Genomic DNA, 144,179 nt, shown 5'->3' on the forward strand with positions numbered 1-144,179 from the left:
TCCTTTCTAATCTGTTTCGCGGAGCAGTTTCACATAACTACGTAACCCCAATTGCAGGTTGACCTGCATATATATTTCCCCGCATGTCATGCAAAGCTTTGTCACAGACCTACAATTTACATAGATCAGTGTTACTCCTACTGCTACAAAGAGCTTTATTTCGTTTAAAAAATAAAGATCAGTTTTGAATATTATGAAAATTAGTAAGACTATTTGCTGTTCCGGGTTATACCATAGTTTGTTGACAATGAATTCAATAGCCATAACTCCTAAACCATACTAGATCTATATCTACTAGGTCTAGTCACTATAACTAAAGATCTAGATTCTAACATTACTTGGATGATATCTTGAATTTGTTGAGAATGCTTAATAAAATTTAATATTTGGTTAGTCCTGATGTGATAGATCTAGATCTAGTAAGACTAGTATCATCATTGATTATCATGATCATCTACTTCATCTAGTCTAGATTCTAGATAAGAAGATATTCTTAGTTCTAGTTCTAGATATATCTCTACATGACTGTGTCACTGTCACTATTAAATAATTAATTAACTACAATTAAGTTTAACAATACTATACTAAATAATACTATACAATCTTAGATCTACGATCTAGAATTCTAGAGTCTAGGTCTAGGACTCTAGATTAGTCTGATTAGATATGATATGGATATGATATTGATAATCATAATGATTATGATATGTCACATTATGATTATCATTATTTGAATTTATGATATGAATCATATCATAATAACAGTGAGCAAATAGATGCTATCTTACAGTGTCTTACTAGATTTTTCCAAAGCTTTTGATAAAGTTCACCACCATAGTTTAAAATTAAAATATTTTGGCATTGATGGTCCATTGCATCAGTGGATTAAAGATTTTCTGATAGGGAGAGAACAAACTGTAATAATAAACATTAAATGGCTCTAAATTGTCTAAATCAACACCAATAACAGTAAACTCAGGCATACCTCAAGGAACAGTCTTAGGCCTACTACAATTTTTAATTTACATAAATTATTCATCAAATTGCATTAGTTAAGGAACAAAAGTCAGATTATTCGCAGACGATTGCATAATATATATAGAACAATAAAAACAACACAAGACTTGTGACAAGATAAAGAAATTTTACAAAGAGAATTAGATGAATATTACAGAAATGGGAATCAAATTGGAGCATGTCTTTCCACCCAGAAAAATGTCAGTTATTAAAGTAACAAAAAAGCTAAAACAAATTAATTCCACTTATCTTATTCATGGTAAACCAGTAACACAAACTAAAAACGCAAAATACCTAGGTGTTATAATAAATGAAAAACTGTCATGGAATCCCCATATTGATGAAACTATCAAAAAATCAAACAAAGCATTAGGGTTTATTAAAAGAAATTTCTATAAATCAAATAAGAACATAAAACTAAAATGTTATTTAACCTTGGTTAGGCCAATAATAGAATATATAGATTCTATGCATCCTCTGTTTGGGACCCCTCAACTCAAGAAAACATTAAGAAACTGGAACAGACACAAAATAGAGCAGTGAGATTCATAACAAACAAATATTCACATTTGACTAGAGTAACACCTTTAGTTAAATCACTAGATTTAGAAAGCCTTCAGGACAGAAGACGCAAAAGTAAAGTAGCAATTATACATAAAACACTGAACCATAATCTTCAAATACAAAAACAAAATTTAATAAAATACTCAGAAAGACACAAAGATAAAGGCACATTCCTCATCCCATATGCTAGGACAAATTTGTACAAATACTCCTTCTTCTCTAGTGCTATTAGAGCATGGAATGGGTTGCCTGAGCTAGCCAGGAAAACCAGTGACTTGGCAGAATTAAAGTCATATGCATGACTGAATGCATGACCCGTAGGACGTAATCATCTTCTTTTTTGAAGTAACGTCTGTATTATATAAGATAAGATAATATCATTTCATGATATTATTGATATGATTTATGAAATTAATTATATTATTATTACTTAATTTAATTAACTTAACTTACTAGAATATAATTTAGGCTAGTGACATCTAATATAGATTATAGATATCTAGATCTACAATATTTTTAGGACAAGTGGAAACTGAGATCTCCATTATATAGTTGGTCATTGTTCATCTTCAAAATGTAATTTTTTTGTATTCAATTTTAGAATAACAGATCTCAATATTTCAAATAAAAAATGTCACATCCCACAAGTCAAACTGGTGGTTCATTGCAAGCCTCACAGTCACAGAATATAGGAAGTATGTTGGAAGTTTTTGGAAATTTTTAAATGTATATTTAATGAGTATAGTTTTTTTTGCGTCTATTTATTCTTGAATTATTTATTTATAGCTGATATTGTCAAATTTCCATGGCGGCGAGAATCAAGTCAAGATATTGTTATCGTGGGAGTTAACAAGGAGTCTAAACCTGGGGAGTTTATTTTGCAGAATTTGTTTTTGGAATTTTGTCGAGTGACAGAGAGGCGAATAGAAATCGTTTTAGCAGAACCACTTGTGAGTACGGTAGTTTAGAAAAGTTTCTGTGAAATTATTTCTTTCTGTTTGGTGTTTTTTTAAGGTATAAGTACACTTTTGATGCACTGATTAAGATTAAAAACATAAACTTGAATAATTTTTTACCTAGGAAAAACCATTGTCCAAATCACTTCAGCGAGGTGAGGATCCTCAGTTTGACCAGGTAGATACAGACGTTTTTTTAGTTTTTTTTTAATTCTTTGAAAACGGGTTTGATTTGATGTTAGAATGTTTTATTTTATTGATCTGTTTTATGATTTCTTATGTTGGATTACACAATGAAAGTGAATGATCAAACAAATACTAGCTCATTACAATAAGCTTCAAATGTAAGGGGCATATATGAAATACAAACACTAAAAAACTCTAAGCAGGATAAAAAGAATACAAAATTGTGCTAAATTTAAAAAAAAATCTACGAACTCCAAAAAAGGTAAAAGAAAATCAGATTATCTTTTGTGTAATTGTTAGGATCCTTGTGAAATAATATGAAAAATAATCTTAGTTTGAAATAACAGTAATGCTTTCACTTAAATATTGTTTATAAATTATATCTGATTATGTAATAAAAAAAGTCAGTGATTTTATTTTTTTATTTTTTTTTACAAAATAAAACCCCAGATTCTTATTCCCACATAGTCTTCTATTATAAAATAAAAATTATATATAGTTTCTTTTTTCTTGTTTTACAGGATTGTAGAGCTACTTAAAATTCTTAGATCTTAATTTAAAAAAAAAGGTTTATCCTTAAGCATTACTTTTCCTAAGCTAATCATCCAACCATTTAAAATATGAACACTAGATTTTGAATTAAAATGTTGGATAAGCCCTAGGTTTTTTGTTAGGACCTTGAACAATGTCTTTAACAAAGAATTTCAGTGGAATAGAGACAAAGCTGTGGTACAGATAGCTGCATCAATTCACTGGTGCCATTTTTGGTTGGTCTTCTAATAATGCGTATGCTGTCACTCCCCTAGGTACTTAGTGCTCTTGGCAATGTGGCGGAACATTGTCTTCCATCCATTCTGAAGACACTCTATGCCTGGTACCAGCGTCAGATGAAGGAGGACAGTCCTCTCCTTGACACCAGACAGAGACACAGGAGTAAAGGGTAAGGAGATCTAGTAGAACTCTTCTGTTTAAGGCACAGTAGCTTTATTTATGCCATGGTACAGCAATAGTAAATCCTATTCCTCCCTTATGACTTGAGTAATACCTTCACCTAAAGTGATTAGGAAAAGAATCATTCTCTAAACTTTTTGTTTAGGGTTATCTAGTCACACTTTGATACATGGTTACCTAGTCACACTTAGAGACAGGGTTACCAAGTCACACTTAGAGACAGGGTTACCTAGTCACACTTAAGAGATAGGGTTACCTAGTCACACTTTGAGACAGGGTTACCTAGTCACACTTAGAGACTGGGTTACCTAGTCACACTTAGAGACAGGGTTACCTAGTCACACTTAGAGACAGGGTTACCTAGTCACATTCATATAGGCTCATTCTATAACCATCTGTAGTGCCACACAAAATCTTTATTACATAATGTGCAGGAAATCATTATGCTCATACTAATTTTATAATTATGAATGATAGAATTGAATTTTTGAAATGATACTTTTTTTTTTTACAAAGCTTATATCAACTTACTTTGTCCGTCTGTCTGGTAAAAAGTGTGTACACATTATTTCTCCCACACCGATTCTCGGATCATGTTGAAACCTCACACAATTATTCATAAATCAATTAAAAAAAAAAAAGCAACCAATCATTCAATTTATTACTGATAATTATTTTGTTTGATCCAACAAGGCAAACTTATCCTTCAGTATTCACAGAGATGTCTAAATTTGTTGGATTTAGTTCCCTTAAATAATTGCTAACGCTATTTCTCTCTCAAGCATTCTCTGATCAAGTTGATACTTTAAACAATTATTTATTGTAGCTAACATAACATGAAACAATAAAAATTATTTTTTTTTTAAAGTAGTCAATTAATTATTGGTAATTGTTGGTAATTATTTTGTTTGATATTAAATAAGGGAAATAACTTAACATCATTGATAGATCTAGTGTAAGAACTTTGGTTTTTTAAAAAGAAGGATTTTTTATATTTGGCTTGTTTTTTCTTTAAGGAGCAAAGACTATCTTTGTGAACGACGAGATGTAAGTATTATTTTAATTTTGTTTTAATTTTATGTTATATAAATATAGTGTTGAAAAATGATTTTATTTTTACCTTTACCTATCCCTTAGTCTGTTAGACTGTTGGGGCACCATGCAAGATTTGTTGACCGTCTTTCTCCATTCCTCTCTTTCTTTTGTCTTAGTTAGAACCTCTTTCAATGGCAGGATCGTCTTTTATGTTGTCTTTCCATCGCTTTCTTTGTCTGCCTCTTCTTCTGGTCGTGCGGTTTGCGCGCTGGACTGTCGTTCGGATTTATCAATGGTCGAGGGTTCAAATCCAGCCCGCTCCCATCCCCCGTCGTCCTGCGGGAGGTTTGGACTAGGAAGTAAACTATCTTCAACTCTGAAGGAACATCCGAAACATGTAAAACAAAACATTCTTTTTCCTGATACTGTTCCCTGAAAAAAGGTCTTTGTGAGCTCTGAAGAACTTATAATATGGCCATAGATTTTTAGCTTGCGTTTTTTTACGATAGTTAGCAGGTCATCATAGGGTCCAATCACTGCAGTAACCCTGTCTCTAATCTCTTGGTTTGTGATGCGGTCTTTAAATGTGATACCTAGGATCCTTCTGTTGCATTTCAATTCTAACAACATATAATTTTGAAAGTCTAAAATGTAAGCCTTTACAAAGACAAAAGGGAAATTGTCAGGATGTAAGATTGATTGAATAGTAACTACTTTAAAACTATTATGATTTTTGCTATGTAGTATAAAGTTCCCCCTTTCAGACCTTATGGTCTATAGGGCAGATGATGTAAAGGTCATCTGATTCTGTGGCCTATGGTTTATGAGGGTGTCATGTGGCCAGCACAAGGATCAACCACCTTTACTTTTCCCCAACTAATGTCACGTACCCATTAGAGCTGGGTGGACTCAGAGGCGTCCAAAGATCCCTAAATTAAAAATCCCAGTCTTCATCAGGATTCGAACCTTGGATCCCTGGTTCAAAAGCCAAGTGCTTTATCGCTCGGCCACTGCACTTCCTATATAGTATAAGGAATGTTTTTTGTTGATTTTTTTTTTGGCCACATAATGAATTAAAAACAAAATACATAATATACAAGTCTTATTTATCATTCAATGTTAGCACCAGAATTGGCCTCCTGTTCTGAAGTTTGCTTTGAATAGCATCAACTAATTTAACCAAACTCTTTTTAAGTGGGATAAAAAAAAATATCATCATGTATACTCCTATACATTGGTTTTCTTTAGCTACTCTTTTAATTAACCATTAAAACAAATCAATTATAGGCCTTCGGGTCAGCCTCTGATATGATCATAGAAGTTTTATCCAAGGTGAGTTAATTTATGATCATAGCGTATAGTCACTTAAGAATAATATTTGTGAAATATGGAGGAGTGCCATCCTGTATGAACAAAAATTCTTGCAAGTGCTGCAAGATATTTAATTTATTTAGGGTATATCGAACGCAAATAACTTTAGAAGAACTTAAAAGGGTTAATGTAAGTTATTTCATCAAACTCAAAAGAGCTCACAAGGGGAAATGATAATGTTTAACTGAAGTAAAAAGATGACTTTACTGACATTATTTTATTTCACCAAAGATCCTAAGTGCTTTTTGTTTTTGATTTTTTTACTTGGCCTTTTATTTTCCATATGTTAAATTTTTTTTTGATTTCATAAACTATATTTACAAATAATATTTTGGAAAGAAGTTTGTGTTTAAAAGAAAGAAAATGATCATTTCAGCTTGCTCTGGAGTTTGTCTATTGTCTTGTCCTCATAGAAGTTTTATCCAAGGTGAGTTGATTTATGATCATAGCAAATATAAAACGTAGAATAAAAAACGTATCTTATATTTACTATTGTACAACGTTCAATCTCAAAGGCTTCTAAAAAGATTTATTTTTAACACTTCAGCTGTCCTACCATCCAGGCCATGAGGATCTTGTTGGTTATCTCATTGACCAGTGCTTCAGACATTTTAAATACAGGGATGGGTGAGTTATTGATAGCAATTGTCTCTAATAGCTAATTCATCTGCATAGTCAATTTTTACAATAAACCTTTCTGGTCCGCAGACTGCAGTCCAATCCGAATGCACCAAACATCAACATCATTGCTGACCTCTACGCTGAAGTTGTTGGTGTGTTAGCTAACTCAAGGTGAGTCGTAAACCGCACACATGCTCCGTCTCAACACACACATGCTCCATCTCAACACACACATGCTCCATCTCAACACACATATGCTCCGTCTCAACACACACATGCTCCGTCTCAACACACACATGCTCCGTCTCAACACACACATGCTCCCTCTCAACACAAGTGTCTCAATTTTCCTCAAAAAATGTTTTCTCTCAAAGGTTTCTCTTACAATGTATGCTGTAATGATTTTAAATATTTGAGATTACTTTATGTTTGAAATGTGGGAGGTATTACTGAGAAGCCAAAACCAATAGGCCACCTAACAAGGGGGCTCAAGTTCAAATCCCAACTCCAGCAGAGTTGTGTTTGCTGAGTGCCTAAAGGCAGAATAAAAACTTTTTCCCAGATCCCTCTCGCCTACCAATTGGTTCACAAAAGAGATTGGACCATAGCGCACTGAGCATGCTGTAAGCATGAAAGATGTGCTATAGAAAAGCAATTAAAAATACAATATAAAAAAGTGCAATTTAAATTAGATTATTATTAGTAGAAGTACATTATTTTGTGTCAGCTGTCTTCCAGTGGACTATGTGGTGTGAAGAATAAATTCAGTTGAAAAACATTTTAACATCAAAGGATAGTATTCACCATTGTTTGATTTTGTTCATTATCAGATTTCTGGCTGTGCGCAAGAAGTTTATGAATGAGTTGAAGGAACTGAAGCTAAGAGACCCAACCCCCTACACAGCACAGAGTATCATCAGTCTGCTCATGGGCTTGAAGTTTTTTAGAGTCAAAGTGAGTTCACCTAGTCACTCATAGAGACAGGGTTACCTAGTCACACTTTGAGACAGGGTTACCTAGTCACACCTTTAGACAGGGTTACCTAGTCACACTTTGAGACAGGGTTATCTAGGTTAATAGATTTATTGCTTCTGCTTTAAATTGCCAAAATGGTTTGAATTCTTCAACTGCAAATGCCTTCCTTACTTCAGAGGCTGGGATTTGTGTTTTTCTCAATAAGGCTTACATTCTGCCAGGAACATAGAAACAAAATATTCTAATAAAAATTGAACGAATATTATAACCCTAACCCCTGACCTTGTTCTTATGAACATAACATAAAGTTAAGATAAGAAAAAATAAAATTGTTTTTTGTAAAAAGTACTGATAATCAATTCTATAGTAATCACCAATAAATAAACACTATTTTCAAATGAAAATATACTTGAATACATAAGCAGTTGAACAGTCATAAGGTTACAACCAAAACTTTGTCTTTATCAGCATACAGGTACACAGGATCAACTCATCAACTGATTCTCGTGCGAGTTCTTCAAGTTATTCAAAATGTCTTCTTCTCACACAGCAGTCACAGTTAACAAACAGTTAACACCCAGACACTGTTCCTAAAGATAATAAATAGTACTCAAACTATATAGCTTTACTTTGCTTAATGAGCTATAACTTCAAAAATATGGACAAATCTTGCTCAAAAAATTTGCAAGTTAATTTACCCACTAAAAGTGAATAGAAGCCCAACTAATAAGGGTTAGAAAACATCATGGATACAACCAACACTATGGCCACCTGTTACAGTGCCAGGCTGCTTGACCTACCCATCTAACTACACACTGGTCATTCTCACAAATAAAAATATTGAGGGGTCATCCATAACATAGGTCAAATGGAGTCATCCAGACAATAAGTCACAATAAACAGACTAATAAAAAAAATGTGTGAAGAAAGATACTGACACATTCTTAGATCCAATTTATTTGTTTTTCTGATGAATCCCTTCGATCCCTAACTTCAGATGCACCCAATCGAAGAGTTTGAGCTGTGTGTACAGCTGCTGTTAGAGTTGGGGCACTACTTCCTAGAAGTCAAGGACAGAGACATCAAGCATGCTCTAGCTGGACTCTTTGTGGAGATTTTACTTCCAGTGGCTGCTGTAAGCTGTTTTGTTCTTAGATCTATTGATTTGTGTGCTGCATCTTTTTTTATTCACTCTGATATTACCTTATGAACAAATACTATTAGAAATCAATATTTTATTAAAGTTTATCTACACAACACTAATGTTGGCTTCTCTTTGTGCTTAATTATATTTTAACAATGTACTGAGATAGAGGTTGTGGCCCTTTGTAACTGAGATAGAGCAAATCAATTAAAACATTTTTTTAAAGTAAATACTCAACTAATGTTTGTTAGAAATAATATTTGTAGACTGTGAAAAATGAAGTCAACATACCTGTGTTGAAAAAGTTGGCAGAAGATCTCTACTCTGTGACTGTCGACATGGCAACCAGAAGGAAACATACTTTGGTACGTAGGACATAGACATTTAAAACAAATGTAACAATATGTAACTAGTTCATTGACACATATCTCTTTAGTACTGTAAGAATTTCTGTTATTGTAACATATCTCTTTAGTACTGTGACAATTTCTGTTATAGCTCACTCTTGCACCCAATCCATGTGTCTCCACTAAGTCATTATTATCTGTTTAGTTTACAAACTTTTCTGGACTTTGAATCTGATTCTATGTATCCCACATTGCAGCATCTATTTCCTCTAGTCACATGTTTGCTGTGTGTAAGTCAAAAACAGTTTTTCCTTAACAACTGGCACTACTTTCTGTCAATGTGCCTGTCACAACTAAAAAACAGAGACGTGAAAATGTCTCGTGTTGCCCTCGAGTCTCTCTACAGGCTACTCTGGTAAGTAAGATTGATAAGATAATTTTTTATAGGTCTAATCAAATGGAAATTCAGTTTGACTACAATTGACCACCTCAGTGTAACTACTGTAACAATAACAATATAGATGCAAATACAAACAACATTCACACACAAAACACATATACACTCACAACCAGCGCTTTTATAAATTAAGACTTCAATGTACTTCTTGATGACGACAAATTCTCTTGTGACACTGACCAAAAGTACGCTTGTTTTTCACATTCAACACTAGAATATGTTTATGTGCAGTGAATGTGTTTATTGCTAGTACATGATGGCTGTGTCTGTCTGTTGTTTGTCTGGCCAGTCTAACGAATCTTCTGTTTCATTCTCCAAAGGGTTTATATGGTGCGCATCAAGTGTGAGAGCAACACTGCAACTCAGAGCAGACTGCAGAGCATTGTGAACAGTTTATTCCCCAAAGGCTCTAGACTGGTTACCCCAAAAGATATGCCACTCAACATTTTTGTAAAGATCATTCAGTTCATTGCCAAGGTACAACGCTGTCTGTTGTTAAGCTTGTGTAGTTTCACCCTGGCTGTTATGATTCAAAACAATATTTCTGACTAGTACAATTAAATTTGTTTCTATTTCTCAGGAGAGATTAGATTTTGCAGTTAAAGACATTATATTTGATCTTCTTTGTGTGGGGAGAAATAACCAGTTTCTGAAACCTGAGGTAAGGATTTCTTTCTTGCACCTTATGTGTTTAACCTCAGTAGTCTGAATTTTTGTATGGTATCTCATTAAACTAAAACTTGGTAGTTCTTGCACGGACTGGTGTGAGTTTGTTAAGAAATGTTTGACTTGATTAAGAGTTTCTTGAATCTCTGCAGCGTATGAGTATAGGACTGCGTGCATTCCTGGTTATTGCTGACAGTCTTCAACAGAAAGATGGGGATCCACCTATGCCTCAGTCAACATCAACATTACCGTCAGGGAGTACAGTAAGTGGAATAGCAATGGTCTAGTTGGCAAGATGTAAATCATAGGTCTAGTTAGGAAAGAAAAACTTGATTTTGTTGACAAGATGTAAATCATTGGTCTAGTTTGGAAGGAAGAAATTGTTGGTCTAGTTGTCAAGATGTAAATCATTGGTCTAGTTGGGAAGGAAGAAATTGTTGGTCTAGTTGTCAAGATGTAAATCATAGGTCTAGTGAGGAAAGAATAACTTGATTTAGTTGACCAGATTTAAATCATTGGTCTAGTTGGGATGGAAGAAATTGTTGGTCTAGTTGGGAGGTCTTAAAAAATTAATATTTGGAGGAATTTTAGACAATGGACAACTTTAAAATTAACATATTAACAATAAGTCTGATTCTCAATGTCGTGTAAAGTATTATAAAACTACTTTTTGTATTTTGTACAAGTAATGTGATGAATGCTGTCTAGATTTAAAAAAATAAATAGGAAAACTGGCATGAATTTTTTTTTCTAGACCTAGATTTTCATTTGTTGCCAAAAAAATTAACTAATTTAAAACATAGCTAACTTTAACCAAATTTACAGCTTAAACCTCAAATAATATTATCCATCCATCCAAGTGGCATTACAGCCCATGGAGGGCCCTAGCCTGCTCTAGCACATCTTTCCACTCTGATCTATCCTGAGCTTTACGCCCGGACTCTTAGCTGTTGTAGATCTGCCTCTACATCAACTTGTGGTCTGCCTTTGAGACCCCTGCTTTTTGTTTTTATCCTCTGGAAATAATATTATAATGAGTCTAATTCTAATTTGACAGAAATGCTAATTCTCTTCAAAACTGAAATAATTAAAAGAGAAAATTGATTAATAGCTGTAGATTTTCATCATCATCATCTGTCCCTTGACTTTCATCATAGGAGAGCTGTGACAGTTCGCGTAACCAAATCCTTCCACTTTTCCTGGTCAGCGGCTGTTAGACAGAGGCTGGCCCATTCTTTGACATTGTCCAGCCAGCTTTTGCTTTGGATGACCATTTCTTCGTTATCCTTCCCTTGCAGTTGGTCAGTTTAAATGTTCAATGCTGATAAGTTTGAATGTTTGTATTGCAGGTGAGAGTGAAGAAAACGTTCCTCAACAAGATGCTGTCTGACTCAACGGCTAAGTCTATTGGTCTAGCTCCTTACTACCCCTACATCCTCAAGACATTTGACTCCATTCTACGGGCGCTAGACCTACAGGTTGGACGCTCACTTCTTATGACCAAAACAGAGAATGCTAACAAGGAACCTGAAGAAATGATCACGTCAGTATTAATCTACATGTACATTAAATATTAGATGCATATTTTGGTTTGTATTTAATGTATATTTTTTGTTTGTATAAAACTTTAATTCTATTACACCATACACCCAGACACACTTTTTTCTCCTTTTTTCAACTGGTTATTTAAACTTGTTAAATAACCAATAAATGTTGTAATATGTTCAAGTCATCATTACCTGAAAATAGTGTCTGCTAAAAATTTTATTCTTTGCTTAGCCGCCAGGGCAAGAATCTTTTCATCTCTTTTCCAAAAAAGTTATTTTTGGCCAAGTTCCTTTCTCATTGCTTAAATTTTTTTCTCTCTCTTTTTATGTTTTGGGTGAATATTTTTTTTTTTCCCAATGCAAACAAAATTTTTAATTTCAGAATTTTTTTTCTATTTTTCAATACAAGTCTTAGCACTTTTCTTCAAACATTCAATAACCAAAAACTAGTCAAATGTAAGATATGCTAAACTGACACGTTTGTAAGCTTAGGAATATGATTTTGAATTTCCCATAGTAATCATTATGCATCCACACCCTGTTTGTAGCATTAAAAAAATTAAAAATTAGTCTTGAGAGGTGAAAAAAGTTTTTTTTTTTTAAAATTAGTTCTTTAATCTCCATCTTTTATCTTTGTATTCTCTAAGTGTAATTTATTTCCATTGAAAATACAGCACATCTCTCATTGTATTAATGAATGTAGTTATTATATAAGAATTCTAACTAATAGAGCTATCATTAGATACTTCCAGCATAATTTTTAACAAAAATCTATTTATGTTACAGTGGAGACAGGAAGTCAAAGCTGGATTTGTTTCGCACTTGCATTGCTGCCATTCCTCGACTTATTCCCGATGGGATGACACCTCCCGAGCTAGTGGCTCTAGTCACTCGACTCAATGTTCATATGGATGAAGAGCTGAAAGGGTAATAACAGGCACAAACTGTAATATTCTATTCTCTATTTTATAGAGTAATTTGTTAGTGTGCTTTTGTGTTAAGTTTTTATATAAAATTTGTTGTAAATATTGTACAATTATAAAAGGTTATATTGATTTAAGATGAGAATATGTACCTTGACATGTATTTGTTGTCTATCACAATCATTCCATAGCTATTTAAGTTGGCAAATCTAACGTTACATTTCAGTTTGGCATTCCAAGCACTCCAAAATCTGATGTCTGAGTCTCCATCTTGGAGAGAACAAGTTATTCATGGTAAAGGGGGGACAATTTTGGAATCACTAATGCTTTTCTTGTATCACTGACTGGCACCTTTTAAATAGCTATTTTTGCAACTAGTTAATTCAAATTTTTTATTTGGCTATAAAGCGAAGATTATGATTTTATTTGTACAACTTGTCTTAAGTGGTACACTTTATAATGTCTGTTAATTTAAGTGAATGGTTCTTTGCGACAGTATATTTAATGTAAAGTAGACGTAAACATGTTTCTGTTTGTGTTCAGGTTTTGTTCAGTTCATTCAGAAAGACATTAGCGACACCAAGCCAGCTCTAGTGGACAATACACTCCGACTTCTATCTCAGTTGTTAATTCAGTGGAAGTCAACCATGACAACACCTGGACCTAATCAGCAAGCTATGAAGGTCATTATGTACTTTATTTATTCCTCTGCAATCTGTCACTCCTTGCTCTTGAGATCAAATCTTAGCCCTGGGTTCCTACAGAATCCTGATTTTTCAGGAGCTCCTGGAAATCTCCTGAAATTACAAAACATATGAAAAGGTCCTTGAAATCTCCTGAAATTATTAAAATCTCCTGAAAAATAGACCAAATTGTCCCTTTGGGTGTCATTCAATATGGAAAACGGCGATCCTAAATGTGTTTAAAAAAATGGCATTGTCAGCTTTCATTTAATAGAAATGTAATAATAGGATAAAATTTAAACATAAACCAGAAGTTCCAATACTTTATTTACTTTGTAGTCACTGGCATATAAATATAGATCCAAACCTATCTCAATCTCTTTAAAAAAAATCAAAAGCAATATTTTTTTAATTGACTAATTTACAGAGAACTTGATCCAGAATTGGAATGAAAATGCTTGGTCTATTTTATAAAGTCATAGTTTTTTATTCTACAGTGCTGAAAAGTGCTTAAAAATTATTATATGGTTTATTAAAACACTTTGTGTTTCAATATTTCTATATTCAGTTCCATACACCACAAAGGCTGTTTATTTGGCTCCTTGTATAAAAATCCACCATTCTTGTTTATGGTTTTTTTAGCAAGAATATTTTCTTTATTTTACTCCTTTGTAATAAGGATCCGACCCACGGGCATGCCAATGTTGATGTGCTCCATGAAGTGGAAGGACTGTGTTTGGTCATGATGTGTAGCTGCCGTGTAGTCACCAGAAAACTGGCTCTGCATCTCTTGCGAGAAGTCAGAAATATTTTCAACATGTACACGGATGAACAGGTCAGGATCCATTTCTTTAGGTTTAAAACTTATTCTCTTTTTTTTTTTCATACTGTTTTTGTATAGTGTACCATTTATGCTCTAATAATATGCTCATAGCTCTCTGACCCAATCTCTTTAGTGGACTTTGGGCAGGGAGGGGTTGTTGTGAACTCCTGGTCTATGGCTTTGACATAGACACATAACGTATGCATTTCAGCAATTCAAAGAAACACCAGGAATGTATTAAGAACAGGATATATTTAATAAAGAAATTGTAATAACTATAACTGTAGATAACGCCAACTAAAGTGGAATAACTAAATATACATCTAACTATAAAACTGCCTTATACTGCACTTCTATTCAATCTTAAAACTCTGGCCTCTGACAACTATAACAATATCCCAAGGGCTGTCACTCCACTTTAACTAATAGACCAATGAAATAATAATAAATAAACATAGAATTCCTTAAATCTATCACCCAAGATTCTATCAAGTGTTGTTTATAATACTATATACAAATACAATCATCACAGGGGTATTATGCACAGAAGGTTTCTGTGTTGCCTTTAACTGCTCAGTCAACTCAGATCAATTTGAATCTCAAATTCCAAAATTTCCAAACGTATAAGATTTTAACTCAAGACCCCTAGTTAGGTTGCCAAGTTGTAAATGCCATTAAGTCTCACCACCATTCTTAACATTAAACACAGTTTATAAATAAAAATTTCCAAAGAGGAGTGAAACTTTTTTAAGCCTTCTGACAAAAGTGTAGAGTAATAGTAGTCAGATGTTTTGTTGGCCACGTCACAATAAGTTAACCTTAAACTTCTAGATATTTAGGATAAAACTTTTAGATTGTTAGATCTTACATATTAGCTTCTATTTCTTTGTTTTTTTTCCTTTGATTAGTTTAACATAAGTAGCCTGCTGGAGGTCACAGACAAAGCTTGTCCTGCTGTGCTGGAAAAACTGATGCCACTCTTACCACCGTCTGAAAAAGTCAGTCTTATTTAGGATAACGTAATATCATATGCAATTAACTTGCGCTCATAATAATGTAATTATTTACTAATACCTTGTGAAAGATAGTATTGTAGGCTTTGTATGTCAGTTATCTTTAGCTTTTGTTTTAAAAAAAATGCTGTTTCATAAAAATCAATATATTACTATGTATAAAATAATGTATTTATTTATTAAAATATTAATTATCAAGTGGTATAGTTTTGGTATAATGTTCATTTGGACTGGTTCATCCATCCATCCATCCCAGTGGCGCTAGAGCCCATGGAGGGGCTGTGGCCTGCTTCAACACATCCTTCCATTCAGATCTCTCCTGGGCCTTTCATCTCCACACCCTAACCCCAAGCTGATGCAGATCTGCTTCCACATCATCAATCCACTGGTTCATCAGACATGTGAATTTATTTATTGTGCTATTCACTGCAATGTGCGCGGCGCTCTGGATTGTTGAGATAATTTCTTAATTCTTATTTTATGAACACTCTGTTTATCCAGCCAATCCTCCTGTGCGCGGCCCTCTGGATTGTTAAGGTTATTTCTTAATTCTTATTTTACGAACACTCTGTTTATCCAGCCGATCCTCCTGACCCTACCCTCCGTAGACTTGGCCTGGGTCATGGACAGGGCAGTCACCTTGTGGCTTCCAGCAGGTGGAGGAAGCATGCAGGATGGAAACCAGATAAACTACAGCTTTCATCGAGTGGACATGTGGATTCGCTGCGTGGCTGAGTTTGCTTCCCGGGAGCATGCACAACACTCGTGCCCCCACGCAGTTAGTCATGCCTGGCCAATAGTGTTTACAAGGCTCAATGCTTTATTTCCCCTTGTGGATCCAAGGTAGCTATTTTCATCTTTAATTTTTTCAAGGTCTAGTTCAGCTCTATTTGTTAATTGGATTATTATTTTAAAAAGTTGGCAATCCTTTGCTACATTTAGGCAAAGTCATTTTTGAAGTCGTTTAAAAAAAAAGTAATGAAAGTAGATTAGGGCTGTTATTGACATCTATCCCAGTGGCCTTATAAACCATGGGGGAACCTGCCTGCTCTAGCACATCTCTACATTCTGATCTATCCTGTGCTTTACGTCTTCATGCCTGGACTTAGCTGTTGTAGATCTGCCTCTACATTATCAAGCCACCGTACTCGTGGTCTGCCTTTGAGGCGCCTGCCTTATATGAAAGAAATAAACATTTGAGTGTGGCACAATATGGATTGCACAATATTACAAACAATTGTATATTAAAAGTATATGGCACATTCTGAACTTTTTAGTCTACATTTGAACCAATGCACCAAGTCTGTATATGAACTCAAAGTTTCTTGTTCACTATGATAAAAACCATTAAAACAAACAAATTTGTATGTACAGACATAACCGTTGGTGTCACTTAAACCAGAATCTATATATACATTGGCACTTTGGCCCCTAGTTGACTCTGGCAGCTTCAGCACAACTTCCATATTGATATCTGATAGGTTTTAATTCTGTTCCCATCATGCCTTAATTCTTAATTTATTGATTGCTTTTTTTGAAGAACCATCTTAGTTGTGCCTTACCAATGGCTTTTGAGTGTATTGATTTTGACACTAGATTTTTTTTATCTCTCTATTCTTAGACAAAATGACATTGTCAGCAAAATCTGCTTTTTTTTTTTCATTTTATATTAATGTTTTAATATTATCTTCTTATAAAATACAGACGTTATTTAAAAAAAGAAGATGATTACGTCCTACGCGTCATGCATCACATCATGCATGTTAACCAATGACTTTAATTCTGCCAAGTCACTGGCTTTCCTGGCTGGCTTAATATTAATATCTCTTGGTACCAAAATGTATTCAACAATACTCTTGTAAATATCCATTTATTTTTATTTCCTGCTAAAAACAAATTGTATTATTATTTTTATTAGTAGTAGTAGTATCATTTCGCTGAATAAAATATTCCTTTACTTTTCACTTTAGCAACCAGACAGAACAAACAAGAGGCTCCTCCATATTGCGGTCCAGTAAAAAAGGCACATCAGAGAAAGATGTCCACATGCAGTTATGGCAGAACTATGTGATACTTGCGTGCACCATTGCCATGCACAGTGCTGGATTACCCCAAAGATGCTCCTCTCCTGAACTAGGGTTAGTAGATAGTCAACAGTAGAAAAATGAATACGTTGGACTAAAGTTCGTGGAGCTATTCTGAATTTCAAGCTTGACCATGGGTCTCCAGCAGTGCTGTCAAGCTAGGGGAGAAAGAAAGGCTTTAAAGAGCTAACTTTATCAATGAGAGTATAATGGCAATGTCTTCGAGTCCAAAGATTAAGGATGAGTGCATGTTTCATCATTTTTAGTGAGCCATTAAGTTGAGTAGAGGTTTGGTCATTACCATGCGTAGTTTGACTGATCAACTTATCAGGTGAATCATATACATGGCTATTTCTGCGTCTCCACTAATTGTTATACTTTACTAAAAATTGCTGATGGAGGCGCGGTGGCTGAGCGGTAAAGCGCTTGACTTCCAAACCGGGGTCCGGAGTTCGAATCCTAGTGAAGACTAGGATTTTTAATTTCGGGATCTTCGGGCGCCTCTGAGTCCACCCAGCTCTAATGGGTACCTGACATCAGTTTGGGAAAAGTAAAGGCGGTTGGTCGTTGTGCTGGCCACATGACACCCTCGTTAACCGTTGGCCACAGAATCAGATGACCTTTACATCATCTGCCCTATAGACCACAAGGTCTGAAAGGGGAACTTTACTTTTTTTTTTTTTAAATTAAAAATTGCTGGATTCATTAGCAAATGTTGCATTTGTGGCCTACACATTATCAATTGGCCAATACTAGCTGAATTTTAGTTGGATTGGAGCAAGTTTATTAATCAAAAAAATTATTAGATACATATTTTTTCCATCTAAATTAGAAGTATTTTTAATAATGCCAAGTATTGAAAGATGGATCAGCGATTAAAATTTGACTACACATTATTCCATCTTTATTTCCAGCGTCATAGAGGTCATTTTCAGTGCAGTATTACATTTAGTCAACTAATTGAACGCATATTTATATTAATGCATACCTTCATGTCCACAGTGTGGCCTCCTCTCCTGAATCAACCTCAGACAAGTCTCCCACTATTCAGGCATGCACTGCTTCAAATTTATTCCAACGGCTGGTCCCCTTGATGAGATGTGACAGCTCTGACTTGAGAGACACCATTGTTAATGGCTTAGGTTACTGCAACCCTGGAGTTTTTAAGTTAGTCAAACTTTCTTTATCTAGTGTATTTTAAGTGTAGTTCACAAAATATGAGTGATCAATATAATCACCCCTTTATGAGTTGCGGTGGCTCAGTGGTAAAATGCTTGGCTTCCAAACCAAAGGGTCCCCAGTTCAAATCCTGATGCAGACTAGGATTTTTTTATTTCGGGATCTTTAGGGCAACTTTTGAGTCCACCCTGCTCTATTGGGTACCTGACATTTTTTGGGGAAAAGTAAAGGCGGTTGGACGTTGTTCTGGCCACAAGGCACCCTTGTCAATATAATCAATCATTCATTCACTTATGTGGCATTATTTGAAATTCATGGTAGGTTTTGTTTGTATTCATTCCTTTAATTATATTGCTTTTTTTATTTCCTCATTGATAACTTGGCTCACAGTTTCATTGTCTTTAGAATAGTTAAATGTGAACTTCTTCTTCTTCATTGTTCTCATTGTTATGTTGGAGTGTTCATATGACTAGACCAATACAAGAGATGAACTGCGCAGTGGTTTCCAAATCAGGGAGCTCTCCATATAGTTTTCTTTCTATTGGGGTGATTTGGGGCCAATGTCTTATACAGGCCTCGTGGTAAAGAGAGCAGTTTTGGAGGACGTGGTCGGCATTCTCTGGTGATACTCCACATGGGCAGATTTCACTGGTTCCAATTTTGAGCTTCCGGTACATGTGTTGTCGCATTCTGTTGTGTCCGGTCCTGAGTCGAAAGATTAGACGTTGGTCTTGTCGGGATAGCTTATAGTAAGCGTCATCTTTCTTGTGATTTGAATGAAACTCTTCCATTTCTCATTTATTTTATTTACAATTAATTTCTTCAGTTCTTCTGGATAGAGTGCAGAGTTTATTTGTGAGTTAAATGTGAACTGATTATCCCATTTCCATACAGGGATTTAGCCGAGGAATTGCTTCCCTTTTTAAAAGAGGCCATCGACAAAAAACAAGACAATTTGAGACGCCGAAGAAAGAGAGACATCCTGAGAGTACAGTTGGCGCACATCTTTGAACTGATGGCTGAAAATAAAGCTTTTGCTCAGAAGTAAGTTTTGGGTTGATCGACAAGTCTAAAGGTCAATGTGACTCTTTGCCCTCGCACAACAAAGCAAAGACTTGTTTACCGAGATGAACAGAAAGATGCTTACTGTGTGTTATGTGAATACTTTTCTATAGAACTTCTCTTACATTCACTTTAGATCACTTCTTGTGGGATCATTTGTCTAGAGATAAATAGAGATTTCGCTAACAAGAAAAACTTTTAAAAAATATTTTAAAAACAACAAAGCTTATTATATTAAGTGTAATTGTATCAATTAGTTTGGATCATATGAAATAAATGTATGATTGACCTAGACATAATAACACTGTGTGATTAGAAATATTTTTGTTAAGCTTTTAGCTTTCTCAATGCATTATGATCTTATCACTTGTTTGGAAGGGGTAAAGAAGAAGGAACAATTTTGGTGAATGTTTACATGATTGTTTTTTTTAAATGCATAAAAAAATGTCTTTCCCTTGTTCAAGATACCAAACAAAACAATTAATTACCAATAGTTAATTAACTAATTGGTTAATTTTTTTAAATTCTTATGTAGTCAGGTAAAAGAAATAATTTTTATCTGAGATTGGGTGTGGGAGAAATAACATGTACAAACTTTTTACCAAACAGAGTTGATATAAGCTTTGTAAAAACTAAATTGTTTGGTCACCTTGTCATTGATGTGCTAATATACCTTGGGAATTATTATATTAAGTATGTAATAGCTGTTCTAAAACTCTCAGATAATAATATTATAGAAAAATTATTGGCACAAGATTTTTTTTTTACTTAGATTTTGTCCTAATACTCAATAATGCTATGTTATTATAAAAGATTTTATACAGCATAAGTATTTGTCCATACTCCGATTTAATAAGGATATTTAGTTTTATGAATAAATTTTACTTTCAGATTAATTTCTAATGTATTTAGTTCTCAAAGAACTCATTTTCATTTTGATATTATGTTTTTTGTTATCAGTGAGTCAGGCATTATTGACATGGAGACAGGCTCACTGACCTCTATGTTTGTGGATTACATTGATGGAGCTCGCCAATACTTAGAGGGGGAAAATGACAGAGACTTGCCAATACTGCAAGAAATTAGACTGCACTTCAGTGGATTTATTCAACACTTAATTTGTAATACTCCAAGTGAGCTCAGTTTTGTTGAGAATTGTTTCTTTTTATTTAAATTCAAGCATCAGACAAAATAGTTCTTCTAGTTTAATACTAGAACACATACATGAATGGCACAATACTAGTCCAATTTTTCTATTTTATTAAAAGTACCCCTTTCAGACCTTGCGATTAATAGGGCAGAGGGTGTAAAGGTCATCTGTTTTTATGGCCAAGAGTTAACAAGGGTGTCATGTGACCAGCACACTGACCAACCACGTTTACTTTCCCTAACTAAATCAGGTACCCATTAGAGTTAGGTGGACTCAGGGGCGTCCTAAAAATCGTATAAGTAAAAATCTCAATCTTCACCAAGATTTGAACCTCTGATCCCCAGGTTTGTAAGCCAAGCACTTGACCATTCAGCCACCACACCCCCAAATTTTTCTCTGCTTATTAGAAAAACACTTTATCATCGTAATTATTGGCAGAATTTAGGTCATTGGTTAATATGCATGACTACATGCATGATGCTTGAAGTAACGTCTGTATTCTATAAGATAAGATAAGAATTAACATTTTCAGTGCAAAGCTCAAGACTTAGTGTCTTGCACATTGCTAATCTGCTTTAACAATAAAAAAAAAGGTTATTAAACTTTTTTTGCTGAAGAGTTCTTCACCCTAAAACTATAGATAAGCCAAATGTTTTACTGTTTCAGTGGAGTACAGAAAAAACTTACTGTCCAGAGACCTGCGCTACAGTCTGTTTCATTTGTTTGCCAATTGGAGTGGTCATTTTAACTTGCCTTATGGACCAGGAGAAAAAAGGTAGAAATCTAAGAATTGCTCTTTTATCAAATGGATAATTTATTTTAAATTGATGGAAATATTGAGCTCTTCTTTCTAATATTGTCTCATTTACTGGGGATGTTCATCTTTGTGGAATAACCTAATCTGTGCAAACTTCCAGCTGGAATAGCTTGCCAAGTGTGCAACCAAACATTGGCCTTCTGGATGACTAATGTGGTCATCACCCTATTATGATGGTCAAACTTTTTAACAACCCAACCTGTACCATTATGACCCACTAGTTTTCATCATCATCATCACTCCTTTGAGTTCCTCATGGAACATAGGGCCTCGACAAAAACACGCCACTCTCCACGGTCTCTTGCTAGTTTTTTTATGGTTTCCCAGCTCTTCCCGGTCTTCTCTGCTTCTTCAAGTACACTGCATCGCCATGTTCTTTTTGGTCTTCCTCTGCGTCTTGTTCCCTAGGGGTTCCACTCTAAGCCCTGCCTAGCTCTGTTGCTGGTATCTTTGCTAAGGGTGTGACCAATCCATCTCCACTTCCTCCCTAAGATCTGCACTTCTATATTTTTTTGGCCACTCATCTCCCACAGTTTGGTGTTTTCTACTTTGTCATACCAGTGTATTTTTAGGATATTTCTCAAGCATCTGTTGATGAAGGTCTGTTTTGCAACTCTCTTTATAGTGATTATTTTTAATGTATTTTTGGTTACTAAATCCTCTTGTTTGTTCCGTGCATGATTCTTCTTTTAATTATTTTTCTGCTCTTTTTCACTTTGCGTCAATGCCACCCATTGCTGTGCGACTGTGATGTATTGTTGCTATTATTGTTGTAGACACAACAAAGAGGACAAATGGAGTGAACAGGAGATCTCAGCCGTCCGCGCCATGTCAGCTGTTCTCTGCTGTGGGAAAGTCTTTGATCCCAATGGACTAAATGATGATGGCTATATCTACCATTGGCTGGACACATTGCTGAGTTCCCAGGATGAGAAAGTAAGTTGTTGAAACTTTTGTCTTCAGTCTTCATGCTCTCTTTGACTTCTTCTGTCATTCAACATATATTTTTTTTTTTGCATTTTTATTAGAATACTGTAAACATCTTCATTTTCTGTTTTGTCCAATTTTTTATTTTTTCATTTAGCATTTGCTCATGCTATCTTGAAAAACAACAACAATAGTTCATAATTTTGAACAAACCACAAGTAGATTTAATTTATAAAATTATAAAACTAATTTATAACTACAACAAAAACATACTTTTTGAAGTTTAAACAAATATTAAAAAGTTAAGACTGTAACTCAATTACAAAATTCTTTTACATTTGGGTAATGGAAAATCTTAATTTAAAAGATTTGATAAAAGATTATATAAAAAAAAAAATTCATTCAGATTATATTTCTTATCATTTTCAAGTGCAGTTAGGGAAATATCTTCAAATTCTTTCTTCATCTAGAAAACTTAGAAGAGAGACATATTCAGTAATTAATAGTGATGCATTGAAATATATTTTTTTTTAACTTAACTTTTCTTTGCTATGCCAACTAGATGAAATCAAAGGTAAGGGGCATGCAAGCTGACTTTTCATTTTGGCATTGCAGAAGAACAAAAAAAAAAATAATAATATAGAGTTCATTTGTTTTGTTCCCTTTCTTCGGACTGTCTGGTCTGAGAGTTGATATTTTTCTATTATTGTTTTATGTTTGCTGCCTGGCGATTTAAAATACTCTCTAGGTACATGTTAGATTATGAAATGGAAATATTATATAAAATAATCATCAGAATGACCTCAAATTTATTAAGATGTTTCTTTTTCTTGACATATTTACATTAAAAGTATAAAAGTTCTTGCAATTGCACCTCTTTGATTTGTGTTGCTTTTTATGGCTGTTACAGGCGATTATGATTAAAACATATTTACTTGTAAAATTGGCTTCTTTTCCTCATATGAATTATCACTGATTAGAAAATTATTACATTTCACAAGGCTGATTAATGTTAAAACAATCTGTTCATGTCAAATGATTCGAAAAGCTTCTACAAATAATTCTGTTTGCATAATGATTATATATACACCTTTTATGCTTAAAAGGAATTTTTAAAACTTTTTTTTTTCAATGTTGGTTATTTATACATTTTTTTTATCTAAATGTACCTTTAAAAATGTAATTAGTTATAGGTAAAATATTTTGTCGGATGTATTTTTTTTTGATGAGCATGTCTTTGACCTCTAAAAATTGTGGTAAAATCAGAGCCACTGTATTAACGCATCATTTGCATGTCTGACTTTAAAGAAAACAAAAATGAGGATATCCTTCATGATATAGTTTTTACTGTTGACCAGAAGTTCCAGTCTCTGCTGCCATGCTGACATATATCTCAACCCATTTCCCTCTTTCCTTTTTGATTCTTCTTTTGGTACCTTGGTTTAACATTAATGGTTTCTATTTACAGGAGTGTATAGTTGACATTTTAAAAATTCCAACTCTTTTTAAGGAACAAAACATTTCAATTTCTATTGTGCAATTGGTTTATAACAAGCCATTCAGTGTAATTGTTTTTTGATCTGTTTGAAAAGTGGATGGGACTATACACATTTATTACTCTTCGTTGACTTTCATTTTTTTCTTTCTGTTTGTTGAATTTTGTTTTGTGTATATTTTTTGTCTTTAATTTTAAAAATATTGAAAGAAAATTTTAAGTGAAAAGAAAAGAAAAAATATCATTGTGATTCTATGTCATTGATTGTTATCTAGAGACATTATCCAGGTTGAAACGACAATATGCTCTTAGAAACTTTTGTTTTGTTTACAATCCTGCACTTATTATTGGTTGACTTTTTAAATGTTAGTTCAGTACATGTAATTGTGCTTCTATTGAGGTGACAGACATTTTGTTTGTTTCTTCTCTTTTCAAGATATTGATATATCTGATTTTTTAAATGTCTTTTTGTAATAGTTAGATGAAATAGCTCATTTGTTTTCCTTCTCAATCTAGTTGGTCTTTTAGATAATTGAATAGTTTTAAGTTACATTTTTTTCAAAATCCTGGCAGTTGATAATCTTTTACAATTATGTTTCTGCAATATTTAAGACTTTTTTTGTCATATCCTTGGCATGAAATAATTGTTTTTTTTAGTATACTATAAAGGGAAAAAAATATAATGTATTAAACTTAAAATAATACAAACCTTATCATTTTTAAAATGAGCAAATTATTTTCTTAATATTTTCTTAATACTAAAATTAACATGTAATAGAATATGTAAAATAAATTTATAAAAACTGCAACATCTAGTTATTTTAATTTCAAACAACAAAGTGATTTATTTTAATTACTTCAGTAGATCAACTATTTTAACTGTTGGACCTTAAAATGGCCTAAAGTTATTCTAAAGATTTGCTCTCTTTAAAGCTTTGCTCTCTATAAAGTTTGCATTAAACAAAAATGTACCATCCCTGACAGATCTACGAGCTGGCTAAAGAAACTGTATTTCTGCTGTTGGATTTCAACTCAGAGACACAACTTTTGCTTGACTGGGTGATAGACAGGTGTTATACTGGTCACAATGAAGTGGCAGATGGATGCTTCAATGCACTGGCTGCAGTTTTCCAAACCAGGTAGGACATTGGATAATAATGCATTCATTTGTTGAAAAGATATTAATATAAATGAATTTGTTTTAACTAGTTTAAAAGGTATTGCAAAATAATAATAAAGAATGCAATAACCACACAAAAATGAAAAAAAACTACAAATTTTAGTCTGCTATTAGTACAAAAATTGTGAATGCTGTAGGTACTCTACAGCTGTGTAAATTATTAGGGAATATCCTGTGACAATATAGTGATGCTGAACTTAGCTGTCCTAAATATTGGAAGTGCTCAAAATGATATTAATAATATAATTTATTTAGGCTGATGTTTAAAGGCTTAAGACTAAGAAAAATTTGCTATTCTAACAATAATAGTGATTATTATATTTGCAAATCTTAACTCTATTCCCTTGTTTAAAATTAGGGAATATCCCTGTGACCATGTAGCGATGCTGAACTTGGCCGTCCTTAATGTAGGAAGTCCTCGAATGTCTACTCATGAAACAGCCATACAACTGTTACATCTTCTGGACCTCAGGTAAACTGAAACTTTAAATCAACATCTTGAATTATAATTTAGACATATAGTTAAAATAAGTTAATCGAACATGTTCGTCAAACAGTAATTTCAATGGTAATTAGTTGCTATGTAGGATAGTGTTACGACCTGGGATTGAACGAAAGTAAATAACTCACCGTGCTCTCAGGATCGCTGGTATCTCTCTGATTGCAGAAGCACAATCCAATTATGATCAATTAATATCCCCGATCAAAAGAAATAATGTCACAATCTCCAAATTGAATTTACATGTCCCTATTCACTGACACAATAGAAAAAAACAACAATCCTCAATCAAGAAATCCAAACTCATAACTCCTCTGTTAACACATCAACACACCCCTCAGGTCAGTTTCCCTCCAAGCACAAACACAACTCAAAAATTTTTTCACGTGGGAAAACAAAAGGTCATTTGGGGGGGGGGGGGGAACAAGTTTACAACAACAGTTTTTAGTGGAACATAAAGATTGAAAGTTTCTTGTGGAACATAAAGATTGAAAGTTTCTTGTGGAACATAAAGATTGAAAGTTTCTTTTGGAACATAAAGATTGAAAGTTTCTTTTGGAACATAAAGATTGAAAGTTTCTAGTGGAACATAAAGATTGAAAGTTTCTTGTGGAACATAAAGATTGAAAGTTTCTTGTGGAACATAAAGATTGAAAGTTTCTAGTTGAACAAAAAGATTGATATTTCTAGTGGAACATAAAGATTGAAAGTTTCTAGTGGAACATAAAGATTGAAAGTTTCTTGTGGAACATAAAGATTGAAAGTTTCTTGTGGAACATAAAGATTGAAAGTTTCTTGTGGAACATAAAGATTGAAAGTTTCTCCTCATTGTTCTTAGTTTTCTTTTTTATTTTATTTATCTGGTGCTTCAATTTTTATTTTGTAGTTTTTTTCTACAAGATTGAAATGGTGTTAATTATTCTTAACATTGCCTAAAGACATGATTTTATTTTTGTGTCCAGATTTTTCCAAGTAGCTCCGGTGTTTAGAGATGCTAGCGAAGAATCTATTCCACCTCTCACTGCCCTAAATGACACTTTGCTAGCTGTCTCCTACTGCAACTCCCAGATTTTTATATCTGACCAACTTGCCAGGATGCACACAGATTTGACAATGCCAATGTTTTCAGGTACATACAAATTTTTTAAAAAGATTTTTTAATATGTATTGATGGTATTTTTTTTTTTTTCATATTTATTTTTAAAAGAAATGTGGCATTTTTATTTTAAAAAATCATAGTTTAATTTTTTGTTATTTCTGATTTTACTATGCATATAATTAGTTATGGTTTAATAAATAAAACTTTTTTTTTTACAATACCAAAATAACACAGGCTTCCTTTCCTTATTAGATACTTTGCTAGGGTTAGGGTTAGTTTGACAATAGTGCCATGTTAGTAACATCAGAGAATAATTTCATGTCTCTTCTTCTTCTTCTTCATCGTTCTCATTGTTATGTTGGAGTGTTCATATGACTAGACCAATACATGAGATGAACTGCGCAGTGTTTTCCAAATCAGGGAGCTCTCCATATAGTTTTCTTTCTATTGGGGTGATTTGGGGCCAATGTCTTATATGGACCTCTTGGTAAAGAGCAGAATAATTTCATGTCTCTAATTGGAAATAAAAATTTAAACGAGTGTTAGGCCATAGACCATTCTGTGATTTGTACCAACACTTTTAATTGTTAAGAATTTTTTAGTCTGGTATTTATTTGCATGTCGTACTTTATTTTTTCAAAGTATAAAAGTACCTACAAATCTGTATTATTTTTGTGTCTGTTTAGAAATAACTCAGAGATTCCATACGGCACGGCCATCAGTCAGACAGACTTTGCTGAAATACCTTCTTCCCTGGCTTCACAACATGGAGCTGGTTGACCCTTCTCTCCCCCAGACATCACCCTTGACCTCATTTCTGACCAGGCTTAGCGACGCCCAATCAGAAGTTTTTGTTCCGCCACTGAAGGGGGAGGGCTGGGGCTCAACCCAGGCCACTGAGATGGTCCTGAATAACTTATTTTATGTGACAGTAACAGTAAGTTGTTTTTTTAATATGTGTTGACTTTGTAGCTGCCATATTTTCAGTTGCCTATTTTTTTTTTATTTTTTTTTTTTTAATTTCACAGTATACATATATATTTTTTTTACCTAAAACAATTTGAATGCCATCTTTATTTATTTTTAACTATAATTATATTATAAATAATGTATTCAGCTTGATTGTTTAATGATTTCTAAAATCAGAAGGTTACATTTCTGTATTGCCTCGGTTGTCAAATATTTCATCTGCCTAAACTTAAATTAGATAAACCAATAAATTGATGGGCACATTTTAGTAACCAGAATACAATCTTGTATGTTTTGTTTAGTTTGGAGATGAACACCCACTGGAAATTGAAGCCTTATGGGCAGCGCTGGTCTCCTGTTGGCCGTCGAACCTTAAAGTCATCATCAGATATTTGGTTATCATCACCAACATTGCAGCCACTGATCTCTTGCCTTATGTAAGTCTTCAAACTGTTTTCATGTGGGACTTTTTGTTTTCTTTAGTTCAAATATTTTAAACAGACCATTTACTTATTCTAGGAGGTGGCTGAGCGGTAAAGCGCTTGGCTTCTGAACCGGGGTCCGGCATTCGAATCCTGGTGAAGAATGGGATTTTTAATTTCGGGATCTCCGGTTGCCTCTGAGTCCACCCAGCTCTAATGGGTACCTGACATTAGTTGGGGAAAAGTAAAGGAGATTGGTCATTGTGCTGGCCACATGACACCCTCATTAGCCGTAGGCCACAGAAAAGATGACCTTTATATCATCTGCCCTATAGACCACAGGGTCTAAAAGGGGAACTATAAATTTTTTTGTCTTATTCTAGTAAGTTGTTCTATGTAGTTCTGTACATGAAAGATTCAATCAAATTAGTAGAACTTTTTTTGGTTGCCCCTTGAAAAGTTTAAACCCTGACTTGTTTGTCCAATGTTTTTATTAAGCATGTAAGAGTGTTTGAGTTTTGATTTAACCATCGTAATGTTTAAGTTAAAACTTTTTTTTTTCACTCCAGGCTAAAAGAGTTGTGACCTACCTTGGGAGAGCCAAACCTGAAAAACTTGTTGATGAGCTAATGAATGAACTGCAGGTGAAGTCTAGTGTGTTACTTGCATTAAATAGAGGAATAGGAGACTAATACTTACATTTAATGGGGGAACTAGAGATTAATGGAGGCATGGTAGCTGAGCGCTAAAGCGCTTGGCTTCTGAATCAGGGGTTCCGGGTTCGAATCCTGGTGAAGACTGGGATTTTTAGCGCCTCTGAGTCCACCCAGCTCTAATGGGTACCTGACATTAGTTGGGGAAAAGTAAAGGCAGTTGGTCGTTGTGCTGGTCACATGACACCCTCGTTAACCGTGGGCCACAGAATCAGATCACCTTTACATCATCTGCCCTATAGACCACAAGGTCTGAAAGGGGAACTTTACTTTTTATTTTTAGAGATTAATATTTACATTTAATAGAGGAACTAAAGACTAATACTTACATTTAATGGGGGAACTAGAAACTAATACTTACATTTAATAGGGGAACTAGAGACTAATACTTACATTTAATGGAGGAACTAGAGACCAATACTTACATTTAATGGAGGAACTAGAGACTAATATTTACATTTAATGGGGGAACTAGAGACTAATGTATTAAGTAGAATGTGTGGCTGAGATGCTAAAACTGTTTTGCTATCACTTGACTACCTAACAAGGGAGCTTGCGTTTGAACCCTGACTCACCTAAATGCAGCACAGAAACCTTCTCCGAAATATCTCTTTCCCCCACTGGTCCACAAAAGAGATTGAACCATAGCATACTGCTTATGTTGTAAGCATGAAAGATGCACTAGATAAAAGCAAGTTTATAAAAGCTTTTATGTTGCTATTATCAAGAACAAAGACTGAGCTTGGGCTGTAACCTTTAAGTATGTCAGAGGTTTCACAGATATTTGTGGCGAAATAGATTTTATTGTTTTTAAATCTTCTTGTTTACCTACTCAAGCTTTATGTTGAAGAATTTCTTTCTTAAAGTAGAAAGATTTGATTTTCTTGAAACTGAAGTATATCTTTATTTGTAGACTGTGGAGACTCTCAATGTCAACATAGAAAGAACACAGACTCCACCATTTTATCGGTTGTCCAGTATTAAGAAAATGGCTTCTGGAAATAATGCTGCCGATGATGAGAAGCAGGTCAGCCCACCCATGGACTACCAGTTGGAGAAAGGAATACTGCATACAAAGCGACACAGTGCTAATGATGATGTTCAACATGAGAGGTAACGGCATTGTGCTGTGCTCCATGACATTCTTTTGACTTTTTGATTTCATGAAGAATTTGTCTTAACCTACAGAATAGAATCTACACAAAAGTCTCTTCTGCTAAACAGTTATCTTTGAAAATAATTTTGCTGGTAATATTTAGGGCAGTGTTTGCCAAACCATTGAGTCATGATCTTTAGTTTCTACGACCTTACATATTTTTTTATGTATTATGGTCATGACTATAAAAATGTTTGTAAAGTTTAGATAAGTGCAATAAAATAATGTTTTAACTATGCAGACGATAAGAATTTTTTTATACTTGATAAACTGTTTCAGCACTCCAAGGACTAATTCAACAGCTTCCTTGAGAAGTATCAACAGCAACAGTACAGGTTCTACAGCTGAACAGCCTGGAGGTAGGTATTGTTAATTCCATTTTGGTATGAGTTTGTGATCTGATGCCTGGGTTTCAGGCCTATGTTTTATTCCCTTATGTAAATTTTCTGGGAATACTTTTCTGAATGTAATAGTGCAAATACAGGATGGTGTCAGCAGAAAGTGGAGAAAATTTTTACCATGTTGACTTTGAATGTTTATGTTTATTTTTATTCAGAAACTTAGGATTATAATTTTTTTTAAAACTAATCCAGTTCTTTCTTCTTTTGAATGGTTGTGTTCAATGTAACTCTCATCACATCTTAGAACTGTCTATGGACAAGGGCTTGGCCACTAAGGCAACTAAATAAGTTTAAAAATTATAAAAAATGAATATTGCCTTGACGACCTAATATTGTTTTGATGTTGTCCACTGTCCAGATGATGATGTGATTGGTCCAGCGCCATCCAGAATTGGAGTAGAGATGAGGAGGAGTGAATCACCAGCACCCTACCCACTTCCCATGCCAGCCTATGGAGGATATTTTGCCCCCCTGAATGAATGTCTTCCAGAGAACTTCACTCCCACTCCTGGATTTCACAGGCAAAACTTTTTTTTTTCAATATCTATCATTTGCTAAATTCTATCATGTGGAGCGGCTGTGGCTCATTCATCTCAGGGAAATGAGATGAATACCTGGGCATCAGCTATGGTCGATGTTGCTCGCACAGTCCCCCTTCTCAATTTAGCGATGTGTCCAAAGGAATGGCAGGTACCCAGTATGGTTTGGGGTCAGCAGCATTGCAGATTCTTCCACAGTGTAGCACTGTGTGGTGCAAGTCACCTAAGGGTCTTCCTTGTCCTAGGTTTTCCTACCCAAAGCTAGGTTTAGGCTTCAGTTGCTCGCCTTTGCCTCTCCTGTCAGTGATAACAATTCCACCAGATCCAATATTTGAGCCACAAGTGAAGGACAGGAGTTGGACTGGTTATCAGAGGCTATTTGAAAAACACTCTATTGGAAGCATGTTATAATGGAGGGCTTATAATAATAACCACTTCTGGCAATAACAACTTTACTGAACCTTTGCTAAATGACTGCTTCAATTATTTAATGATTTTTATGTTCCACAAGAAACTTTCAATCCTTATGTTCCACTAGAAACTTTCAATCTTTATGTTCCACAAGAAACTTTCAATCTTTATGTTTCACTAGAAACTTTCAATCTTTATGTTTCACTAGAAGCTTTCAATCTTTATGTTCCACTAGAAACTTTCAATCTTTATGTTCCACTAGAAACTTTCAATCTTTATGTTCCACTAGAAACTTTCAATCTTTATGTTCCACTAGAAACTTTCAATCTTTATGTTCCACTAGAAACTTTCAATCTTTATGTTCCACAAGAAACTTTCAATCTTTATGTTTCACTAGAAACTTTCAATCTTTATGTTCTACTAGAAACTTTCAATCTTTATGTTCCACTAGAAACTTTCAATCTTTATGTTCCACTAGAAATATCAATCTTTATATTCCTTTAGAAACTTTCAATCTTTATGTTCCACAAGAAACTTTCAATCTTTATGTTTCACTAGAAACTTTCAATCTTTATGTTCCACTAGAAACTTTCAATCTTTATGTTCCACTAGAAACTTTCAATCTTTATGTTCCACTAGAAACTTTCAATCTTTATGTTCCACTAGAAATATCAATCTTTATATTCCATTAGAAACTTTCAATCTTTATGTTCCACAAGAAACTTTCAATCCTTATGTTTCACTAGAAACTTTCAATCTTTATGTTCCACTAGAAACTTTCAATCTTTATGTTCCACTAGAAACTTTCAATCTTTATGTTCCACTAGAAACTTTCAATCTTTATGTTCCACTAGAAATATCAATCTTTATATTCCATTAGAAACTTTCAATCTTTATGTTTCACTAGAAACTTTCAATCTTTATGTTCCACTAGAAACTTTCAATCTTTATGTTCCACTAGAAACTTTCAATCTTTATGTTCCACTAGAAATATCAATCTTTATATTCCATTAGAAACTTTCAATCTTTATGTTCCACAAGAAACTTTCAATCCTTATGTTTCACTAGAAACTTTCAATCTTTATGTTCCACTAGAAACTTTCAATCTTTATGTTCCACTAGAAACTTTCAATCTTTATGTTCCACTAGAAACTTTCAATCTTTATGTTCCACTAGAAATATCAATCTTTATATTCCATTAGAAACTTTCAATCTTTATGTTTCACTAGAAACTTTCAATCTTTATGTTTCACTAGAAGCTTTCAATCCTTATGTTCCACTAGAAACTTTCAATCTCTATGTTTCACTAGAAACTTTCAATCTTTATGTTTCACTAGAAGCTTTCAATCTTTATGTTCCACTAGAAACTTTCAATCTTTATGTTCCACTAGAAACTTTCAATCTTTATGTTCCACTAGAAACTTTCAATCTTTATGTTCCACTAGAAACTTTCAATCTTTATGTTCCACTAGAAACTTTCAATCTTTATGTTTCACTAGAAACTTTCAATCTTTATGTTTCACTAGAAACTTTCAATCTTTATGTTCCACTAGAAACTTTCAATCTTTATGTTCCACTAGAAATATCAATCTTTTATGTTCCACAAGAAACTTTCAATCTTTATGTTCCACTAGAAACTTTCAATCTTTATGTTCCACTAGAAATATCAATCTTTATGTTCCACAAGAAACTTTCAATCTTTATATTCCACTAGAAACTTTCAATCTTTATGTTCCACTAGAAACTTTCAATCTTTATGTTCCACTAGAAATATCAATCTTTATGTTCCACAAGAAACTTTCAATCTTTATGTTCCACTAGAAACTTTCAATCTTTATGTTCCACTAGAAACTTTCAATCTGTATGTTCCACTAGAAATATCAATCTTTATATTCCACTAGAAACTGTCTATCTTTATGTTTCACTAGAAACTTTTTAGCCTGAATTTTTAATTTTTAATTTTTTTTTTTTAAAGATAACAATATCTTTTTTTGTCTCTGATTGAAAATATAAATTACATGCATACATTTATGTTCTGTAAATAGTTTAGTAGTTCCTCAACAAAATTCAATCTTTAGTTTGCTTTGATGGTTATGATGACATTGTTGCTAAACTATTGATGTTTGACTTTCAGAAGTAACATTGCTGTCATGTTTCTTTGTGATCTGGTTTTGGATGGTATGGAAGTGGACTGGTCACCTCACCTTCCTCTCATGTTACACATTATATTCCTGGGTAAGTCCACCTGAATAACAACATAGCAGTTGGCCTTGGAACATATTGACTGATAGGTTGAACTACTCTTAAATGTAGAGGTTGATATTATTGTCAACTATAATAAAAGAACTTATGTTGTTTTATTTACTCTAATTTAAATGAGAATTTCAATGGCCTGTGTTGACTTTATTTCCTATTTGGGTTTAGGCTTGGATCATTCTAGAGCTCTAGTTTATGAGCACTGCAAGAAATTGCTGCAGAATCTTCTGTTGCTGGCTGCCTCCCAGGAGCAAGTCTCTCAAACAACATCACGTCTGCTGCTGTCATACAGAAGCTCAGTGGCAGACACATTGAAGGTCATCTCAGAAGATAGAGATGCTCAGCTTACACTAGGTAAGTTAATGACTAATTGGAAGTCAAAGATTCTTATCTCACATAGAAAATGGAAGTAATTTTATACCAGCTACCTTTTGAAAGTAATGGGCATGGTGGCTATGCTGTAAATCACTTGGCTTCCAAACCAAGCGGTCTCCAGTTTGAATTTGAACTTTGGAATTTTTAGGATGTCCCTGAGACCACCTAATACAGCTCAGCAGCAAAAAGCTGGCTAGAAGAAGAAGAGGCCACCTAATTCATCAGGGAAGTAAAGTCAGTTGGTCTTTGTGCTTTCCTCATGACACTCTTGTTAACCATCGGCCCTAGATGCAGATGAGGCTTACGTCATCTGCCCTGATAGATCTTAAGTACTGAAAGGCAAACCTTGACCTAGTTTAGGAAATGGTCATGTTATACCAGCTCAAAATGGGAAGGTCATTTCACGTCAGCTTAAATAAAATCAATTTCATCTAGACATTCATGTACACATTTCACGTATGTTAAATCTAAATACAATGTTGGTCGAGAGGCCAAGTGCGCTTGAACTTGGCTTGTCTTGGCTACCCAGAAGGGGGCTCGAGGTGCAACACCCGACTCGGGCAGAGTTGTGTTTACTGAGCGCTTAAGGCAGCACGGAAAACCAACTCCTAGATACTCCCCCCCCCCCCCCCACCGGTCCACAAATGAGATTGGACCAAAGCGCTCTGAGCATGCTATAAGCATGAAAGTAGCGCTATATAAGAGCTATAATAATAATAATAATTTAGAAGTAAATAAAACATGCCAAAGTGATAAAGTTTACAATTTTATACAGTGCAAATGGAAAAATACATTTCCTATTCCAAAATATAGGAAATACATTTCCTATTCCAAAATAAAATTTACTATATTTAACATTTTTATGATACTCTGATAAGTAAAAATGTTTTTATGATACTCTGGTAAAGTAAAAATGTTTTGATGATACTCTGATATGTAGAAATATTTTTTATGATATTTTGAAAAAGTAAAACTGTTTTGATGATACTCTGATAATTAACAATTGTTTTTATGATACTCAGATACGTAAAAGTGTTCTGATGATACTCTGATAAGTAACATGTTTTATGATACTCTGATAAATAAAAATGTTTTGATGATACTCTGATAAGTAACAAATGTTTTGATGATACTCTGATAAGTAACAAATGTTTTGATGATACTCTGATAAGTTAGACTTTAACTTTAAAATCCCCCAGAAACCCCTTCCAGAGACCCTTACATCCAGTACATCACCAAGTCCACATTCAGCATTGATAGCAGTGCCACTGTCACACCAGACAGCACCAGTGACTACACAGATCCTGAGATGCTCAATACGGTTGAGGAAGTCATCAGGGCCATGCTCAATTTTATGGAGTCCAGGTAGGAAACGGTTTTGACAAAATTTAGGAGCATACACACCAGAAAGATGGCTGCCTGGTCGTGCGGTTTGCGCGCTGGACTGTCGTTCTGATTTATCGACAGTCGAGGGTTCAAACCCTGCCCGCTCCCATCCCCCGTCGTCCTGCGGGAGGTTGGGTCTAGGAAGTAAACTATCTTCAACTCTGAAGGAACATCCGAATTATGTAAAACAAAACAAACAAAATCCTAAATTTATTTTTCTTGTTGTAATGAAGCGATAATTTTTTTTTATCTGTGATCTATCCTCTGACTTATTTTTTTTTGGTTTGATTTTTGGGACCAAGCTGAAAAATTTTGCACAATTATTTCTTTTACATGCCACACAAGGATCAATAAAAAAAACCCAACAATTTGTTAATTAACTATTGGCAATTAATTATTTTGCTTTGTTTATCGAACAAGGGAAAGAAATTTCCCTTGACTGATAAAGAGGTTCAAGTTGAATAAGTCCCCTTTATTGTTTTTAGAAAAAATGTGCAAATATTTATAAAACCAATTCTCATATGCAGCTCCCTGGCACAATGGTTATTGTTTTGGCTTGAGGTGGCCTTAGCCTTCGAGTTTGCATTCATTTCGCTCGCTTTTAAAAATAAATATATTTTAAAAGCAACGACCCAGATACCCCCCTTCTTTTTCCCCATACCCCTTTCTAACTGGTCCAGAAAAGTGATAGGATCATAGCGTATTGGGAAAGCTAAAAGCATGAAATAGCAGCGCTAAACAAAAACAATTGTTAAAAATATTTCTAATTGCACAGATTTATTGTTGTTGGTCTAGATCTATTACAAATTTAATTACATGACTGATCCAAACTAATTGATAAAAGTACACCTCATATAAACTTTGTTTTTTTTTTAAAAAGAATTTTTTTTTATTTTGCTTGTTTTGTATTGTTTATATTGTGGGGTTTGTTTGTTTTTGGCATTAAAATATCTTATATATAATATCCATTCAATTATTAAAGGAAAGGGAGACCACTATGGAGTTCAGAAGACATTACACCAAAAATGTTAAACACCCAGAGTGCCACTCACTTGGGCTACTTCCTGAAGTACACTGTGAAATGTTTCAAAGAGCTATCCCCCCTTGCCCTCCTAGAACAGAGGTGGTCTCTTGTGGCGCTACAGTTGGCCCTGTCCTGTTCATCCCGCCACTACGCTGGTAGATCATTTCAGATCCTGAGAGCCCTCCTGATTCGTCCATCCACCCAGATGTTGTCAGACATACTTTCTCGGCTTGTTGAGACCGTGGCTGAGCAAGGAGAAGACATGCAAGTACGTACATTATGTTAACATAAGTAAAAAAAATATACAACTCAAATTTATTGCACCCTACTTTTTTAACTTTTAGATATTTATGTAAGTGAACCTTATTTTAAAAAAAAAAAAAAAAATGTACCCATTTATACCAAAGGTTGCCATTTTTTTTTAGTTTTTTTTTTTTATGAAATTCATATATCTTATGTAGAAAATTATAAGAAATAAGAATTTGAGAAGAAAAAATATGTATTACATTCCGCTGAGATATGAACAATAGGCGAATCCAGTACTATAAAATAAAATTATTACCAGCTATCTGATTTGATTTCCAGCGGAGCATTTCACGAGGCAGAATCATATTTTTCACATTGAAATGTTGTATTCGTGTGACATTGAGAACAATTTGTTTGCTTTTCTTCTTTGAATATCACTTGAATCAATGTTGCCTTTTTAAGAAGGTCTTCCTTTTCAGCTAGGCTCAGCAGGATGGGCTCTGATGCCCAATATTTATCAGCTCTGTCTACACCTATAATGAAATTGTAGCTTCTGATTATATTTGGCTATTGTATTTGGATGTTCTGCAAATAAAAATTGACAGGACACAGGGACGAACATCAACATAAGATGATACAACATGAACAATGCTGGGTCATACCATCTGCAAACAGTATTGACTTTGCCATCACTTAGATAATCCATTGTGCCTCTTTCTAGTTTCACTTTGTCAATGCAATCCTTTCTGTACTTTCTTTCACTCTGCCAACTTTATTTTTCCCATTTTCCTAGCTGTGTGATCTCAGTGACACAATTTACACTATCTCAAGTCAAAAATTCTGGAACCTTCACCATAATAACCCTGTGACCATTGGTTAGGCATTTGAGTACTTAGCCACTCATCCAACTTGCGTCATCACTGAGTTCATCTTTTTTTTTTAAATTCATTCTATTTCAACCAGGGCTATGTGACTGAGATGATGCTGACCCTAGAGGCTTCTATCGATAACCTTGACCTTGAGTTTAGACCTATTGACTTTATGAGAGAGCTCTTCATGTCTACTCCCAACCTTGCTAAAGATTTCGGAGACTCCCGAAGGAGCGCAATCACTGCACCCAAACATGCCCAGGCTCACCACGCTCGTAGCACCAGCTACACTGTCTCGGCCTATACACAAAGAGCTTACGCTGGAGGGGGTGAGTCGTCATTTCATGAACGTGTTTGCAAAGCTTCTCTTTTCAATGAAGTATTTGAAATGTTTTATCTAGATGTTCATCACATGCTGTATATTTTTCTAAATCTTAAGCAATCCCACTCAAAATAAATGTCTTAAAAATACAATACATTTCTTTATAGACACATGATGCTAGCATTTTAAAATATTGTATGTAAATAGACACAAATTTTGCCCAAACTTTCATGTTCATTTCTTGCCATTGATCAGTATTGACCTTTTTGGATTCAGTCTAAGCAAAATAAGCTCTCAGGAATAAATCAGTGACTTTTATAAACTCTTGTTTGAAGCTGCCACTTGCTTTCAGGGTGCCCCAAGTGTGCATACCATGCCAGGCGCAGGAGATTTTTGAATGCATCTAAGGGTATACTCCAATGAGCATAATAATAACACTTGTAATAACTCACATCTTATTCTAGTGACCAGCAGCTTCATAGTCTAACTTGACTGCCCACCAAAAAAATATTCGTAAAATAGCTCGATTCAAATTTTGTAAAAATTTAAACCTTCCAGGCACAAGAGCATTGATAGCCTTAAAGGAATTATAAATTAATTTTAAAAAGAAATTTTTTTAACTTAATTCTTTTAGATGATTGATGATGAGCCTATCAAATGTGACAAAATTAAATTGAAAAAAACAGAATTGATTTTGTTGGGTATTTTTGGATCAAAAGTCTTTTAGTAATTTACAGGAAGCCATCTGTTGGAAGATGAACAAACTCTTGACTTTCATGTTGTTTAAAAACTAGAATAACACAAAAAAAAAAAACTTATCTCAAAGCTCATTTCATTTTTATCTTTTATATTTGGCAAAACGGAAAGCTTGTATACATTGTTATAATCAAAATCTTCACCCGTCCGCGCAATAAAAACTAAAAACTCTTTTGGTGGGCAGTCACTTTATATTGGTTATACAAATGCTTTTCTTTTTTTTTTCATTGATTTTGGGAATTTTACAAGTTTATATCTCTTTATATTTTCTCACTTTATATAATAATTCTGTCTAGTTTCTGTTGTTTTTTTTTTTGTGTTTTTTTTTTTGGAAGACCTTCATTAGAAATTTGCTTTTAACTTATTCTAGTCCTTACAACGTTGGCAGAAGTGAAGGAAAGAAGGGACGTAGTGGAAGCATTCAAATGAAACTATTTAGACCAAAGAGTTATTATGTAGAATTGCCACCTGCTATTATATTTCACTAGAAGCTTTACTTTAGCTGATAAATTATACACATAGAAAACCAGCTTTTTTTCATCTGAAATTATTTATTATTCAAGAGTCAATAAGGAGGCATTGTTTTCATAATACTTCCATAACACTTTGCTTTCATCCAGTAACAGTGCTGAAGTTATTCACTCTCTCATTTATTATCTTTGTGATTTTTTTTAAATTTAATTTTTTTAAGTCGCAGTGACGGAAAACTGATGTTTATGACCATTATAGCTCAAATCATAAGAACAGTTTGGTTACTTAAAAATAACGTTTTCTGTATTTTCAAATAAAACTAGTGACAGTTTATTTGTACACAGCATTATTTTTGACCATTTGGATAAGTTTCTTTGTTGGTTTAAATTAGTACGTACCTTTAAACATGCAGCTCTAGATCTATACTTTTTCAATTTTTTATTTTAACTCTACTCAACTACTCTACTCTAATTATTCTAGCAATAATAAAAGTTTTCTGATAGTTAAATAAATATCCTACAGTATTTTGGCTTGGCTGAAAAAAAATTAATTGGTAGGCATGGAACAAACTGGAATGATTTTGTAGAATTCTTAAACACGTTTCTCATGTATAGGTACTGGCATTCCAAGTTTAAACCTTAGAACACATTGTATATATGCATTACCTGCTGATAAACTTGTTTCAAATCTAATCTATAAACAGTTTTCTTTTTAATGAAAAAAAAAAAAATCAGATAAATGTTATTACAATTTAAAGAATCTAGATAAATAATTGTTTTAGCAAGTTGGCACCAAATGGCTTGATGACCAGTGCTGCTAACTAAGGCATTTCAACTAAGTGCAGTAGATGGTGAAAAGACTTGGCTGTAATTCTACATAGTGTAATAGTATCTGAGATTTGTTAGGCAACATCACACTCCATTGGAATGGGTAGCTGAGAACTTTTACGAAAAATGAAAGGACATTGCTCATAGATATAGCTTCTTACAAGACATCTTGTTGACCTTTGAAACTTGTACATTTTGGCCTGACCTTTGAAACTTGTACATTTTGGCCTGACCTTTGAACTTTGACTTATCACATTTATCTGAAAATTGTATTTTAGCATAACAATAGATTTTGTTTGGATTTAATACCAGAAAGAACATAGTTCCTTATGTCTCATCTTGTACTTCTAAGACAGCTTTTGGCTGATGAGGTACTGTCTGTGCTTTGGAAATATTGTCTGATGTTTGCCTTATCTGCGCAACACTAATGTAGTTGGGTAGGCAATGAACTTTGTCTTAAATGGGATAATTACATGAGCTCAAAAATGAAACTGACAGAAATACAGAAATAGCTCTACGAGTTTAAGATGTTTGAAATGAAATTTAAAATTCCTTCTCTTCTTAACTGGAAAATTCCAAGAACAGTATTTAATCTAGTTTTTTCTAAAGAACCTGGGGTTTTCTTGTTTATTTTTAATATTATTAAGTAAGATAGTATTGTAAATTTGTAAACTGTGGTTAAAAATATTTTCCTTATTTATTCTTATTTTAAATCATAACTTGATTTTTCTGTGTAAATAAATGATAGTTAGGGTTATATTGAGCTTTAAGGAATCTTCTTAATTCATGAATTTTTGAGTTATTCTAGGCCATCAGTGACGACTCTAGCCCAGTGCTAAAAGTCATAGAATATTTGAGTAAAACAACAGGAATATGAAAAGAAAGTCATTTTTTTTACTCTCAAGATGGTGTTGGAAAAGTTTAAATAACCAGGACTTAGATATAACACATCTGGACTGTACATGGTTGATGCTTACATTACTGAGTTAAAGTTTTCCCAATTATCTTTCTTTAACAATGGCACAAGCTACTGAACAAAATTTGCTTTTTTAAAAAATTCAAAGCTTCGAATTTTATGGGACCAAAAAAAAGTGACTAAACAATGTGCTTTCTTTTTCATTTTTTTTTTTGTTATTTTTTATCTGTATCTGTAGGAAATAATAATTTTGAGGCTCAAGTCTGATGAGAGAGGCTTTCATCAGCTTGAAACAGTTTCTACCATATTTTCATATTCTGCACTAACATATTTAGATTTTATTATGAATCACTTTTAGTTAATTTAATAGCAAAAGCTAAAGGTGACATATTTTAAAATTTAATTTAAACATTATTTCTTTAAATAATCTTTTTTTTTTATGCTGCATACTAACCTATATATATATACATTTTTCTGTCAAATAGTGTGATTTTGTTTTATTCTCATTCATATGATAGCCTTAGATTTGTCAACTTGATATTAGATCAACATTTTAGCTTGACTGTGAAGTAAACGAATCCCTTTTGATATTTTCTTGGCTTTTGACTTTGACAGTGATTCTGCAAGGTTTTCTTTTGAGTATTCAGTTAATTTAATTTATTTGATTCAACGCATTTCTCTTATGCTGGCATTCTTTTTTAATCTTGGTTTTTCTTCTCGTGTTAAGGGGATGGAAGAATCCGAAGCTGTACCGAAGGTGAAAGTCGCAAGTCCAACCTGGCACGTTCCCGCTCGGCGCAGTCTTTGAAAAATCTGGACCAGACTGGAACAGAAGATAAACTAACTTTAGTCACACAGATGTTCTGGATCACTGTGTCCCTACTGGAATCAGACTATGAATATGAATTTACATTGGCTGTTAGGCTCTTAGATAAAGTGAGCAACTACTTCAGGACTAGACATGTTCATGTATTTTTAAAAAGTGTTGCGACTTACACTAAAGCAATATCTTTGTTTATTGTGTAGATTCTCTGCCACCTTCAACCCGAGAGGCCGGAGTGTCGAGATAAACTGGATAAAGTGTTGAATCAAATCAAATGGCCAAACTTCCCTGGGGTGTATATTCTTCTCATGAAAGTAGGTCACCTTTGTTTTACCGGTAATTAGTTAGGAAAGATAATCATTTGTGGTGGGAAAAGTTTATAACATAAGCTAAATAGTGTGACTGATTAGAAGTTTCTTTCACTGCTGTAGTACATAATGTACATTTGGTGAATACATTCTACTTAGAGACAATCAAATAGTTCTCAAACTAGAAGGAAAGTACTAACTGTGTTAGTCACAATGTCCAATCTCTTCACATTATTTGTCATGTATCTTAATAGAGATGGGTGGACCTAAGAACATTTTAGATTACTGACGTCACAATGTCCAATCTCTTCACATTATTTGTCATGTATCTTAATAGAGATGGGTGGACCTAAGAACAGTTTAGATTATGGAATTCGCAATGTCCAATCTCTTCACATTCTTTGTCATGTATCTATTAGAGATGGGTGGACCTAAGAACAGTTTAGATTACTGAAATCATGTTTGAACTCATGATCTTGGCTTAGCAACTCAACACAAAAACACACTAATGTTGATCACACACAGAAGCGGGGAGAAAATTGGAATTAAAACTAATAATACTTATTATATTATCAAGGGCATTTTCTAGAGCTCATTGATTAGATGTATATACAAAAAACATTCACTTGCCATGTGATTAAATGAAAAGCAATCTTCAGAAATCAGTTGCAAAGTGATGATGATAAATAGCAATATTCAGAAATCAGTTGCTATAAATGTGATGATATAAATAACATTCATTAGAAATCAGTTTAATGACTGTTTCATTTATCTAACAAAGATTCCTGTTGTTGTTTTTTTTAAACTTCAGGGCTGTACCTCCCACATGGCTGCTGAATCTACATGGGCCTTACTCTCAAAGATCATCCTCTGTGTCAACTCTCCCATCATTGACCCTTCTGGACATCTTGGTAAGTCTGCCAAAAAACTTAAAGACATTTATTAGTATTCCATTAGATATTAAATATATTTTACCTCTTTTATTGGAATCCTAACTTTACAATCTGGTAGCCTTAGCAAAGCACTAACGTTTTCTAACCATTACGTTAGAGAAGAAGTCTGAAAAAAAAGTTTTATCTGTGTTTAAATATTCTTTGGTCATCAACACTACTGCTAGCACCATCCATTTTGAATAATTGCTATTATTATAAAATTGTTATCAATAAATTATATTGTAATAACTGAAGGGAGGAAACTCAATGAGACATAGACATTTATTTACGTGGAGACATGACAAACACATAGGACATCTGCCTTGAGCACAGCATCTTCATATCAGCTGTAGACTTGGGCTGAAATATTCTCTCTCTCCTAATAATGTCAACAACCTTCCTAGACTAGTCACTAATAGTGCGCACCTTTTTTCTGCACAATCTTTGATGGCGGTGTGCATGACAAGGTTATAACAATATTAAAGATTATTTTCCTGTGTTATATTTGGTTGAATAACCCATACCTCAATATAATAACCTTCTTTAATGTGATTACCTCTCTCAATGCAGCGCCATTAATGTGATTACCTCCCTCAATGCAGCGCCATCAATGTGATTACCTCCCTCAATGCCGCGCCATCAATGTGATTACCTCCCTCAATGCAGCGCCATCAATGTGATTACCTCCCTCAATGCAGCGCCATCAACGAATGGTTCTTTGTTCTTATAATAATCTCATTCTTTTTACTTCTATGTAGGCTTCCCATTGATTACTATAGCATTACTGCCATATCTGGTCCACAACTATGAGAACCCTAGTCAGATATGTCGAGACGCTGCAGACCGCGTGGCTCAGGTGAGACTTTATATGTTCTGGTTAGCACAAGTTATTTTGAGGTCACTTATCTAGTTAGTTGTATTTTGTTACTTTAGCTATGGATGTTATTGATCTATTTTTACATTTCACTGTCAATGGCACTTAAGATCAAAGGCAGACAGAACAAGCACATGGCTTTTCTTTATGATCGTTGCTAAAAATGTTCCTGAATGATAGTTTTGTTTTAATCTCCATCTATGTTCCTCTTATAAAATCAGGTTGACCAACTGAGAATATGATTTTAATCCTCTATTTAGATTTGTATTCACTAGCTTCTCCTGCTAACAAAAGATTTTTAATGCTATATCTACTTAAAAGGTCATAAAGGTGACCTACTGATCATATGTTTGTATTTACATATAGATGTGCAGTCATCAGGGCGACCGGCTAACAAATCTGGCCACTGTCATGTCTCTCTATAGTAGAGGCACTTTTGGCAAGGACAGTTTTCAGTGGACCAAGTGTGTGGTGAAATATTTGTTGGATGTGTATGCCTCTAGTGCCATCAGCATGGTCACATTTTTGGTAGAGGTATGGAAGTGATTTTCATGTCAGTAAAACAGGGTTTAATGTTATTGTCTCCCTTTTTTGCATAGCTCTTTTTATGTTTGAGAGCAGTCATTTCTTATTTTCATTTATCACTTGAACAGAAACTAGTGGGTTTTTTTTAATGCTATTAAAAAATTCATAACTTAATCCACCTTTTTATAATCCATCTTTAATTTAACTAAAAGATAAGTCTTTGTCTTTGATATAGCACGTAATATACAATGTTTAAATTATTGTAGCATTCCATTCCATTTCTACAATCAAGTGTGGAATCAAGTCAAATACTACAATATAATATGGCATATAGATATATAGATAGATTATATAGATATAAAATATGAAGAGTAAGACTCAACAAGTTACTTATACAAATAGTCCTGACTCTAATTAATGTATTTGACAGGTTCTAGAGAAAGGACAGCAACTCTATCAGACATCTTGTCTGCAGATTCTTTACTGCATGGTTCATTACCTTGACATTGCCTCAGCACCAAGTTCATTTTTAAACCTTGAACTTTTTCATTCAATCAACAAGCATGTGCAGGTCAGTGCTGGATGGACTTTTCAATATATTAAAACTTCATGACCATTCAGGACTTTAAAAGTTATAATAATTATTAATATTTTACTAAGGATTGTTTTCTTTTGAAAGATAGTTATTTTATATCAATGACTAAAAAGGGTTGTTTGCTGAGTGGTAAAGTGCTTGGATCTAAACCAAGAGGTCTTGATGAAACTGTTTTTTTTTTAATTCTGGATTTTAAGGACAACCCTGAGTCTGCCCTGCTCTAAAGGGTACCTCCCATTAGTTTGGGATATTAATGGCTGACCACATCATACCCTCTTTAACCATTGGTCATATAAATAGATGACCTTGACATCAGCTACCCTGTAGCTTTTCAAGGTCAGAAAGGGGTGCTTTATTTACAATGAGCAAAGTTTTTCTTTCACAGACCAACAACTGGAGAGAGGCTCTGAAGATCCTTAAACTTGCTGTCACCAGGTCTTCCACTCTAGCCACTCCACCACCATCTGTTCAATCCTCTGTCATATCCAACGACCTTACAGTGTTTCCTGCACACACATCATTTGCAGAAGCTGAAAGTTTAACCAAATTTAGCAAGGAATTGCCAGGTAATCACAAATCAGTTTTCAGATGTAGATAGAGCTAGAAGAAGTATTTTGTAACATGTTCCCTTTGTTTTGTACTATTACTCAGAAGATGTCTGTCTTGTTCGGGCAATTAGAGATGCATTGTATTTTGAGTTAGCTTTATGCAAAAAAACATCGCAAGACTGTCCGCTATTGAATAAACTGAAATACAGAATGGGCATAGTCTATTATTATTACTAACAAGAGCCTGTTACTATCATAGTGTTTAACTAATGAGATCATTGCACATCAACAAATCAATGACTAAAAACATTTTTTCAAAATTATGTTAAAATCTCATTAAAAAGCTTCGTTGGGCTTCATTTTTGTTTCCACTCGCAGGTCGAACACTTGATTTCACCATAGACTTGTCCAGAACCCCCATTATTGGCCGCAAGTTTTTCTCACCCGACAACTTCAAACAGTCACCACCTGATGACAAGGACAAGCCACCATCAACCAGTGGCTCTGCTGTGTCACTGTCACGAAAACCTTCCAACAATCAGGACATCGACTCTGTGTGGCGACGTCCACAAGCTTCTCAGGTGCGGTGTGATAAAAGTCATTATTAGTCATTAACAAAGTCTTTATAATACAGGGAATATATTCTCTCTTTCACTGGATCTTTTAGTGTCAGTTTATCTACAATGTCTCACTTTCATTCAGTCTATTTTCACAACAATGTCTCACTTTCAATCAGTCTATTTTCACAACAATGTCTCACTTTCAATCAGTCTATTTTCACAACAATGTCTCACTTTCAATCAGTCTATTTTCACAACAATGTCTCACTTTCAATCAGTCTATTTTCACAACAATGTCTCACTTTCAATCAGTCTATTTTCACAACAATGTCTCACTTTCAGTCAGTCTATTTTCACAACAATGTCTCACTTTCAATCAGTCTATTTTCACAACAATGTCTCACTTTCAATCAGTCTATTTTCACATCAATGTCTCACTTTCAATCAGTCTATTTTCACAACAATGTCTCACTTTCAATCAGTCTATTTTCACAACAATGTCTCACTTTCAGTCAGTCTATTTTCACAACAATGTCTCACTTTCAATCAGTCTATTTTCACAACAATGTCTCACTTTCAATCAGTCTATTTTCACAACAATGTCTCACTTTCAATCAGTCTATTTTCGCAACAATGTCTCACTTTCAATCAGTCTATTTTCACAACAATGTCTCACTTTCAGTTTTTCCTTTTATCTATTCTTGGGGTCTCCCTCAAAATTTACCATGTATTTCTTTATTTTTCCATGACCAAAAAATTAATTTTGAAAATAAAATTTAATCCCAGGCAAGAGTTCGAGAAAGACTGGTGAATCTACTGACTTGCTTTGGCCAGCGTGTTGGTCTTCCCAAGAGTCCATCTGTAAGTTCTGCCTCAACTGGTGCATGTGTTTGTAGTTTTTTTTTTTGTTTGTTTTTTTTTTAATTTACATTCCATTTATCTTCCTGTCTTTCAACCTTTGTCCACCTTTGCTGTCGTTCATACCCCCCCCCCCCCCTCCCTTTCCAGAAAAAAAAATCCACTATTAGTTTTTCTTTCTCAATTAAAATCAATTCAAGTTTTGTTCCGTTTTTTTCTATTGAGCAAATTTTTTTATTTTTGTTTTTATGAAATCAGATATTCAAATTAATCAATACCCTTTCAAAGAATCAACCTAGAGATCTTATGATGAAAATGGTTGAAATGAATTTTATGAAGAGGAATTTGTATCGACTCATTGCTTCCATCCTATATTATTTGTCTACTTTTTTCCAGTCTTTCTTCATCAGTTCATTTCATCGTTAAGAACACAACTAACTATGAAAAAATAGCTACAACATGCTTAGAGAATATTTTTAAAATTGAAACAATAGCATATCAATATCAAACCAACATCTGTCAACACTAGTATACATCTTGCTACTAAAAAAATCATCATGCTTAGGGAATATTGAGTGAAAATTAGTTATTGACATCAGTGCAGCAGAAGTGAGCCAGATTTTTACAAATCTTCATCATACACTGAAATTGAAAATTGAAACAATAGCATATCAATGTCAAACCAGCATCTGTCAACACTAGTATACATCTTGCTACTAAAATAATCATCATGCTTAGGGAATATTGAGTGAAAATTAGTTATTGACATCAGTGCAGAAGATGTGAGCCAGATTTTTACAAATCTTCATCATACACTGTATTTACAAAATCATATCTTGCTTACCCATTGTCTAATTAGGACACAGTTATCAATAAGGTAAGATTTATTTACAAAGCAAAAAAAAAAATGAAATTTTGCATATATCTTTTTTTTTTTGGACCCTCGCATTTTATTTAAAATCCATTAAAAACTGATCCTCAATTTTTAACTTTTTTTTTGGTTCTGTTAGTTGTTCACGTGGGGTGCCTTTGTAACTTAGATATCTCACTTGCTTACCAAGAATTCAGTCATTAAATTAACAGGAGAATTTGGACCTGTTAAATACTAATAAATTTAAACCTTTTTATTAAAAAAAAAACAAACACAGGAATCTAAATATTTATATTTGAATAACCAACTTTTTACTTCAAACAGTTATCTATTTAAGGTCCCCCTAAAATCTGATTTCTATGCTTTGCATATTAAAAAGAAAAGAAAGAAAGAAATTGTGACCCATTGTGCAAATAAAAAATTATTTCTCCTAAGTAATTATTCCCCATGCTCAGGATTCCTACAATTTTGTTTGTGTATTCAAGCTTATTCTTATTATTTTTATTTATAAAGGTGCTTGTATTATTTATAGGAGCGCAAAGATTTTATTTTGCTATATTGAATAAAGAAGACATAAACATGTTTGAGTCTTTTCTTTCTGCCAAAACTTTTGATTCTCTTCGCTCAGTGGTATTTTTCTAGTTATTTTATTTTTGTAGTGTTTTTATTTTTACAAGTATTCTACACTGATACACATAAATACATTGATGAAACAATTTTTTCATACACTTCTTTTAGTTTTTCTAGACCATTTTGAAGTCTTAGCACTAAGATGTCTTTTTTTTTTTAATTTTTTTTTAAATTTTTGCTTGGTCTAGCCGATTTATTCCAGACTTTTTTTTGTGATGAGATTTTTTTTTTTGGGGTATTTATGCGCCACCTGGTCAGACATGCTATCTATATATTTTTTTTTTATATTTGCATGCAATGTTCATATTGTGTTGGCTTCTGCTCAAATGTGTTTATCTCAAATCTATTTTACTCCTATGTTCGAATTGTTTCAGATCATTCTCCGTTGTAGCATTTTCAGAATCAATGTGTCTATGAATGTTTGAGTTATTTAAGTTTGTAGTTTTAATAGCTCCTTCAGAATTGAGAGAAAAAGATATTGAGATTTGAAAATGTATTTAGAAGGCTTGTTTTACTTATATATATATATATATATTTTTTTTCTTTTGCTTATTATTACATTATATCACACAAATATTAACTAGCTAATATAAGGTCTGTTCAAATTGATTTCTCAATTCAGTATAATCAGTATAAACTATTTATAAGAACATAATCATTTCAAAACCTCATGATGATTTTTCTATAAAGATTTTTTTAAAAAATTAACGATAGTTTTAAAAGATTTTTTCTGTTAGTATATTCTCTAGTTCTTTGGTCGTAGACATTTTTACTGTTTCTCTAGGTTCTAGTGTCTGACATATTTTACTATAGTTGAAAATGAATTCATAGAAAAAATGTGAATTAAGGTAAACATGCTTTTATTGTCTGTTCGACATGTGTATTCTTTTTCCTGTGAGAAGAAACCAACACCAGTCTTTCAAGACAGAAGGAGCCATACTTGTCTTGTAGTGTCTCAAGACAGAAGGAGCCATACTAGTCTTGTAGTGTTTCAAGACAGAAGAAGCCTTGCTAGTATTGTAGTGTCTCTGGACAGAAGGAGCCATGCTATTCTTGTAGTGTTTCAAGACAGAAGAAGCCTTGCTAGTATTGTAGTGTCTCTGGACAGAAGAAGCCATGTTAGTCTTGGAGTCTCTCTAGACAGAAGAAGCCATGTTAGTCTTGGAGTCTCTCAAGACAGAAGAAGCCATGTTAGTCTTGGAGTCTCTCAAGACAGAAGAAGCCATGTTAGTCTTGGAGTCTCTCTAGACAGAAGAAGCCATGTTAGTCTTGGAGTCTCTCAAGACAGAAGAAGCCATGCTAGTCTTGTAGTCTCTCTAGACAGAAGGAACCATGCTAGTCCTGTACCACTGTCATTGCATTAGTTAACTTTGAAATGTGACCCAATCAGCCTGTGACTCTTCTCCCCAATTCACCAAATGTAAAACTCACAAGTATGCATGAATATTTTCACCCATGAATATCACTGATATGACAAAGTCATCAGACAATATGACGAAGCTAAAGTCTTTATTAATGCTTTTTATTTGTTGGAATAAAACAAAAAGTTTGAAGAAAAAAATTTTTCTCTCGTTAATAATTAACATTGAAACTTGAGTTTGATATTAAGTTTTACAATATTTTTCATTCCAATGTGAAGGATATACTGGTTGTAGAGTCTATTGTTTGTTGCCTCCAGAATGTTTTATTAAAAGTCAAGAGTTTGTCCTGTAAAGATTTTTATTGAAATGGTTCTGTGCCTTCTATTCCAGGTCATATTCAGCCAGTCTAGTGACACACTCGACCACCAGCCCAGTGTTGGAGGGTCCAGTGGGGAGGAGACGTCTATCCCTGAGGCATCATCAAGTGAGTTTTCGGAGATGTCCCTGTTACTGGCATTTTTTTTTTCTAATTACCATTCCTGCTATTCTTTTGTTTTTCCCATTATTTATTGAATTTGGCGACTAAAAAAAATGTCAACAGCACATCATGATGAACATTTGAGATAAAAAAAAATAAAATTTGCTGTTTTTTTTTAAGGTCAAACTTTTTAGTAATATTGTCTTATGCTAAAAAGCTAGCATTTAAAAAAAAATTATGGTTAAAGTGGGAACAGGTCACGTGTGTGTACAATTATTTGATCTGCAGATGACACTTTGATAGGGAATGAAAGCAGTGGCAATGAATTGATGGTCACATTTAAAGGTTTTGACTTCTTGGACAATGAATTGGAAGAATCTGAGGTATTGTGTAACCCAAACCCCTTTTTTTATCTAGTTTGAATTATTTTTACTTACTTACTAATCATCTTCTTTTTTGAAGTAACGTCTGTATTATATAAGATAAGATAAGATAAAATATTGTCTCTTTATCTAATTCTTGCAGTCAAAACATCTTCTTTTAAAAAAAAAATACTTGTGTGAATGCTTCTATCATGACATAGTATGCTCAGTGCATTCGGGTCCGATCTCTTTTGTGGACCTGTAGAGAGAGAGAGAGATAGGGAGGGTGTATCTGGAAGAAGTCTTCGTGTGCTCTCTTTGGGCACTTGCATAAAGTTTGTCCATCTTGACATATGATATGACCACTTTCTGTCATGCAGGGAGCTTGGCAGAGTTTAAGTCATTGGTTAATATGCATGACTAAATGCATGACGCGTAGGACGTAATCATCTTCTTTTTTGAAGTAACGTCTGTATTATATAAGATAAGAGCTGAGGGTGTTACACTGTATTTTTGTGCGTTCTCACGTGGCTTGTGAGACCTATCTGGGCTTGAAATGATTGGCTGCATACTGGGCAAGCTATTCAAGCTGGAGTTTGTGGGAGCCTACTCAATTTTCTTCTAAGGCGCTTTTCTTCTGCCAAGGCTTTCTTTTTCAAGCACTCTGCAATTTTTGAGTCAGTTTTCACAGTGAAGCGCCATGATGCTGTCTATTATTTCCTTCTGTCTCCCAGGAAGCAAAGTCCATGTTGAAAGTTCTGAAGGTCTAAAGAGTTTTTTTTACTACCATAAGTTAGCTGGCCATAAAGGAGCACTTAGCACACACAACTAAGCTCTAGTCAAATCTAAAAAAATTCCTCATTTTATAATTAACTTGAAATAGAGCCCCCTAACTAGGTGGCTAATTGTTTATGCAACTTCTCCCACATACATGGTCATTGTATTTATATCTAATATTCTACAAATACATATGTACTTAGAGCTGAGGTGAATGAGTGGTAAAGCACTTGGCTTCCAAACTGAAGGTTCTGGGTTCGAATCCTGGTGAAGACTGGGATTTTTAATTTCGGGATCTTCGGGCGCCTCTGAGTCCACCCAGCTCTAATGGGTACCTGACATTAGTTAGGGAAAAGTAAAGGCGGTTGGTCGTTGTGCTGGCCACATGACACCCTCGTTAACCGTAGGCCACAGAAACAGGTGACCTTTACATCATCTGCCCTATAGACCACAAGGTCTGAAAGGGGAACTTTACTTTACTTTACTTCTTCTTCTAGCCAGCTTTATTGCTGCTGATCTGCGAGCACATATATATATATATTTAATAAAAATTTCTTTTATTTTCTTTTTTAATCATGTATTTATTGCTAAAATGTTTCTCTTCAGTCAGAAGATTTCTTCTCTCAACTGGTGGACAGACGCCATTCTCTTCACCTAGAGCCATCCCCTACCACTTCAGGACGTCCTAACTTTGGCAGTGAGCCTAACCTCCAGATGATTAGCAGCAATCTTATAAAGAGGTCATCTCCGCGGGACAGTGCCACAGAGGAGCCTTCGACAGATGATGAGGTTGGGCATTATTTGATCAAATGGGGGATAAACATCAATCCGAAATGAATCATATAGATCTGTCTCTAATTTGTTTAGTTTTATATAGCAATCATCCTTAATCTTCAGAATCAAGGATATTGCCATTATTATTATTTAGCCCTTGTTATTTTCACCAATTGTTTTGATAAACCTCAAATCTATTGTTTGTTTTTTTTTAAATGTATCAAGAGATATCCATGTCGCTACTCAGAATTTTCTTTAGTTCTTCTCACAGTCAAACATTTTTTGCTAAATAGGAAAGATAACTCAAATGAAAGTCATCATAATTCTAATAAATCATTTTCTTTTCTGTAGGAACGGAATTATTTATTTTGATTTAGACTTAAATTTTCACACTACTTATCTGTGTTTGGATGGCTGCCTGGTCGTGAGGTTTGCGCGCTGGACTGTTGTTTGGATTTATCGATGGTCGAGGGTTCAAATCCTGCCCGCTCCCATCCCCCATCGTCCTGAAGGAGGTTTGGACTAGGAAGTAAACCATCTTTAACTCTGAAGGAACATCCGAAACGTCAAACATTTTACAAACAACATTTTACAAACATTTGGTTGGCAAAAATTTTTTTTTTTTTTTTACAGTCTGAAAGCTCTGAACAGGAAACAAGTGCTGCGACAGCGACAGATTCCATTCCTGGGTCATCGTCAAGACAAGATAACTTCATTGGTCGCTTACGGTCTAGTCCACTCACCACTTCAACGTAAGCTTCTGTTATTTGAACATAAATGTAGTAATAACTTTTAAATGAGTTGCTTACTTGTACGGAGTAAATCTTATTGCCGATTGGGTGACTCATTTCAGGCAAAGTCTGGCCAGCAATTCTCCAAGTGAAACAGATACAGTGGATCTCAATTGTAGTCAAGCTTCCCCTGCATTTTCTCAGCTGTCAACATTTTTACCAAACCTTCAAGCTGATGAGCTTGAAGAAGCCTGGAGAAATCATGTTGCTAAGGTTACTGTGGAGTGTTCAGTCAGTCATGTTGGGAAAACGTGCCAGATTTTTCCTAAACTTTTCAGAGTGAGAGACTAATATAATTTTCATACATAATTTTCATTAGTATTGCATCATACTGCCTTTTTTCAAATATTCTTTTACTTTTTTTTTTCATTCTTTAAAGTTTTATTAAATTAGGCCAGGGAAATTTTTAAGAAATTAAATTATATTTATTTTTATCATCTAAATTCTACCATATTCATAGAACCTAAATCTACTAAAATTAATACAACAGCCTCACTAAACAAACCTACTAAAGAAGTAACACCAAAATACCTTAAAACCTTAGTAATAAATTTTCAAAGCATTAGGAACAAAACAGCAGACTTAGAAATTTTATTAGAATGTGAGAAACCAGACATAATTGCAGGCACAGAAACTTGGCTACATCCTGAAATTTATAATGCAGAAATTTTCAATAGTAATTATGAAATTTTTAGAAAAGATTGGGCTGATAATCATGGAGGAGTTCTTTTAGCAATAAAAAACACTCTTATAGCAGAAGAAATTACCTTACCTAACTCAAAAAATATAGAATCAACATTTTGTAAAATTAATACCACCTCAACATCCCTAATAATAGGCAGCATTTACAGACCACCAAATTCTAGTTTAGAATACATGCAGGAACTATGTAATCAGATTACTACACTTAAAGAGACAAATAAAAATGCAGTTTTTTGGATTATGGGTGATTTCAACCTACCTGATATAAATTGGAAAACACTAACCATAGATAAACACCAAAACCTTAAGGACATAAATGAGCTTTTCATAGAAACTTTACACAACCTAAGTTTAGATCAAATCATTAAAAAGCCAACTAGATTAAACAACACATTAGATCTCTTCTTAACCAACAGACCTGGATTAGTAGTTGATTATGATATTATCCCTGGTCTATCAGACCATGAGATCATAAAAATACACAGTCAGATAAAAGCAGTAGCCAATACAAAACCCAAAAGAAAAATCTTACTCTGGAATAAATGTAACCTAACACAACTACACCAAGCTGCATTAAACTTTCAACAAACATTCTTATTAGAAAAAGACATTAACCAACCAGTCGATGACCTCTGGAATTTCATTAAAAACCATCTTAAAAGCATTATAGAAAATCATATACCAACTTAATACACATCAAACAAAATAAATAAATGCTGGTTTAATAATAGACTAAAGAAGCTTTGTAAACAGAAGGAAAACCTATATAGAAAATTTAAAGAAACTAATGCAGAAAGAGTTTACAAAAAGTATATAAAAATTAAACACTTAACCCAAAAAGTAAGCAGACAGCTGCAGAGTGAATACATAAACAATGTAATATCTAAAGATAACAACAAAAACCTATGGTCATACATTAAGTCTAAGAAAATGGAAACAACAGGCGTAGCGCCATTAAAAGATGAACATAACATAATACATAATGATAATGAAACTAAAGCAAACATTCTAAACAAATACTTTGCATCAGCATTCTCAGCCCCAGGAGACAAAGACATATTACTGAATTTGAACCAAGTAGACAACATAGAAGATATAGTAGTACAAGAAAATGGAATTCAAAAGCTATTAGCCAACACCAAACCAAATAAAGCTTCTGGACCTGATGGTATTCCAGCTAGATTACTCAAAGAACTAAGTAATGAGCTAGCCCCAGTGTTCAAAATACTCTTTCAGGCTTCACTTAACCAGGGCAGAGTACCAAAGGACTGGAAAGAAGCTAATGTCACCCCCCTATTTAAAAAAGGAGAAAAATCTGACCCAGGAAACTACAGACCAGTATCACTTACCAGCATCACATGTAAAATCCTAGAACACATAATATGTAGCAACATCATAAACCACTTAGACAAACATAATGTCCTCACACCATACCAACATGGCTTTAGGAAATATAGATCATGTGAAACACAACTAATAGGACTAATTGATGATTTTTCAAAAGGTTTAGATAATAGTGAACAAATAGATGCTATCTTACTAGATTTTTCTAAGGCTTTTGACAAAGTTCACCACCATAGTTTGCTTAAAAAATTAAAATATTTCGGCATTAATGGTCCACTGCATCAGTGGATTAAAGACTTTCTGATAGGGAGAGAACAAACTGTAATAATAAATGGCTCTAAATCAACACCGATAACAGTAAACTCAGGTGTACCTCAAGGAACAGTCTTGGGTCCACTACTATTTTTAATTTACATAAATAATTTACCAAATTGCATTACTTCAGGAACAAAAGTCAGATTATTTGCAGACGATTGCATAATATATAGAACAATAAAAACAACACAAGATACAGATATTTTACAAAGAGAATTAGATGAATTACAGAAATGGGAATCAAATTGGAGCATGTCTTTCCACCCAGAAAAATGTCAGTTGTTAAGGGTAACAAAAAAACTAAAACAAATTAATTCCACTTATCTTATTCATGGCAAACCAGTAACACAGACTAAAAACGCAAAATACCTAGGTGTTATAATAAATGAAAAACTGTCATGGAATCCACATATTGATGAAACTACAAAAAAATCAAACAAAGCATTAGGATTTATTAAAAGAAATTTCTATAAATCAAATAAGAACATAAAACTAAAATGTTATTTAACCTTGGTTAGGCCAATAATAGAATATGCATCCTCTGTTTGGGACCCCTCAACTCAAGAAAACATTAAGAAACTAGAACAGACACAAAATAGAGCAGTGCGCTTCATAACAAACGAATATTCACATTTGACTAGAGTAACACCTTTAGTAAAATCACTAAATTTAGAAAGCCTTCAGGACAGAAGGCTCAAAAGTAAAGTAGCAATCATACATAAAACACTGAACCATAATCTTCAAATACAAAAACAAAATTTAATAAAATACTCTGAAAGACACAAAGATAAAGGCACATTCCTCGTCCCATATGCTAGGACAAATTTGTACAAATACTCCTTCTTCCCTAGTGCTATTAGAGCATGGAATGGGTTGCCTGAGCTAGCCAGGAAAACCAGTGACTTGGCAGAATTTAAGTCATTTGGTTAATATGCATGACTAAATGCATGACGCGTAGGACGTAATCATCTTCTTTTTTGAAGTAACGTCTGTATTATATAAGATGAGAAGATATGAAAATTTATTTATATATTCACTAAATTTTGTGAACTAAAATATTGATTTTAATTTGGTGTCGCTCTTTTACATAAACTTTTCTTAAACAATTTGTATGAAGAATCTTTTTCAAATATCTAAACACATCTTATCTTCTGTGCATAGGAACTGCGCAAGCGTTTAACTACGATGACAAAAGAAGCATGTTATTATATTTCAAAGTCTGAAAATTTGAAGCCAGTTACATCCCAAATAGGTTAGTTGTTTCTTTATTCTGTCCCTTCTAAAAGAGGTAATTAAGGAGGACAGTCGTTTTAGTACAATATTCTAAGATTCTGAAATTAACTTGATTGCTCTCAATTTATAATGCTATTGCTTAATCTTTGAACTTAATTTTATTTGTTTAAACAAAGTAAGTTTTTTTAAATACTTTACTGATAGTTTTTTTTTCTTTATTAAACCTAAAAAAAAAAAATATTTTTTTAAAAATTGTGTCTCTTGTAAATAACAGGTAAAGTGTTGGAGCTGGTCCACGAACAGTTGGAGTGTCCTTTCTTTTACTCAGAGTCTGACTCGGTGAGTTTGTGTCATGTGAAGCTCAATTCAATGTTTGGTTGTATGTTCATCATCATCATCAAACTCCATTAGAGTGAGGGCTTGAGAGGTTCAAATCCTCTCTTGCAAAAGCCCTGGACAGAAACCCTGCTGTCTTGCGTAGTGCATAAATGTCGCCATACAGGTCGAGAATTTTGGGTTTCCCAGACCTGTCGAGACAGAGATCAGCAAGTCTGGGGCAGTCAAACAGAATATGAGGCACGGTTTCCTCTTCTTCCCCGCAGCGGGGGCACCGTGAATCAAAATTTGGCCATAGCCGCGAGAAATATGAGCCAACAGGACAGTGGCCTGTCCTGCACTGTGCTATGATAGCTTGCTCAGGCCTGGACAGCCTCCACCACGGGGAAGTGCAGTCAGGGCACCTCATGCGCTCCCAGACTCCACGGCTTTTTGAGACTTGTCCCAGCACTCAAACCACTTTTCCATTTCTGTTTTTTTGTATTATAGCCAGGGCTTGATGAAAGCTTACAGCCTGTTCAGTGGGTGGAATTTGCCCTCCCTCATGGTTGTATGTTAGGATAGATATCTCTTTAAATGTATTTAATATTTCTTATCTACTTCTTTGTTCTCATATGTAACATTTGAGTTGAAGAAAGGATATAGACCATGGTATTTAAAACTGTATAGGAGTTTCCATATTTGTCATTTCTCCTTATACGTTTAAAAGTGGTATTACAAAGCCAGTATATTGGTCAGTCCCCTTGATACAGTTTGTATGTTTAAAAGTCGAGGTCATTATTCTCTGTTGCCACACCAATGTTTTATGTTTTTTTTTCTTCCCAATTATGTACTGTCTCATTCTCATGTGTTCTGTTCTCAGCGTTGTGTGTTGATTTATTATTGAAGCGTGGTCGAGAGGCCAAGTACACTTGAACTTGGCTTGGCTACCTATGAAAGAGGCTCGAGGTTTGACACCCAACTCGAGCAGAGTTGTGTTTAGTGAGCGCCTAAAGGCTGCATGGAAAACCTTCTCCCAGATACCTCATACCCACCGCTGGTCCACAAACGAGATTATACCACAGCATACATAAGCATAAAAGTAACGCTATATAAAAGTTATACTTTAATTTTTTACATTTTTAACTGACTTGTTTTTTTTCTACTATTTTGTTTTGATCAGATGTTAGGCACCAGACTAGTGGACAGACACAGGTTCTGTGTGCTGGAGATACAGGAATGTTTCCAGATTTACTCAGCTAAGAAAGACCAGGCTGAACAAGTAAGTAGCTATTTGAATAATTACAAGTTCTGGAGTAATTGTTTTAGAAAGTCTTCAAGCTCATCTGTGCATATTTGATTCAATGTATTTTGTATCTAGTTTGTTGAGACTTTTCATAGCGCATTGTTGTTTCCACTTATAGTAATTATGATTTTGTTTCATTAAAATACTGATTAGTTTCAAAGTAAACCCAATTTTGATACACAGTAGAAACTCTTGTGTAGATTGTTTCTCCCAGGAATGGTATATAAAAACAAAAAATTCTGTCAATATTGAAATGGAACATTTACTTACCTCTGTTGTACTTAAAAAAAAACAACTTTCAGTCTTAAATTTTAAAATGAGACCCCAGTGTCTTAAGACAGAAGCCTTCGTAATCTTATGCTGGTGTCTTTTCATTAGTTTCAAAACAAAGTACCTGTTTGTGAGTCTTCTCCTTTTCAACAAAATTCACTGAAACCCAAAAGTGTCAATGAAATGACATTTTCATCAGACTAAGAAGAAGCTAGTGTGGGAAGCGTGGTCGAGAGGCCAAGTGCGCTTGAACTTGGCTTGGCTTGGCTACCTAGAAGGGGGCTCGAGGTTCGACACCGACTCGGGGAGAGTTGTGTTTACTGAGCGCCTAAAGGCAGCACGGAAAACCAACTCCTAGATACCCCCTCCCCCCCACTGGTCCACAAATGAGATTGGACCAAAAGCGCTCTGAGCATGCTATAAGCATGAAAGTAGCGCTATATTGGTTTGAAGAAAAACTAAAATGTTGACATTTAATTTCATTTTCATAATTCATCCAAAACTTGTATTCTGAAATTGTGAAACAAAATACTTACTGACTTCTCTCAATATCATGTTTTAACTAATTGTTACTCAGACATTCCCACCTCACAGTCGCATGATAATTGTAAACAAAAATACTTACTGACTTCTCTCAATATCATGTTTTAACTAATTGTTACTCAGACATTCCCACCTTACAGTCGCATGATAATTGTAAACAAAAATGTACACTCATTTCCACTTTCTTGCAATTGATCTGAATATAATTCAAATGTGGACTTTGGCAATATTTACCCTGTGACAGCTACATTTAGTCAAGGTTAAGAGTTGGGTCAGGTCTTGCCTAACTCCACTTGTCATAATGTTTTCTGAGATTTAACTTGTTTGTTGATATATGACAATGTTCAGAATCACATTTTTTTTGTCATAAAGAAAAACTAACAATTAAACCTTTGCCCATGGAATGGATTATAGCAAATATTTTATTGAGAGCAATCTCTATTTTGTAATTATTTCACTGAGTAATCTCCCATTGAACTAGATGGTTTGTTGGACTGTTTTTGTACTTGAAAGAATGTAATCTCTAAACAAATTCTTACACTTACACAACTGAAAGTAAGCATTCTATTTTTTGACATCCACACAGAGTCTGGAGACTCTCAAATCAAGTATCAAACAACAGTCATTGGGAGATGGAGGCTCATACATTATGGCAGGAGAGGAACAGGTTCTTTAAACACCATTTACTACAAACATAGTTTCTCTTTAGTGCTTAGCCGTTACTGTTTTTACTTTCTATATTTGTAATAAATTAGAAACATTCAATTATGTTCTTTATTTACTCTTAAAATATTGTCACTTCGAAGCTTTGTTTTAAATTGAAGTTTTCTTATTAAATTTTGCTAACAGCAACTAGAACTGTGCCAGAAGCTGTACAAACTCATCTTCCAACTAGTTTTGCTCTTTGAGTCTTACCTAAAACTCCTGGATGTTTTCCAAATGGTCACAGCTTCACCACAGGTAATCATTTTATTTTTTGGGGTGTTTTTCTTTGAAACTATATTTGTTGTTTTGTTTTGTTTCACTATTTTGTGAATTATAAAAGCAGCACTATTTTGTGAGTGTGAGCTTGAAATGGAAGATTAGAATTCTGATCAATTGTTAGTGTAAAAAAACAACTAAACAATAAATATGTTATGAACATAATAATAATAGAGTCGAAAACCAATGTCCGCTTAGTATGGGGCTTTAATACACTGAATGACTACACAACACACATTTCGTGAACACGTTCTCACGGACGAGTTACAAGCACATGTAAACATAAGAACGACAACCTATACAGCATATAATTTTCATAAAAAAAATAAAACAAAAAAAATAGTTTTATTGGAATTTTAACAGATTTTTTTAACAAAAATGTTTGTATTGAAACAATGGCTGCCCAGTCAGATGGTATGCGCTTTGGTCTGTCGTTCAATGGTCTGGGGTCCAATCCTTGCCCAATGGCATCCTGAAGAAGGTTTGGGCTGTGATGTAATTATCTTCAAATCTAAAGGAGCCTGTAAAATAAATGTGTCGTCTGTCATATTGAATCAATACAAAATCCAACTCATAATTTACTGATAGTGTACCTTAGCTAAAGGTAGAGTCAAAGTATTTTGAATTTCAAACTTTTTTAGTTTACATTTTTGTATTACATAAACATTACTGTGATATGAAAGTGTCATGTACTCCCTACATCCCTCCTAAACACTTGGACTGTGCTAGTTTAAGGCAAGGCTCTTTGCTTCTGGAGCTGCAGATGACAACTTCATAACATTTGACGTATTGTTTTCTTGTCTCTAGGTATCTGATGTCTCCAGCCAAGTGATGTCCATCAGGAAAGAGCTTCACATTTCATTACAAGAGCTGGACAATGGTCAGGCATCTCCTTTTAATGTGGACACAATTAGCAAACAGGAAGGTGTGATAGCACTGGCTGAATATCTCCAGGGAGGTCAATACTTGAAAGCTATTCAGATTTTAAGATGTTTCAGGTACTACACATTGCAGTTTTTTTTTCTTCTTCTTGTAATATTTCAGAACAAAGTTTCTCAGTTCCTATCAACTCAGCCTTACTATAAAAACATTGTTTATTTGTGTGTAAATCTTTTTTAAACAAGCCACAATTTATTGGGTACTATGAGTTGAATACTTTAAATTGACTACTATGGCTGCTATTTCAAACAAGGCAATGTAGATCTTTGTACAATAACTGTCTGGTCATGAGGTGTGCATTTCAGTCTGTCATCACTATAATCATAACTCTTAAAAACATGTCATCACTATAATCTTAACTCTTTAAAAAAATGTAATCACTTAAATCTTAACTCTTAAAAACAGTGCTTTTTTTTTCTCATTCTGACAGAATTTTTTTTTCACATAATTTTTATCAAATATGCCTGTTTATAAATGTCATACTGTTTTTTCTATTTGTTTAAACATATACTTGATACATAAAATTTTGTTGTAAATCGAATGTACTACAAGATAATTTATAAGTCAGTGTAATAAAAAGTAACTGGAAAAAAAATTAGGCAATACCGATATCAGAGATGAAAAAAAAATGATATTTGATTTCTTATAAAAATGGACTTACTCTAGAAAAAAAAAGAATATCACAGCAGTCCTTATTCATTATTATTGTAAAAAAAATAATTAAACTCTATCCAATTATCTACAGAAAAAACATAACACTGTAAAACTTGATCAATATTTAATAAGACTTTTAGTGATCCTTTTAAGTACAGTATCATTCCAACTGGGGTGAGGCCCCCATTGGCTTACTAGATCTAAGGGTGTCTAAATGTAGATCTTATTAGCTATCAGACTTGCTTTAATCTGAAGGCTGAAAATCACTTTCAGGACAACTTTCTAAGTCACTCATGTCACTATTATTCATATCTACAAAGATATTTAGAGCCTGATCAGTAGTAAAATCGCAAGGAGGCTTAGAGCTAGACGAAGAACAAGAAGGCTTGTCAGCGCCATTTTGCGGTCTTGAAAAGTTAAATTCAAACCCTGCCCACTTCCATCCTCAGTCCTCCTGCAGGAGGTTTGGGCTGGGACTGTGGCAGTCTTCATTTCTGTAGGGACATCTGAAAGTTTAAAACAGTCCCCCATTGGTTGTTGGGAATGATTGACTGTTTGCTCTTACTTCAGGTCTTCCTGGCCCAACGATGTATTTGGTATGACCACAGAGGATGATGTCATGACTCTGCTCAATATTTACTGCAGCAGTTTGGCTGAGAAGAAACAAGGTGATTACACCACAAGTATAAGTACACACCACAAGTATAAGTACACACCACAAGTATAAGTACACACCACAAGTATAAGCACACCACAAGTATACATACACCATTAGAATAAGAAAATATTAAATACAAGTATAAGAACACCACCAATACTAATGCACCACAAGTATAAGAGACCACAAGAACAGTACAAATACAAGTACACCACAAGTATAATCATGCCACAGGTATAAGTCATCACCAGTAGGAACTAAAACCAATATGCAATAAAACCTGTTGTTTTTTTTTCTAAGCTGGACTAATTAGGTGGCAACACTTGGTCCTTACCAAGCAAATAATTATATATTTATGAATTTAAAAGTTTGTGAATATTAAAATTTCTTTTATGTGTCATATGCTCTTTGAAATTTAAAAACTTACAGATTAAAATTCTATTGGGTGAGAATAGTTAGAAAGTGCTGTTCTTTAGAAGTAACTTTGTTAGAGCATTGGATGTGTTCTAATATTGAAAATAATATCCAGTCATTGATCTCAGACAGACAACATGCTACACCACTTTTAAGAAGAACATTAAGACCTATCTGTTTAAAACTTTTTTAGATTAACTGTCATTTTAGCTCTCGTGTTTTTGTTTGTAATGTTGTTACAGCGCCTTGAGCCTACATTTTGTTTGTTAACAGCGCTTTATAAATAAAATTATTATTATGTTAGAAATGAACGAGTAGTCATTCTCTGGCGCTGCCAGGGTCGAGTTTCGCTAAAGAGAAACAAAATTCATCGTAGTCCCTTTAACAGTTTCCACTGAGGAATTTTATTATTATTATTTATAAAACACTTTCCTTTCCAGGTTTATTTGCTCTGACTAGAACAAGTTTGGAGCTGACCCCATTGTACAGTCAGTTGATGGACATCAATATCAAACTTAGCTCCAGCTCTTTGATCTCAGCCTCAGCTGCTGGTTAGTGGCTCATTTTTTTAATGCTACTTTGAATTGAAATAGGTGCATTCATACAGATTTTATGTATACAGATTGCATTTAGGAGCTTTTGTGACCCAATGAAGAAGCCATTTTTTTTACAAGGTAATGAGGTTGCAGGTCAATTTAGTTTGGCATGATTACATTATGATTCAGATGCCAAATTAAATTAGAAAAACATTTTGGGCGAGCGAAGCATTGCATTCTGGAATTATTTTCCAAGTTTTGGATGGCAAATGGTCTATGCTCTGAACTGTCATCTCAGAGGTCTCAGTATCAAACCCTGCTGACTGCCATCCCCTGCAGGAGGTTTGATATATCATTCAAGAGAAATGCATGCTCATTTTAAATTAAACAAATTTGAATTAAAAGTTAATTTAATTTTGGTTTATGAAATTTAAATATGAAAACTCACAGACTATGGACAAGTCATCTAGACCTAGGAAATATTTAATTAAAAACAGAAAAGGAAATCTTGAGTGATTCCATCAGAAAGAACATACTAGAATAATAGTTTAAGGTCCCGCTTTAAACACTTCATGCTCTGTAATAGCATGTTGAAAGTGAAAAAAATCCAGATTTTAACAAACAGAAACTATTCAGGATTAAGTTTTAAGCAATCAAAAACATTCCGGAAGACAAAATTAAACAAATAAGTTTTAAAGCATTGACAATTGGGAGTGTCCCTCAGATGGAAAAAGCATTTCAAAATGGAGATGGGAGGGTTGTTCTAGAGAGAAAGAGTTACTTTGTCATTTTTATGTCCTGCTGAGGATTGTGGACCAGATTGCTAGCATTTAATTGTTTTTAAAAATATGTGATGCCCAACTATTTCTTTTTTAATATAGCAATCAGCCTGGCAGCCACAACATTGATACTCTCATCTCCATCTTCACCTAGAGGAGCAGGTAGCAGTAGAGACAGTGGAGGCAGTGGAGATGGTAGCTTAAGAACTATATCTGAAGAACATCGACGGCTGGAGCTTCTCTTGAAGTCCTCTGATTCCAGTATATTATGACTATAGATGAATGACTCCGAAAAGAATTTGGATTGAGCAATAATAGAGGCTGTTTTCAGAATAAGACAATTTTTGAATGAAGTTTTTACCTCAAAACATCCCCTCAGACTCTATATATGAATGAGCAGCTTTCTGTTTGAATTCAACATTTCTGTTGAATTGGTGAGAGCAGTTTGGAACAATATTCATCCAGATTTAGAAAGTCTTAAAGGATGAGTTTGTTCCAAACTATTTTTGCATTTGTTAAATAAGTTGACAGAACATGTGAAGATTGAATGCACCTGCTACAAGTTGCTTTCTGTTAATAAACAACTGTCATGTTCCTTATTTTTATAGTCAAAGTTAGTCTTAAGTCATTTTTATTCAATTTTTGTTAATATGTTTTGAATTCCATAGAGAATGCTCTCTTTGTGTATGTGTGTGTTTGATCAAATCAAATAGTTTTTAAAAAAAAACAACACAGCAGTTGTCCAGCAAAAACAAATTACTTTTTCACTTAGTGGACTTAGTAAAGGAACATTGTAAAATTAAAGAAAAACAAGTTCTCGTGACTCTCAACAAATTTGATGCTGTTTATCTCTGAAATGTGGTACTAATTTGACTAGCATAGGTGAAGTGTGCTCATTAATCAAGTTTTGCCTGTCCATGTCATCATGTAAGTTTAAAGCCAGAGAGATAGCTCGTGAAGTTGAAATTCTTAATGATTGATTACTTGACCTCTTATACTAGTAAAAAAGTAAAGTTCCCCCTTTCAGACCTTGTGGTCTATAGGGCAGATGGTGTAAAGAGTATCTGATTCTGTGGCCTGCGGTTAATGAGGGTGTCATGTGGCCAGCACAACGACCAACCGCCTTTACTTTTCCCCAACTAATGTCAGGTACCCATTAGAGCTGGGTGGACTCAGAGGCACCCGAAGATCCCGAAATTTAAAATTCCATTCTTCACCAGGATTCAAATGCCGGACCCTGGTTCAGAAGCCAAGCATTTTACCACTCAGCCACCGCACCTCCTCCTCTTGTACTAATACCATCTAAAAGTTTTTAATATCATTTCTACTTTTCCAATCTAGTTACGAACCTAGTTCATAAAAAGTATTGAATGAAAAAAAAAAGGATAAATGTGCTGAGACTTTGTTGGCCTTTGCATCCTTTCAAAGAAGAAAAAGCTGGGGTTTTTTTTATAGGTTTCTTTTTCATTTATTTTTATTTTTTGATGTTTTTCTTATTTCCTGTGAGTATTTATTTGATTTCTTTAAAAAAAAATATTTTCTGTTGAACTGTTTTACATCTGTTGTCATTACTTGAACACAATACAATTGGACAGTGTTTTGAACTGTTATGTAAAGATGATACTCTTTGTTGTGATTCGTTATTTATAGTAACACAGTCACATGTGAATCTCAAATTGCTAACAAGAAAGTGAATTAAAATTCTGTATCATAGATATTTGCTGAAAATCAAATGTGCATGAATTGGACTTCTTGGAACTACATATGAATACTTTGAATTTGTTCAAAATGTTTCTATGGCTAATTTGTTTTATTTATTAATTTGTTTTTGTTGCTTTGTTTTTAAACTTTGATTAGCTAATAACTTGATTTTATTCATTTTACCTCGCAATACTGTGTATTTCATTATTTGCTAAAATTAATCATTTTAATATCAGGGTTTTCTGTTTTAACCACATTCTGGGTTTGTTTGGAATGCATGTTTATGTGAAGAAGAAAAAGAAAACTTTGCCAGCAAGGAACTAGAAGAAAACAATTCTAGGGTTTTTTTTTTTGCTTTTATAATGGTATCAATTTATCTTATAAGAATCATTCTGTACGTGTCAGATCTTAAGTAACACATTAACAGGCCCTGGTGGAAATCTTGACTTGAGTGTTTGAACATCTCATTCTCTGAAAACTTCAGAATGTTTTACTTTCATTTCACACCATGTGATGGTAGAATTCTGTTGTAGCAAAGTACCTGGTGCCAGTACTTTAGGTCTGTGTACATTGATTCTACGAAACTTTAAATCTTTTGGGGTTTTTGTTACCGTACACTTGACATTCTTAAACAGATTCTTACATTCAGATTGTTTTCAAGTTGCTGAAAAATGTTTTCTCGCCCCCCCCCCCCCCAATAAAACATGAATTTTTGTTCTTCATTGAGATCCTGACTGGTCCAGGGTAAGTGAAACACTTGAGCTCTTTGGGTTTCTCCAGAATTTCTTAATTCTAAGGCACCATGTTCATGTAAATAGTTTGTTCACAATGAACTGTTCTTAAATTCTAACCCTGTGTGTTTAGTAATCATGTTTATTTTTGTGTTCGGTCTGTAGTAACTACTATGTGACTTAAGCAAACTAGTATCTAGTGACACTTGTTGAGCAGTCTTGTTGCCCATCCATTCTGGCTTTGAAATATTAAAGTTGCTAACCTTTTCTTTGTACCAGTATATCTTGTGACCTATTTTTAGTTCCATCTTCTTGTTAAATTTTCATTTATTCTGTTGGTTGTTGGCACCACCGATGATCTGCTAACTGTTCATCTCCTTCCCTATGTTAAGTAAATTTCACCCAGCGTGAACCTGATCCATTCTTTTGAGCTGCCTTCCCATCTCTTTTTTTTTGTGTCTTGTTTTTCTCTCTCTCTTTTTCTGGGCTCTAGGTCTCGCGTGACGTCTTTACAAGAGCCAATCTTGATTTGACTATTTGTTCCTCTCACTATCTCTATTGTGGGAACTTGTATTTCCAGCTCTGTCCAAGATCCTTAGACACTATAAATATCAGAGATTTTCTTTAAATAGCCATAAAGCCATAATTTAAATAGTCAGTAACCTAGAAACATTCTTTAACTTGCAGCAAACTGGTAGCAACAGTTGCCCTAGAAGCATATAAAATAGTCTTTGGTTTCAACATCAATAAATTGCCATTTCAGATAGTGCACAATAAGGTTAAGACTCAAATGTGTCCAGATATAATTATTTTAAATGTGTTATTTTAAATCTTGATTACTTGACTATACATTCTGTGTGTTGATGATATTGATGTGTTTATGTATTCTGCCCTGTAAGTACAATATCTGTTTCTAGTGATATTTGTCTGCTCCGTTTAGCAGCACTGGATTAAAATTTTAAACTTGATCACAATTTTTTTTCAGAAGAGATATAGAGTTCATTTTTTTTAATTCAAAGGACCTGAATGTATACCACAGTTTGAAGATTATGTTATCTTTAATCAAAATAATGTCAAAAAGTCAGTAAAACTATACATCAGTAGGTTAACTATTAGTTTGAGTAGCCTTTGCTGAGGGTCAAAGAAAAACTATAACATTTGGACTGTTGTTTTGCTTCTAGAAAATTTGACATGGCATTCACTCTCCTAACTCTTTTGAGTTTGTCTTCCTTTCTTAAAAGTATGTTAAATCTGTTTCCTTTTAACCTTATTTGTATTAATTATTAAAGTATGTTTCATTGTAATTATATTATTTATTACTTCAGTAAATAAAATAATTAATAAAGTGAAGTTTTTGGTTTGAATGTATTTATCTAGAATCTTTCTAGAGTCTAGTGCAAAATATGTTGTTCCCTATGGTCATTGGTGACTACAGTGTCAAATGAAAACTCCAATGTTCGCAAAATCAATGTTGTTAAACATTCAAGGCTTTACTTAAATATAGATCTAAATTCGTAATCACAACCAAAATGCTTCCCCATTTTTAAAGACTACCATTTAAACCATTTAACAAGCTTTTTCATTGCACAATGATGTGATATCAGCAATATTCAATAGTAAGATGTGTTGACCAAGATTCAAGATGTATAGTTCAATCTCCCAACTGACCCAATAAATTTACAATCAAGGATCATGCGATATCGGCTATTCAATAAAAAGGTATAGCCTATCTAGTTCAATCCCCAGTTCATCTTATTTATAATTTGCTGCAAAAGTAACCTACTATTCCGTTCGACAAACAATAAGTTATTGAAATAAAAGAGACTATAATAGATCTACAAACCATGACCTCTTGCATGACTTATTGGAAGGCTGCCTGGTCATGTGGTCGTTACTCCTGCGAGATGTCTTGGCTAGCTATTTATAATTATTCCGTCATATATATATATATAAATCTCTAATACAGGATATATTGTAAGTAGGGGACGCTGTCTAAAGCAAAACAAAAACAGGGTTCTAGATGTATATAAACATCAGGTTCATGAAACGAAAAAAAATCAATGTATAAATGTATCGCGGACAATGCTTATATATGCTTGCCCTGGCAGTGGCAAAATATGTAGGTCACAGCTGGGGCTGCATAGCTACTGAATTCCTCATTAATATTCGGACTCGAAGACAAGCCTTATTATTATAATTATACATAGAGTCACTATTGCGGAACAGGCATGTTTACAGAACAGCTTGTCGAAATTAGTTAAATTTTATTTTGATATTTTCAGCTAAACTACTGTAATGGTACTGCACATGGTCCATTTGTGTTTCTACATTTCCAATATACAGGCTTTCCTTTCACAGCAGACGATTGATTTTGACTCCAGGTTAAAGTTGACGTGTGGAATCGTCCATTATTTTTCATGTTCCAGGAGAACCGCATAGGTCAGGGCTTAAGACTTTTTAAAAATGATAATGACCCATCACCTGCATGAGACACCTATTTTTTTGGTTTATAAATAGATGTGAAATGACTTCATTTCATAGCCATCTGCCAGGAATTGAATTTAAAAAAAAATGGGAGGTGTTTATCCAGTTTTAACCTTTTTAAAGATAGTCTCAATTGTGCGATTTAGAGTATCGGAATTTAAATATGAGTTTGTATTAGTATAAATAAATTTAAAAACATTTAGAGAATATAATATTACATATAATATAGGCCTGCCATAGAATATATTATTACCAGATGTCCGGCAAAAAGAGGACATGTCCTTCTTTTTTGGGGCTTGTTCTCTGTCCCCAAATATCATAGACCCAAGCTATAGGTCCAAAATGTTTTGTTTTTGTTTTTTTACAAAGTAGGCCTATGATTTTTTTTAATCAATTAAATATTTGGCCTATTTTTTTTTTTAAGTTTTTTTTTTTAACATATATTTATTTGTTTTGTTTTTTAAAACTATATCCTCTGTTGTAAGACTTTGTCCTCCCTTCTATACTTTTTTTTTTGGCCATTTACATGTAAAAACATGCATGTCTTGTAAAGCTATCCTAGCTATTGCCAAATAGCATGCATGTGAAAACATGTACCCCCACCCCACCCCCCTTTTAGCAACGCCCCATGATATATATATATAGAGAGAGAGAGAGAGAGTTCTGTCGGCGCCTTCGACATAGAAGGGGTCACGGAGGTCACGGTTCTGTGCGAGATCAGTGGAGCTCTTCTAAAGAAAAAAAAACATTTAAACGAACATTCTTCCCATTCGAAGACGTTGACCAGATATTGTTTATTAGTGTAATACTCTAATCGGAGGCAATGGCGGTCTATCTAAAGATGCCACAATCTCCATCACTTTGTAGTGAAGTATGTGTTCCAGAAACTGATTCAGTTACTGTGTTTCAGTGTGAAAATTGCAGGACAATTCTAGGAGATTCTAACAATTTAATTTGCATTTGTGAATCTCTGGCTTTAGTTACCATGCAAGGTGAGCTAGAAAAGAAAAGGTCTAGTCCGTCTAGCTAGACTCTACTTCTACTCTAGTCAAAGTCAAGTGAATAAGTCTAGATTTAGTTTTAGATCTAGATCTAGTAGTCTAGTTAGTAGACTAGTTAGTATCTAGAATCTAGTCAAGTGTAGTCTGAGGTCTCTATTATTTTATTAATAATAAAATAATTACTGTATTATTACAGTATTACTTATGAGTCAAGTCTAGTCAGTACGACTAGACTCTAGATCTAGACTAGATCTAAGTCTAAGTTAGTAAAGTACTAATTACTTAGTCGACTTAGACTTAGTCTAGTCAAGTCTAGTCACTAGACTAGTCACTCTTAAGTCAAATAAGTCTCACTAGCTAGTCTGCTAGACTTAGACTAGACTAGTCAGTCTAAAAAACAAAAAATTAGTCATTAGTCTAGACTCACTAGACTAATTTTAGTAATTTATAATTTTAATTAGATTTTCCAAATTTAAGTTAACTAATTATTAAAATTAAATGAATTAGACTGTGTGTTCTGTAGACTAGAATCAGTACATGCTGATCTACATCTTATTTTCTACTTCTAGATTTAGAATCTAAGATTAAAGAATATAGGGCGGAAAACAGATTGAGCTTTCAACATTCTACTTTTAGGACCATTTTTTTGACTAATTTCAAATTAGCTATTATTGACATATTATATATCAATTTTATTGCCCAAGAATAGAGGAATTCAAAAAAAATAAAATCAGAAGCAACAGACAATTATTTAACTTGAAAAAATGAGGTCAAACACACTTACCCCTAATAATGAAAAATTCATCACTCACAGAAGATATGTCTAAAAATCCATGAATTTCACAAATTCACAGTATTATTAACAGAAAAATGTGTCACAAAGTAAAATATTTTTATAGAACATTTGAAAAAAACAATAAAAACTAGTTTCTTAAAACATTTATGCCTATTAATTAGCCTCCCCAGACCCCACCCCCTCCGTAAAAAAAAATGGTTGCAAATGATACTTTATAATCATCCTGAAAAACAAAACCAGTATCAGTTTTGACATATTATATATCAGTTTTAATGCCCAAGAACAGAGGAATCCAAATATGGTTCATTCATTATCATCAGACAAGTATTAGACCATAAAAAATGAGATCAAACACACTTACCCCTAATAATGAAAAATCCATCATTCACAGAGGGTATGTCCAATATTCCATGAATTTTACAAATTCACAATATTATTAGCAGAAAACTATGTCACAAAGTAAAGTATATTTATAGACCATTTGAAAAAACAAACAAACAATTTTTAAAAATATTTATAACTAATAAATTAGCCCTCCCCCCTTGCCCCACCCTACCATAAAAAGTCTTTTTTTTTTCTTATATCTTCATGTTTTAACAAACTAATATCAATTTTAGATAAAGTTTATAGATGTATAATTTTAGACTAGAAAAGATCTTATATTAAATGAAATATTATCAAGATTTAGATCTCTTCTAGTTCTTGATCAATTTTTAGATCTAGGTCTAGACTCTAGACTACTATACTCTGACTCTAGTCTAAGTCTAGGCTTATAGATATTAGTCCTAATAATAGGTTTTGCATAGTACATGATGTATTCTGTTTACTATCTCATATGATCTCAATTTTTGTATTTGTTGTAATTGTTGCTGAGAAAAGAAATAAAAACAACTTTTATTTGGTTTATAGATTCTATGTGTTTGTTGTTATTTTTAACTATGTCCATAAACCATAAGTAGATCTATATTTAGTCTCTATCCTACACAGCTAATAGTTTTTAAAAATTATTTAATCTTTCTAGATCTAGTAATCTATTAGATTTATGCCTAGATTTAGATCTTTAAAAGGAAAAAAAATGTTTTTGCCGATATATCTACATTCTAGCTCTATCATCTAGATCTATTAATCTAGAACTACCAAGTATCCTACCTACTTGAATCTCTTCTCTATAGTATAATTGACTAGATCTAGATTTTTTCCACTTTAAGTAGTTTAAGATGTAGATCTAGAATTCTAGATTTAGAGATCTAATTAAGCCCTAAGTTTATAAGCTCCTATGAATTATATTTAGATATAAAATCTTAGATTTAATCTACATTTAGACTTAGACAAGATTCTAGATCTACACGTGTACATCGCAGTTACTAGATCTAGAAATGACTAGATCTAGATTTAGAATAAATTAGATCTCATATTTTTTCAATGTTAAAATCTAGTTTTAAGTCTATGAATAATATTTAGACGTAGAGATATATTTAGACTTAGGCTAGGGTCTTGATCCAAGCGTGTGGCCCGTGTACATCGCTACTTGACTATCTACTTAAATCTACTAGAAATGACTTGATTTAGATCTAAATCATCTAAGAATTTATCCACGTTAAAATCTACTGATATAGTCCTAATTCTATAAGTTAATATGAATTATATTTAGACACATAGAATCTATTATAAAATCTTAGATCTAATCTACATTTAGACTTAGATCTAGCTAGTCTAGATGCTAGATCCACCCGTGTGTGCATCGCCACTTGACTATCTACTAGAAATGACTAGATTTAGCTCTAAATCATCCCAGATTTCCTAAATCTATAAGTTATTATGAATTATATTATTATATTTAGACACAGATATACAATTTTAGATCTACATTTAATCTAGAGACTAGTCTAGATCTAGTCTGATCCACGCGTATGTGCATCGCTACTTGACTATCTACTAGAAATGACTAGATTTAGCTCTAAATCATCTCAGATTTCCTAAATCTATAAGTTATTATGAATTATATTATTATATTAAGACACAGATATATACAATTTTATATCTACATTTAGTGAATTTAGTCTAGAGACTAGACTAGATCTAGATCTAGTCTGATCCACGCGTGTGTACATCGCTACTTCACTATCTACTACTTAGTCTTAGCTACGACTAGTACTACTACTAGAACTAGAAGTGACTATATTTAGATCTCTAGACCTTTTCACGTTAAGATGTAGATCTAAGTCTATAACAAATTACTATGAATTATATTTAAACAAAGATCCAGATCTAAAATCTTTATCTTAGTCTAGATCTAGTCTAGATACGCGCATGTTTATTTCCATCGCACGCTGGCAGCGCAAAAAAAAGGACTCATTTCCCGAGTCATGATGTTATTTGAAATGAAAACAAACGACACTCGTAGTGAAATGTAAAATATTTACCTAAGCAGTTGATATTATTTTAAAAAATGGTCTGTTATAGTTTCAGTCTATGATAAGGCTTAATAGATGTTGTCGGTTCCACTTATTCCGCGAGAATGAATAAAAAATTAAGCACGATGAAAAAAATTGATGAGGTCAAACTGTCCCGACACACTTCCGATGGGCTTTAAAAAAAACATGTTTTTTTTTTAAACTTTATTTTTTTTATACACCAAAAAAATAAAAAATAAAACACTATGATTGCTGAAATAAAAATAAACGTGTTTTGAAACTAAAATTGGTACCATTTAAATGATATTTTTATAAAATTGTATGCATAGTTTCACGACGCACAAATTATGAAATGGCATCGAGGCTATTTTTTTTTTATTTTTAAGATAAACTAACAACTTAATTTCTTTTCTTTTTTCTCTATCATTTAGAACAATCATTTCTAAACAGTAAGCATGCATTATTTCATAGTAATGATATAGGTTTATATGTTTCTTACCTTTTCAAAGGGGAGCACATAAATCCAAAAGTAAATCCTGTGTGTCTTTTTTTGCATACTTCATGACATTCACAAATGCGCAAATTTCTTATAAAAACGAATTTCAAAAAAATATTGCTAATGAAGCTTCCACAAACATAGGTCTACCCATCAGTAAAAGGAAATATACCACAGATGTTGTATATATGGAGAAAATGAATAATGAACTTCAAAAATGCATTTTCAATAGAAAATCTGTTTTCCGCCATAGATCAATACTAATACTTTTTTTTTAAACAATAGATCTATCTAGATCAGTGATGCCCAAAATGCGGGCTGGTGGACGTCGTTCCATCCGGCCCGCCAGACCGTCTGCACAAAGTGTAGAAAATCCCCTCCCTTCAAATGAAAAAAAGGTTGAAAAATGTATCTTTACCTACGTTAGGCCCTCATTTTTTCTTTGATTGATTAATTGGTAACATGACCTTTAACATTTCAACGTTTATGAAATTGGAAAGCCGAACAAACCACAAGTAGACTCTGAATGTAAAGCTACCAGGAAAAGTGAAAGTATCTTTACTTTTTTGTGGAACATGGTAATAAGCCAATATATTTGATGTGTAAAGAGAGTGTGGCCGTTTTTTTTGGTGTTCTTTTTTAAAAGATAAAACAAAAATATATATAAATGGCATTATAAAACACATGTGATGCCATTCTTGCTTTGAGCTGTGAATAAAGATTGCTAAACTTCGCCTAGAGATAGAGAATGAAGGGAATATTTACCAAAAAGAGACCAGAAAATGAGTCGGTGGTAAAGGTATCTACAATGATATTTATATTTTTAAGTATTAACTTCCTCCCCCGCAAAGAACAATCTACAATCTTCCAACTAAGAACAGGACACACACCACTATTAAATTACCACCTGAACAAAATAAACTCCACACAACTACCCCTTTGCAGACATTGCGCCCACCCCTTTAAAACCGTAAACCATATATCCTCTTTGAATGCCCCTCCCTAATCCACCTTAGGCAGACCCTACTTCCACTACAGCCCAATATAACCAACACCCTGTACGGCAGTGCTGAACAACTGAAGAAAACAGCACACTTTTTTTCCTTGGCACAGTCTGCAAAAGAGCTCACAGCTCAGCAGCAATAAAGCTGGCTAGAAGAAGAAGAATATTTTAAGTAGAGATGTGAAGTCGTTTTCCGATACGTAAAAAGAACAACAAACTTCAAATATCCCATTAATTAATGTAAGTACTAGGGCCAATTGTTTCAGGTAATTTTATTTCGCTTTTGTACCTTTTCGGTCATGTGGCCCGCGACACGAGTGTCGTTAATGAAAATGGTCCGCAGGGCGAATTAGGTTGGGCATCACTGATCTAGATAGATTCTAGATCTAATCTAGATATATGCTTAGAATGCCCTGGATCTAGACCTCCTTTTTGCAAACAACATGCATCTGATCTTCTATGTATGCTAGCATATGGCATAAAACTGATTGAGCTGTCAACTTTTTGGCTATTTTTTGAATCAGTTTCAAACTGGCTTTTATTGACATATAATATGTATCAGTTGTAATGCCCAAGAATAGAGGAATTAAAAAAATAAAATCAGAAACAGCAAACAATTAATCAACATTTAAAAATCAGGTCCAATACCCCTACCCCTAATAATGAAAAATCCATCACTCACAGTAGATATGTCCAATGATCCACAAATTTCAGTTTTATAAAGAGAAAAATGTGCCACAAAGTAAATAATATTTATAGAACGTTAGAAAAAAAACCATCTTTACAAGAGGAATGCTCGTAAAAAAAAAATGTGTAAAAAGTCAAGCACGTTTTTTATTTAAAATACATCACTTCTTTATAGTTGTTTGAGAGAGATTCTGTGACAATACCAAGAATAAGTCTATCATGAAATGTTCAGACTGTCTTAAGATTTATAAAGCTCCAGATGCCAAGTGCAAAAAAAAAAGTTCTCCCATCTAAATATACAAACAATAGTTCCTAGCATGCATTTTGTGTATATATTTGCAATAAAACATTCAATAGAATTAATTTTTTTATTGGAGATGTCCATACATGGAGGCATATCCTTAAATATTAAGCTGTTTGGTGTACAGAATACATAAGTATTGATACCCCAAGTACTTATATACTAACAGTGGTTTAGAATCTTTCTCTGCATTTTTTTTTCTATTTGATTCCATTATATTCAATTGCTTCAACATTAGTCTTTTCGTTACAATACCTCTATTCAGGTCACACATTTGGCGGGACAAAACCTTTTTGGGGCTAAGAGTGGGCATGGTTCTCAAAAATGTCTCTTGATTTTCCTAGAAATTGGACAGATATACTTGTGAAAAGAGTTAAGGGCTAGAAATAGTCATTTTTGGAAGCACATAGAAAATTTTAGAATATTTTTATTTGACATATGTTGCTAAAGTCCATTATATGCAATAATAAGATTATAATAACCTAAATTTAAATAATAGAATGTGTTTATAAGAGGTTAACCTAGTCAAAAATGCATTTTTTTGAAAAATCGATTTTTTTTTTTAAATCATCATTTTTTACTTTTTTTGAGTACCATTCCCCCCTTAATAGCTTGTTGACCACACTGGAAAAACTCTTAGTTCAACTGTTTTTTTTTTTTTTAAATTTTATTTTTTAAAAAATAACATTCATTAGTTATTAAGAGCAAAATAATCGCTCTATACGTTTTATAAAGGTGGTAATTATTGTCTTTCTTAAAGATAAGTTTGGGGGGGGGGGGGGGGTTTCCGTATTTTTCTTGTTTTTTCTTCTTTCTCTCTTACTGAATTGAGTTCTTATAAAACATGAATGGGTTCTTCAAAAAAAAAAACAAGTATAAACAAAGATCAACTTAATGTAATAAATAAAGTCTATTATGGCCTTGTCCATATGTTTCCAAGACCTTTTGGGCACACTTTTAACTTTGCCATGGGGTTAACAATTCTAAGATATGCTTAGCATCCAACTCAACAATGTCTTACTTTAGGTTGCTCTAGTTAAAAAAAAACAACTTAATTTTAATATGAAGTGTAAGTCGTAAGTAAGTTGTTGTTGTTTTTTTTTTTTCATTTTAGCAATTCAACCTTCAGCAGTTATGATTCATGAGGCATGGGAAAAGTGTAACTCTTCAAATGTTTCCCTTACTGGAAGGTAAGAGACCATTAAATAGTTTTAAAGGAAACATAAAAGAAACAATAGTATGCAAAAGTATAAGCATTAGTATGATTCAAGCTTGAAAAGTTTATTCAACTAGTGGGGGGGGGTGGGGGGGGGATTATGTGATGCAGTGATCTCCCTCTAATATTTTATATTGGAATGAAATGTTTCTTCTTATTGTTCTTCTAGTTCCTACCAAAACGTTTCTTGTACCAGGTGTCAGACAGAAGTTGGGAAAGTATTCAAAAACCTACCCCCACATCTTTCAAAAATGTCAGGTCACATCAGTTTGGATGTGCATAAAATTTCTAGGTAGGTTTACTTTCATATCTAGGTAGGTTTACTTTCATATCTAGCTAGGTTTACTTTCATATCTAGCTAGGTTTACTTTCATATCTAGCTAGGTTTACTTTCATATCTAGGTAAGTTTACTTTCATATCTAGGTAGGTTTACTTTCATATCTAGGTAGGTTTACTTTCACATCTAGGTAACTTTACTTTCATATCTAGGTAGGTTTACTTTCATATCGAGGTAGGTTTACTTTCATATCTAGCTAGGTTTACTTTCATATCTAGGTAAGTTTACTTTCATATTTAGGTAAGTTTACTTTCATATCTAGGTAGGTTTACTTTCATATCTAGCTAGGTTTACTTTCATATCTAGCTAGGTTTACTTTCATATCTAGGTAAGTTTACTTTCATATTTAGGTAAGTTTACTTTCATATTTAGGTAAGTTTACTTTCATATTTAGGTAAGTTTACTTTCATATTTAGGTAAGTTTACTTTCATATCTAGGTAAGTTTACTTTCATATCTAGGTAGGTTTACTTTCATATATTTTTTGCTTGGTTCTATTTCCTACATTCTGTGTATTGTTTCTTTTGCATACTGATTGAAGAACATAAAATTTGATTTAAATTGTTTATTAAATCCTCTTATATCTTAAAATTAATCAGGATAAGTTCAATCAATTTATTGTATCTACAATGTATTTCAATTGGAATTCCTGTGTGAAATGTTAGTAGGAACAATTGGAATGTTGTTTTGTATGGGCCTTTTGTTGTATTCATTTTTTTATCTGAAAGGCAGGTTTCAGCATATGAAGCAGACTTTTTGCTCCCAAATTTCGTTTTTTAACGATTTTAGTTAGAGGGAAATACATGTTTGTTTGTTAAATGTTTTGAATGTTCCTTCAGGGTTCCTAGTCTAAACTTCCTGCAGGACCATGGGGGGTGGCTGATGGCAGGGTATGAACCCTCGGCCATCAAGACAACCAAATGACAGTCCAGCGCACATACCGCACGACCAGGCAGCCATTCAAGTTTCCTGTATGTTTTATTTTGCCAAAGGAATAAATTAGATTTAGTTTTTCTAACATCATTTTTTTCCCCTGTGTATTTAATGGAACTTTTTTTCAGCCTTGACTTCTCTTTACTAATTTGCTGGATACACTTTGATTGGTTTTTCATTTATATCGTATTTAAAAAAAGTGATTTGCTATGATACTTATATGAATAATTTTAAATTGTATTTTTATTGAATTCTCTGTAGCTATGAAGTACAACAACCAGCACCAAAAAAGAACTATGATGAAATTCTCTTTAAAATGCAGCAGGAGTTTTTCAAAATGCAGCAGGAAATCTCCAAGGTATTCATCCAGTTACTTTGGGGGGGTTCTAGTTTTTGTTTGAAGCTTACATTATACATATTTGTAAATATAACTTTTGTTTGTTTTTCAACTAGGTTCAAGTAGTTCTGATGAATTTGAATGAGCGTTTTGTACCAATAGAGGATGCATTGGCTCTAGAAGCGGGAGGAACAGACTGAGTGCTTTCTAACTTTTTGAGAGATAGTGAAACCTTTTGATGGGTTTATTACTGACTAAAATCTTGCTCTTTTGACCTAAAGCTTTTTCATTTGACGATTTTTAATTTGAAAGAAATTTTGTTTGAAATGAATATCAAAATTTTTTAATTTTTTTTTTTATTTACCTATAGATAAATATATTTATATTTATACTATCTAAATTTAACAATTATTGAAACTAAGTTTTCCATGCTTAATTTTTTTATTTTTTTTATTGCGCCTAAGGTACCAAAGGTGTATGCATTGGTAGTATTTGGTAAGCACATTTGGGTTAGGGTTGTATGACATCATTGAGGCTAGATCAGTCCTTATTTTATGATTTTGAAGGATTATCAAAGTTTGATAGAGTTTTATTGCAAACAATTCTTGAGTTGCCACTGACAGTGTTTTTCAATTAATTCAGTATTCTCTAGAGACGCACAAGTTATACTAAGGGAAACAATAAACAACTTAAAAAATAATTAAGACAATTTAGTTGTTACCAACTCCAAATAAATTTGTTGTCATTCTTTTAACATTCAGATTGTCAGAAGCTATTACACTTCCAAACTTAATTTCATATAATGTGAGGTATAAATTTTAGAGCACGTAATACTGCACCTTATCCTGTATTTCCTAGCAGCATCGCTTAGTTCTTATCAACCAGAAGGCTCCTCGTGAAATTCAAAAACTCTTCCTCAATGTGTGATATTTTTCCAATACTCCTCTGTGCACTAAACATTGAAACCTATGGGACCTTCAGCGGCATTAGCATTCCTGAAAATGTGCACCTTGTACAACCACACTACAACCCTGTTTAAAGGACAACCAGTTTGATATATTCACATACCCCCAAAGTGTTAACTGTAAGAATTCAATTCATTGTGTTGACAACAAAAGGGAGGGTGAATAAGTCGGGCTTAAATAAATCAGCCTGCCACTGAGACTTATTTTTTTTATTCAATCAATTCTGATGACTGATTTCTGTTCAATGCCTTATGTTATAAAATACAAACAATACTTAAAAAAAAAAGACGATGATTGTGTTAGTGAGAGTTCAACTCAGTGTATGTTTGTGAAATACTAGAATGTATAAAACTAAGACTGCTTGGTTGATCCATATTGGAAATTTGCTGTGATTCCATTGTACGTTGGTGAAAGTGCTTGAATGTATAACTCAGTGTGTGAAAGTACTAGTGAAACTGCAAGAGCCAATGAGTCACATTTCTAGTTGATGTGTTTAAGTTGTAACATTTTACTCCATGTATGAGTAAATTGAAATAATTTATTTGATTTTGCAAATTTATTTAAAGTTTGTTTTTGTTTTGTTTTTACTGGTGGCTTCTGACATAAATGGTTGGGTTTATCATCTCAGCAAACCTTACAGCATTAGGCTAGAAACCTATGACCAGAACTAGTAATTTTGCATTTGCTGATTTTGCTTTATGTTAAAATGCATTTTACCATTTAAGATATTAGTTTTTACTTTATTTTTACTGTAATTAAAATGTGCATATGATACATTTTTTACCCTTCATTTAATAAACCCTTAAAATGCAAGTTGTTTGGATATTACCTGGCCACTTTTGAAACAATAATATTGGAATGACATTAAAATTATGGCTCACTGTATGTTTAGAACTGTTAATAAAATAAAAATGATTGACAATTATTGAATCAGCTTAGACTTATTTTATTGTCTATGTGCTTGTACTATCCATCTATATATTTTTTAAAATATAATTACTTGTGCTAAGTTAAGTGCACAACCTGTTTATATTAAATACAAATGTTCCACTACCTATATGCTCCTAGTATCAGCAATAGGATATGCGAGTACATGTGCTTATTTACTGTTGGTTTCCAGTTGTATAAGACTATGGGTCATTGTGATGTAAGCCTGGGTATCTGCTTTGGCCGGAATGATGTCGCTCAAAGAGTAGTTCCCCCCTTTCCATGAAACTTGTGTCCAAAGGAACGCCAAATATTCCTCACATTTTGGGATCGATAGCGTCGCAGATTCTGCCAGGGTTGTCTCCTGAATCCATTCCCATGTTTGGTTTCTTCCTTCTTTTCAATTAGGTTACTGGGTTTATAAAAATGAGAATAATAAACACCAAACCTATTCATTTTCAGAAGCAAAAGTTGTTTTTTCAAACCTTTGAATTTCATGATAATTACTTAGATCTATAGCAATTCGCTTGGTCTGTTCAGCTGTCTGGTACTCATTGTGTAGGTCTACATGCTATTTCTTCCATTCTAGGATCAAGATGAAACTTTGCACAATTATTTACAATCCCAAACAAACCACCAATCAAATAAAAATTTAAACAATTATTTAATTAATTAGTGGTGATTGATCAGTTTTGTTAGACATAAAAAGGAAATACATTTTACAGTTAAATCTTTTTCTTTTTTTTAAACATCTAATCGTCGTAATTCTTAAACCTCCTGGTATTAGTAGACGTAGATATAGATATATATTGTGGCAACAGAAACGTGTGTGTTTTATTCAGAAGATGTATTGGCTACCGGGTATTTTCAAGTTCCAACAATTTCTGAAAATTATTCACAGGAAAATACAAAACGTAATATAAAACCTTTATTGGTAAACTTAAATTGGTTGAGCCAGTTGAGCAGAATCGAGGCAGTTTTGTCTATCAAAGCTTCTAAGATACATTTTTGATACTAGAATAAAGGAATTCATAGGGGCTAAAAGCAGGAAATTTCTGTAACTTTAATTAATTATTCCTAAATGACATTTTAATACAATTTGAAGTCTATTATTTTATAATATAAAGCATTGTGTGCCATAAGTATGACGTACAGTGAAGCAGTCCTCGTAAAATATATGTAACTTGATCCGATATAGACATAGTCTAGAATCTAGACTACATTCGATTGTATTTAGTTAGTGGGGTTTTTTACCCACCACCGACTAAGTAGATCTAGGCCTTTTAAATTATTAATATGCTTCAAAAGATAAAGTAACTTGAAAATATAAATATACACTTTATTGATAACCCTCTAAATGTTTAACAAGTAGACCTCCCACCCGCCCCGCCTTTTTTTCCCGACCGTAACCTTTGTAAGTTACTAGCCGACGCTACATTTAGTCACATGATATTTCTAAGATCATGTGATCAATTGCTTTTATTTTATAAATCTCATTTGTAAGTACGTATGCCTTCTAGCAAGAATCATATAGATTATCTAGTCGCTTATAGTCACTATACATGTCCTATGATTATTCTGTTAACTATGTTAGATAAACATTAGCAACCAGATTCTAGACCTACAATAACCTACATGATCAGTCAGCTGTGTATCGCGGAGCCTTCAGCTTAGAAAGGCCTAAATTACTAAATAGCTAGCGGCTAGGAAGGCTAGGACAGGTGTTTGACACTGTTTCACGAACTACTGCACTAATTAGACAGTAGGCCAACACGCCACGCACGTACGTGAATTAATTTCTCTAAATAATAAGCAAAGTGTTCCGATAAATACTCGGAATGTGTGAAGTGTTCCATTAATTATTACCATCAAAGAAAAAGTTTGAGAAACACGCGTATACTGATCTTTAGAGTAGTCTGCAAGATCTAGATCTATTTTAATAATAGATAGATCTAGTATTGTGTGTATAATAATAGTCATACACATAGTATAGTACTATAGTACTATGGCTGCCTGGTCGTGCGGTTTGCGCACTGGACTGTCGTTCGGACTTATCGATAGTCCCGGGTTCAAACCCTGCCCGCTTCCATCCCCCGTCGTCCTGCGGGAGGTTTGGACTAGGAAGTAATTATCTTCAACTCTGAAGGAACATCCGAAACATGTAAAACAAACAAACAGTACCGGTATATCAATTTATTATCTTCATTCTCTTATTTATTATACCTGAAACCAGTGCTACACTACTGTTGAAATAGTTGGTATTTGTGAATATTGCCTTGAACATTTTTAAATATCAGTTATTAAGAGTAACAAAAAAACTAAAACAAATTTTCATCTTCTTTTTTTGAAGTAACGTTTGTATTATATATAGGCCTATATATGTCTCCAAATAGTCATACACACTATTTTTAATGAAACACCCATCCCCCAGCTATGGTCACTTTTTGGCTCTTGTATATTCAGTGGAACAGCCAGTATTACGATAATACCTCTATTCACAATTTAGTGCACTCTTTACATTTTTATTTTATGTCAGTCCTAGATCTAGAGGCACCCCTAGATCTAGAGGCACCTTATTTAGAAAAACCCATCTTCACAAATCGCACATATATTATACACCCCAAAAATAAAACATGCACACACACTCACACTTTTAATAGGCCCTTTTTTAGACAATTTTTAGGACTTTAATTTCTTATTTAGAATAGGGGCCTACTTGTTGATGTAAATCTAGTCGTTCTAAAATTTATTGTACACATTCTTATCTTATATAATACAGACGTTACTTCAAAAAAGAAGTTGATTACATCCTACGCGTCATGCATTTAGTCATGCATATTAACCAATGACTTAAATTCTGCCAAGTCACTGGTTTTCCTGGCTAGCTCAGACAACCCATCCCATGCTCTAATAGCACTATAGGGAAGAAGGAGTTATTGACATTAACTAGAACTAGAACAGACACAAAATAGAGCAGTGCGATTCATAACAAACGAATATTCACATTTGACTAGAGTAACACCTTTAGTAAAATCACTAAATTTAGAAAGCCTTCAGGACAGAAGGCTCAAAAGTAAAGTAGCAATCATACATAAAACACTGAACCATAATCTTCAAATACAAAAACAAAATTTAATAAAATACTCTGAAAGACACAAAGATAAAGGCACATTCCTCGTCCCATATGCTAGGACAAATTTGTACAAATACTCCTTCTTCCCTAGTGCTATTAGAGCATGGAATGGGTTGCCTGAGCTAGCCAGGAAAACCAGTGACTTGGCAGAATTTAAGTCATTGGTTAATATGCATGACTAAATGCATGACGCGTAGGACGTAATCATCTTCTTTTTTGAAGTAACGTCTGTATTATATAAGATAAGATAAGACATTAACTCAGTCTTTTCCATTTTAAATAGTAATTTTCTTCACACACTCCTGCTTTCATACAGATATAAAAACACATTTGATAATCACACAGTGATCTAAGGATAATTCCTCAAATTCACTCTGATCTTTTTATAGAGGAAAATTATATTAAAGATATAGATCTTTGAAGAAATATACATTAATAAAAAATGGAAGAAAAGAAAGTTACACTCCAAAAAAGTGTTAGTGCTTAAATTTGACGGAATTATTGTATTGTTATATTATACTTTTATTCTTATGTTTAATTAAATTATTGGTAGGACTTTCTATGCATATGTTACATCTAGCTTCTATCAATTTAGCGATATTATTATTATTTGTTGTTTCTTCTGTTTTTCTGAGTTGCAGCATTTGTCTAAAGTCTTTAAAGCATTCATTGTCTTTAAAGCATTCATTGTCTTTAAAGCATTCATTGTCTTTAAAGCATTCATTGTCTTTAAAGCATTCATTGTCTTTAAAGCATTCATTGTCTTTAAAGCATTCATTAGTACAGCTAGTCTATTAACTCTTCCTAGATTTTTTTTTTAAGATTTCTTTTGCTTCTCTTTCATTAATTATTTGTCTTCCTCAGAAAAATGTCTCATTCCACTTTCATCATCGTGATACTTAACATCTTCAGTGTTTTAATTTTGTCAGAGTCTCTACGCTTTGGTAAACCAATGTCTATTTTAAGAAATAAAAAACTGACCTCAAGAATACCAAATGACTATAAATACAGAACACTGTATTTTAACCAGCAGGTAATCTCAACGTAAGGTTTTTTCTTTAATTCTGTAAATGTAAAGACATTAAATATTTCAGTCACCAACTTCCCTTTTTTTTTATTCAGTAGTAGATTAGGGCAGCTGTTTTAAGACAAACATCCATAAAAAAAGCTAAAAAGATTCTAGAAATAAAAAATCACCCTTTGGGTCAGGATTTTGTGATTTTACCATCACAAAATTGATACTACAAGACACTGATAGCAAAGACAAACAGACACAAAAACTCTTTTGTTCCCCTGGCAATGAAATCATTAAATAGAAACAATGTGATATAAACTTTTCACATGTACATTATGAGTGAGTCTGGTGTGAATGTACATTTTTTTTTTTTATTATTATAATGTTTTGTTTTGGTGTAATACACAAATTGTAAGACAAATTAATCCTTATGGACAATAAAGATTATTATTATTAATATTATTTATGGAGAGAGTACATGAACCAAGCTCACATTTGTACATAAAATTTAGTAGTGTCAACTCATCTCTCCCTGTGGTTTCTTATTCTGGAACCAAGTACAGACTTGTACATAAAATGTAGTAGTGCGTCATCTTATCTCTGCCTGTGGTGCCGTCTGGGTCATAGGCCACCAATAAGCTTCCTCAAGGTATCTTGGTTATGAGCGAGTTTCTCCATCTCTACATCTTTCCCATCTGCTTGGCATCGGCTTCCAAATCATGGTGTCTGGTATTTCTGTGCCGTCTCCTCTTCCTCTTTCCTTGGGGCTTAGATGTGAGGGCTTGTCTTATAATGTTGGATACAGGCTTGTGAAGGGTGTGGCCTATCCATCTCTAGCATCTCTGAAAGATACTGACTTCAGTGGGCTGCTGCTTTGTTCTTTACCACAGTTCCTCATTTGAGATCTTCTCCTCTAACCAGCAAATCATAAGAATCTTCCTGAGGCAGTTATTGATAAATACCTGGTGGTGGATTTTCGTCCTGGTGGTCACTCTGTGGTGGTTTTACAGATATCTGCTCCATAAGGTTGCTAGGGTCCTCAATGACAACAGAGGCCACTTAATAATTGTAGGAAATGTCCTCCCGCATAAACAGATACACAAGGTAACTTGAGTATTACCAGGTCTGTCAACAGAAAATCATATAGCCCACATCTGTATTGTGAAGAGGTTCTGCTGCTCTCTTCAGGATGTACACATCAAACAAGGAGCAGATGATGCTTCAGTTCGTTATCTTCTGGTTGCCTGAGTGAAACTTAGTAGTGTAATTTTATTTAAAAAAATAGCTCTCTAGTCAGGTTTGGACTATGGTCTCGCAGGGGCGTAGCTAGGAATTTTTCATTGTTTAGGGGCCGAGGGGCCTTGATCTCTTTGGGGGCCACTGCATTTTGCGTAATATTGAATTTTTAATGTATAAAAACACTCAAGTGGGGGCCCGGAGGGATTTTCAAATCCCCCCCCCAACCTAGCTACGCCACTGCAGTCTCGATGATCCCAGGTTTTATATCCTGCCTTCCTGCAGAAGGTTTGAGTTAGGATGTAATAATCTTCAATTATGAAAGAACATCCAAAATATGTTAAACATAAAAACAGACATTGTCTCTTTTTTTTTTTAACAGTTATGCAATGACAATAATTACCGTTTTTTATGTTTGTATTTTAGGTGGATCATTTTGGCTTTGCAAACAACCAGACTTTTAAGCAGAGATATTTATTAGCTGATCAGTTCTGGAGTAGAAATGGAGGTCCTATATTTTTCTACACTGGCAATGAAGGAGACATTGATTGGTTCTGCAACAACACAGTTAGTTGAATATGTTTCTTTACAACTCTTTATTTCTTCTTTATTTCATCTTCTTTTTAAATTGATTATACAAATTTGATTTGATATTAAGAGGAAATATCTGATTAGTGAAACAGTATACAAATCAAGCATGAAAATCATAAGGCGAATTCTATTTTTTTAGTCTTTTATCATACTAGGCTTCAACGGACTGCTTCACTGTGTTGGAATTATCAGAAGCTGGATTAGTTTTGACACACTGTGAGGGATATTTCTATGGACACTGTTTGAATTATCAGAAGCTGTATTAGTTTTGACACACTGTTAGGGATATCTTTATGGACATTATGGGGATGTGTGGTGGATTGACAAAAACCATTTGGCTGCCTATCAAGGGGGCTCGAGTTTGAATCCCAACTCAAGCTGAGTTGTGTTTGCTTAGAGCCTAAATTTTTCTAAGAACCTCAATTCAGCACAGAAACATTCTCCCAGTTACCCCATCCCTACGGGTCCACAAAAGAGATTGGACCAGAGCGCAGGGAGCATACTCATAGCGTGAGAGTAGTGCTAAATAAAAGTAATTCAAAAATGAATAAAATTAGAATGTCATTAGTTAAAATTAGAATCTACATTAGAAATAATGTACAGAATATTTAACCCTTAAGGTGCGTGTGGTAGTTTAGCTTCCATTGTTTATGCACTCATTGTAAAACAGCTCAGCACTTTAAAGGTTAAAGAAAAATTCAGTCGTACAAACATTTATATATTAGACCTAGCGCCTGGGTTTTAATTGAATGGCAACTATATACAATTAGATCTAAGATGTGATGTAATCTATATTCTAACTATTTAATTAGACAAGAATCAAAATTTAAAAAAGAAAATTAGAAATATATGCTAATTTTATTTTCAAACATATTCTTTTATTTAGGTTATATTATATTTATCAAGGGGACATGGTGGCTGAGTAGTGAAGCACTTGGCTTCTGTACCAGGTCTCAGTATCAAATCCCAGTGAAGACAGAATTTTTTATTTTGGGAATTTTAGGATGCCCCATTAGTTTGGAAAGGAAAAAGCAGTTGGTCAATGTGCTGGTTACATGACAGCCTCATTAAGTCTAAGACTAAGACTGCTTTATTGATCCTTATAGAAATTTGTTGTGATTACAAGGACTCTTTTCTCATATACAGACAACACAACAGAAACATACACATAAATAGAACAGACACAACACCAATCCTAGATACAGATGATTTTTACATCATCTGCCCCATAGATTGCAAGTTCTAAAAGGGGGTACTTTACTTTTACTTAATTTATCAAGGCAAAATAGGAATGAAACTAGTACTTTAAGCCATAAATGAACTCATACCAAATTCAAAGCATAGCAAAACAAAGAATGAATACAAACCTTCCAAAATACATGCATTGCTGTGTGTAGTTTTCAAATTGAATACAATCATGTGGAAGAAACAAAGTCTTTGTGGTCATTCTCTGGGTATTTGTGACATTCTACAAGAAATAATGCCTTTTTTTAAGTACTGTTATACACAATGCTTTTGAAAGAACTAAATCTATTTCAGTTTAATCTTTAACTTTACAAAGAAGAGTTGGCTACTGTAAAAGTTTGAGGTTTTCTATAGAAACAATGGTGTAAAAGTTATTAGTAATAATTCTTCTCTGAGAATAACAACGAGATTAGATAAAAGTGCTGAATTGATACAGAAGGTTTAGATCACAAGAGATGTCTTGACCAACACCTATCATAGTAATGTACTGTCATAGTTCAGTTCAACAATGCTTCTCGCTTTATGTGTGTATATATGTATAATTAAAGCTCCTCCATCATGGTTGAATCTTTTTTCCTATGAACTAGAAAAGGGCTATAAACTCTTATTTTTGCTGCACACAAGGCATGGGAAGGTTGGGTCTATTGCAGAGTTGCCTGCTTTGTTTCCCATCTTCTTTTTTTTTTTTTTTTTGTGATCTGCATTCTTTGCTGTTGTCCAATCTTTTCTCATTTTATAAAATATCCACTGAGAGCTCTTTCCAGCACACAACTTCCCATGAGAAATTTGTTTGGAGAGGCAATTTTCAGGCCTATGGACTTCATGTCTACATGTCCAGCCTATCATAGTTGGGACCTTTTTGCTGTGGCATGTTTATCTGTGATAGTTGCAAAGAAAAAAAGTTCCCCTTTCAGACCTTGTGGTCTATAGGAGAGATGACCAACCGCCTTTACTTTTCCCCAACTAATGTCATTAGAGCTGGGTGGACTCAGAGATCCCGAAATTAAAAAATCCCAGTCTTCACCAGGATTCAAACCCCGGAACTTAGTTCGGAAGCCAAGTGCTTTACCGCTCAGCCACCACGCCTGCTGTGACAGCTATACGAGCTAAAAAATCTGGTTTATAGTCAGATCTTTCATAGACAACAGTAGCGAACCAATGTAAAACTACATGTAAACTACATGTGAAAAAATTCTGCATTTCTTGTTTTTACAAATGAAAGTTAAGATTCTGGCCCCAAAACCTTCCTATAGAACCAAAACTATACGGAGAGCTGCCTGATCTGGAAACCACTGCGCAGTTCATCTCAGATATAGGATTACTGATCTAAACCCTCCGACATGCAAAATGAGAATGAAGAAGAAGAAGAAAGTTAATTTTTTAGTACCTGTCCAATTATAATTCATTTAGGTAAAAAATTGTGTATACAAATAAATACAGACGTATATATAAATAAAACTCAATACCTGCAAGTTTATGTTTCTAAATAATAAAAAAAATGAACAAAAGTGAACTTTTAATTTTAATGTGCTATGTTTTAAACTGTAGGTACATTTTTATTTAACCAAGAGTTACAAATAATCATACATATATTTCTTATTTATGAGTAAAGTAATAGATATTCATGAATCTGTAATGTGTTTGTCTTTCAGGGTTATATGTGGGATATTGCTCCAGATTTTAAAGCTTTATTAGTTTTTGCTGAACATCGTTATTATGGAGAATCTTTACCATTTGGTTCAGATACTTATAAGGTAATCAATGCTAGTTAATCCACACTAAAATACTTTTTTTATTTGTTCCTCTTTTTGTTTTATCCTTGCGATTACTTTTTCATGCTTTTCCAACTTTGTTCTATTTTCCCAGAATGCCACTTTCCTGAATTACTTGTCATCCGAGCAAGCATTGGCAGATTTCGCTGAGCTCATTAGATACCTTAAAGCTACTTTGCCAGGTGCACAAAACAGTCCAGTCATAGCATTTGGTGGCTCATATGGTGGTATGCTGGCTGCGTGGTTGAGAATTAAATATCCCAACGTAGTCATAGGGTGAGATCTTTTAATCTTCAATCATCCTTTACAATTTTTTTGGTGACCCTTGATTTTTTCCCATTGTTTTATGCTAAATAATCTAATTTTTTATACTTAAATAAAATATTGTCAAAAATATTATGACCTACTATGTATCAGACATTAGTTTTTTTTATTTATTAAGACTTTAGATTCACACAAACATTACATATTGGTAAAACAATTAATTATTATCAATTATAAAACATTAAATACTCCTTAAATTAGCAAGTCAAGAATAATTAGTCAATTAAATTCCAATAACTCTAACAAGAATACAGTACCTGGCAATCATTCATAATCTTACTAAAGAATATAAAGATATGTATCCCCTGTTTATATTAAATACTTGTATCACCTTTTACATTTATCCTGCATGATCTGTAGTTTTAACTTGGCTGTAAAAAAAAATCGGTTGTACTTCTTGAAGTAGAAAACAACTTTTCTCTTTACGTTTCATAGAAATCCAATAATTAATAAGAATTATTTTAAGTCACTGAGATATTTGTAGGATGTATTTGTTTCTATGGATAATTTGATTACAGTTGTTAAAATAATATGTGTTAGCACGGAAAAGAAGTCTTTGTAGTAAAAGATTTCTGGGTACAATTTTTCAAACAGCTTCAATTCATCTTTAAGGTTAACATTCACCCCCCTGTTCCTTCCCTTCAGATCTCTTGCTGCTTCAGCTCCAATCTGGCAATTTACTGGTCTCACCCCCTGCAATGCTTTTGATGATACGACTAGTGCCACTTGGCTGGATGCTTCCCCTACCTGTGTTGATAATATTCACAAGTCTTACTATGTTATAGAATCAACATCTCAATCAGGTAAACACCATTCATGAATTGAGGCGTTAAGAAACTAGTTCCTATTTTTATTTATTTTTTCTTTAAGTTCATTTTGTTTTTAACTTGTTTTTTAAGGTTACCTTTATATATCTTTCAGTTTCTTATCTAATCGTATAAAATACAGATGTTACTTCAAAAAAGAAGATGATTACATCCTATGTGTGTACTGAGGTCAATCTAGTCATGCATGTTAACCAATGACTGAAATTCTGCCTATTCATTGTTTTTTTCAGCTGGCTCAGGCAACCCATTCCATGCTCTAATAGCACTAGGGCAGAAGGAGCTTTTGTACAAATTTGTCTTAGCATATGGAATGAGGAATGTGCCTTTATCTTTGTGTCTTTCTGAGTCTTATCAGTTAGACATTTCTTCTTAACAAAAGATAATTACATCCTACATGTATATGTGTGTTAAAGCCATACATGTTAGAGAGCTTAAACTCTGCTAAGTCATTAGTTTTTCTGGCTGATTTAAGCAACCCATTTATGTTACTATTGTTATCAAATGTATTGCTTCAAGCTTATAACTTATATTGCACTCTACTAAGTACATATGGAAATATTGCAGTCTAATAAGTACATATGGAAATATGTTCTAACATTATGGACTAATCTCTTAAATTTATCAAATTTGTTTTTAGATGTGGTTTATAAACTCTGATTTTTTTTTTTTTTGATACCATGTTTTTCTTGCATAAATTTAAATTTTTAGTTTATTGATATATGTGAACTTATTTATCCTATACTTAAGAGACTTATTTTCCTCATTTGCTAGTAAGATGCATATTGTGCTAAAAATTATCACCCATAATGCTAATGAAAGCTTTCATGCATCAATTTGGCAAGGATTCTCAAAGTCAAATTTTTCATCTTTAGCAATGGTACTGACAGCAATGCGTCTAGTAGCAATGTCCAATGATGGCCCTGACAGGATTTTGCCAGTATAAAATAAAATGAATATTATTAGAATAATTCTTTCTTTTTAGAAAACAGTTATCCAAAATCAAATAAGTTGAATGCAATATTTCTGGAGTGTCTATGTGAATAATGAATCAAATAAAAAAAAGGCAACTAAAAATGAAATACTAACCGAAGTATGACAAGGTGTTACTGAATGCAGTGGACTATTTAATTGCTAAAACTCTGTTTGTTTATTTGTTTTATCAATATATTTTTGAAACAATCTTATATAATGAAAACAAAATCATCCTTTTAAAAAAAAACTATTAAGAAAAAATGTATAAAATCTAGCTAGTTCCTTCCAGACAGCTTTAAGCTTAAAAGACCTAATTTCTTTCCTTTTCTTTAATTAATGGAGCTATATTAAAGTAAATTTATATATATTTAAAATTTAATGCCATACCAAGGAGAATCCTAGCAATGGAATTGAGATGCTATAGAAGGATCCTAGGCATCACATTTAAAGACCGCGTTACAAACAAAGAGATTAGAGACAGGGTAACCAGAGCGATCGTACCCCACATTGACCTACTAATGTAAAAAAATGGAAACTAAAACTCTATAGCCAAATTACAAGGTCTTCAGGGCTTGCAAAGGCCTTCCTTCAGGGAACAGTACCAGGAAAAAGAAGAAGAGGCAAACAGAGAAAGTGATGGGAAGACAACATAAAAAAATGGATGACCAGGATCGGCCTGCCATAAAATAAAAAGGTTCTATCCAAGGCAAAAGACAGAGTAGAAATAAAGAAAGAGGGTTGACAAAACTTGTGTGGTGCCCAACTGACCAACAGACTATGGGATAGGTAAATTGAATCATACCAATATGGATATTAGTGAGATAGTGGTGTCTGATTCTCAAAGAGTAACAACATCAGTTATGCTTAAAGTATCAGATTTAACAATCTCTTATACTGGAATGTTGAAGGACATCTGGCAGCACTTAATCATGCCTTTTGAAATGGACAACTGGAATACTCTTACAAAAAAACAGTGACACATACCTGTGTAGGTATTTTAAAATCATATTTTCTATTAATTTCAGAATTTTCTTCTTCAAGATTTGATTCATTCTTCATGTGGAAATAAATAATTCTATAGACCTTTCTTTAGACTTTTCAATAGACCTTTCTAAAGACCTTTCAGAACCAGTTCTATTTCAAGGAACTATTTGAACTAGTCATTAAGTTTTTAATTATATATTTTTTAATGATTATTTTCTGTTTGGTATTTTCATTAAATCAAGATAAATGTATTTCTTGTGTTTACAGAAGGAGGATACCAATTTATTACAGAGACCTTTGGCCTTTGTTCACCTTTAACCTCAAAATATGACCTACAACCTTTTATGGCATTCCTAGTGGACATGTATGTTAATTTGGCTATGGTGAACTATCCTTACCCAGCATCTTTCCTGGCTGATCTGCCAGGATGGCCTGTGAAGGTATTTGACATTTCTTTTACTTTGCATTATTGGATTATCACTTTCTTTTCCCCAGGTTTTTTATTCTCATTTTTCCCAGCTTTTGACAATATTGATAATAGCAAGGTTTCTGTCGGGTCATTTGTTATGCACTCTGGATGGCCATCTCAATAGTCTCAGGTTCTAACTTTGCCCGTTGCCATCCCCCATCATCCTGCGGGAGATTTATGCTAGGATGTAATAATCTTCCACTCTGAAGGACCATCTGAAATGTGTACAACAAAAAAGTCAACTGCGTACAATTTAAAAAAAAATATTTTTATGTAAATTTTTGTTTGTTGTGGAAAACAGTATAGTTATAAGAGCATTCATTAATTAAAACCAAGCTTTTTAGATTTAAAAAAAAAACTCAAATACAAACTTACATTTGTCATATCAATTCAAAGAAAATGTTATTGAATTTCAATTGCAGGAATGACACGATGTTTGTGTTTGTGTCTGGTTAGAATTAAAAAGTATCTACAAACATTTTCTTTAAAAAATTTAATTAGAACTTGTTATAAAAGTATTCACTTGTAAAACAAAAGTAATTCTTTATTTATTGTATTGGGTCTTGATTTGAAAGTCCTAGGAAGAAGGAACTTGTGTTGAAGGTTATAAAGTAATTCATTGATGCTCAAGAGTTGTTCAGTTTTACAGAGTTAGAAAATGGAAAATATATTATTTTTTTTTAAATTTACAAATAATAGTTCATGTTAAGTTCTAATCAAATTAAGAACAAAGTGGGCATATTAAGTAACAGCACTTATATTCTCAATACAAGTAAGAGTTAGGGAATAGGTTTGGATTGTAGCTGTCAAAGCTGCTGTTTAATTCAATATCAATTTGTTATCGACAATGATGGCTGCCTAGTTGTGTGGTATGCACTCTGGTTGGTTTTTCTGTGGTTCAAACCCTGCTTGCTGCCATCTCCTATCATCCTGTGATAGCTTTGGGCTAGCATGAAATTATCTTCAAGGCTGAAGATACATATGAAACTTGTAAAACATTTTTACAAACATTTAAAGATAACTATGTTCAAAATTGCTTTTAGCATTAATGGTTGTATTAACTAGCTAAAAGGACATCCACTTATCATCATTAATACCTGGAAAAAGACTTATCAATGACTGACTTTGACTCGGACATGCTGAATAAAAAGCGTCAGACAAATACTTTGATTGCTTTAAATAATGTTGGGCACATAATATATATTTATATACTTATAGCTTTTATATAGCGCTACTTTCATGCTTATAGCATGCTCAGAGCACTATGATCCAATCTCATTTGAGGACCAGTGGGGGAGGAGGGGGTATCTGGGAGGTTTTTTGTGCTTCCTTTAGGCGCTCAGTAAACACAACTCTGCCTGAGTCGGGTGTCGAACCTCTGGCCCCCTTCATAGGTAGCCAAGCCAAGCTTACTTAGCCTCTCGACCACGCTTCCCATCTAAGACTAAATATTAACACCAATTTAGTATGTGGAAAGATCAAAAGATTGTATGTCATTGTGTAATGTTTAGGTGGCCTGTAGCTATCTCTCAGAACCTTTGGATGGCAAAGATTTGCTCAGAGCTTTGGCTAAAGTGACCAACATGTACTTTAACTTCACTGGTAATACAAAGTGTGTCAACTGGACAGACGATGGCAGTGCTGGGTCACTGGGTTACCAGGGATGGAATTATCAAGTAAGTAATACAAATGAGACATTGTCATCAAGTTGTATCATTGGTTTGAAATCTAATAGATTGTTGTGCTTAAATAGTTTTAATGGATTTATAGAACATAGAAACATCGCAGACATAAGAAGAAAGTATTGCTGTCAGGCAATACAAATTTCATGTTAAGTATTGTCTTTTGTATATATACACAGCAAACAAATTCAATTGTTGTTATTGTTTTTAATGTTATTAATGAAAACAAGCAAACTAACTCATTAAGCTTTTTAGTAACATTTTATTAATTTTCTTAGGAATAGTTGTCTTTAATGTACCGTAAACTAGTTTCTACAGCACTGTTAGAGAAGAATTGATAATTACTAATAATAATAATCATCTTTCATTAAAAAAATTAAGGATGAGTGTAGTATTTCATGTGACCATGCAAATCCATTTTCCACCTGAACATTTTAACAGATCTATCACAAACAAAGCCATCGCCTGCCTGGCGTCTATTTAAGTTTTCTTTTTCGTCCTCTGCATCTTGTCTTTGGCTAGGGATTTTTTTTTAATTCTCAAAAGTGTGTCCCAGGAACTGGCAAGGAGAATTACTACTAACTCATGAAACTTAGTGAATTTAAAGTACCCCTTGCTAATCTTTCTGATCTATGGGGCAGATGATGTTTCTGTGGCCCACAGTTAATGAGGTTGTCATCTGGCCAGCACAACAACCAACAGCATTTACTTATCCCCAACTAATGTCAGGTACCCATTAGAGTTGTGTGGAGCATCTTCAAGGTCACGGAAAAAAAAAAAAAAAATCCTAGTCTTCACAGAGATTCGTGGCTGAGACCCCCTCAGTTCAGAAGTGCTTTAACTGCTTAAATTCACCTTCACCAATTCCTTAGTCTGTTGGCCCGTTGGGGCACCACACAAGATTTGTCAACCGTCTTTCTCAATTCTTTTGCCTTGAGTAGATTATGATTTATTGATAACCAAATTCTGTCAGTCTTGTACAGAGATGGTGATGCCCATGTGCAGTAATGGAAGTGGCATTTCCTACAACAATCCCTGGGACTTCCAACAAGTCAGTGACAACTGTTATGAGACTTACAAAGTTAGACCAAGAGAAAACTGGATTTCTTTGGAATATTGGGCCAAGCAGTTGAAGGAGACTTCGAATATTATTTTTAGGTAAGACTAAGAGCATCAGATTTGAAGTAAAAAAAACAATTTAAAAAATTGTTTAAGTAACATTTTTTTCCCAACTTAAATTTTTGTGTGTTAAGTTTCAGATAAATGATCATCAAAAAAAATATTTACACTATATAAAAGCTTTATTGGATAGTTTAGTATTTTTATAAAAATCCTTTTTATTTTTAAAAAATCCTTTTTCAAACCTTAAAAGTTTGGGTTTTTTTATTTGGGGGGGGGGGGGGGGAGGAATTTAAATGAACAGCAAGCTTGCCAACTATTATGAGGTATAAGTAGCAGTAATATTGATTGTTTTATCTTAAACCTTCATGTTTTTATAGGTCATTGTTCTATGGTCCAATATTTTTTTGTCAGCATTAGTAGCTGAGTATTTTGAAGAGGTTTCCATGCTTACTTCATGTGCTTGTAAAACACATCTTAAGAGCTCATTTTGAAATGCTTAGCCTCATTTGACATTTGAACTCAAGAAGTCAGGGTTTAGCACAAGCAATATTCCTTTAAAAGAGATGATAATTACATCCTGTACATAAATTTTAACTTAGTATTTCATGTTAATTAGATGTAAACATTTCTTTTTATGATGTTCAGTTTATCTGGCTGATTCAAGCAACCAATAATATGGCATGCTCTAATGACACTTAGAAAGAAAAATAAATTTAGTTTTTAAATGACTTTATTTTAGAATGTGTAGTAAGAAATGTACTTTTACATGTTTGATCTCCCTCACACATTTGAATTAAATGGACTTTCGGCCCCACACATTAGAACTATAGGGACTTTCAGCCCCACACATTAGAATTAAATGGACTTTGAGCCCCACACATTAGAACTAAATGGACTTACAGCCCCACACATTATAACTAAATTGACTTTCAGCCCCACACATTAGAATTAAATGGATACTTGCAAACATCCTCATAATCTAAATATTTACTTTTAATTGACTAGCATTTATACTCTGAATTGAGTAGCAAAACTAAACACTTTATATTAAGTCCTCTCAGTCTTCCATTCAGTCTTTGACTCAGCCTAGATTTTGCATTTGCATTTTCCATTTATTTGTATTTGGCAGCAATGGTTTATATGATCCATGGTCTAGTGGAGGAGTGATGGAGTCAATATCTGACACAGTTATTGCTATACAGATTCCTAAGGGTGCCCACCATTTAGACTTGAGAGCCAAGAACCCTTTGGATACTCCATCAGTTATCAGAGCTAGAATACAAGAAGGAAATATTCTACGAAGCTGGTTAAAATTGACACCTGGTCTATGAAACCTTTTTTAATCAAAAGACTGCTACAGCTAAGATAGCTATATCAAGTGTATTTTTACATTTTGACTACTTAATGATCACAGTCTAATCACAATCATTTACATGTTAGACTTTCCAGAAATCATCTCATATTTCAAATGAGATTTTTTGTGTCAAATATTTTTTCACAATTTTAAAAAATTTATCCTACTTTTCTTGAAAAAAAAAATGTGAATGAAAGATACCTAATTATAGTTCTGAGGGACTAATCTGCATAGAAATTTTTTTTCGGTGAAATCTTTTCAGAAGGTCTACATTTTACAATCAATTATACACCATTCATTCTTTTTGATTTAACAATTGAAATCAATTAAGCATACTATTTCAATATTATCAAACAATCAAACGTCCTTAATTTTCTTCTAGTCAGAAATCATCTTTTCCTTATTTTATTATGATCTGTTATATAAGAGCCAAAATATATTAGCATAAACCATATATTTGCTTAATGTACTTGATTGTTTCTGCTAAAGCAAATACTGATACTTTAAATTGCAAAATTAAATGTAAATATATGTACAAAAAGAATATTACATATGCATTCTAATTTATTGCAATATGAAGATTTGTATAAACATTTATTTTTTTTTTACATGTTCATGTAATGAGAATAAAAATTAAATTACAAAGTCAAATTTTTTTTTACATGTTCATGTAATGAGAATAAAAATTAAATTACAAATAAAAAATTTTTTTACATGACTTAGACAAAGACTGCTTTATTTATACTAATTGGAAATTGTGTATCTTTTTCAATTGGAACAATAACTATGGCTTCCTTCAGTCATGAAGCGATGACAATGGATCATGTCAATGTCATAGAAATGAGATGAATGCCTGGTCATTGGTTGGAATGTTGCCGCCCACACAGTAGTTCCATCTTTTCCATGCAACTGATGTATCCAAATCAGTAATTTTTCTTTGGGGTTGACTTCTGAAGCCTTTCCCATGTTTGGGTATAACTGCAAGGCAGCATAAGTTTGAATTCAGTTTTCCTTCTCCAAGGTGGGTAACCAGCCAAAGCTAACTGTATGAGCCCCTCCTACCCAAAGCTTACTGGTTTATGCAACAGTTACTGGCCTTTGTCCCACTGGACCCAACATCTAAGCTACACATAAAGGACAGGATTTGGACTGGTAGTCAGATATTTTGCATGCCATAAAAGCATTTATATGAAGTAGGGTGCATTTATCCATTACCACTTCTGGCATAAAAGCCATACTGAACAAAAAAAAAACAACAAGAACTTGCTAAGAACAGACGCAACAGTTTTAAATTGTAATTCAATGATTCAATTGGCAACTTTAAAAAATAAGATAAGATAATTATTATTGGTCCAATCCAATGGAAATTCAGTTTCACTACAATTGACCACCTCAGCGTAACTACTGTAACAATAACAATATAGATGCAAATGGGAACAACATTCACACACAAAACACATTCACAGCCAGCACTTTATGAATTAGACTTCTATGAACTTCTTGATGATGACAGATGGATGACCTTGTAATACTGACTGAAAGTGGGATAGTGTTTGCAAATCTTTGTTTTAGTCCTAATGGATAGGAGAGGACCACTTCATTCAGATCTGGCGGTTAAATGGGTGCAGGTTGTCTTTAAATAAAAATAAATATAAAATAAACTATATATCTAGATCTAAGATTACTCAATAAGTATTCTTTTTTAATTAATTTTATCACAGTACTAGTATATTTGTCTATTATTGGTCTAATTTGTTTTATAAGCATCAGGCACTTGTTAAGATTTAAGAATGATAGAAGGGTCTCAAGCATAGACCACATAATAAGCTTATATTTTCAAATATATTTATTTGTTATTTAGTTCTGCATTAATCTACCAAATAAATAATGAGCACAGAATTCTTGACATATAATTCAGACTTCTCTGTCATATTTGGGAAACTCGATGCAAATGTAATTACCTTTTCCATCCCAGTTTCAAAACAAGTCACTATTCAAACACAAATTAAAGACAATGAATATTATATTTAAAGTAAAGGTGCCAACTAAACTTCACTAACAAATATTAAATATTGAAAAGCGATACATTAAATAATAATTATAAAAATGCACCCAAATCTTGAGTATTAAAAACACAAAATATGTTTTACAATTGTACAGTACATGGAATAACAATTCTCAAACACATGCAAGCATCTCAACAATACTTTGAATAACATAGGCTAGCATTCTAAAATTCTGAGCTGATGTTTTATAGTGCTTTGAAATATGAGATAACTTAGTTAATAATTTTGACAGAATTTTCAAATTTGATTAAATAGACAAAAACATGCCTGAAGCAAAATATTTATCACTCCAGAAGGAGAGATTTTCCAGAAAAATTTCTGCAAAACTATCACAAATTTATCATTAAAAAAAAAACAACTTCAGGTCTATGTTGCTTTTATATATATATATATATATAATATAATATATATTTTATATATATATATATATTATATTATATATATTATATTTTATATTATATTATATATTATATATATATTTTATAGCAAGGCCCACGACACAAGATCCAGCTGGAATAACCTGCCCAGTGTGCAGCCGAACATTTCGGGCTCACATAGGTCTCTTTTATTATTAAAATGTTGTAATTATATTTTTTAATGATTCTACAGTCCCAAATATCAAAATGAGCATGCCAAAAATGATAATTGCAGCATCTTTGATTGTTGTTGTGACTGTCAGCTGTCCCTCTACACTTAAAGTCATAAGTTCCATTAAAGCCTGTTAATAATAAAACAATTAATTACTTGATGAAATAAATACAAATGTTCATATTTTATTCAAGTGATTTTAAATAATTCTAAAGCTTGATACAACATGCATGTTAACCAATGGCTTGAATTCTGCCAAGTCACTGGTTTTCCTGGCTGGCTCAGGCAACCCATTCTATGCTCTAATAGCACTAGGGAAGAATGAGCATTTGTACAAATTTGTCCTAGCATATGGAGCGAGAAATGTGCCTTTATCTTTCTGAGTAATTTATTACATTTTTGTATTTGAAGATTATGGTTCAGTGTTTTATGTATAATTGCTACTTTACTTCTGAGTCTTCTATCCTGAAGGCTTTCTAAATTAAGTGATTTTACTAAAGGTGTTACTCTAATCAACTGTGAATATTCATTTGTTATGAATCTCACTGCTCAATTTTGTGTCTGTTCCAGTTTCTTAATGTTTTCTTGAGTTGAGGTGTCTCAAAAAGAGGATGCATATTCTATTTTTGGCCAAACCAAGGTTAAATAACATTTTAGTTTTATGTTCTTATTTGATTTATAGAAATTTCTTTTAATAAACCCTAATGCTTTGATTTTTTTATAGTTCCTAGTACAGACTTACTGGTAGAATTAATGATAAAACACTCCCAAAGAATGAGCCAATGAAAACCATCAGAGAATCCAGATGGGGCACTAATACGGATACTGCAACTATAAAAACAAAACATTTAATTAATCAGTTGAACTAACCAATTGTTGTAGAAACTTGTCTACCCACAAAATAAAATGCTTTATTGCAAATAATTTCACTATGATTATGAAAAAAGTGCAATTGTTGTTTACTCTAAATAAAACACACATGTATACATTATCTACACCACTTTTGTTCCAGAGTAAGCTCTGTGCTACCTGGATTTAACCCTTTTAACAGAAACTAATGAAGAATGTTCAGAATTGATAACAGCCCTATTGTGAATCTGCCTGAATCCAGTATCATTGAGTATTCTCTTTTTTTTCAGAGTAGTCTCTAGTTGGCAGATAATGACCCTAGTGTAACCCTTCATGAGTTCATGCGAATCAAGTTTGATTTACGCTGTCTTCATGTCATATTTTTTAAATGCAAAGTTTATGATTAACAATTCCCTTTACAAAAGGGGTATTAGTTAAGTCTCTGGAAACTCCTAGCCAACACACAAAAAAATGCACAAATATACTTTAGCCTGAAAGTAACTTCAAGCTAAATTTGTATTTTATCACATGATACCTGACATCTGGAGGCGCTGTGGATGAGCGGTAAAGCACTTGGCTTCTGAACTGGGGGTCCCAGGTTCAAATCCTGTTAAAGACTGGGATTTTTAAGTTTGAGATCTTGGAGCGCCTCTGAGTCCACCCAGCTTAACATTAATTAGGGAGAAGTAAAGGCAGTTGGTCATTGTGCTGGCCACGACGCTCTCATTAACCATGGGCCTCAGAAACAGATGACCTTTACATCATCTGCCACATAGATTGCAAGGTCTAAAAGGGGAACTTTACTTTATGGTGCTATCAACAATTAAACACTTACAAATGAGAGTGAGTAATACTGCTCTTGTAAAACATTGGGCAACTCTTCCAAACTTTTCAATTTGATCACTAGTCATCTGTTTTTTTACTGCTGGCCAGATAATACTTATAGGTACATAGAACTGAATCCCAACAGAGAGGATCATGGCAACTACAAACAAAATAGTCACAGATGTGTAGAGCCTAAAAGTATTTTTCATTATTTCAAAAAAATATTATTAATGAGATAAAGCTAGAGAATTAGTAGCCTACTACTAAAAACAATAAAAATAAATTAATTGTTTCTATACTCTCATGTTATCTACTTTTTTAAAGCGGTAGCAGAAGATGAATTGGATGCTCTTAGATAAATTAAGATGATAATGTGAATTATTTTTTTTAAATTGCATGTTTCAGATGTTCCTTTAGAATTGAAGATTGTTACTAGTGTTATTGTACACAATGTGTTAAGTAATATATGCTCTTCCTAAAGTTAATATCACTGTCACCTAATCCTTCAAGTTACAGTGGAGAGAACATGAAGAATTGGTAGTCTAAAGGAAAGTTGTAAAAGAATGGACTGGCCTCTTGATATTCTACTAAGAACAGCTGCTGACTGAGAAAAATGGAGAGATTTGCTTATGTGAACTGTCATAGCATCCCTGTCAAGGGACAGATAAGATGAGAGCCCAAACCTCCCACAGGATTGTGGAGATTATGGCAGGTAGAGCTCAAACCCTTTACCATCAAGATAACATTCCATATTGTAGACCACAAAACCAGACAGACAGATTCAGAATAGGATGTAATAATCTTCAATTCTAAACAGAAAACCAGAATATTGACTGACCAATGCCTTTTAGTCTAAAGGTGACGGCGAAGTTCATTAGAGGAGACAAATAGGCCAATGGGGAAGCAAAAAAAAAAACCAGTGGGTTGCAAAATGGAAGATTATTACGTTGGCAAGGAAGGAAGAGTATCAAATACCAGGAAAAGAAAACAAACAAGTTTGCACTTTTACTGGTCAACACTCTTTTCTGGCAAAAAGGAGGAATTCCTCAATACTGTAAATAGATGAAAGACTAAAACTAAGACTGCTTTATTGATCCTTAAGGAAATTTGTTGTGATTACAAGGACTCTTTTCTCATATGAAGACAACACAACAGAAACATACCATAAATACAACAGACACAACATTAAAAGTTCATTCAGCAACTACACACAGGCATCTTGGTCCTTTTCATGTTTCCTGATCAACGAGTGGTGTTGATATAGTCTGAAAGCTGAGCTAGTTCTGTCCTATTGAAAGACATGAGTCACTATCAAAAGTCATTCTTCAAGGTATAGTAGAGGGAGCAGGAAGAAATGGTCCTCCAAAGAAAAGCTGGCTGGATGACAAAAGAATGATCGGCCTCTTAATATCCTAAGAACAGCTGCTGACAAGGAAAAGTGGATTAGATTATGCAAACTGTGACAGCCACTCAACAACGAAAGTCAAGGGACAGGTGAGATGAGGTGAAAATATGAAGATCAATTTTAAAAGTAATTTTTTTTAAGGTTTTTGATACAAAATTTACATAAACGCTTACAAAGTCCTCTATTATTTACTAGCATCTTACAAATATTTTTTTCTCGGTAAAATTGTATAACATCTGATTTTTCTTTTCTTCAATAATCTCTACATATAAGCGAAAAACAAAAGCTCAATATAATTAAGATATGATCTTTTTTACAATTCTTCTGAAACATAAATTCACATTCCAAAGTTCTGAATAAAAAATTACCAGTTATTTTGTGGCAAATTGAGGGTAATAGTTGTTGCTGTATCCTCTCCAAACTTTAAATATCCATAGAATCCCATACAGGAGTACAAGGCTATTATTATTGTCATTGCCAAACTCAGCAAGCCATTCCAGCCTCCATAATCATTGATATTGATCAGTTTACTTCTTACAGATATGGTCTGAAAAGGAGTTTTTAACTTAAATGAATGACTATAGATAAATAGAATAATATAAAAGGAAAAAGATTTTGTTTGTTGGAATGTCACAAAATAGATAAAACAACAACAGTAATATATATATATATATATATATATATATATATATATATATATATAATATATATAAAGTACATGTTGGTACATAAATATTCATGATTCTATAATCTTTAATTTCCTGAGCAATGCTTCTCAGCCTCACCATGGCCCTTGGGTTAAAACAGTCATTAGAGGAGATGATTGGGTCAATAAGGAAGCACAAAAGAGCCCCTGTTGTGGTGCCTAAGGACCAAGTCCATTGCACTGGCACTGATGGAAGAACACCCCAAAAAACATGAAACTATCCACACACCATTCATCAAAGGACTGTTTTATGATGGACACCTGCACAGCTGATATGGTATACAGACTGAATGTGGGGGGGTTTCCCTGATGTGCTCAGCCTTTGGCTTTCACTTCTACTTTGAGCGCCTTGGAATACGAACCATTGTTTATAGGGATGTAATAGTTTACGTCTGCTTGGATCTCTTTCCCAGACAGAAGTTTAAAGGCAGAGGGAGACTATCTTCCAGAGTTCCAAAAGTCATAGACTCAATTCTTATGACAATAAGAAAGAAGAAGAAGAAAAATCTTTTATTTAGCACAATTTTCTTTTAATGTTTAGATATCATTTGTTTTTTTATTAAGCTGAATTTAAAACAAATTAAGGTCCAATGCATAATGAACGTGTACATGTTCAGCTAATAAAGACTGCTTAAGTTATAAAGGCATACATACCAAACATATACTTTCAAAAGCAAACATCGAAGTACCAAAAAACAAAGGTAATGTACTCCAAGAGCTAAAAGCTGGTCTCTCAGAAGAATCTGGCAATCCCTTAAAAATAATTAACTATTTTTAATAAATAGGTTTAAAATATTCAATATAATTTGAAATACTCTGAATAAAACTGATGTAAAAAAAAATATCACATTTATATATAAGAAATAATTGCTATTCATCAAGTTAAATTGATAAATATTTTGTCTCAAAAAAAAGTTGAAGATAAATCATAAGAAAATTATTTTATTAAGAGAATTTTAAAAATCAATGATTCAATATTTTTAATGTATATCTAATTGAAAAATTTGTTACATATATATGTTAAGTGAAGAACTTATTACTTACCTGAAAAAGGCTTTGAAAAATTATAATTAATCCTATAAGATAAGCCAAATTTGCCACTGTTGAAAAAAATGCCAAAGTGTTTAAACTTTTCACCATGATGTAGGGCAGCAGAATGAGAAAAACAGCGACCTCATAAACTCGTAGAGACTGGCTGTTTGACCAATAGTTATCTAAAATCTGAAAAATAAATTCTACAAAATTTTGACAAGCAAAGTATTACATTTTTTTAATGTTTACATCTAAATAGTTTGCATAAATGTAAATTATATTCCATGAGGAACTTGCTATTTCTAACTTCAAAGTCATGTGAGTTTTTAGTCCCATTTACTTTCCTTGTGTTGATGCCAGGTAACCATAGAGCTATGTGTACTCAATGAATTTTAAACCTCTTAAACAAAATTTTACAGAAAATGTTTTATTGAATATCTGCACTGTTTATACTATGTTGCCACACATTAAAATAAGTATCTACATTTGGAGCATGAATTGAATGTTCTTCCATTTGAAAATGTCAAAATGCTAGATGAACAAAAATCCTTCTCTTTGTTGTAGAGAGCAGGTATATTACCATACCTTTTCCCCCTCCTCTTGCTAGTTTATTTACAGATTAAAATAGAATTTTACATTATTTCACTTTTTTTTTTACATAAATATAAAATTGTAACATTTTTTTAAGTTATCTATATCAAAGGTAAACACAAATAAATAAAAAAAACTCCACTGCACAGCAGTTACCTCTTTAACATTGACTGCTGCCCACACAATGTTTTCACAATAAAAACTATACTGCATGATAGAATTACCTCTTTAACATTGACTGCTATCCACACAATGTATTCACAACAAAAACAACACTGAATGATAGATTTACCTCTTTAACATTGACTGCTACCCACACAATGTAAACACAACAAAAACTACACTGCATGATACTGATGGAGACACTAGTTATTGTTCTGAAAATAATATTAAAATACTCATTTCTTCTTTAAGTCTACTGGTACCATTAATTTCAATCCTTGTTGAAAAGCTAATCAATGCTAGACATTGAAGCATTAAACAAAAATGAACAAAGTAATACAACTGTTACTAAATCTTTAAATATCTTTGCTAGATGCACATAATATTTACAGTAGGACATCAATTATCTGGATTTATTGTGAACAGGGTCTGTTTGGATCCTTGATATTTTAAATAACCAAAGGCAAATGTGTTATCACCCAACAATGACTCTCATGTGATGTGAAGTTCTCTTATGCCATGGTGCAATTTAAAGTTTTTCAGCCAACCAGTGCGGCAAATAAAATTAGAGGAACAACCCAATTTGCTGTTCATTTGTAATGTCTTTTCACACAACAAAGGTCTCAATATTGAATGTCTTTGCTCTGTCCTTGGGTAAACAACACAAAGCACAGCATCAAGAGCAGCATCAAGAGCAGTGTCGTTAGCTTCTCTCATTGTCTTCCTTGAACCTTCACTAGAGTCAAAGTTTTGATACTAATTTCACAATGGTATCTCGATTGTTTTTAATGTTCATAACTGTGGATGTGCTGATGTTATAAATCTAATCCACAGAAGCTACACTTTCTTCATTGTCAAGGCAATTAATTCCATTGTCAGCACATAATGTTTTTGTTCAGCATGGATAAAGCCTGTTTCCCACATTGCACAACAATTCAATACACATCCACTCAACACTTTTTCTCACTGTTTTCATTGACTTTTTTACATGTTTCAGAAACACGTTACGAGACAGCTGGAATATACCAAGATTCAGAAGAAATGCAGTAGATAAAGTCGCATATCAGCAAGAGCACTTAGATATCAAACTGTAAAAAAAAAGGCTGCATGAATATTTGATGTTCCAGATGACTGATGTCTGGATAAAAGATGTTCTAACGTGAAAAGAAAAAAAGCAGAAATTTAAATTTAAGACAGGTTCTAAATTTCTTGATTTTGTAATGTTTCTCTACATAATTTATACCTCACTTGTAACTCATTTAGATGATTTGGATTTAAACACAGTTCATTAGTACCCTAAATAATAATCTAATTACTAATAGAATTAACAAAGTCAGTGATTTAAAACAAATTGCAGATGACTGTAAATAAAAGCAAGTAAAGTAGGTCAGTACTGGTGCAAGCCAGGAGTGGAGCAAGTAAATAAAACTTCTTGAAATGTTGCAAGTGGTTTTATGTCAGTATAGTGGGAAAAGCAGTACATCAATTTTTTGTGATTTAATCAATAAATTGGTGTTAAGCGAAAAAGAATTAACAAATTAAATTATTTCCCTTAATTTACTCTCATGTAAGTGAAGTTTTAAAGTTTTTGTTAATTTAACATTATATTTAGAGGTCCCTTAGAAAATCTTTGCTTTCTAATCAATTTTTTTTTAATATATGAAAAGTAATAAAAGAATTTACCATAACTTACTTCATTATAGCTGCAGACTTTTGTAGACTTTTTGGACCATATTGAAAATTTAGTTCAACTGCATCTACATAGGTCAGAATAGATTTGCTTGATCTACAATGGGAATTAGAATGCATTTTAAAAGTGCTGTTTTGTTAATCAACCATCAAAGTTAATTAAGATTAAATTCTTTTCATTTTTCAAAAGGAACTTTGACATAATTTCCCACCTTTTTTCTAGCAGATGACAGCAACTATTTAACATCAGCATACAGTGTACTGTGAGCATTCCCACAATTAAAAACAAAGCCAGACCTGCCTGAGAATATCAGATAAAACAATGGCTAACTGGCAACTTATTTCATCTTGTCAATGAAATTTGTAAATCTTAATAGTTGGAACTAGTGTGTGTGCTTAAAAAGAAAAAGTATGTTTACTTGGGTAAAATGTATTATTTGTAAAATAATTGTAATTTAAAAAAAACTATATGTACATACATTGATTTTGTTTGTTTGTTTTTGTTTTACAAGTTTCTACCTTACCACACGTTCAGGCAGTAGAAATTAGAAGGGAGGCAATTAGTAAATGAAATTGTTATGAATATGATTTACGGTATCGGTTGTCGTTCTTATGTTTACATGTGCTTGTAGCTCGTCCATAAGAATGTGTTCACGAAATGTTAGAGATGTGTGTTGTGTAGTCATTTAGTGTATTAGTTAGAGCCATACTATAGGATTTCGACTATATTGTTTTATTATGTTCATAACTGTAACTGTACAAAATTAACCAATTAATTAGAGCTACACATTTTCTAGAATAGACATTATCTTTTCTATGAAATAAAAAATTTAGAAAGTCTTTGTATAGGGCTAGGCTAGGCCTATACATTATACAATAAAGTTGTTTGCCAACTCACCCATAATCCAACATTCTTAAAGGCAGTTGGAAGTGAAAGAATCCCCGTTCCTGCTGTGCCTTTGAGTAAATTCATCAGCGCTTGTGAGTTGCTGCCAAATTAATTCACAAAGAAAAAGAAATAACTTTTGGGGGCATATGTTTTTTGTTTCAAATATTTTTATTAGCTCTTATTTATGCAAATGCTTATATTTCTTTAACGATTCGTTTTTCATTTTAATAAAATAGGCCTAATTAAACGTGAAGATATAGCCTAGATATGCGATTGTGCATGACCTATAATTCTTTTTTTTTAATGTTGCCATATAGGCTTATATTATAGTTGTTTATTCACAATAAATTCTCATGGATTCCACAAGTAAATCTGACAGTAGGCTAGATAACATTTTCATAGGTGTATCTATAAATGTGAAGCACAAAAAAAAAAAGGAAGAAACACAAAATAACCTTAAAGACATGTTACAACTGTCCTACTTGTCAATCGGAAAGAACATGATCATTATTTGAACATTAAATTAACCTCTCACTACAACTGTGATCAGCCATTTAATGTAGCTGCAACTCACGCGAAACATAAATATGTTAACCAAGTCCCTGGTATGTGAACCATACCAAATGCCACCTGTTGTTATTCTAACCCTTCTGTGTAGGCCAATTAGTTCTACTACCTTACTACAAAAATGGGCGATTTGCGCTTGTTGCAATAATAATGTATTTTTAGGACTTCTATGAATAATCTTTAGTTGATTAGGACAATACTTAATTAAAAGGGCTTATGTAATCTTTCTTATTCAGTGTTGATTGTCTGTATCGATATTGTAGGCCTATATGGCACCTTGTGGATTTTCATTTTGTTTGTTTTTTCCTATCGAAAGGTTAAAATAGATATAGTTGTCGAGAAAGCTAAAAGCATGTCATTGTGCTAAACAAAAACAACTGGTAAAAATATTTCTTATCGCACATATTTATTATTGTTAGTCTAGGTCTATTATTATATTATTTAATTAGGCCTACAAGACTGATCCAAAACTAATTGATAGGCCTACAATTACACTTAATAGGCCTATAAGCTTTTTTGTATTTTTAAAGTATATTTTTCTTATTTTTGCTTTCTGTTTTTTATCAGGCCATGTTTTGAGTCGAGTCGATTACCTATTTCGACCAGTTTCTAGAAGCTCGAGGTCAAGCCAGTGCTGTCCAGCGTAAACAAGTTAATTTTAGGTATCCAATCAAAGAAAGGGGTTAAGGAAAAAACATAGCACACGTCAGCTTCTAGAAGGTTAAAGTTACTAAAATAATTATATGAGAAGTGTCCATGATTCTAGAACATCCGATTAAAAAAAGTATAAATTAGGGAAGTCAGTTAGACGGGGTCCTCGCTTAGTCCTCACTTAGTAATAGTTTGGTAGAGTAATATTTGCGGGTCCATTAATTAAAGTTTTATTAGTTGAAGTTGAATGTTATACTAAGTGAAGTTTCATGTATTTTTAAGTTTTATTTATGAAGTGTCAAGTTGTTATTGAATTGAGAAGTTAATTTGATGTGAAAGTCGAAGAAGTATTAGTAAAGAAGTTTGGAAGTAAACACAGGGAGTTCTTTCTTCACTTCATTGAGTTATCAAGTTTGATAATATAATCCCCGGCAAATGTGATCGTCACATATATTATTGTCACTTTCTTGTGGATGTTTTTTTTTTCTTTTACATGTTTCGGATATTCCTTCAGAAGAACCACCACAATAAAGACAAAAACAACAAATGCCTTTGTGAGAAAAAAAAAGATGTGACAAGGAGATGGACTGAATACTCCTTAGAATCAGATAAATTTGAAATGCCAGGAAATCCAGAGTTTCCGTACTTAAGTCCCTGCATTAACCAACACCGACATCTATCGAATTTTATTCTTCTGTCGGACATTGTAGTAAAATCCTTGAAAAGGACGCTGACTGCAGACCTAGAGAAGAGGATCTAGCAATGGAATTGAGATGCTACAGAAGGATCCTAGATATCACATTTAAAGACCGCAACAAAAACGAAGAGATTAGAGACAGGGTTACTAGAGTGATATGGAAAGACAAAGGCATAGCCCTCGACACCAAAGTCAGACTGATGCGTTCTCTGGTCATGGTCACATTGGTATATGGTTGTGAGTCTTGGACGCTGACTGCGGACCTAGAGATGAGGATCCTAGCAATGGAATCGAGATGCGACAGAAAGATCTTAGGTATGTATCATATACAAAGACCGCATCACAAACGAAGAGATTAGAGACAGGATTAGTACAACGATTGGATGCCACGATGACCTGATAACAACTGTCAAAAAAAAAAACGCAAGATAAAACTCTATGATAAGGTCCTCAGGGCTCGCAAAAAACTTTCCTTCAAGAAACAGTACCAGGAAAAGAAGAAGTGGACAGAGAAAGCGATGCGAAAACAACACCAAAGAATGAACGGGTCTATCATTGAAAGAAATTCTATCAAAGGCAAAAGGAATGGAGAAAGACGATCAACAGATCTTGCGTGGTGCTCCAAAAGTTAAAAAAAAAACAACTAAGGGATAGGTGAAGTTGAAAGTGACATGAAACAGATATTAAAACTTGCCTGCTTAGTCACATATGTTTAATTTTCTACTGTTTTGTTATCCTGCATTTCTAATTAGTTTCGTTATGTGTAAAGTGGTACAGCTTACCTACATCTGGTACACGGCCCACTTGTCGGGACCTCTACAGTGGTGTGTGTGGACAGAACCATCGTTTGAGATTTGATCAACTTGCTGGCTGAGTGACCCCTGTCTTGTTTTGGGGTGCATTCAGCGGGGGTGTCTTTGTTTACCTTTGGGGATAGCAGAGGCACTAGGGATAAAATGCCGTCTGACATTGTCAAGACAAAGCCAACCTCTTTACCAGATGTGCAGTTTTAAATGTCAAACATTTTCATCTAATCAGTCTTTGTTGTCCAAATTGGTCATTGAATTTATTTCTTCATTTCCCTATTTAAAATAGAAATACAAAAAGAAAGTAATTGTGTTACTTAGAACTATTAATTAAAATTTATTAAATTAAAACGAGAGATTAATTATTTAATTTCAAAAAAAAAAAAAGCTTTAATTCCTTGGTATAAAAATGTTTGAGATTTCCGTGATAGACTTCCGATAGAAGGTTTACACGAGATGAATGTCAAATATTGACTTGGTGTGGCATAGCCCTCGACACCAACGTCAGACTGATGCGCTCCATTGTCATGGCCACATTCTTTATGCTTCCGAGTCTTGGACGCTGACTGCAGAGCTGGAGAGAAGGTTTCTAGCAATGGAATTGAGATGCTACAGAAAGATCCTAGGTATCACATACAAAGACCGCATCACAAACGAAGAGATTAGAGACAGGATTACTACAGCGATTGGACCTCACGATGACCTGCTAGCTGTTGTAAAAAAAAACACTAAAACTCTATAATCATATTACAAGGTCTTTGGGGCTTGCAAAGACCTTCCTTCAGGGAACAGTACCAGGAAAAAAAAGAAGAGGCAGACAGAGAGAGCGATGGGAGGACAATGGACGGGCCTGTCATTGAAACAGGTTCTATGATGTACTATCCAAGGCAGCGGAATGGAGAAAGACGGTTGACAAATCTTAAGTGGTGCCCCAACGGTCCAACAGATTAAGGCATGTGGCGGCCTACGTAACATGGATGGAATATTGAGAGTAAGACTATATAGGCTAAGATTGATTCAAATATGAGCGGGAAGGCCTGCGCAAGGTGCACAACTCTGCTCGAACTGAACAAGAGAAAGTTAATGGGAAAAATAAATAGTGTAGGTATACCTTTAGAGTAGGCTTACTTACAATTTAAAGAAATAGAAAAATTACTAAAATAACAGAACGAGAAAACAAAAATATAAAGATAGTGGGGGAAAGGGTTATATAAATGATAATCATTCGTTTTATTTGATGAGTCCATTTTATTTATTCCATATAAATAATCAGAAATAATCTAGATGAATCATAGCGCTAAACAATTAAACAACATAAAAGCACAAAAAAATGCACTTATTTTCTACTGGCCAGCTACACACATGTTCTCAATATATTGTTTAAAGTGTGTGTATGTGTAGGTTACGTGCTGTAGCGAGTGATATATACTGTTCAGTGACAGTTCTGTTGGCAACGCGAACATATAACGTATTGCTAGTAGGCCTACCTTTGACATCTTTTAACGAAGGAGCTCGTCAAAAAATAAGTCCTCTTTGTATGAGTTTTTACAAAGCTTTTATCAACTCATTCTGTCTGTTACAATTTTTTGTACACGTTATCTCTCCCATTTCCCATTATCGAATCCAGTTTAAACTGTGCACAATTATAAATTATTCATAACAAAGTCATTTGTCCAATCGATCAAAAAAGTTAACCAATTAATTAATTAATTAGTGGTAATTAATTAATTTTGTGTAATATTGATTAAAGCAAATAACTCTTGATAGATATGGCTATAAATAGACAGTTCAGTTCTTCCCCTTAGATAAGCTTTTTTTTTTAAAAGTATTTTTTTAGTTTTTGCTTGTTTGATGTTTCAATCACAAGATGTGAAGAGTTAACTCGATTAATTCATAACATTTAACCCTTAAAGTGCTGAGCTTTTTTACAATGAGTATACACAAACATGGATTTACAATGCTAGTGTTTAGAGGATATAGTACCACACGCGTCTAAAGGGTTAATATACTTAATATAGTAAAAGCCGCACATTCTCTCACTGTAGGCCAATGTCTTCCAGACGAAAGACAACCCCGAAAAGGAAGACATGTACTTCTTTTGTCGGGCATCTCTAATTAGCCTAGTTAATAATGGATGTATAGAATCTTGTAAATTACAAATATTCCTACAAAAAAAAGATATATAGCCTAAGTCCTGCCAGTGTTAATCTAGTCGTGAATGTTATTTAAAAACATAAACTCTGCTAAGTCATTTGTTTTCCTGGCTGATTCAGGCAACCCGTGTCACGATCTTATAAGACTAGGAAAGAAGTAGCGCTCGTATGAATTTTTTGTACCTCACACTTATATAATCTAGAAGATTTAATAAATAATTTGCGGTTATTTGAGAAAGATTATAGAAAATCATGATCATTTTTATGGATAGTCTAGAAATGAAACAAACCTTTGTAGGTACTCCTGTGTGAACGAGCTAAGTGATGACCACCTTAGATCCTAGATCTCTACTGATTAACACACTCCTTTTCTGGCCTTTTTTTTTCTCCCAAAGTTTATAAGTACACATGTTTACTTTACAATTACTTGACAAAAAGAACGCGTTTTTATTTTGGTAGACCTTAAGTAACCGTAACTCATTGTGGTTTGAAGATAAGACCTTGTCTGTAGGCTTCTATATGAGTGTGTGTAAAACGCGAAGTGTTGTTTAAACGTTTTCGTATGATGTGCGTGCATATGTCTGGTTAATTTGAAATAGAAATCAATACAAAAAAAACAACACATTTTTAAAAATATTAACCTGCTATAGAATTGCATCAAATGTTAACTATAATAATGAAGATAATGTACCTGTTTATCTTATCTTATAAAATATATCATCGTCTCTGGCGTGGGGGAGACAATTACGTATCCATTTTTTAACTCGCCTTACACCTTAATTTAAGACTTAAATTTCTGCTAAGTCATTGGTTGTTGTTTTTTTCTGGCCTATTCATATATATGATATCATTATAGGGCCTACATTTTTTTTTTTGTTATGCTCCTAAGATGGCCACTGTCTGGGATGGTTCCACGTGTTTATAAAATATTTTACACGTTTCGGGTGTTCCTTCAGATTCTGGGAATAATTACACCCTAGCCCTAACTTCCCTCAGGACGACGGGGGATTGCAGCTGGCAGAATTCGAACCCGGGACCGACGAGACCACCGAACGACAGTTCAGAGCGCCTACCACACGACCAGACAGCCCTCCATGATATGTCCCTCACAATTTATCGCCTTTTTTTTTAATTATAAAAAACTATGAAAAAATAGATGTAGATATATATACTGGAAGTTACACACAGCTGTTGCAGGTCGATTGGGTGACTGCTCTTTGAAAATGTTAATGTGGGTGGCATGGGTGCATAACAAAACATTGGACAAACTGTTAGCTACACGCATTGAAGAAAGGGATATTCGCATTTTTAGTTTAAAAAAAAACCAACGAAACTGAATCGCCAGCTCATGAGGCTGTTTTTAAAAACGGGAAAAGAAAATGTAAACGGAAGTGGTAAATTATTAATATTGCACGAAAACAAATGCTTCACAAAGCAATTAAGGGATGGCAGCCGAGTCCATACGGCTTCATCATGTTTAGATCCGCTAATGAAATGAACGATTCCCTATCTTTAAAGAACATTTAATTTTTATGCTTTCACTTATTTTGGTTAGCCTCAAATTTTACTTGCAAAGAGAGTCTATTTATGTAGGCCCCTATGTGTCCTACATAATAAATTCCACGCATCCACTCCTCTGTAGGCACTGCCCCCACCATTACGAAAATGCCAATCATTCTATCTTTAAATGCCAAAAAGGGGTTGCATGCTTAGACACTGTACACAGGGCCGATATTGAAATTTGTGACCCAAATATTAAACTACTTGCCAGATAATTCAAACGTGTGTTGTTGTGTAGGCCTACATACCACTGACGGCTGACACGATTTCGACGGACTTAATTTTTAAAGTGCTATACAATGTAGAATCTAAACACCCAGACTCTGTTAATCCCGCATGGGGGACGGCCACATGCCAATGGCGATTTTTTTTTTAGGTGAGTTTACAGGAAGACGGCATAATAGAGCCTCGGGGAAGCTCTTTTAAGATCAACTCAGGCGACATTTTGTCCAGGGCGAGAGAGAAACAGAGAGAGAGAGAGAAATGTAGAGGAGAGAAAAGAGAAAGAATCGAGAGCGGCCGTTCCATATCGCTGGGACAAGAATTACTGGCTCGTTTTGACACTCTGGGAAAACTCTAGTTTGACCTTATAAATTTTCAGAGTAAAAAAATTAAATTTGGCTAGAGAACCATGAGAGAACGAGAAAATATTTATCTTGAAAGGACTGTACAGTTCTTCGGATATTTTGCATTCATTGAAAATTTAATGAATAAATGTTCAAGAAAATTTTGCGCATCGTCTTCTAAGTCTAAATCGAAAAGCTTAGCTATCATTGGAATCTTGCCCTTGCCCTTGGCAAGGTGAATTGAATGGCCCCAAATGAATGGAAAAAAAACTTTCTGTATCTATATGGTTCCTTCTGTCTCGGAAGACAGTGCACACAGATGAGTCACTGGCTTTGGTTTCGTCTTGAGACGGGGCAGAGACGTTATTATATACTTCCAAAAAAAAAAAAAGACGATTACGTCTTACGCGTCATGCATTTATTCATGCATGTTAACCAATATTATTTAAATTCTGCCAATTTAACTCATTGATTTTTCTGAATGGCTCAGGCAGCCCATGCTCTAATAGCACCAGGGAAGAAAGAGCATTTGTACAAATTTTTCTAGCATAGGAACGAGGAATCATCTGGAATGTACGTCGTGCCTTTATCTTTGATTCCTGAGTATTTTATGAGATAGCAGGCGCCTATGTTCTCCGGGGTATATTAGATTTTACTTGGTCATCAGCATTACATCAGACGAGGGGGGTGGTAAATTTAAAAAAGGCGTCGAAAAGCTGATTTGTCATTAATGGCCGTTTTGTGAGTTAGATATCTGTCTTCGAGGACACAATGTTGAAGGGGCTTTATTGAACTCTTTGCATTCAGCCGTGTCGTTTCAGCTCTGACTGGTCAAGGTTCAAGTTATATAAACAAAAATACATAGATTAGTGAATACAGAAATGCCAGGTTGGACGTTTCGCTCATGTAACTTCTAATCGAAGCTATTGTCGATGATATTTTTAATGTAATGATTTTAAAACTGTAGATCTATATATGCTTTTTAGGAGCTACGGAGGTAAATATAAAAATATTTAAAACATCGAACCATTTTTATAACTCTAGAAAATTAATATGCCTAATTAACCTAAGATATGATAAGATAAATTATCTGTTTTTAATTAAAAATAATTAAAAAATAGAATCTGGCTTTTCCAGTTAAAGTCAACATGGCTGCCGTCAGGGGAACACGATTTGTTCTGCAATGCAAGGTCGTTTGTAAAAATTCATCGACTCACTGTGATACTGGCAAAGTTTATTATAGATTGCTACACATTTCTCGCAAAACATCTTTACAAAGCATATGCAAGAACCGATTAAGCAAAGGTTTATTTCAATGTCTCATCTAATTAATACAGAATAAAAAATTATGCATGATAAATAGATAAATGATATGAATTAATTATGAATATCTTCATCAATATCATTGATTGATGATTCCATGAATGAGAATGATTATGTCAATTATGAATTTATTTATGATGTTTTGATGATGATGATAAAAAAAATGATGATTATGTCTGATGACTGATGATCCATTTTGACCATTCCATCACAACACATCATTCAAATTCATGTAATAAATTTATAAATGAATAATCAAATCAATGTAATTGTTTTCTAATGTTTCGACTTGCTTTTTGATGTAGATTGTAGATCTATCATTTCTATGCTTTAATTTTAATTAATAAAATAATAATACTTTTATTAAATCACTACATAATAATACATTCAATTTTCAATCATTACATTCATAAGTTACATTCTAGAATCTAGGACTAGACTAGAGACTAGAGTCTATAGATAGTAGTCTAAACTCTAAACTAGACTAGCTTAACTAACTAGACTGACTAGACTAGAGTCAATATAATAATAATAATATAAATATACTTATTATATATCTATATTATAAAGTAGAATGTGTAGTGTATGTATGTATGTTAACTATGTTACTTATAGACACCAAAACCGCTTGACCAATCTTGATAAAACTAGGCAGGAATGTTCCTTGGGTACCAACTTAGACCGTAGTGTATGTATTGTAGCCCTAAAACAAACTTAAGACCCTCAAAAAAAATAAAGTTGTCCGACTCTATTACAGCTATAGTATTTTATGGATCTAGGCCATGTCTACAATGTTGACATGAGAAAAGATAGAAAGGATTTAGACCTAGATCTAATTTTAAGAAATACACTTTGCGCAGATAGTTTTTTACTTTGACACATGAAAAGACAAAAGAAGATCCATTGATTTCATTATATAATAAAATTAACCTTCAATTTTGTGTTTCAAAAGCATTTTTTACATTAATTAGTTCCTTATATCTGTGATTATAGATTTCCTGACGAACATTCTTTCATTAGACAATTCCGTAATGAATCGCGTACTAAATATTAATTCGTTTAATTGTTTACTTTATAATCCCATCCCTAGATCTAAAACTCTAATTCAATTCTAAGATGATAAAACTTCTCTTCGCACAGATAGTTTTATACTTTAACACATAAACATATTAATTAAAGTCCATTCATTTCATATTTTGATCAAATAAACATTCAAATTTGGTTTTCTAAAGCTACATTCGCCTACGAAAGCTGCGAAGCTGAGTTGAGATAGGCCTAGATCTATATTCATTCATGAATCGCGTACTAAATATAATTTCGTTTAATTGTTCACTTTATAATCCCATTCATTTAACAAAGCTATCGCTCTTTTCATTTTTAATAGATAAGAATGTATCGACTTCGGGTAAACCCATTTTCGCAAACCTAATTTTATTTTCGTAGCGAAAGAGAAATAACGTGAAAGGATCATTAGCTAAGTTTAACATACATATAAATCCAATCCACTAGATTATTCAAAAGCATTTTTTACATAAATTAGTTCCTGATATCTACAGATTTCCTGGCAAACATTCTTTCATTAGACATTACCAAATGGTTACACATTAATACATCTCTCTTCTGAGGTCTGAGTCTATTCCTAGGCCTAGGTCTAAAACTCTTACTGAACTCTAAGATGATAAAAGTTCTTTTCGCAAAGATAGTTTTATGCTTTAACACATAAACATGCTAATTATTGTCCATTCATTTGATATTTTAATCAAATTAACATTCAAATTTGTTTTTCTAAAGCATTTTTAATACATTCGTTCGCTAAAGCTGCGTAGCCGTGTTGAGATAGGCCTATATTCATTCATGAAAAAAAGTTCACGCATGCGCAGCACAGAACTCTAGATTAGTGTAGATTTAGATCTACGTCTACCTCAAGATCTACTTTATACTTTATACACATGAACATACAAAATTTAGTCTATTCATCTCAAATTTTAATCAAATATATGTAGGCCTACAAGCAAATGTTTTAATTTGAAAAAAAAAATGGATTTAATTAAGCCTATTGGCAATTTTGATTTGATAGCTTCATTCACACTATTTTTACATTGACACATTCGCTTTACTTATTACATTATTATTTCGTTTAATTGTTTACAAAACACTCTCAGTGACTATATCGAAAGTAATGCGCAAATAAAGACCCGCGGGTCACGGGTAACATATGTCTAGTTAATATATATATATATAAGACTTCTAGAATATTCTAGACTCACTAGAGTATAGATCTAAAATCTAAATTATTCTAAATTAAATAATTTTAATCTTTTTACTAAATTAAAAGTCTCTAAAGTTAAAGGTTTAAACTCTTTAAACTTTAATCCTAGCATTTACGTCTAATTACACAAAGTCTATGTTGGCAAAGAAATATACAGATCACCACATGTTACTTTAAAAATGATTACGTCCTAGATGCGTTCACTTGGTCAATCTAGTCATGCATGTATTTGTATTAATGACTTAAATACTGCCAAGTTGTTGGTTTTCTTGGCTGATTCCAGCAACCCATTCATTGCTCTAAGTCCCTAATACTAGTAATAGCACTAGTAGCCACTAGGGAAGAAGCATTTGTTGTACAAATTTCTCCTAGCGTATTAAAGGGAAACTCAGATGGTTTTTCAAATTTGAGTTATTGACATATATATTTAAATTCTGTGTGTATTTAAATTCTGCGTAAAAAGTTGTAATAGTAAACATTTTACCATTTTTTTATTTAAATGCTTAGAAAATTTTATATTTAATAAATTAGACAGTAAATTCTTGACATCTCAAAAAAAAACGGGGTTCTTTGAGATTTTGTTTTTAGGTTAGGCATACGTTTAAATATGTTTACATACCGGTATATAATATACATTTTGTTGTTATGGGTATGGTGGTTGAATTTTGATGTGTATAATCATGTTTTATATTCAGACTGTGATTTTGAAGTTTGTAAAGATGTTCCGGTATATTTTGTCTTATCTTTTTAGATGTTAGAATTAAGTGCATTATTTTGTATATGTTATAACTTTATACTTTTTTTATCATTGCTAGTTGTTGATTTTTGTTTTCACAGAACTATTACAGCCTTGGTCATGTGACTACCTATGTGCTCCTTGTAGTGTCTTCAACTTTCATACCTCATCAAATGCTAAAAAAAGAGATTACTATGAAGTTCTTGGGGTCCCCAAAAATGCTGACGCCGCCACTATAAAAAAGGCTTATTATAAGGTTGACTTAGGTTTACATTACATTTTTATTTATTATTTTGCATTATTAAGGTTTAAGAATACATGAGTGTTGATTCCTTGTATTAGTAATTGTGGGTAATTTGTGTGTTTTTCAGTTAGCCAAACAGTATCATCCCGACACAAACAATAAAGATCCTGATGGTGCCAAAAAATTTCAAGAAGTTTCTGAAGCTTATGAGGTAAAATTGTTTCGTGTCTAAATATTTCAGTAGTCAACAAACCAAGTTGAATGGTTTATTTGTGAGACCTTCAATTGTAATGGTGCTTTACCTTTCAGTTTTATAGAAAAAACATGACCACAAATAATTGTCTTATGCTTTATGAAGATTTCAAACAATTATTATTTTTTTTATTCACATGTTCTCAAAAATTTTTCAACAACCTTGTTTATTTAAAAAAAAAATATTAACATTATTAATATGTTATCACTTTCATTTATATTGCATTTAGTTCTTGTAGAGTTTTTACAAAGCTATTAATCAAGAATATGTTGGGAAGAAAATCAAATGCTTTGGGAGAAATAGGTTGGTTTTTCTAGTTACATGATAGCATTGAAGCCTTAATTTGTAAGGATTTAAAAATTACGTCTGATTAGGGCATGAACCTTGAGCCACAACCCTACTTGTCATTACAGCAGGAACCAAAATAAAAGGCATCCCAGTTGGGAAGTTAAAAAAATGAAGTGTCCATCTATTTTGTTCAAAGTCGTTCCATAGACCATATTTACCATTTTGTTGAAATTTTTTCAGTAACAATATTCACGAGTGTACATTTAGTCAAATCTTTCAGAATTTAGCCAGTAGTTTTGTAGTTTTATTGATGTAATCCAAAACTGTTTGACTTGACATTGACAGGTACTCAGTGATGAAAGCAAACGAAGAGATTACGATACATTTGGAATGGGTGGAAGTCAGCGAACAGCAGGCTTTAAAGGCCAGCAACAAGGCTTCTCTGGTAATCAGTGATTTGAAAAATTAATTATTTTACTACTGGAATTATATTTATTTTACCTAATAATTTCAATGTTTAAAACATATTTTAATATTGTTGTTTAGGCTTTGAGAATTTCCAAAGCCAAATGGACCCAGAAGAACTATTTAGAAAGATATTTGGTAATGCTGGATTTGGAGGCTTTGGATTTTCAAATCAAGATTTTGAAGAGTCTATGTCTGGATTTGCTCCAGCCACAGAGGTATGTCACAAAAACATATTGTTTAACTTAATGTTGAAATTGTACCACATAAACCATGTCTTCTTATCTTATATGATACAGACGTTACTTCAAAAAAGAAGATGATTACGTCCTACACGTCATGCATTCATTCATGCATATTAACCAATGTCTTAATGTCTGTCAGAAACACATATTTTAAGTTAGTTGTACCATTCATGCTGGTCCTGATTTTAATTTTATTTAATGAAAAGTACTTTAATTTTCTCCATCATCTGAACAACTCATATAATCTCACACCCGTGAGCAGAGTCTAGAGTTGTCACAACTCTCCTTGACAAAACAATAGTCTGTACTTATAAATGCTACTTGTACTTGGTTAAGAAAATGTATGAATTTTGGTAAAGCAATTTTTCTAAATGATTTTTTTAAGAGTTATCTTTTTTTTTTATTGTATTTTTTGTGTGATTATGCAATACTATAGTTTACTTACATCACAGCATCCCCTCCTGAAATCTTATTGGAATGGGCCAGCCCAATAATATTTCATCCAGTACCTCTGTAGTATTTTCTCCAAGTAGTTCTGTAAAAAAAAAATATTATATTACATTATATATATATATTGCTATTGTAATTTATAATATATGTATTATATATTACATACTACCTTGTTCTTAAGACTTTTGAGTTATGAAACTAATACACATCCTAAACAAATGGGACAAACAGGCTGCTGGAAAAAAGTTAAGTCTAACATGCAAAGAATGTACATGGAACTTTGCAATAAAAATTGTTTAAAGGAATTGACTTGGCTAATATATTTTGTCTTATGACACAAGCAGACATGCCTACAGTCCCGCATTATGCGGAACCGTCCCGCAAAAGCATAAAAAAAGCTCACATGTTCCGCCGTTCCGCATTCACGTTTTTTTGTTCCGCCAAGTCTGAATTCCGACACAAAAAAAAAAAAAAAAAAATCGCCGATTTTTCGTTATTTATTAATAGTGCGAAATGAAAATACTTAATGAAAATAAAATATATATAGGTCTGTGTTTATTGTTTACATTTCATCTTCTCCCGGACCCGGTGAGGTGTGTCCTAAATTTACGAAGATATGTTTGAGCTAGATCTAGATCTAGACATAGATCTAGATCTAGTACTCTAGGTCTAGATACTAGATCTATTCTTAGAATCTAGTAAGTGCTAATAAGCCAAATGTTCTATTCAAATCCCTTTCTTTTCCCGACAATGGCTCTACTGACTCTACTCTATTAGTCTAGACTCTAGAATCACTCTAGACGTCTTGTACTACTAGATCTAGTTACTAGATCTAGTAGCCTACAATACTCATCAATATTATACTGTCAATACAAAGTAGTAGAGACGACTCTAGATCTATTCTAACACTAGTAACTCACTGTCTACTCTAGTTAGTAACACTAACTCAACTGGTTTCTTAGGTTTCTAAGTAAAAGGATTTTTTTAAAATACGTTATTAAACTAATTAAAGATCTACACCTAAATGATAATAATGTAATTAACTTAGACACAGTAATGCTAAGGCCTAAATAACTTAATAAGGCTATCTATATTATATCTACTTATTACTTACATTATTTACAAAGTCTAAATTGGGATCTAGATCTAGGCCTAGCACTAGATTAGATTACTAGATATTATAACTAGAATCTAGATGATACTAACTAAATCTACATCTATCTACAGAAATAGACTTAGAAGGTGATAGATTTCTATGTCTAGTCTATGTATTATTATCATGATTATGTAATAAATTTAGTTCTCAATAAGTCCATAGATCTAGACATAAATATTTAGATCTATGATATTATTATTATAATATGTGTTCTTAGACTTAGAGGACTTATTAGATGTAGGTCTATTCCTAGACTAGTAGACAGACTCTTAAATTATTTTAGATCTAGAACTAGAGACAAATTCTAGAGTGACTAGAGTAGAGCCCTAGAAAAGGATAGATAATCAAGTAGATCTAGAATAATCTAGATCTAGTCATTAGAATAATTAGATTTAGATCTAGATCTAGTACTAGTAGTAGTAACTAGGTCATTAGAATAGATTTTTTTTAGAATTCATCATATAGGAGTTAGAACTATTGATTTCAAACAAAGGATATAATTATGAATTAAAGGTTTTCTTACTTTTAATTATAGTATACTATTTTCATCTAATTTATAAAAGCAAACTAGTATTGTTATTAGAATGATCCTGGATTGTTACTTTTGAACGACACAGGTTTGAAACAACTTCTCAGAAACCTTCAAATGTATACATACCTCGCCTTCTCCAATATCACTTTATGTGGGCTTTCTCTCTCTCTCTCTCTCTCTGTATATATATAGTAATTATAATTGAAGTTTTATTTATACTGCGTACAGTATGGCTGACAAACATAAAAGTGTGTGTTCCACATTGGGGCCCAAAATTCCACATTTTCAACCTGAGTGTTCCACATTCTGGGTCTTGGGGGTAGGCATGTCTGCACAAGTATAAAAAAAGTTAAGCAGGCAGATAATGAAGTTGCTAAGTTCCACTATGATAATTAAATCATGCTTGAATTAAATTTGTTTCAGATAATGATGGACCTAACTTTTCAAGAAGCAGCTCGTGGTGTTAACAAGGAAATCAGTTTAAATATCAAGGACACTTGTCCAAAGTGTGGAGGCAGTGGTTCTGAAAGGGGTTCTTCGCCTACCAAATGTCCCCAGTGTAATGGAACTGGAATGGTAGGTATTTTATTTTCTCCAAGTAGTTCTGTAAAAAAAATTATTATATTACGTTACCTTCAATTTGAAAGATTTTATAGTACTACACAAAGCAAGCTGTGCCTTCGTAATTATTCCCATTTGCTGTCTACTTTCAATAGTAGAACCACTCTGTGGTTTATCTGACAGGATGAAAGATTGGACATCAGTTTTTTCTGGTTACTGTTGCTCTATCTCCCCCCCTCTCAATCTACAAAGCTGATAGATCCAAAGGAACAACAGAGACTGATACTCTTTGGTATCAGCACAGTTTCAGACAACAAAAAAAAAACACTTTGGGGGTCTGTTAAATATAAAAAAAAAAATTTTTCTGCCTAAGCCTGTGTACTAGATTAAATTTGATAGAACCAGGTTTAAAACTATCAACACATGTACACTTTAGTTAATGTTAGCCTCTAAATTAAGTTATAATATCAGAGAGACAAAATATACTAAACCTAGGCACATGTGTTAATCTAATCAAGTGTTCATGTTAAAGATTATATTATTGTTTCCATTGAGGTGGTTCTAACAATAAGCAACAATACATGTTTTTAACCAGTGTTTCTCTATTTTAATAGGCTGTGACATATTTTATGCTATGCTTTTCTTGTAATATACAATTATTACTTACACTTTAACTTTCTTTCCTGCAATGCTGTCTCACTTTTTCTGGTCATTTTCCTGTATGTCGCTTCACAGTATGTGTAAAAGCTATTGAAAGTATCCATTTTTTTCATAAAGGAAACTATTTCAACTGGACCATTTATAATGCGATCGACATGTAGAGGATGTCAAGGGAAACGAGTAGTTAATAAATATCCTTGTACAGAATGTAATGGCAAAGGAAAGGTTATTGCACGCAAGCGTGTCATTGTTCCAGTACCTGCTGGTAATTACTCACAATTGTTTTATATGTCTATTTTTTTCATTTAGGAATAGTTTAAATTGGAGTATCTCATTTACTGTTAAATTTTCAATAATGCATTATTGTAAGAAAATTGTATGAATAATGAACAAGTTAAATTTGATTGTGTTCGTTCTGTTTTATCTCTGGCATGAATACTTTTAGCTAGCTATCCTTGTCCTTAGCTAGCTATCCTTGTCTGTGCGTAGTAGCTTAAAAGTGGGGGTTTTTTTTGTGTGGGTTTTTTTTTTTGAAAAACATTGTCTTAACATACAGCCTGATTAGTGTTGATATTAGTAAGCTGTTTCAACATGCCATAGAGAATATTTTGCATGTTATTTACTATTGTATAGAATTGTCTCATCCGTAAATAACATAACTCTCTACCAGGTGTAGAAGATGGTCAGACTGTTCGTATGCCAGTCAATGGCCAGGAAGTTTATATCACATTTAAGGTAAGATCTTTATTAGGGAATGGTTAGAACTTGTATTTCTTCTGTAGCTTTTCTTATCAACAATTATTTGTAGACATATTGATCTGTCTGTTGCTTTTCTTATCAACAATTATTTGTAGGCTTAGTGAAGTGTCTGTAGCTTTCTATTTCTTTCCACATTTGATGTCCAGGTTCAGAAGAGTCGGATATTTAGGAGAGAAGGGGCAGATGTCCACAGTGATGTGACAATCAGTTTGTCTCAAGCTATACTTGGAGGCACCATCAGAATTCCTGGAATATATGATGATATACTTCTTAGCGTAAGTCCCAAGTTCTACTAAAGCTCTTGACAATTTACTCTAAAATATAGAATGTTGTGTTTTAGCGTTAAGTTCTACTAAAGCTCTTGACAATTTACTCTAAAATATAGAATGTTGGGTTTTAGCGTAAGTTCAAAGTTCTACTAAAGCTCTTGACAATTTACTCTAAAATATAGAATGTTGTTTTTTTTCTTCTTGGTTTCTATAAGATTTTTATTTTATAGTTACCCGGTGTGTAAATTTGTTGATGTTGTTAATGATGTTTTACAACTAGTGGGCTGGATCCATATTAAAACGACACTAAATAGAAGGAGCATTGGAATAAATTAGATCTTACTTAGACATTATTATTGTTTTAAATTCCAGCTCTGTTTCTTAAGTTTGTTACTGAGTTATTTTGTTGTAGGTGCGTGCACGTGTGATTGAATTCTTATCTAAAACTTGGATTCTGTTTTAGATTCCTGCTGGCACATCTTCTCATCACCGCCTTAGACTTGCAGGAAAAGGAATAAGTCGTGTCAACAGTTATGGCCATGGTGATCATTATGTTCATATAAAGATCAAAGTTCCTGTGTAAGTTTATGTGTGTGTTACTTAACTCATCCCCTAGTAGAAAAAGACTTTTTGGAAGATGTGATAAAAGACGTAGGTTACAGCTGGGTAATTGCACCTTCACCCATCCCTTAATCTTTAGACCATTGGGGCACGACGCAAGATTTGTCAATCGTCTTTCTCCATTCCTCTCTGTCTTTTGCCTTGGATAGAACCTCTTTCAATGGCAGGCCCATCCATTCTTTTATGTTGCATTCACATGAAATACTTTTATTTTCTTTTGTATTACTAAAATAAAGTGAATGAAATTCTAAGTGTACCCAATGTATATTTGTAGATCAATCCAATCATAAAGTTTGTATTTCTGAAGATGTCTTGTGATCAAGTACACCAACTGAATATATTTAAACATTTTTTTTTTCACAATAGAATAGTTAGCTTGCACAACAAATATGTTCTGTTGCATACATCATTTCCTTCTATTTTGACTTTGTCAGAAATTTAACTGAAGAGCAAAGGCTTCTTATCCAAGCATTTGCTTCAACTGAAAAAGATGTGGAAGGAACTGTGGATGGAATGGCTCAAACAAAAAAAGGTGAGACATTTCTTCTTTAATGAACTACCAAAAATTGAGGATGTTTATAACATTGTTTGGGTGTTATAAAAAAAAGAATGTGCCAGCATAAAAATTACTTACATAAGTTACCTTAGACTAGAAACAATTGGTACAACCTTAGACTAAACACAAAACAAGTTAAAACAATTGGTGAGCTGAGATTTCTTCAAATGCACAAAGTTGCCTAGTGCTTATTTAGTGTAACACAAAGATAGTTTAATGTAGTCAGGAGTATTTTGTATTTGTTATGGGATATGCAATTGTTCTCTCTGCTAACCAGGAACCCTCCCATTCTGTTTCAGGTGGGAAGGAGTCCAATGGTCGTGTGATGGGAGAACATTTACCTGAAGAAGAAGAGGAAGGATTTTTGTCTAAGTTGAAAAGGAAATTATTTGGCTAGATGTGCTCTAGTATGTCTCTGTAAATGAAAGAATGTGGACTCGCTATTTTAGAGCTGAATATATTTTTTAAAGTATACAGAAGAAAAACATCCTCAATTTTTGGAGCTTTAATCTACAAGAAATGAATTTGTTAAACTCAACAGTCTATGAATTTGTATATAAATATGTTTAATTTATTGCTTCTATATGTCAATAAAAGATGCTTTTTGTTTTCTGTATAAAAAAAAAAAACTAGGGTTGCAAATCATTGATGACCCTGAAGGTAAAATTGCACAGATTCTTGAACTTCTAAAAAAGAGTGCCATAAAAAATAAAAGTGTGGAGTCAGCTGGCAGTGAAGAAAGTGAAACTAAAAGTCAAGCAATGAGCAAAAACACGTGATCGTTTTTAAAAAAGCCTTTTTTTTTTCTAGAACTTAATGTTACAACCAACACAGTTTGATAGAGGACTAATTATTTGCTCCAGAATAAATTGATTGATTGTGTTTTTTCACTGGCTTTGCCATGAATATTGTTACTGGGTACTGTATAAATCATACTAACTGTTTATTCAATGCTTCCACAAAAGAAGTGTTTACAGATTTGATTTTATTGAGATATTGTTGAGGCACAATATTGTCCCTAATTTATCCTGCAGATATTATTCTATAACGTTATTTCAGTTGAATAGTCTATAACACATTTAACATTCATTGAGCTGGTTTAATGTCACAGACATGCTCTAGGAGAATTGTTTGTTATTCTAGTTCAGCTAACAGATTAGGTCTATCTGAATGTGATATGCAACAGACAGTTACGAACTAGAAAGTAATTGTGCTGTTTCCCATCAATGTGATTTATCTTGTGCTATTTTATTGGCATTTCACTAGGATTGGTATTTACCTATTGATTTAGTATGTGTATAAAGAGTCATTACTAAGAATGATGAAAAAAATCTGTTCATTTGTTGTATATGTGTATGTAAAGCAATTAACTCTGTGCGCAAGTGGAACTGTACTAGGAAATGTAGACTTCAGGTTACAACAGAAATAAAACTATTTATAATTTTAAAAATTATCAGTGTTCCTTGTTTTGTTCTGCACCTGTTTTAAAAATACAGGGTGGTTGCTGGAAAAGTGAAAAAAAAATGTGTCAAACTGCTATTTATTTTTACAAGGAAGAACTGTTACAGTTTTTTAAAGCCATACGTTATATTACACTCAGATGCACAAAATGTCGGTGCAGTTCAGAGCAGCGTATTAACCTAGAAATCCAAGATCTAGTGTGGTGTTTTGAAAGATAACTTATGAGATATTCCAAGCTTGTATTCAAATCAAGTTTGTCTAATTGACTCTTCTGAAGCTCTAATAGCCAGCTCCTAAAAAATCAAAACAGAAATGTGTAAGCAAGCATTTTATTCATGATGTCATCTCACCCTCAAATTTTCCACTTTTCTAGTGACCAAACTGTAGAATTACATTTAAACACACAAGAAAATAAATAGTTGAGAAATTTGAAGTGTCACTTGCACAAGTAGCCAGAGTTCATGACTAATATAAGGAATGTCTATAGTTTACTTCCTCTTGGTGTCTTCTTTGTTTAGCCTACTGCTTTCCATCCAGGACATTTTTTTTAAATCAGGGTTTTACACATTTAAAAGATAACATGCATTTTTTTTTTTTTTGTTAGAAAAGTATTGTCCATAAAGTATTGATCACTCATGAACTTGATGTTGAAATATTGTCTCAAGATTTATCATTTTCTTGAAAAAGAAATTAAAATCAGACCTTGCAATCTATTGGGCAGATGATGGTTAGGTTATCAGTTTCTTTGGCCAATGGTTAATGAGCAGTGACCAACCAAAACAAGAAGATAAGTCTAGTTACTTAAATAAACAAAAGGAATTGAGAAAATTGACCAAACTTGTCACTCAACAATTGTCCTCTTTTGTCTGAATGTTCTTAATTAAAGTAAACTTTAAGAATCTAAATTCAATAGCTCAATGGTACAAGTAGTGTTAACCTGAGTAAGTTCAATAAAAGAAAAGTGGCAAGGATCATCAGTCCAAATAGGATTTCAAATCTCATCCATAACATGATTCGAATTTGAGACCCTGCAACCAGTGGTCAGTGTTGTGTTTTCTTCTTCATAATAATCTATTGGGTGTGTAGTCATGTGAAACACTGCACTCATTCTTTCATCTTTGGGACCAAAGACATTGCCATTAATGTATAGGGTAAGCCTTGGCCCACCAATAGACCAGTACACAAAATATTAATATAATATAGCATTGAAGATATAATTTAATGTTATGCTCACAAAATACACATATAGTACAGATAGTACAACAAACCACTGGTCATATCTTGAGGTCAAGCCCAAAGCCTATTCACAGACATTTTGTGGCGGTACTAAGTAGTAGAAGATTGAGGCTGACAAAAGCCTATTTAACTACAGCTTACTCTTAGTAAGGGGCAAGATTTTATGGGGGCTCCTAGCTGTAAATTTTATAGTTTAATTTAAATCATCTTACACATCTGGCCCCAAATCACCCCAATAGAAAGAAAACTATATGGAGAGCTCCCTGATTTGGAAACCACTGCGCAGTTCATCTCATGTATTGGTCTAGTCATCTGAACACTCCAACATAACAATGAGAACGAAGAAGAAGAATCATACATGTTGTTTATTAGTTTATGTACAACTGGGTGTGTATGGTGAGTCTGTTGGGCTGAGTTTGGGGACTAAAAGTAATTATAAATTAATTATAACACACAAACACATATTGTAATTAATATTATAAATTTAATTCAATGAGATTTATACAATGAAATGACATGACTAATGGTAAAGATAAATGAATACAGTACATATAGTATGATAAATTACTAAATCATAGTCTAGTTCTAATTAAATACTGAATTAATATTTCAAATACAATGATAACCACCTTGTAATATGGTATCCGATAGTATTGACCTCACAATATTTCCTTCCAAGACTAAGATTCTGTAACAGTACAGTTCACTTCAAAGACAGCTGTCCAAGGTATCACAGGTGTCTTCTAGCCAAGATGAATGTTCGCCACGATGAAGCATCAAAGTACCAAAACTCACAATGTAACACCAAGTCTGGATATAGAAAATCTGGAACCTCAGACTCGAACCCAAAACTTGAAAACTCAGACGAAAAACCTGAGATGAACACCCTATAGAAAGACAAATAACACATTCTTCTAATCCTCTAATCTAATTACAAAATTCGAATGCGACCGAATACATATTAAGAATAACTTTACTATGTGAAATGAAACTCACCCTATACAGGGGTCAAATAATCCTTCAAGAATATATACAAAGGCCAATGCTAAGGCTATCCAATAACGAAGACACAAGGAGAATTCAATAACTCAAAAGATACAGCCTGCTTCAGTCGAGCAACATGGCGTGAATGCACCAAATGACCAAGAAGAAAAATTTCGACGCAACAAGGGGAGAGCAATTACTGCACACAAATAAAATAATGCAAATGACGTCATCACCTATTGATGAAAGCGGCGCTATTAGATAGAGAACATTTTTAACATACAACTACATAGATAGTTGTGACAAATGGTATAGCACAATACAGGTAAAGACTTCCTGGTGCTCTATGTACCAAGGAGTGCTCAGAGAACAAAACAGACATTAATTTAGCTGCCCTCGACAGTGCTTTAACATCTGAACACCACGCCCCATAAAATGTTTGGTCTATGTCTGTGACAAAATGGTTTTTGTTGTAGCATGGAAATAAAAATGTGTTGAGGAAACTTACACAAAAATATTCAATGGGTTTAGAACTAATAGAAACTAAACAAAAATATTCAATGGGTTTAGAACTAATACATTCTTTTATCTTAGCACCAAAACAAAGTTCATTATTTAAATACTTTAAGGAGTACCCAAATGTCATTTGAGCATGACTTCATATCGGTACATTACAAGCTATTAGTGTGAATGACTAGATTAACAAATAAATGTGTATAGTTCTAAAAGACTTGTACATTTTAATTTAAAAAAAAACAAAACAATTTTTACTTGCAAATAAACAAATTTTTATTGCGCCAGTTAGTATGAAATTCTATCACACTTAATGTAATGCAATTAATTCCTTTTTATTAAGTTGCTGTCTTTTTCCCATAGCTTAAAATGATTGGCTTATCTCTCAGCTTGTACCCATTGACAAGTTGTATAGCCTCTCCAGCCGTGGCTTCGTCTGAAAATATAAAACATTTCAATGCAGCTCATCTGACAATGCTACAAAGCATTCAATGTTGCTACAGTTCACAAGCTTGTTCTATGTCATGTTAATGGTTATTGGGCGCATTACTTATTCTGGAATCGATTCTCTTATTAACAGATATTAAGGTTCATACTTTGACATTTTTCTAACTAAAAAAAGGCAGGAGAGCTTTTAAGATAAACTGAAGTATGCAAACGTGACATGAAGCTTTCCAAAACGACACTAACTGTTGGGATAAAGAGGCACTAGATAGATCCACATGGAGAGAGAGCATAAAGGAAGGGTCCTGGATTGCAGATGCCATACACAACAATAGTAGAAAGAAGGGTAAAAGTACAACGGTGCCTGGTGATTACAGATGCCCAAATCTGCATATCAAGGATTGGCCTCTTTAGTCACACAAGAAGTTGCAAAGGGAACAAAAGATGGAAAGAGAAAAAGACAAATGATAAAAGGGATACAACTCCTGATTTTACCCTTATTAAGTTGATGATTACCTCAAGTACATTTTTCTGGATGTATTAAGTTGGTTCCAATTAAAAATGTTCACAAACGATGCTAAAGGTTACGTGGATCTACATTTGGTCTAACCTGGAAATGTTATGAACGCTTGTCCTTTCATTCTGCCAGTTAATCTTTTAAATATTATCTGTGGTTTGTCAGCAGTTTGGAAGCAAGCAAATAAAGCCACTAGGTCTTCATCAGAGACTTTAGGATGCAAATTTTTCACGTACACAATCTGAAAGGGGTAAACAAAAAACAGACTTGCGGTGCATCATTACATTTCAATTGTAATAGAACTAATTGGAGAAGGCTGATTTTTATCAAGGTACAATCAATACTAAACATTTATGTAGTACAGGTCAAGCAGAAAGTTATTTCACCGTAAAATGTTAACAAAATGTCTCATAAATGGCTGTATCATCACTATGCTTGATGTGCATCTAAAGTTAAGATGCATTTTGGGGCAGTGTTTTTGTATTTATTATTTAATTCTACAGCATCATAAGTTAGGGTAAATTAAAGTATGATAAAAAGTACATTGTTTAAATGCAACAAAAACATTTTTTTTGAAACAATTTCATACTTGAAAGTAAACATTTATTTAAGACAAAAGTAGAGAAAAAAAAGATAAGATGTGAGTTTCTTTCTTTCTATGAAGCATATATTTGAGAAAAAACGTTTTTAAGAAAGTTTAAAAGATTTTAAACATAATAAAACAACTTAAGGTAACCATTTATTAATTTTACCATCACAGAGAGGATACTGGACAGCAATTACAAAAACAGATATAAGCACTCATTTGTTCCCATGGCAATAAAGTCACTAATACAATTCAACTTTCTGATGTAAACTTCGCATGTAATGTTTGAAAATGTGGTATTAACATATATTTCCTTTGCTATCTATATTTTTGTATAATGCAAAATTGTAAGACCAATTTCTTCAAAGAAAATAAAGATATATTATCAGTATTATTATTATTTTGTAAATAGTTCACGTACATAGATGTAGGAAGCGTGGTCGAGAGGCTAAGTACGCTTAAACTTGGCTACTTATGAAAGGGGCTCAAGGTTCGACACCCAACTTGAGCAGAGTTGTGCTTTACAGAGCGCCTAAAGGCAGCACGGAAAACCTTCTCTCAGATACCCCCCCCCCCCCAACTGGTCCACTAATGAGATTGGACTATAGCGCTCTGAGCATGCTATAAACATGAAAGTAGTGCTATATAAAAGCTATGTGTATATACATATATACACACATACATATATATATATATATATATATACATATATGCCATAATTAAAAAATTTTCTTCCATAAAACACAGAGAATGTACCGATTACCTTGTTTGGTTCACCAAATGTAAAGTTTCTAAATTTTTCCATTGATTTGATTTCTTCTAAAGTTAATTTGTTGTTCTCTATTTCTCTTCTAGGAATAAAATTGATTGGACCAGAGATTTCTGTGCGTGAACTTGATTCTTGGTTTGAATTTGTATTGCCTCTTTCTTTCTCTATTATTTGGTTTGAGTCTGAGAGCCTTTCACAGATGATGTCTAAAGTTTTTGAGGTCTCATTATTGTGAGGTGCAGGGTCTGGACAATCTTTGATTATATCACAGCTTATATCTGATGAATCTACTTGTAGATCCTGCCGAGTCCTCTCGGCTAAATGATCAGTGGGATCTGCATCTAATTCTGTATTTAGCTTTAATGACTCATAGTACAACTTTTTTCTCTCCAGCTTACGTCTTCTGCGCCTATCTCTTCTTGAATCTCGCTCAGTTTTTTTGTCAATGTCGCTTAGAATTTCTGACAGATGGTTGATGGGATCATCTGGGTGGGTGTCCTTGAACTTCTTCTGAGTTATAATACTGGGAAGATCTGAAATTGTTCCAAACTTTTGTGCAATGGAGATTTCTAAATCTCTTTCTTGTCTGCTCAACTCTAGAGCCCCTTGGAATGTATCGGGAACAGATAAAGATTTTTCTTTTTCTGTAATCTTTTTCTGAATTTCAATTAGCTGAGCAGATTTAGACAAGGGATGAGCTCCATAACCAGGGGTACTCTGTAAATAAATAAAAAATGGGGCTAAATTAAATTAAGCAATTTAATACTTTATTTATATTGTCTTAACATCCAGCTGATTTGTGATAATGGTTGTCGCAAACTTAAAATATTCTTTCAAAATGGTCAAGAATATTTCATTTGGTAATAATTGGTACTTAATAAATAACTTTACTCTCTGTGCAGAAGATGGTCAGACTATTTGTATGCCAGTCAATAGCCAGGCAGCATAAACGGATGCATATGGTGGCTGAGTGGTAGAGCGTTTGGCTTCCAAACCGTGGGGTCTCATGTTTAAATCCTAGCGAAGACTGGTTTTTATATTTAGGGATCTTCAAGGTGCTCCTGAGTCCACCCAGCTCTAATGGGAACCTGACATTATTAGGGGGAAAAGTAAAGGTAGTCGGTTGTTATGCTGGTCACATGAGACCACAGGCCACAGAAACATGACCTTGACATCATCTGCCCCTAAGATAACAAAGGGTACTTTACTAATAAAACTTAACAGATTATAATGAAACTTTGGCTTTGCCACCACTTGTTATTGCTCAAATTTATTAAAATGTCCCAACACGCACTATCTGTCACACTATATTGGACGAGCTCATATCCCAATTGCAAGAAAAAGGATGCCTATCATAAGCTATCTCGACATGACCAACGCATAATTTTTTGACTCAGAACGGACACAACAGAATGAGACAACATATGTTCCAGAAGCTAAAAGTCGGGACGAGCGAAACCTGCATCATCCTAGAATGCTGACCATGTCCCTCAAAGCTGCATACTATAACAAGAGGCCCGAACAAGACTCTGGCCCCAAAACCCTCCTACAGAAGAAAAACTATACTGAAAACTACCTGATCTGGAAACCACATAGGATTACTGATCTGAAGCCTCTGACATGCAAAATGAGAATGAAGAAGAAGAAGACTAAGAAGAAGACTATCTGTTGATATTCTTAACTCATTCTCTCCTAACTGATGATACCAACGTTGATTTGACCCCATTAAATTAAATTAATTTTTTGTTTTATAAACCTTAATATGTGTTATATAAAAAGTGTGCATTCTTCTATAATTATATACCTAATATAACATTTCCAGATTACATACAAAATTGAAGTTTAATCATAACAGGGGAGTGAAACACAAATGAGAAAAATTAACAATTCCATCGGAACATGGAAAATAATTACGGAGAGAAAGAGCTAAACTTCATCTAGTATGACATACCTCAATTTTCATTTCTTCTTGCAGCCAGATAGTAACTTCTTCGTCATTTAGTCCACAGTGTCGCAAGTGGTCAATTTTTGAATCTAGGTCACCAACTGTCTTGTAATGTTGAAAACTGTGAACTCCGACAAGCTTCTCAACTCCAGGATCATGGGATGTAGCTGGCGTAAACGAACGATGATGTGAAAACTGACTGTTGATAGAATACCATTTCAAATAAAAATGTAAAATTATACATTTAAAATCATATAAAGATATAAAACTATTTTGTAAAATAAGTAGGCCGAAATTCACTATAAATAATTACTCTGAGAGAGTGACATCTTTTTTCACTTGACGTTGCAGTAAAATCTGCAAATGTTTTTCACTTTGTGTCTCTATGTGTTCCTGGCCATCAATTTTACGTTTTTTATTCTGCAACACTGCTTGGGGCATGCGCAAAACATCTCTGCTTTCAAATCTTTTTGGATTTCCACTGTGAAAAAAAACACAACATTTTTTCATTTGTCTAGTTGACTTATGAAATGCCTTTTAAATAGTGATCACAATGAAAGAATTTTTTTTTTTCAATGTAGACTATGTAGATCTGGGTTACACCATTAGGGTGGGAAAAAAAATCTTTTACCAAAAATATATTTTTATTAAAATATTTTAGATCTAGATAACTAGGCATTTCTGAGTTCTATTAATTTAATCTTTAGAACTTGTAAAAATTTCCTAATTCATCAGTAATGAAAAAATGTATGTATCTATGCCTTTTCTTAAAATTAAAAATTGGGCCTTAGAACAATATTAAATTCAATGTATTTCTATATATCCAAAAAATGACTAATACTGGGTTCACTTGGCTTGGTTACATTTGAGGCACTAACTATTTTAGATTTAGTAAACTTTATTTTGGATGCTCTGAGTTTCTGTTTGTAGGCTACCAAATATTTTCACTGTTATCTTTACTTCAATAACTGAGGGAAGTTTCACATTTTAAGACAAATCTTGTTTTTTTTTGTTAATACATTCTGTGTTGTTTATCAAGTACATCTTGCACAACTTGACACAAGTTTCCTTTTGGGTTGTTGTTCTGTATCTTGTCATTTTCCTAAACTTCTACTACTGTAAGAACGGCTAATGTTGATGTGCTCTATGGTTGTGGTCTATAAAGTCTAATTTCCAATCAGAAGTCAAAGTCATTCTAAAAGATATTTCTATAATCACCATTGCATCAGAGTAGGGAATATAAGAACATTTGTCCTTGGTTTACTGAAAGTGAAGGGGGCGTGGCTGAGTGGTACAGCACTTGGCTTCCAAACCAAGGGGTCTTGAGTTTGAATCTCAGTCAAAGGTGGGATTTTGAACTTCTGGATATTTAGGATGCCACTGAGTTCACCCAACTCTAAATCTAACATTAGTTGGGGAGAAGTAAAGGCGGTTGGTCGTTGTCCAGGCCCCATGACATCTCTATTAACCATCTGCCAAAGAAACAGATGACTATTACATCATCTGCCCTATAGATTGCAAGGTCTTAAAGGGGTACTTTACTTTACTTATACAGGGACCTAGTTTGGTCTACCTAGTTTGATCTAAGTCTTTACCAAGGCAGTTCTGGGCTAGGCAAGCCAGCAAATCATGGTAGGCTAGTAGCCTAGAGAGCTCTAAGTGTTAAGTGTTAGTACACATTGACTCCAAAGTGTCCAGCACTTAGTTATATCAGACATTAATGTGTATAATCTCTCCATGTCAACAAAAGTATAAAATGAAGGTCATGAGTAAATAATTGTATCATGATTGTTTGATCATTGGTTGTTGAATATGATATACCATTTGCTCCTCTAATGTATATAATCATTTTGTTCATTAATATTTTAACTGTTAACCTCACCAGATCATTTGTTATTCTAAATGTCAGAGACCAGACCATTAAATGAGCATAAATATTGTTCAACAAATAAATGACACCTGACTGTATTTGTACTTTCTATTGCAGAGGTCTATAATCAACAAAATTATAGTCAATATCAGGTATAAGAGGAAAATTAAAAAAGGATTTATGTTTTAGTTTAAGTAGATAGTATTGAGAGTATAGTTTCCCTTTTTATTTTTCAATCCCATTAAGTGCCATAATAAGCTTCTATGTCTACACTAAGATCAGATGTTGTTTAGAAATGAAGTTGTTTTTTTATCTTTGTAATTGTTAGCTTTTGACTAGGGGATAAATAAGTATGCCAACAGGCCTTGGCATATAACTATAAAGAAGATTCATTTATGATAAAATTAGTACTTTGATGGTAGGCTAATTTTTTTCTTCTTCTTCTTCATCGTTCTCATTGTTATGTTGGAGTGTTCATATGACTAGACCAATACATGAGATGAACTGCGCAGTGGTTTCCAAATCAGGGAGCTCTCCATATAGTTGGTAGGCTAATTATATAGGACTATTATTGATTAATGATTACTGTGTACAGTGTTTAAAATTTTGTGACACATTAACTTTTAGGGCCCTTGGGATTATAGATTGAATTATCGTTATAACTTGGATAGATGTTATATATTATAACTAGGATAGATGTTATATTTTAAAAACCAATGTTATCATCTGGGCATATATATTGCACCATGTCTTTTATTTCAGGAAACATTTCCATGGCTACCATCTACACTTGCTGATGTACTGGGAATAGTGGGTAAGACTCCTATTTTTTTAAAGCACAGTTTTAATTGAAATTGAGATCTATGAACATTAAAATAGTAATATTACTAAATAAGAATTTTAAAAAAACCATAAAAAGTCATAGCATAGATTTAAGTGTTACAATACCATGACCTAATAATGCCCAAACTACAGTATGTTGGCCTTAACTGGCCAATGACACTCTCTATGCTCTTCAGTCCCTAGAACATTCTGCCCACAGTGCATAGAGAAACAGCAGAGTCTTGATTTCATTTGACTACACAATGTTTGACAGTGATACAGTCAGTAATGTAATATCATCATCATCTTTCCTTAATAATAGTCAGTAATATGCATGTCAGAAATTTAAAGGGTATAGCCTGCAGCAAGAATGTGTTATGAACACTGTAACACACCAAGTATCAGACAAATAGTTAGATCAAAAATACTATTCTAATCATTGTTAGTGGGTTTAGCAAAAATGAGTCATTTGAATGAGATATTAATTGAGCTAATAAAGATAATCAGCATATTACCATGGCATTGATCCTTCCACTTTTTTAGAAACTTTATGATTCATCCTTTGGGTAGAAATATAGATTCTATCTGGATCTCTTTTATAGGTTTCTTGCCACGGTTTAAAGTTTAACAATAATAATTAATATTTATCTTTAAGTCTCAGTCTTTGATATCTAATCACTATATTTGCATAGATAGATCCCAATACAGATGTGGAATAGATATATCTATATAATTTTATATTTCTAGACTCCTAGTCCAGTTCTGGATAATTTAGATCTATATAATAATATATGCAGTTAATATTAATGGATCTACATAGACTAAATCTACATCATCTTATCTTCTTGTCTTATAAAATACAGATATTAATTCAAAAAAGAAGAAGATTATAAATGTCCTACACATTTAACAGATCTAGAAAAGTAGATTTATTTTTTTTAGAATAATTTAAATTAAAAAGCCAACTTTTATTTATTTAATCTTCTTTAGTAGTAAGTTACAAAAGGGAGCCTTTGAAGTTTGATGTTAAGTCAAAGTTAAATAGATCTGCTGATCTATTAAGACAATTAGATCTATGTATAATTAAGTTTTACCATAAGTTACGAGTATATCTAGTCATTCTAGTCACAATCTAGTGACCTAGTCTTTTTAAAACTTTTTTAAAAATTTAGATTCTAACTAGCTCTAGATTCTAGATCTAAGTCTTTTACCTATAATTATAACTTATTAAGTTCAGATAAGCTATTCAGTGACACTGACAGGCAGTGAAAATCAGTGAAAAGCAAAAAAAAAAAAAATGCAAAAATTGAAAAATGACTCATGACATGGACATGACAGTCATGACATAGATAATTCCCATGATAATATTAATAAATAAATATGTTTTATCAATTTTTTATGTCAGAGAGCCTTGATTTAAAATGTAAACTTAAAGTTACAACTTTATTTAAAATTTACAATCTAGACGATACAAAAAGATCTAGACTCTAGAGTGAGTCTAGAGAGTGTAGTGTTACTTAGTGTATGTAGATTTCTATCAGTATGAACAAGAACTCTAAACAAAACAAGATTGACATAATTTAAAACTTTTATTAAAAAGAGCCTACAGACCTATATAGATCTATTTATATATATAGTGCCACACGAGTCTCCACTTAACTATATATTGCCCCACACCCGGCCCGGTTTGGGGAAGGGAAACAATATTTATACAAAACTTTTAACTTATAATACTTATATCAACCCTGTCTGTCTGATATAAAATGTTATTTCTCCCACTTCCTATTTTCGGATCGAGTTGAAACGTTAAACAATAATTTACTGTACCCAAGAAAACAAGAATCAATTAAAAAAAAAATTAATTAAAAAATGGTAATTAATTATTTTGTTTGATATCAAAAGGGAAATAAACCCTACAGTATTGAGAAATGTTTTTTACTTGTTACTCTATCCGATTGTAATTTGATTTGAAAATACAACCCATTAAACCAAACACTAAAAGGCTTTTACAGTACAGATCTAGCTGGAAATGGGAGAATGACTATTCCAATCGTCGCTTTTTTATAGTTTAAACCGTCAAAGAAATTAAAATAAATATAGATGGCTTCTATTTATAGTCTCTAAAATCACTATCCTTTTCCAGACTCCTATAGAATGTAAGACTTTCTAACCGACTGAATTATAAGGCCTGTAACATTCCGAGTCATTATGAGTTCTCTAGGGGTCTTAAAACTTCCTAATAATGGAAGAGTGCACTACAAATGATGCGGTTTGTTGGCGATGAATTATGACAAAGATATAGAATACACTATATAAATATTGATTTATTATAGATATCCAGATCTAGATCTAATAAGCAGTAAAACTGTAATTTAGATTCAAATATCCAGCAGTGCTAAATCTCAGTAGGCCCTACATTGCCTAGGGTAGCATTTTCATGTTTAGTCTCCACAATAAAACATTCAATTTATTTTATCATACTGCGAGGTCATACTCATAGTAGTCATAGATTCTCTACATCAATCGTCATGCCTAATCAATAAAAAAAATCTAGACATGACATAGATCTAGTCTATCTTATCTTATAAAATAGTCAAGATGTAGACATGTAGAGATATATAGGATCTAGTATCCAGAATAGATAGAGAGATTTCTAAAGTCAAATAGATTGATCTATCCTCTCTAAAAGCCTTATAGTAAAAGCATCAAACATCAAGAAAAATTTTAAGAAATCTATGACGTCACATCCCGCCTCACTGCCATTCGTAGAAAATGGCGACTGTATGTGTTTTATTGTCACCTGAAATTCTACGTTCATGGGATAAATCAGGGCGTTCAGAATTGTAAGTCATATCATAGTCCATTATATAGAATAAGCTAGACTCCAGAATGTCTAAGTGTATATTCTAAAGTCTAAATTTAGAAACCGTCTCACAGTGGTTTGTCAAAGTTTGTGACTGTCACTGGAAATGGAATCAATTCAATGGGTCATCACTTCCATTCAAGTCCAAGTTGAAGTTCCACTAAAACTCAGAGTGAAAAGTCAGGACTCAGAGTTAAAAGTCAGAGTACTCAGTCTAGTTAAACTATACTCTATTGTCTCTATAATCCAGATCATTAGATCTAGTAGAAGTTTAAGTTCTACATGAGTTACTGAGTTAGTCTAAGTCTAAGTCTAGTTACTTAGTCTTACTTAACTAGTAATACTAGATAGTAGATCTAGCTAGAGTTAGAGTCTAGTCTAGATCTAGAAGTTATTTTTTAGACTGTACAGTCACAGTGTACAGTACAGTGACTCATGTAACAGTTAACAGTGAGTAATCAGTAACTCACAAACTCAGTAACTGCCATTCAAACTTAAGTAAAGTTTAGTCTTTACTCAAAATTAGTCAAAACACTGAAATTTAAAAAATCTCAGCCTCACAAATAATTTTTAAAATCTCAACCTCACAACTGACTTGAACTGTTGGAGTTGGAGTAAAATTGAGTTCTAATTAATCATTAATTAATGTAATATAACTGTAACTAGATCTAGACTCTCTCTATAATATATATGTAGATACTCCTAAGGTTTGAAACCTAGCATACATATATGTGATCATATTTCATTTTAAATAGTCTTCTCAAAGGTGCGTCTCCACTCCTTAATTGCTATAAAATAAAAATCATTTTTAAAAAAATCAAATTTATTGTCAATACTGAACCACCACCACTTATCCTTTAGTCTGTTGGGGCATTACACATGATCTGCTTTCTTTCTCCATTCCTTTTTTTTTTTTAACCATGAGTAGAGTCTCTTTTAACAACAGGCCTGTCCTTTCTTTGATGTCTACCCATCACTTTTTCTGTCTGCCTATTGCTCTTTTTCCTGGGCCTGTTCCCTGCCTTCTTTCTGTTCAAATAAGGATGCCATAGCTTTGAAATGTGTGGGGTAAAATTGCCTAGTAAAGAATAATTTAAAATCTCTTCTTAGTTTTTATTTTGAATACAGATTAAAAATAATCATGAAAGTGTGAGGTTTATCAAAGTAAATTAATGGCATCGTCTCTGATCTTATAACAAAAAATACTTTTTTTTTTTTTTTTTTGTGGGAGTTGATGATTTTTTTTTTTCAATCTGTAGCCTAAAGCAGTGCAGGTTATTAGGAGATGATGAAATATCTATGAAAGAGTTACCAAAGAAAACAATTAAAAGAGCTTTTTATGAAGTTTGTTATGCAGTCAATCATAATCAACTCAAGATTGAGAATGCAGTATCTGTATTTTCTGAACTCAAGGTATTCTACAACTGCATCATCATTATAACTAGGATAGATGTTATATATATTATAACTAGGATAGATGTTATATATTATAACTAGTATAGATGTTATATATTATAACTAGGATAGATGTTATATATTATAACTAGGATAGATGTTATATATTATAACTAGATAGATGTTATATATTATAACTAGGATAGATGTTATATATGGCGGAAAACAGATTTTCTATTGAAAATGCATTTTTGAAGTTCATTATTCATTTTCTCCATATATACAACATCTGTGATATATTTCCTTTTACTGATGGGTAGACCTATGTTTGTGGAAGCTTCATTAGCAATATTTTTTTGAAATTCGTTTTTATAAGAAATTTGTGAATGTCATGAAGTATGCAAAAAAAGACACACAGGATTTACTTTTGGATTTATGTGCTCCCCTTTGAAAAGGTAAGAAACATATAAACCTATATCATTACTATGAAATAATGCATGCTTACTGTTTAGAAATGATTGTTCTAAATGATAGAGAAAAAAGAAAAGAAATTAAGTTGTTAGTTTATCTTAAAAATAAAAAAAAAATAGCCTCGATGCCATTTCATAATTTGTGCGTCGTGAAACTATGCATACAATTTTATAAAAATATCATTTAAATGGTACCAATTTTAGTTTCAAAACACGTTTATTTTTATTTCAGCAATCATAGTGTTTTATTTTTTATTTTTTTTGGTGTATAAAAAAAATAAAGTTTTAAAAAAAAACATGTTTTTTTTAAAGCCCATCGGAAGTGTGTCGGGACAGTTTGACCTCATCAATTTTTTTCATCGTGCTTAATTTTTTATTCATTCTCGCGGAATAAGTGGAACCGACAACATCTATTAAGCCTTATCATAGACTGAAACTATAACAGACCATTTTTTTAAATAATATCAACTGCTTAGGTAAATATTTTACATTTCACTACGAGTGTCGTTTGTTTTCATTTCAAATAACATCATGACTCGGGAAATGAGTCCTTTTTTTTGCGCTGCCAGCGTGCGATGGAAATAAGCATGCGCGGATCTAGATCTAGACTAAGATAAAGATTTTAGATCTGGATCTTTGTTTAAATATAATTCATAGTAATTTGTTATAGACTTAGATCTACATCTTAACGTGAAAAGGTCTAGAGATCTAAATATAGTCACTTCTAGTTCTAGTAGTAGTACTAGTCGTAGCTAAGACTAAGTAGTAGATAGTGAAGTAGCGATGTACACACGCGTGGATCAGACTAGATCTAGATCTAGTCTAGTCTCTAAACTAGATTCACTAAATGTAGATATAAAATTGTATATATCTGTGTCTAAATATAATAATATAATTCATAATAACTTATAGATTTAGGAAATCTGAGATGATTTAGAGCTAAATCTAGTCATTTCTAGTAGATAGTCAAGTAGCGATGCACATACGCGTGGATCAGACTAGATCTAGATCTAGTCTAGTCTCTAGTTTAAATGTAGATCTAAAATTGTATATCTGTGTCTAAATATAATAATATAATTCATAATAACTTATAGATTTAGGAAATCTGAGATGATTTAGAGCTAAATCTAGTCATTTCTGATTTCTAGTAGATAGTAGTCAAGTGGCGATGCACACACGCGTGGATCTAGCATCTAGACTAGCTAGATCTAAGTCTAAATGTAGATTAGATCTAAGATTTTATAATAGATTCTATGTCTAAATATAATTCATAGTAACTTATAGAATTAGGACTAGATCTATATCAGTAGATTTTAACGTGGAAAAATTCTTAGATGATTTAGATCTAAATCAAGTCATTTCTAGTAGATTTAAGTAGATAGTCAAGTAGCGATGTACACGGGCCACACGCTTGGATCAAGACCCTAGCCTAAGTCTAAATATATCTCTACGTCTAAATATTATTCATAGACTTAAAACTAGATTTTAACATTGAAAAAATATGAGATCTAATTTATTCTAAATCTAGTCATTTCTAGATCTAGTCTAGTAACTGCGATGTACACGTGTAGATCTAGAATCTTGTCTAAGTCTAAATGTAGATTAAATCTAAGATTTTATATCTAAATATAATTCATAGGAGCTTATAAACGTAGGGCTTAATTAGATCTCTAAATCTAGAATTCTAGATCTACATCTTAAACTACTTAAAGTGGAAAAAATCTAGATCTAGTCAATTATACTATAGAGAAGAGATTCAAGTAGGTAGGATACTTGGTAGTTCTAGATTAATAGATCTAGATGATAGAGCTAGAATGTAGATATATCGGCAAAAACACTTTTTTTCCTTTTAAAGATCTAAATCTAGGCATAAATCTAATAGATTACTAGATCTAGAAAGATTAAATAATTTTAAAAAACTATTAGCTGTGTAGGATAGAGACTAAATATAGATCTAGATCTACTTATGGTTTATGGACATAGTTAAAAATAACAACAAACACATAGAATCTATAAACCAAATAAAAGTTGTTTTTATTTCTTTTCTCAGCAACAATTACAACAAATACAAAAATTGAGATCATATGAGATAGTAAACAGAATACATCATGTACTATGCAAAACCTATTATTAGGACTAATATCTATAAGCCTAGACTAGAGTCAGAGTATAGT

General features: G+C 33.2%; 7 protein-coding genes across 24 annotated transcripts in view; 5 read left to right on the top strand and 2 right to left on the bottom strand.

Annotated features, from left to right (window-relative positions):
* Positions 1-213: 213 nt before the first annotated feature.
* On the top strand, positions 214-67,668 carry LOC106063897 (protein furry homolog). 5 transcript variants are annotated; one of them, XM_056037666.1, is made up of 68 exons: positions 214-389; positions 2,183-2,276; positions 2,368-2,531; positions 2,662-2,715; positions 3,530-3,663; positions 4,691-4,721; positions 6,457-6,507; positions 6,628-6,707; positions 6,789-6,872; positions 7,532-7,655; positions 8,674-8,811; positions 9,087-9,185; positions 9,425-9,582; positions 9,945-10,101; positions 10,205-10,285; positions 10,443-10,553; positions 11,640-11,833; positions 12,624-12,764; positions 12,987-13,054; positions 13,304-13,443; positions 14,123-14,278; positions 15,175-15,264; positions 15,860-16,122; positions 17,250-17,417; positions 18,366-18,530; positions 19,437-19,586; positions 20,565-20,737; positions 21,421-21,529; positions 22,348-22,507; positions 24,978-25,132; positions 25,532-25,645; positions 26,635-26,801; positions 27,458-27,708; positions 28,043-28,177; positions 28,732-28,806; positions 29,789-29,988; positions 30,311-30,390; positions 30,791-30,953; positions 33,517-33,617; positions 33,807-33,992; positions 35,213-35,378; positions 36,382-36,691; positions 37,633-37,867; positions 38,213-38,269; positions 41,558-41,766; positions 41,857-41,967; positions 42,773-42,872; positions 43,652-43,749; positions 44,134-44,301; positions 44,723-44,863; positions 45,273-45,453; positions 45,814-46,016; positions 46,782-46,856; positions 47,713-47,730; positions 50,106-50,199; positions 50,482-50,576; positions 51,939-52,121; positions 52,740-52,858; positions 52,960-53,176; positions 56,420-56,510; positions 56,766-56,830; positions 57,990-58,088; positions 59,512-59,592; positions 59,775-59,885; positions 60,714-60,904; positions 62,070-62,167; positions 63,012-63,122; positions 63,989-67,668. In XM_056037666.1, the coding sequence occupies exons 2-68, from the start codon at positions 2,213-2,215 to the stop codon at positions 64,156-64,158; spliced, it is 8,931 nt and encodes a 2,976-aa protein (XP_055893641.1). In that variant the 5' UTR covers positions 214-389; positions 2,183-2,212; the 3' UTR covers positions 64,159-67,668. The 5 variants fall into 5 exon arrangements, with proteins under 5 accessions (XP_055893641.1, XP_055893643.1, XP_055893645.1 ...); XM_056037667.1 differs by having other exon boundaries at positions 216-298; XM_056037668.1 differs by lacking the exon at positions 47,713-47,730.
* A 1,846-nt stretch (positions 67,669-69,514) lies between these two features.
* LOC106063903 (uncharacterized) lies at positions 69,515-80,213 on the top strand. The gene is made up of 5 exons (XM_013222393.2): positions 69,515-69,794; positions 76,615-76,690; positions 76,886-77,008; positions 78,248-78,344; positions 78,440-80,213. Exons 1-5 carry the CDS (start codon positions 69,626-69,628, stop codon positions 78,521-78,523), a joined length of 549 nt encoding a protein of 182 aa, XP_013077847.2. The 5' UTR covers positions 69,515-69,625; the 3' UTR covers positions 78,524-80,213.
* A 1,407-nt stretch (positions 80,214-81,620) lies between these two features.
* Positions 81,621-98,203, top strand: LOC106063884 (lysosomal Pro-X carboxypeptidase-like). Of its 5 annotated transcripts, none has more exons than XM_056038789.1 (10): positions 81,621-81,714; positions 84,213-84,381; positions 86,026-86,166; positions 89,088-89,189; positions 89,302-89,483; positions 90,177-90,334; positions 92,582-92,754; positions 94,295-94,459; positions 95,439-95,623; positions 96,717-98,203. In XM_056038789.1, the coding sequence occupies exons 1-10, from the start codon at positions 81,662-81,664 to the stop codon at positions 96,916-96,918; spliced, it is 1,530 nt and encodes a 509-aa protein (XP_055894764.1). In that variant the 5' UTR covers positions 81,621-81,661; the 3' UTR covers positions 96,919-98,203. The 5 variants fall into 5 exon arrangements, with proteins under 5 accessions (XP_055894764.1, XP_055894768.1, XP_055894765.1 ...); XM_056038793.1 differs by having other exon boundaries at positions 81,700-81,718; XM_056038790.1 differs by lacking the exon at positions 81,621-81,714 and adding an exon at positions 81,725-81,998.
* Positions 98,204-99,444: 1,241 nt separating this feature from the next.
* On the bottom strand, positions 99,445-113,046 carry LOC106074226 (proton-coupled amino acid transporter 2-like). Of its 3 annotated transcripts, XM_056038794.1 has the most exons (12): positions 112,908-113,046; positions 110,441-110,740; positions 107,753-107,843; positions 107,067-107,155; positions 106,859-106,951; positions 105,296-105,380; positions 104,425-104,601; positions 104,035-104,133; positions 103,043-103,221; positions 101,280-101,461; positions 100,338-100,426; positions 99,445-99,725 (listed from the first exon to the last, which is right to left on the bottom strand). In XM_056038794.1, the coding sequence occupies exons 2-12, from the start codon at positions 110,626-110,628 to the stop codon at positions 99,579-99,581; spliced, it is 1,419 nt and encodes a 472-aa protein (XP_055894769.1). In that variant the 5' UTR covers positions 110,629-110,740; positions 112,908-113,046; the 3' UTR covers positions 99,445-99,578. The 3 variants fall into 3 exon arrangements, with proteins under 3 accessions (XP_055894769.1, XP_055894770.1, XP_055894771.1); XM_056038795.1 differs by lacking the exons at positions 110,441-110,740; positions 112,908-113,046 and adding an exon at positions 108,199-108,317; XM_056038796.1 differs by lacking the exons at positions 110,441-110,740; positions 112,908-113,046 and having other exon boundaries at positions 107,067-107,151; positions 107,753-107,824.
* A 2,832-nt stretch (positions 113,047-115,878) lies between these two features.
* Positions 115,879-127,580, top strand: LOC106074227 (protein tumorous imaginal discs, mitochondrial-like). Of its 2 annotated transcripts, none has more exons than XM_013234966.2 (12): positions 115,879-116,048; positions 119,173-119,327; positions 119,443-119,526; positions 120,202-120,301; positions 120,403-120,539; positions 123,128-123,280; positions 124,043-124,190; positions 124,596-124,660; positions 124,831-124,959; positions 125,417-125,532; positions 126,009-126,106; positions 126,764-127,580. In XM_013234966.2, exons 1-12 carry the CDS (start codon positions 115,892-115,894, stop codon positions 126,907-126,909), a joined length of 1,488 nt encoding a protein of 495 aa, XP_013090420.2. In that variant the 5' UTR covers positions 115,879-115,891; the 3' UTR covers positions 126,910-127,580. The 2 variants fall into 2 exon arrangements, with proteins under 2 accessions (XP_013090420.2, XP_013090421.1); XM_013234967.2 differs by having other exon boundaries at positions 126,430-126,936.
* Positions 127,581-129,336: 1,756 nt separating this feature from the next.
* Positions 129,337-139,962, bottom strand: LOC106074228 (RNA-binding protein 41-like). Of its 6 annotated transcripts, none has more exons than XM_013234969.2 (7): positions 139,772-139,962; positions 137,793-137,883; positions 134,899-135,066; positions 134,592-134,784; positions 132,635-133,357; positions 131,379-131,526; positions 129,337-130,760 (listed from the first exon to the last, which is right to left on the bottom strand). In XM_013234969.2, the coding sequence occupies exons 1-7, from the start codon at positions 139,782-139,784 to the stop codon at positions 130,663-130,665; spliced, it is 1,434 nt and encodes a 477-aa protein (XP_013090423.2). In that variant the 5' UTR covers positions 139,785-139,962; the 3' UTR covers positions 129,337-130,662. The 6 variants fall into 6 exon arrangements, with proteins under 6 accessions (XP_013090423.2, XP_055894727.1, XP_055894728.1 ...); XM_056038752.1 differs by having other exon boundaries at positions 137,793-137,955; XM_056038753.1 differs by lacking the exon at positions 139,772-139,962 and adding an exon at positions 138,795-138,813 and having other exon boundaries at positions 137,793-138,054.
* A 61-nt stretch (positions 139,963-140,023) lies between these two features.
* Positions 140,024-144,179, top strand: part of LOC106080289 (THO complex subunit 2-like) — a 29,479-nt gene continuing 25,323 nt past the window's right edge. For both annotated transcript variants that reach the window (XR_008779416.1, XM_056038738.1), the window contains exons 1-2: positions 140,024-140,120; positions 141,400-141,553. Coding sequence is in view for 1 of the 2 variants with exons in the window: in XM_056038738.1 (XP_055894713.1) it covers positions 140,050-140,120; positions 141,400-141,553 (225 nt within the window). In the remaining variant the exon portion in view is untranslated. The remainder of the gene's footprint in view (positions 140,121-141,399; positions 141,554-144,179) is intronic.

The sequence above is a fragment of the Biomphalaria glabrata genome, chromosome 8 (assembly GCF_947242115.1).
Source record: "Biomphalaria glabrata chromosome 8, xgBioGlab47.1, whole genome shotgun sequence".
Lineage (NCBI taxonomy): Eukaryota > Metazoa > Mollusca > Gastropoda > Planorbidae > Biomphalaria > Biomphalaria glabrata.

Coding starts and splice junctions, on each gene's coding strand:
- LOC106063897 (XM_056037666.1), top strand. CDS start 2,213: ATGTCACATCCCACAAGTCAAACTGGTGGTTCATTGCAAGCCTCACAG. Junction 21,530..22,347: donor TATGGACCAGGAGAAAAAAG/GTAGAAATCTAA, acceptor TTATTGTTGTAG/ACACAACAAAGAGGACAAAT. Junction 45,454..45,813: donor ATTTAGCAAGGAATTGCCAG/GTAATCACAAAT, acceptor TTCCACTCGCAG/GTCGAACACTTGATTTCACC.
- LOC106063903 (XM_013222393.2), top strand. CDS start 69,626: ATGGCGGTCTATCTAAAGATGCCACAATCTCCATCACTTTGTAGTGAA. Junction 69,795..76,614: donor GGCTTTAGTTACCATGCAAG/GTGAGCTAGAAA, acceptor TTTTCATTTTAG/CAATTCAACCTTCAGCAGTT. Junction 76,691..76,885: donor AATGTTTCCCTTACTGGAAG/GTAAGAGACCAT, acceptor TTGTTCTTCTAG/TTCCTACCAAAACGTTTCTT.
- LOC106063884 (XM_056038789.1), top strand. CDS start 81,662: ATGATATTTCTAAGATCATGTGATCAATTGCTTTTATTTTATAAATCT. Junction 92,755..94,294: donor TGCCAGGATGGCCTGTGAAG/GTATTTGACATT, acceptor TGTAATGTTTAG/GTGGCCTGTAGCTATCTCTC. Junction 95,624..96,716: donor ACTTCGAATATTATTTTTAG/GTAAGACTAAGA, acceptor TGTATTTGGCAG/CAATGGTTTATATGATCCAT.
- LOC106074226 (XM_056038794.1), bottom strand. CDS start 110,628: ATGTCAGACGGCATTTTATCCCTAGTGCCTCTGCTATCCCCAAAGGTA. Junction 104,602..105,295: donor TAGCAGTCAATGTTAAAGAG/GTAAATCTATCA, acceptor TTTATTTTTCAG/ATTTTAGATAACTATTGGTC. Junction 104,134..104,424: donor TTTTTCAAAGCCTTTTTCAG/GTAAGTAATAAG, acceptor ATTATTTTTAAG/GGATTGCCAGATTCTTCTGA.
- LOC106074227 (XM_013234966.2), top strand. CDS start 115,892: ATGGCTGCCGTCAGGGGAACACGATTTGTTCTGCAATGCAAGGTCGTT. Junction 124,191..124,595: donor CATTGTTCCAGTACCTGCTG/GTAATTACTCAC, acceptor ACTCTCTACCAG/GTGTAGAAGATGGTCAGACT. Junction 124,960..125,416: donor ATGATGATATACTTCTTAGC/GTAAGTCCCAAG, acceptor ATTCTGTTTTAG/ATTCCTGCTGGCACATCTTC.
- LOC106074228 (XM_013234969.2), bottom strand. Junction 131,527..132,634: donor CATTTGGTGAACCAAACAAG/GTAATCGGTACA, acceptor TACCCCTTTCAG/ATTGTGTACGTGAAAAATTT. Junction 130,761..131,378: donor AGCGTTCATAACATTTCCAG/GTTAGACCAAAT, acceptor TTATATTTTCAG/ACGAAGCCACGGCTGGAGAG.